Below are 144,179 nucleotides of genomic sequence, written 5' to 3'. Positions count from 1 at the left end.
ATAAATTACATATATAAATAAAAATTTTAAAAATAATAAATATTTCTAAAAAAATTGAAAAAATAAGAAAATAAATGAAATATTTTTAAAAAGATATTTATTTATTTATTTGTTTATTTATTTATTCTTTTAAGAGAAACAGAGAGAGAGAGAGAGTAGCAGACTCCCTGCTGAGCAGAGAGTCAGACATGGGACTCCATCCAAGGACCCTGAAATCATGACCTGAGTGAAGGCAGATGATTAACTGACTGAGCTGCCCAGGTGCCCTAAGGAAGAAATAATTTTAAAAAATAAAGAATAAAAGTAAAAAGTAAGCCAGATCCTTTTTCCCCCCTAGAGCTAAAGCTTTGCAGAACTCCATGATCCATAAACTTTGTGGGAGCAAGTTGTTTGTGCTGATCTTCTGGAGGATGGGCCTGCTGGGCTGATTCTCAGTTGGACTTGCCCTTATAGAAATGTGTCCCCGGGCTCAGGGAAGCAGGGCTTGATGTAATTGACTCTGTTTTCCACATGGTGGGGATGCTTTCCTCCCTGAAGTCTTGCAGCACTGATGGGTGTGATAAATCTGTTGGCATCCAGGCTCTCTAGCCCCAGTGGGTTGAAAGTTTGCAACCCCCATTCTTAAATGAGCCGTCACAGAAGAGCAGTCAATCTCTCTTGTGTCCATGGTTTCCCTCAGAGCCCTGCATTCACCCTGCCTGTGTCCGAGTTTTTTTGTTTTTTAATCTCAGGTGTGCGACTGAGTTCCAAAACCTCAAATTTTAGTGACTCCTGGGGTGGGGGCAGACCCTTGCTATTCCTCGGAGGGAGAATCTCAACTTATTTTTGCCCTTTGCCAGCTGGTCCCAGAAAAGCAGTTGCACGACCGTGCAGCAGTTCACAGTCTATGCAAAACTGAGCAGAAAGCAGGCACCTAGACTTGCTGTACTCAGCTGGCTTCCTCACTCTTATACCTGGGAACTGTGTAGCACTTAGGGCCACCATTCTTGTTGGGACCCAGGGGATCATCAGACCACCGTGTCACACCTGGGATTCCACCCCACTTTGCCACTTGAGTGCCTTTAAGCCAGGCATGTCCCCCACTGTAGCAGACTTCTAAAAGTTCAGATTTTGCACTTCACTGCTTATAATACTTTCAGTAGTCTCCATAAGCAGGTTCCCTCTCTGCTGCCATATCCACAGCTATATCTCCCTCAATTCATCTCTGCACACCCTACCTTACAAAAGGTGGTTGTTTTCCGAATTGTAGACTTGCAGTTTATGTTCTCTCAGATCTCCAACTGATTTCTTGGGTGTTCAGCATGATTTGAAAATTTCTCACTGTATTTGAGGGATCGGACAAGCTTAGGGTCCCCTTAATCCTTCACCATGTTAACTCCTCCTTGGATCCCATATTTAATGATTCTAATGTGCAGCCAAAGTTGAGAACAATAGCATTAGAGGAATTTTTCTAAAGTGTAAATTTAATCAAGTGTATGTAGCATGCAACAGAAAGTTTCTCACAGTGTGGTGTAGGAAAACCACATTCTGGAAAACTTAAGAAGTATTCAGATTCCTGAACCCTCCCCCAGACCTCTAAAGCTGGAGCAAAGATATTTGAATTTTGAATGAGTAGTTCCAGATGATACACTAATTTTAGGGAATGTATAGGTAAAAATCTAAAGTCTATATTTGTTCTCTGAAACAAGCTTCTGTAGATCATTCCTTTCCCACCTTTTACTTATATCCCCCTTTCTCCCTCATTTACCCTACTTACATATTTGTAATTTCCTAAATGTATCAGCTTTGCATATTCTTGTTTTTCTGCACACATTTGTGGGCCTACTCTGTCCTGCCAATTGCTTGACAATTACTGATATTTCAAGTAAAACTCCCCTAGGATGCCTTTTGTGACCTCTTCCTCCATAATAGAATGAGACACTATTTTTCTTTACAACCTAGATGATACCGAGTACCTACTTCTATCACAACATTGGCAAGAGTCAAGAACTGTTGCCTCCTTTGAAAGTCACAATAGCCAATACTTCTTCAGTGCTCACTTATGTTCCAGGATGTTCTAAAATAAATAAATAAATAAATAAAATTACTTTAAATGAGTTTACCTCATTTAAACCTGACAACACTATGGGGTAAGTGTTATTATCATCCTCATTCTATGGATGAGGAAAATGAGTTGTGAAGTAGTAATTTTCACCAGTATTTTCACCAGTATTTTCATCTAATAAGTGATAAACCCCTTACACAAAGTAAGAGGACTTTTCTAGACATAGGGGAGGAGAATCTGAAAGGAGAGAAGACAGGAACAAAATGAGTCAGTGGTGTGGGTCCTTATAAAACTACTCTCATGTTGGCCCTCCTTATGGTCAGAACCCGCAAAGAGATGTGGGAATAGAGTCCTTAAAATCCCAGATAGTTTTAGGGGGACCAGAAAACAGAAAAGACTGGTACCTCTAATTTCCAAAGTCTACCCAAAGAAGTCCTACAGACTCTCATTGTACCAAAACTGTAGATTTGCAATTCTTAAGTGAAGGTATAGGATGATTGGACTGAGGGCAGCCTTGTAGAGCCCTATATCTCCATTGCACTGAGATAGCATTTCAAACATTCCCCCAACTCCTGTGGAAATAAATGAAGACCAACCAAATGAGAACAATTAAAAGTTATTTATTGAGGGATTGTTATAACAAGGAGGCAGCCACCATCACCTGGAATTTCTCAGATTCAACAGCAGGCAAAAGAGTAGAAAAGCTTTATGGTGGATGAAAAGAAAAGCTTCAGATATGCCCTGATTGGAGGTTGTTGGCATTGGGAAGCTGGAGGCAGGGGAACTAAAAGCAGGGCATCCTACATTGATGCTAAGGGAACATATTTGGTTTTCTCCAGTTAGTCCTAAATTGGAAGCGGGGCTAAAAATTAGGAAAACTGAAAATTACTAATCAAGTCCTGGGTATTTTGGACTGATAGCTGCAGAGATTGTCTGGCTTCCTGGATGGTTTATTTCAGATGTGGTTTGTCTTCCTGGGCTTGCTGTTGCAGGTTAGAGTTCTATTTTTATATAGAAACTGGCTTTTGTATATTCGGTCTCACAGTCTTCTCCAAGAGAATATCAAAGGTGACTGAGTGTGAGCTAGCAGTTATGGAAGCCCTCCAAAGTCAGGAAATGAATGAGAAACTTTTTTAACATGGTGACTAGAGAGTAGAAGGATTTAGACATACCAGTAACAGTTTAAATTCAGTTTATCTTTCAAAATAGATGAAACAACTACCATGTGTATTTTCCCATTTAACACCTTATTTGTCTAGTTTTCAGGCAGAGACTAAGAAAACTGAGGAGGATTGTCACACAACATAATAACATTAACTGGAGATGCCTATGAGACTGTTAATCATAGTAGTATAAAAAGTCTGCTGATTTGCAGATAATGCAGTCTAACAGCCATCTACTGAGAAGGTCCTTTTCTCATTTCCCCTTCTAAATCCCCTGTAATGAATTGAATGGTAGCCCCTGAGACTATACATCCACACCTGGGGCACCTGGGTAGTGCAGTCAGTTGAGCATCCTACTCTTGGTTTTGGCTCAGGTCATCATCTTAGGGTTGTGAGATTGAGCCCTGCATTGGACTCCATACTCAGCACAGAGAGAGATTCTCTCTCTTCCATCTTCCCTTGCTACTCATGCTGTCTCTCTCTCTCTCTCATGGATAAATAAAATCTTTTTTTAAAGATAAGTCTACATCCTAATCCCTGGCATCTATGAATCTTACCTTATTTGGACAAAGAGGTTTTACAAATGTAATTAAGGATCTTGAGATGAGAAGATCCTTCTAGATTTTCCAGATAAGTTCTAGATGTAATGAGAAGGATACCTATAAGTGTGAGGCAGAAGGATAGTAAATAGAAGAGGAAGTACTGTGGACACTAAAGCAAAGATTGGAATGATGTTAGCATACACTAAGAAATTCTTGGAACCAAAAGCAGCTGAAAGAAGCAAAGAATAGATTATCCCCTAGAGCCTCCAGAAGGAATACAGAACTACTGACACCTTAATTTCAAACATTTGGCCTCCAGGACTGTGAAAGAGTATATGGTTGTTATTTTAAGCTACCCAGTTCATGGTAATTTGTTATGAGAACCACAGGAATCTAATATGCCCCTTGTACAATTCCCCAAATTTAAGACAAAAGAAAGAGAGAGAAAAAAAAACCTGGGGTCATGGGTGAGGTCAGAATATGTTTCCTTTTATACTGTTGAAGAAGGGACACAAGGATGTTCCTAAGGTCATACTATAATAGAGAAAGCTAGTGGAATAACACAAGAATAACTCCAAGTCCCAAGTAGTTTTTTAATAAATTTAGTAATGCAGAGATTTTGAAAAGGCAGGTGGCTACGCAATAAAAATAATAGAGTTGTATGCTATGATCTTTTTTGAAAAATGAAATGAAACAGTGGAAAATAATACATTATATGGCACATAATTTTATTGTTTTGTATTCAATTTAAATTTATTATTTGTGATAATAATAATTAACATTGACGTCAATATATTGATCAGTTAATGTGCCAGCCAAGTGTTATCTCATAAGTGAATGGGTCTACATGTCATAGCTGATGAAAAGAAAGATTAGAGGATTAAATAACTTAACAAAAGTCTAGAACTAGTAAGTGATACAATAATCAGAATTTGCAAAGACATGGATGAAACTAGAGAGGATTATGCTAAGTGAAATAAGTCCATCAGAGAAAGACAATCATCATATGATATCACTTATATGTGGAATTTAAGAAACAAAACAGGAGAGCATAAAGGAAGGGAGGGAAAAAGAAAACAAGACAAAATCAGAGAGGGAGACAAAGCAAAACAGACTCTTAACCACAGGAAACAAACTTAGGATTATTGAAGGGGAAGCAGGTGGGAAGATGAGGTAACTGGATGATGGGCATTAAGGAGGGCACATGATATAATGATGTAATATAGCACTATATGTTATATACAACAGAAGAATCACTGAACTCTACCTCTGAAACTAATAATACACTCTATGTTAATTGATTGAACATAAATAAATAAAATTAAATTTAAAAAAAGGAAAAAGAAAAAAAAAAAGCCTGGAAAATTTTTACAGGCCTAATGCCCAGTGGTGAGAGTTTAGAAAGACAGGCGCAGAGGAGAAAAAAGATGGTGGAGGAGTAGGGAATGCTATTGCAACCAGTTACCTGAATTGAGCTGGATGTCTACCAAACCATTCTCAACACCTACAGAATCAGTCCGAGATGTAAGAAGATATATGTGGATCTCTACAAACAGAATACCTCTGGCAGTTGGTCTCGAGGTATGAAGTGGGAAGCCATGATTCTGTGGGCAGATATTGGAAGATAAACAAAAGGGGGAGGGAGCCTCTGTGATCTTCCACCAAGAAAGCAAAAGCCTCCCACACTGGGGACTGGGCACAGACTTTCAGACCTGTAGCTGTGGGGAAAAGACTTTAGGCAGCCCCCAAGACTGAAACTTGGAGCTACGGGGGCACACATGTGAACAGGGGGTGGCTTGAGGTTTTGGAAGCACAAAGAACAGAGATGTGTCCAGCCCTGGGAGTGAGGACTAGGAGTGCTGGTGTGGGCTGCACAACCCAGGACGCTGCAGTACTTTTAGGAGCACAGGAAGAAATGGAGACAGTGTGGCCTGGAGAGCTCAGTGAAGAGCAGACTGTGATCTCTCTGATCTGAGACAGAAGTTTGGCTATGGTCACTTCTGCTGTGACTCTAGGAAGAGACAAGGAAAGCTGTCAGGAAAAGCCTCTAGAGAACAAAAGTCCCCCAAAAAACCAGTTTTCACTGACCCCATTTCCCCTACAAGAGGGGGCCCCAGGGCAACTCTGCCCAAACAAGGTTGCCTGAGTAACAGCACAGTAGGTCCCTCCCACAGAAGGCAGGCTGGAAGAACAAGTGGCCAACAACCCTAAGGCCCCTATAAAACAGGTGAATCTTGTTTGGGTTGTGGTCAATAATTTGAACTATGTACATTCCTTCAACCACCTCTCAACAGAATGACTAAGAGGAGGAATCCCCAAAAAAGGAAGGAATCAGAGACTGTGGCCTCTGCCACAGAACTAACAGATATGAATATTGCCAAGATGTCAGAGATCGATTTCAGAGTAAAAATTATCAAGGCAATATCTAGGCTTGAGAAAAATATTAACTAAAATATAGAATCTCTAAGGGCTGAAATGAGATCTAATCTTGCAGAACTTAAAAATGCTATGAATGAAATGCAGCCTAAACTGGATACTCTGACTGCCAGGGTAAAAAGACAGAGGAACAAATTAGTGAATTAAAGGATAAGATGATGGAAAAGAAGGAAGCCAAGGTGGCATGGGAAAAACAAATGAAACCCAAGGAATCAAACAGAGAGAGATTAGTGGCTCAAAGTAGCATTCCAATATCAGAATTATTGGGATCCCTGAAAGGGTGGAGAGAGAGTCTAGAATATATATTTAACCAAATTGTAGATGGGTACTGCCTAATCTGGGGAATGAAACAAGCATTTGTGTCCAAGAGGCAGAGAGGACCTCTCCCAAGATCAAGAACAGACCAATGCCCCAGCTTATAATAGTAAAACTCACAAATCTTAAAACCAAGGAAGTCACCCTGAGAGCAGCTGTGGGGTGGGGAAGAGATTACTTAGGTACAGAGGGAGGAACATCAGAATAACGTCAGACGTGTCCACAGAGACCTGGCAAGACAGAAAGAGCTGGCAAGACATATTAAATGTACTAAATGAGAAGAATATGCACCCAAAGATACTGCATCCAGCAAGGCTGTCATTCAGAATTGGTGGAGAGATGAGGAGCTTCCAAGACTGGCAGAAATTGAAAGAACATGTGATCACCAAGCCAGCCCTGCAAGAAATATTAAGGGGGGTTCTATAAAAGGAGAAAGACTCCGAGAGTGATACAGAACAGAAATGTACAGAGACAACCTATAGAAACAAGGACTTCACAGGCAACATGATGACATTAAAATCATACCTCTCCATAATCACTCTCAACATGAACGGCCTACATGCTCCCATAAAATGCCACAAGGTTGCAGATTGGATAAAAAGACATGACCCATCCCTATGCTGTCTACAAGAGACTCATTTTGAACCTAAATATACATCCAGACTGAAAGTGAAGGGATGGAGAACAATTTCTCACGACAATGGACCTCATAAGAAAGGGGTAGCGATTCTCATGCCAAAAAAAAAAAAAAAAAGATTTTAAGCTAAAGTCTGTAGTTAGAGATACAGAAGGACACTATATCATTCCTAAAGGGTTGATCCAACAAGAGGATCTAACAATTATAACTGTCTATGCCCCAACATGTGAACAGCCAAATACATAAGCCAACTGGTAACCAATATTAAGAGACATATTGATAATATTTTAATATTAGGGGACTTCATCACTCCACTATCAGACAGATCATCTAAGCAGAAAATCAATAAAGAAACAAGAGCTTTGAATGACACACTGGACTAGATGGACCTCATAGATATATACAGAAGAATGTACCCCACAACAGCAGAAAACTCATTCTTCTTGAATGCACATGGAACTTTCTCCAGAATAGACCACATACTGGGTCACAGATCACGTCTCAAGTGCTACCAAAAGATTGAGATTACTCCCTGCATATTCTCAGACCACAATACTTTGAAACTGGAATTCAGTCATGAGAAAAAAATTGAAAGGATTTCAAACACTTAGAAGCTAAAGACCATCCCGCTTAAGAATGTTTGGGTCAACCAGGAAATTAAAGAAAAACTTAAACAATTTATATAAAATAATCAGAATGAAAACACATCGGTCCAAAACCTATGGGATACTGCAAAGGTGGTCCTAAGGGGGAAATACATAGCCATCCAAGCCTCATTCAAAGAAAATAGAAAAATCCAGAATACACAAACTATTTCTACATCTTAAAGAACTGGAGAAGGAACAACAAATAAAGCCTAAGCCACACATGAGAAAAGAAATAATTAAGATTACAGCAGAGATCAATGAATTAAAAACCAGAAATACAATGGAAGAGATCAACAAAACTAGAAGCTGGTTCTTTGAAAGAATTAATAAGATCAATGAACCACTGGCCATACTTATCCAAAAGAAAAGAGAAAGCTCCCAAATTAATAAAATTATGAATGAAAGAAGAGAGATCATGACTAACACCAAGGAAATAGAAAAAAATTTTAGAAATTATCAACAACTATATGCCAATAAGTTAAGTAACCTGGAAGAAATGGATGCCTTCCTGGAAACCTGTAAACTACCAAGACTGAAACAGGAAGAGACTGACAACCTGAATAGACCAACAACCAGTAATGAGATAGAAGCAGTGATCATAGGGGCGCCTGGGTGGCGTAGTCGTTGGGCGTCTGCCTTCGGCTCAGGGCGTGATCCCGGCATTCTGGGATTGAGCCCCACATCAGGCTCCTCCGCTGGGAGCCTGCTTCTTCCTCTCCCACTCCCTCTGCTTGTGTTCCCTCTCTCACTGGCTGTCTCCCTCTGTCAAATAAATAAATAAAATCTTAAAAAAAAAAAAAGCAGTGATCATTAACCTCCCAAAAACAAGAGTCCAGGGCCTGATGAATTCCCTGGGGAATTCTACCAAACATTCAAAGAAGAAATAATACCTATTCTATTGAAGCTGTTTCAAAAAATAGAAACAGAAGGAAAATTTCCAAACTCATTCCATGAAGCCAGCATTAACTTGATCCCAAAACCCGGCAAAGACTCCATCGAAAAGGAGAATTACAGACCAATATCCCTGGTGAATATGGACGCCAAAGTTCTCAAGATCCTAGCTAATAGGACCGAACAGTACATTAAAAGGTTATCCATCATGACCAAGTGGGATTCATCCATGGAATGCAAGGTGGTTCAACATTCGCAAATCAATCAGTGTGATAGAGCACATTAATAAGAGAAGAGACAAGAACCATATGGTCCTCTCAGTTGATGCAGAAAAAGCATATGAGAAAATACAGCATCCTTTCCTGATTAAAACACTTCAGAGTATAGGGATAAAGGATACATTCCTCAATTTCATAAAAACCATCTATGGAAAGTCCACAGCAAATATCACTCTCAATGGGGAAAACCTGAGAGCCTTTCCCTTAAGATCAGGAACACAACAAGGATGCCCACTCTCACCATTATTGTTCAACATTGTACTAGAAGTCCTAGCAACAGAAATCAAACAACAAGAACAAAAATTAAAAGGTATTATTCAGATTGGCAAAGAAGTTGAACTCTCTCTTTCTTTGCAGATGACATGATAATTTATGAGGAAATCCAAAAGACTCCACCCCCAAAATTACTAGAATTCATACAGCAAATCAATAATGTGGAAGGATACAAAATCAATGCCCAGAATATAGTTGCATTTCTATACATTAACAATGAGACTGAAGAAGGAGAAATAAAAGAATCAATTCCATTTACAATAGCACCAAAAACCATGATATCTCGGAATAAACCTAACCAAAGAGGTAAAGGATCCATACTCTAGAAACTACAGAACACTGAGGAAAGACATTGAAGAAGACACAAAAACATGGAAAAACATTCCATGCTCATGGATCAGAAGAATAAATGAAGTTAAAATATCTATGCTACCCAGAGCACTCTATACTTTCAATGCCATCCCAATAAAAATACCAATGCCCCTTTTCAAAGTGCTGGAACAAGCAATCCTAAAATTCGTGTGGAACCAGAAAAGACCTGGACCCCAATGTTCATAGCAGCATTATCCACAATAGCTAAATCATGGAAGGAACTGAGATGCCCTTCAACAGATGACTGGATTAAGAAGCTGTGGTCCATATATACAATGGAATATTACTCGGCTATCAAAAAGAACGAGTTCTCAACATTTGCTGCAACATGGACGGCACTGGAGGAGATAATGCTAAGTGAAATAAGTCAAGCAGAGAAAGACAATTATCATATGATTTCTCTTATCTATGGAACATAAGAACTAGGAAGATCGGTAGGGGAAGAAAGGGATAAAGAAAGGGAGGTAATCAGAAGGGGGAGTGAAGCATGGGAGACTATGGACTCTGAGAAACAAACTGAGGGCTTCAGAGGGGAGGGGAATGGGATAGACTGGTAATGGGTAGTAAGGAGGGCACATATTGCATGGTGCACTGGGTGTTATACGCAACTAATGAATCATCAAACCTTGCATCAGAAACTAGGGATGTACTGTATGGTGACTAACATAATGTAATAAAAAAATTTAAAAAAAGGAAAAAGACCTGGAATCGCCAAGGAAATGTTGAAAAAGAAAAGGCTGGGAGCATCATGTTGTCTGATTTCAAGTTGTGCAACAAAGCTGTGATCACCAAGACAGCATGGTACTGGCACAAAAACAGACACATAGATCAATGGAACAGAATACAGACTCCAGAAATGGACCCTCAACTCTATGGCTAACTAATCTTTGACAAAATAGGAAAAAACATCCTGTGGAAAAAGGACAGTCTCTTCAGGAAATAGTGATGGGAAAATTGGACAGCTATATACAGAAAAATGAAACTCAACCATTCTCTCACACCATACCCAAAAATAAACTCTAAACGGATGAAAGACCTCAATGTGAGACAGGAATCCATCAAAATCATAGAGGAGAACATAGGCAGTAACCTTCTTCCATAGGCAGAAATTCCATAGCAATTTCTTTCAAGACACATCCCCCAAAGGCAAGGGAAACAAAAGCAAAAATGAACTTTGGGGACATCATCAAGATAAAAAGCTTCTGCACAGGAAAGGAAACAGTCAACAAAACAAAGAGGCAACCCATGGAGTGGGAGAAGACATTTGCAAATGGCACTATAGATAAAGGGCTTGTATCCAAGATCTATATAGATCTTCTCAAACTCAATACCCTGGCTTTCTTTTGAGGTCCTTGAGCATGATAAATGTTTCTCTACCCCATCACTTTCAATCTGGAGGTGCCTTTAGTTCTAAAATGAGTTTCTTGAAGACAGCATATAGTTGGATCTTGCTTTTTTATCCAATCGAATATCCCATGCCATTTGATTGGAGCATTTAGCCCATTTCCATTCAGAGTAACCATTGAAAAATATGAATTTGGTTCCATTGTACTACCTGTAAAGTCCCTGTTTCTGTAGATATTCTCTGTTTCTTTCAGTTCTATGTTAGTTTTGTGCTGTCCATTTAGATGATCCCCTTTCATATTTCCTGCATGGCTGATTAAAGGTCATATATTCTTTTAGTTTCTGTTTCTCATGGAAGCTCTTTATCTCTCCTTCCATTCTGAATGACAGCCTTGTCGGATTAAGGATTCTTGGATGCATATATTTTTCACTTAGTACACTGAATATATCATGCTAGCACTTTCTGGGCTGCCAGGTCTTTGTGAATAGGTCTGCTGCCAGTCTAATATTCCAACCCCTGTAGGTTAAGGACCTCTTTTCTGGAGCTGCTTTCAGAATTTTCTTTGTCTCTGAAATTTGCAAGCTTCTCTATTATATGTTGGGGTATTGATCTATTGTTTTGTTTTTGGTTTTTGGGGGGGTTGGGGGGGTTTGTTTTGTTTTTTTGAGAGGGTCCTTTCTACCTCTTGGACTTTGATGCCTGTTTCCTTCCCCAGATTAGGGAAGTCCTCAGCTAGGGTTTGCTCAAATATACCTTCTGTCCCTCTCTCTTTCTTCTTTCTCTGGGACCCCAATAATTCTAATATTGTTTCATTTTATGGCATTGCTGATTTCTTGAAGTCTCCTGTTGTGGTCCACTAGTTGTTTTTCTCTCTTTTCTCAGCTTTCTTCCTTTCCATCAACTTGTCTTTTATGCCACTTACTCTCTCTTCTGCTTCATTGATCTTATCTGTTAGAGTATCCAATTTAGACTGCATCTCAGTTAGAGCATTTTTAGTTTTGGCCTGATTGGATTTTGTTTCTGCACTAAGAGATACTCTGGTGTCTTTTATGTTTTTTTCAACCCGAGCTACTAGCTTTATAATTGTTATCCTGAATTGCAGCTTTGACATTTTACTTAGATCCATTATGATTAGATCTGTGGTAGAGAGTATTACCTCTAGTTCTTTCTTTTGTTGTGAATTCCTCCTTCTAGTCATTTTGCCCAGAAAGGAATGGATGAACTAGTGAACAATATTAAAACCACAATCCAAGCAAAACACACACTAGATAAATCTGAAGAGGTCAGAAACAAAAACAACAACAAACATGCAAAATGTTTCGTTGTTTGTGTATAACACCCAGTGCTCATTGCAATATGTGCCCTCCTTAATACCCGTCACCATGCTAACCCATCGACCCACCCCCCTTCCCTCTGAAACCCTCAGTTTGTTTCCTGGAGTCCATAGTCTCTCATGGTTTGTCTCCCTCTCTGATTTCCCCCTTTCATTTTTCCCTTCCTTCTCCTGAAGTCCTCCATACTATTTCTTATGTTCCACATAAAAGTGAATCCATGTGATAATTGTCTTTCTCTGCTTGACTTATTTCACTTAGCATAATCTCCTCCAGTTCCATCCATGTCGATGCAAATGGTGGATAGTTATCCTTTCTGATGGCTGAGCAAATTTCCATTGTATATGTGGACCACATCTTCATTATCCATTCATCTGTTGAAGGGTATCTCAGCTCCTTCCATAGTTAGGCTATTGTGGACATTGCTGTGAGGAACGTTGAAGTTCATGTGTCCCCTTCTTTTTACTACATCTCTATCTTTGGGATAAATACCTAGTAGTGCAATTGCTGGGTCATAGGGCAGCTCTATTTTTAACTTTTTGAGGAACCTCCACACTGTTTTCCAGAGTGGCTGTACCAGGTGGCATTCCCACCAACAGCATAAGAGGGTTCCCCTTTCTCCACATCCTCTCCAACATTTGTTGTTTCTTGCCTTGTCAGTTTTTGCCATTCTAACTGGTGTAAGGTGGTATCTCATTGTGGTTTTGATTTGAGTTTCCCCAATGGCTAATGATGTTGAACATTTTTTTCATATGTCTGTTAGCCATTTGTATGTCTTCTTTGGAGAAGTGTCTGCTCATGTCTTCTTCCCACGTTTTGACTTGATTGTTTTTTGGGTATTGAATTTGAGAAGTTCTTCATAGATCTTGGATACAAGTCCTTTATCTATAATGTCATTTGCAAATATCTTCTCCCATTCCCTGGGTTACCTCTTTGTTTTGTTGACCATTTCCTTTGCTGTGCAGAAGCTTTTTATCTTGATGATGTCCCCAAAGTTCATCTTTGCTTTTGTTTCCCTTGCCTTTGAGGATGTGTCTTGAAAGAAGTTGCTGTGGCTGATATGGAAGAGGTTACTGCCTATGTTCTCCTCTATGATTTTGATGGATTCCTGTCTCACATTGAGGTCTTTCATCCATTCAGAGTTTAAAACTACTTCAAAAGCTAATGAAGTACTGTATGGTAACTGAGGTGACATAATAATTTTAAAAAATGGCAAGGATGAAAGAGAGAATATAATCTCCTAGGTGGACAAACAGGGTCATCCATTTTGTCCTGGAAGTATTTTGGTCTGTTTGTTAGAAGACATTAAATCCCAAAATTGTAAAGAAAGCAAAAGTTACATACATATAACAATTAAAATTGAATATAGTGAAAGGAAGCCAAAAATTAAGAATATATCTATAAAATGCAAATGTAAAAAATGAAAGTTAAAAAATAATTAAAAGCATAGAGTTGATAAAATAGGATACTAGTTGGAAAGGAAAAACAGTAAAAGGAAAAGGAAAATTTTAGACTAAATGATAAGCAAATCATGAGAAAAAAAAGCCCCTTGAATTCTACATATTATTTTTCCCTAGCCCTGAAGTTTTGCAGTCTTATATATTCTGTAAACTTGGTGTTCACATGTTGTTTCTGCTGGTTTTCTGAAGGAGGGGTCTGCTGTGCTGATTCTTGTCTGGGCAGAGTTGCATTCCCCCTTGCCAGGAGACTGGATTCAGTGTGAGCTGCTACTGGTTTCTCCATGTGAGTTTTGTTCCCTGCAGGCCTTCTGTGCATCTCTAGAGGATGGAAACAAAAATGGCTGCACCCCACCTTGAGCCCCAGAGCCAAGAGACCACAGTTCCCTTTCTTCAGCAAAACCTTAAGGGCAAGCATCTTCACTTTTGTGTGTCCCAAACTCTGCAGACTCTTGTGGTGTGCACCCAAATGGATCTTTCCATGGGAAACCAGAGGTTCTCTGCATTTCTGTCCTTTAGAGCACCCTTGCCCCCACATAGAGAGTGGTTTCCTGTTTGTGCACGCTTCCATGCCTTCCCTCCTAGGGGTAGGCAGAGGGCCACCAGTTTCCTGTCCTTTGCGGTACACTCACACTTTGAATGGTTTCCAGTCATGCACACTTCCCCGCCACCCCTCCTGGGGGAAGGTGGAGAGCCAGCCTTTTCTGTCCTTTGCAGGGACCCTGCAAGAAAGTTGTCACCTGATCATGCTGCAGTTCATGTTTTATAGTGAACCAAGCTGAGAGCCCCCTCCCAGGCTCACGGACCCTCTCTGGTTTCCCTGCTCCAACACTTGGGAACTCTGCCAGCTCAGGCACCCCGTATTTCTGTGACCCAGGGATCTTGAGACCACAGTTTCCCACCTAGCATTCTGCCCTGCTTCACCACCTGAGCATCTTTCAGTCACGGACATCTCTCACTAGAGATCTCTAAAGGTTACAATACTTTGCTATGGGGCTGTATCATTTTCTGTAGCTGGCTTACAGAGGCTCCCTCCCCTGCTGATTATCTTCCAATATATCCCCTCAGATTCACTTCTCCACACCTCATACCTTGCAAAAAGTGGTCGCTTTTCTATTTGCAGAATTCCAGCAAATCTTTTCTTGCATCTCAGTTTGAATGCATAGGTGTTGAGAATGATTTGATGGTTATCTGTCTAAATTCAGGGGACCAGATGAAATGATGTCCCCTACTCTTCCACTATCCTGCTTCCCTCCTCTCTTCCAGACATTTTAACAAGAATTATTACCTATTCTCAAACTATTCCAAAAATAGAATAGGAAGGAATGCATCCAGATACATTTTATAAGGCTAGAATTACTCTGATACCAAAACCATATAAGGTGACAAAAAAAAAAAAGAAAAAAGAAGAAAGAAAAGAAAAGAAAGAAAGAAAGAAAGAAAGAAAACTACAGGCTAATATTTCTGATGGACATAAATGTAAAATCCTCAACAAAATATTAGCAAACCAGATACAACAATACATTATAAAGATCTTTCACCATGATTAAGTGGGATTTATTCCTAGGATGCAAGGATGGTTCAATATTTGCAAATCAGTCAACATCATATAACACATCAACAAAACAAAGGATAAAAATCATATGGTCATCTCAATAAATTCAGAGAAACCATTTGACAAGATTCCACATCCAATCATGATAAAAAAACTCTCAACAAAATGACGTTAGAAGTAATATACCTCAACATAATAAAGGTTGAGGTCTTCCATACATTAAAAACCCACAATTCATTTTCAATGGTAAGAAACAGAACTGTCTTTCTAAGGTCAGGAACAAGACAAGAATGTCTGCTCTTGTCACTTTTATTCAACATAGTACTGGAAGTCCTATTCAAGGAAATGGGACAAGAAAAATAAATAAGAGACATCCACATTGGCAAATAAGAAGTTAAACTATCACTATTTGCAGATGACATGATACTATACTTAGAAAATCCTATGGACTTCACCAGAAAACTGATAAAACTAATAAATGAATTTAGTGAAGTGACCGAATACAAAACTAATGCCCCAAAATCGGTAGTGTTTTTATACACTAACAACAAAGTCACAGAAAGTGAAATTAAACAAACAAACCACCACTTAAAATTGAACCAAAAAGAATAAAATACCCAGGAATATACTTAAGCAAATAGGTGAAAGATCTCTATTCTGAAAACTATAAAATGCTGGTGAAATAAATTGATGATGACACAAACAAATGGAAAGATATTCCATGCTCATGGATTGCAAGTATTAATATTGTTTAAAATGTCCATATTACCCATATTACCCATATTACCCAAGCAATTCAATGCAAACCCTAGCAAAATACTGACAGGATTTTTCATAAAAGTAGAACAAATAACACTAAAATTTGACGGAATAGCTAAAGCAATCCTATGAAAGAAACAAGTTGAAGGTATCACAATTCTAGATTTAAAGATATACTACAAATCTTTAGTAATCAAAACAGTGTGGTACTGACACAAAAATAGACACATTGATCAACAGGACAGAGTAGAATCCAAAAAGTAAATCCACATTTATATGGTCAATTAATCTATGACAATGGAGGCAAGAATATACAATGGGGAAATGACAATCTTTTCAAGAAATAGTCCTGGGAAAATAGGACAGCTACATGTTAAAGAATGAAACTGGACTACTTTCAAATACCATACACAAAAATAAACTCAAAATGGGTTAAAGACCTAAATGTGAAACTGGAAAGCACAAAAGTCCTAGAAGAGGACACAGGAAGTAATTTCTCTGACATTAGCCATTGCAACGTTTTTCTAGCTATGTCCCTTAAGGCAAGGGAAACAATGACAAAAATAAACTATTGGGACTACATCAAAATAAAAATCTGTACAGTTGAGGAAACCAACAAGAGAACAAAAAGACAACCTACTTTGACATAGGAGAAATAGGAGAAGATATTTGCAAATGATATAGTTGTTAAGGTGTTAATATCCGAAATATATAGAGAACTTATACAACAAAACACCTAAAAAGCAAACAATCCAATTAAAAATGAGCAGAGAACCTAAATAGGCATTTTCCCTAAAAGACATACAGATGGGCAATGTAAACATGAAAAGATGCTCAAGATCACTAATTATCAGGGATATACACATCAAAACCACAATGAGATATCACCTCAAATCTGTTAGAATGGCTAAAACCAAAAAGACAAAAACCCGTTTTGGTAAGGATGTGGAAAAAAGAAACCTTTTTGTGCTGCTGGTGGAAATACAAATTGGTACTGTCAGTGTGGAAAATAGTATGGAGATTCCTCAAAATTAAAAAAATAGAAATACCATATGATCCAAAAATTCCACCACTGGGTATTTACCCAGAGACAGCAAAAACACTAACTTAAAAAGATAAATTCACCCCTATGTCTATTGCATAATTATTTATAATAGTCAAGACATGGAAGGAACCTAAGTGTTCACCAATTGACAAATAAAGAAGGAATGTGTGGTCTATACATAAGATACTACACACCCATAAAAAAGGATGTGATTGTGGGGGTGGAGTTAAGATGGCGGAGAAGTAGGGGTCCCCTTTTGGAGCTGATCCCCTGAGCTGAGCTGGATAGGTACCAGACCATTATGAAAACCCACAGAATCAGCCTGAGACACAGGATGATACATCTGGATCTCTACAAGTGAACATCTCCAGCACTGAGTATTGAGGTAGGAAGCAGGAAGCCTTGAATCCGGGCACAGATATCGGAAGATAAACGGAAGGGGGAGGGAGCCTCCATGCTAGGGCGCTGGGGACGGTAGCCACCTGCACTGGAGAGCGGCCTGACTCACGGAAGGGCACCTGTGAGGGAACAGACTGAGACCATCAGCCTGGGAACGCCTGCGCTTCCAAACTGAAAACTGGCTCTCCAGAGCATCTCTGGAATGGGACTGAGACCAGGAGCTCAGGAGCACGCACGCGAACAGACTGAAAACCTGGGCTCCAGAGTGCATGCAAACCTCGCTAAAACAGGGAGCTCCGGAGCGTGCGTGGAGGTGGCTGGCGGTGTTACAAACACAAAGGACAGAGACGTGCCGGCCCTGGAAGTGAGGGCTGGGATGCCGGCTGCAGGGTTTTTAGCAGCACCAACAGAAACAGAGTTAAAGAGGCCAGAAGAGCTCAGTGGAGAGCGGACTGTGATCTCTCTGTTCTGAGACAGAGGCTAAGATGCGGCCACTGCTGCTCTGACTCTCAGAAGAGTCACAGAAAAAGTCCAGGGAGAGCCACCAGAGAACAAAAGCCCGGAAATACCAGCTCACGTTGTACCAATCGCCATCCCCCCTCGCAAGGGACAGGCAGACTCTACCCAAACAGGGTTGCCTGAATATCAGCGCAGCAGGCCCCTCCCCCAGAAGGCAGGCTGAAAAATCAAGAAGCCCACATCCTTAAGGTCCTTATAAAACAAGAGCACACTGCCTGGGTCCTGGTCAATAATTTGGGCTCTGGGCAACCCCGCAACCTCTCCTCATCAGAATGACGAGAAGGAGAAATCCCCCCCCCCCAGCAAAGAAAAGATGAGTCTGTGGCCTCTGACACATAACTAATGGATATGAATATAACTGAATTATTAGAAATGGAGTTCAGAGTAACAATGGTCAAGATGATGTGTAGACTTGAAAAAAATATTAACGAAAATATTAACGAGAATATAGAATCTCTAAGGGTGGAAATGAGAGTGAATCTGGCAAAAGTTAAAAATGCTATGAATCAAATGCAGTCAAAACTAGATGCTTTGATGGCCAGGGTAAATGAAGCAGAAGAACGAATTAGTGAATTGGAGGATGGGATGGTAGAAGAGAAAGCTAAAACAGAAACTTGGCTCAAAAAAATCCAATCTCAAGAATGTAGGTTATGGGAGATTACTGACTCAACGAAACATTCCAATGTCAGAATCATTGGCATCCCCGAGGGGGTAGAGAGAGAGAGAGGTCTAGAAGAGATATTTGAACAAATTGTAGCTGAAAACTTCCATAATCTAGCAAAGGAAACAAGCATTCATGTCCAAGAGGCAGAGAGGACCGCTCCCAAGCTCAACCACGACAAACTTACACCACGTCACATCATAGTGCAATTTGTAAATACTAGATCCAAGGACACAGTATTGAAAGCAGCCAGGGCAAAGAAATTTCTCAGGTACAAAGGCAAAACTATTAGGATCATGTCAGACCTGTCTACACAGACCTGGGATGAGAGAAAGGGTTGGGGCGGGGGCATTTTTAAAGCTCTTTCAGAGAAAAACATGCAGCCAAGGATCGTTTATCCAGCAAGGCTGACATTCAGACTTGATGGAGAGAAAAGGACCTTCCAACATGGCCAGTCACTGAACATTTTGTAACCAGGAAACTAGCCCTACAGGAGATATTAAGGGGGGTTCTATAAAAGTAAAAATGCCCCAAGAATGATACAGAACATAAAATTACAATTTATAGAAACACAGACTTTACAGGGAACATCACATCATTAAAATCATATTTCTCAATAATCACTCTCAATGTGAATGGCCTAAATGCTCCCATAAAGCACCACAGGGTGGCAGATTGGATAAAAAGACATGACCCATCCATTTGCTGTCTACGAAAGACTCATTTTCAACCTAAAGATACATCCAGACTGAAAGTGAAGGGATGGAAAACCATTTTTCATGCCAATGCACCTCAAAAGAGAGCTGGGGTAGCAATTCTTATATCAGACAGATTGGATTTTAAATAAAAGACTGTAGTTACAGATACAGACGGACATTATGCTTAAAAGATGTATCCAAAAAGTGGATATGACAATTATAAATCTCTATGACCCCAACAGGGGAGCAGTAAGATACACAACCCAACTCTAAACCAGAATAAAGAGACATATAGATAAAAATACGTTAATAGTAGGGGACCTCAACACTCCACTCTCAGCAATAGACAGATCACCTAAGCAGAAAATCAACAACAGAACAAGAGCTTTGAATGCCATACTAGACTAGATGGACTATATATATATAGAACACTACACCCCAGAACAAAAGAATACTCATTCTTTTCGAATGTACATGGAACGTTCTCCAGAATAGACCATATGCTGGGTCACAAAACAGGTCTCAACCGATACCAAAAGACTGAAATTATTCCCTGCATATTCTCAGACCACAGTGCTTTGAAATTGGAACTCAATCACAAGGAAAAATTTGGAAGAAACTCAAACACTTGGAAACTAAGAACCATCCTGCTCAAGAATGATTGGGTAAACCAGGAAATCAAAAATCAATTTAAACAATTTTTGGAGACCAATGAGAATGAAAACACAACGGTCCAATACCTATGGGACACTGCAAAGGCGGTCCTAAGAGGAAAATACATAGCCATCCAAGCCTCACTCAAAAGAATAAAAAAATCTAAAATGCAGTTCTTATATTCTCACCTCAAAAAGCTGGAACATTAACAGAAGAATAGGCCTAATCCACACAAGAAGGCACTTGATCAAGATTAAAGCAGAAATCAATGAATTAGAAACCAGGAGCACAGTAGAGCAGATGAATAGAACTAGAAGCTGGTTCTTTGAAAGAATAAATATGATCGATAAACCATTGGCCAGACTTCTTCAAAAGAATAGAGAAAGGACCCAAATTAATAACAGTATGAATGAAAAGGGAGAGGTCACAACCAACACCAATGAAATAGGAAGAATCATTAGAAACTTTTATCAACAGCTTTATGCCAATAAATCAAATAATCTGGAAGAAATGGAGGCCTTCCTGGAAACCTATAAACTACCAAGACTGAAACAGGAAGAAATTGATTTTTTAAACAGACCAAATAATTATGAAGAGATTGAAGCAGTGATCAAAAACCTTCCAAAAAACTAGACTCCGGGGCCTGATGGATTCCCTGGAAAATACTACCAAGCATTCAAAGAAGAAATTATACCTATTCTCTAGAAGCTATTTCAAAAAATAGAAACAGAAGGAAAACTACCAAACTCATTCTAACAGTACATTAAATGGATTATCCATCATGACCCAGTGGGAATCATCCCTGGGTTGCAAGGGTGGTTCAACATTCGCAAATCTATCAGTGTGATACATCATATCAACAAGAAAAGTGTCAAGAACCATATGATCCTCTCAAAAGATGCGGAAAAAGCATTTGCCAAAATAAAGCATCCTTTCCTGATTAAAACCCTTCAGAGTGTAGGGATAGAGGATACATTCCTCAATTTCATAAAAAGCATCTATGAAAATCCCACAGCAAATATCCTTCTCAATGGGGAAGAGCTGGAAGCCTTTCGCTTAAGATCAGGAACACGACAAGGATGCCCAATCTCACCATTGTTACTCAACATAGTACTAGAAGTCCTTGCAGCAGCAATCAGACAACAAAAAGGGATAAAAGGTATCCAAATCAGCAAAGAAGTCAAAATGTCCCTCTTCTCAGATGACATGATACTCTATATGGAAAACCCAAAAGAATCCATCTCCAAACTACTAGAAGTTATAGAGCAATTCAGTAATGGGGAAGGATACAAAATCAATACTCAGAAATCAGTTTTATTTCTGTACACGAACAATGAGGCTGAAGAAAGAGAAATTATGGAATCCATTCCATTTACAATAGCACCAAGAATCATACGTTATATCGGAATTACTTAACCAGAGAGATAAAGGAACTATATTCTAGAAACTACAAATCACTCTTGAAAGACATTGAAGAAGACACAAAAAGATGGGAAAATATTCCTGCTCATGGATCGGAAGAATTAACCTAGTTACAATGCCTATGCTACCCAGAGCAATCAAGATTTTCAATGCCATCCCGCTCAGAATACCAATGACATTTATCAAAGAACTGGAACAAACAGCACTTAAATTTGTGTGGAACCAGAAAAGGTCCCAAATCATCAAGGAATTGTTGAAAAGGAAAAATAAAGCTGGGGGCATCACGTTGCCAGATTTCAAGCTATACTACAAAGCTGTGATCACAAAGACAGCATGGTACTGGCACAAAAACAGACACATAGACCAATGGAACAGAATAGAGAACCCAGAAATGGACCCTTGGCTCTCTGGGGAAGTAATTTTTGACAAAGCAGGAAAAAACATCCGGTGGAAAAAACACAGTCTCCTCAATAAATGGTGCTGGGAACCTTGGACAGCTACATGCAAAAGAATGAAACTTGATCACTGTCTCACACCATACACAAAGATAAACTCCAAATGGATGAAAGATCTCGATGTGAGACAGGAATCCATCAAAATCCTAGAGGAGAACGTAGGCAGCAACCTCTACAACATTGGCCACAGCAACTTTTTTCATGACACATCTCCAAAGGCAGGAGAAACAAAGGAAAAAATGAACATGTGGGACTTCATCAAGATAAGAAACTTCTGTACAGCCAAGGAAACAGTCAAAAAAACTAAGAGGCAGCCCACAGAATGAGAGAAGATATTTGCACATGATACTACAGATAAAAGACTGGTATTCAAGATCTACAAAGAACTTGTCAAACTCAATACACGAGAAACAAATAAACAAATCATAAAATGGGCAGAAGATATGAACAGACACTTTTCGAATGAAGACATACAAATGGCTAACAGACACATGAAAAAATGTTCAAAATCATTAGCCATCAGGGAAATTCAAATCAAAACCACATTGAGATACCACCTTACACCAGTTAGAATGACAAAAATTGACAAGGCAGGAAAAAACAATTGTTGGAGAGGATGTGGAGAAAGGGGATCTCTCTTTCATTGTTGGTGGGAATGCAAGTTGTACAGCCGCTCTGGAAAACAATGTGGAGGTCCCTTAAAAAGTTAAAAATTGAGCTACCCTTTGATCCAGCAATAGCACTACTGGGTATTTATCCCAAAGATATAGACATAGTGAAGAGAAGGGCCTTATGCACCCCAATGTTCATAGCAGCATTGTCCACAATAGCTAAATCGTGGAAGGAGTCGAGATGCCCTTCAACAGATGACTGGATTAAGAAGATGTGGTCCATATATAGAATGGAATATTACTCAGCCATCATAAAGAACGATTACCCAACATTTGTAGAAACATGGACGGGACTGGAGGAGATTATGCTATGTGAAATAAGTCAAGCAGAGAAAGACAATTATCATATGGTTTCACTCATTTATGGAACATAAGAAATAGTAGGAAGATCGGTAGGAGAAGGAAGGGAAGAATGAAGGGTTGGGTAAACAGAAGGGGGAATGAACCACGAGGGACTATGGACTCTGGGAAAAAATTGAGGGCTTCATGGGGGGGGGATCGGATAGGCTGGTGATGGGTATTAAGGAGGGCACATATTGCTTGGTGCACTGGGTGTTATATGCAAGTAATGAATCATGGAACTTTACATCAAAAACTAGGGATGTACTGTATGGTGACTAACATAATGTAATAAAAAATGTTATTAATAAGAAAAAGTGTGATTTTGCCATATGAGACAATATGGATATATCTAGAGGGTATTATGCTATGTGAAATTAGTCCAATGAGAAAGATAAATACCTTATGATTCCACTCATAAATGAAATCTAAAAAAAAACGACAAATAAACACAAAGCAGAATCAGAACTATAAATACAGGGGCGCATGCGTGGCTCAGTCAGTTAAGCAGCTGCCTTTGGCTCAGGTCATAATCCCAGGGTCCTGGGATCAAGCCCAATGTTGGGCTTTCTGCTCAGCAGGGACCCTGCTTCTCCCTCTCCGTCTGCCTGCTGGTCCCCCTGCTTGTGGTCTCTCTGTCAAATAAATCTGAAAAAATCTTTAAAAAAGAGCTATAAATACAGAGAACAAAGTGATGATTGCTAGAGTGTAAGGAGGTAGCGTGTTGGGCAAAATGGGTAAAGAAGGGAGGCCTCTAGTTATAGATTGAGTCAGTCTTGGGAATACAAATCAGAGCACAGGTAATACAGTCAATGATATTGCAATAGTGATGGCACAGACCATAGCTAAACTTGTGGTGAACATAGCATAATGCATTAACATGTCATATCACTAAGTTGCACACCTGAAACTAATGATATTGTGTGTCAACTCTACTCAAATTAAAACCAGAAAAGAAAAGAAAAGAAAATCATAAGGAAGAGAAAAAAATTTAAATTGTTTCCTCCTAGACTAAGATTCCCCAAGAAGTGTTGACATTGAACAATATAATCAAGAACCAGCTTGCATTGTTTGGTGAAAAATGGAAATCTTCCTGAAGGTTATATATTCCTAAGGGTAAATCAGCTCTAACATGGAAAATAAATTGCCAGGTATGATTCACAAAGAAAAAGATGCCAAAATAATATAACAAGTAGCAAGGATTATATTTTTCAGGCAGATTTCATGAAAACTCTTTATAAAGCTCACCTTAGTATTCAGAATTTTACTTGTTTTTCTTATATCTACAAGCATATAGTGCTAAACTGAAAAAATGAAAGACTTCAATTTAGGAAGATTTAATCCAATATTTTATTTTAAATATATATATACAATTTATATTTTATATTGTGTAATATATAAAATATTTCATATTATATATATATAATATGTGTATTTATTGTAAGGTACACTCTAGTAGATAGAAGCATCTCAAAATTATCATTTACTTTTTTTCCCAAATTTTAATTTAAATTCTAGTTAACATTTAGTGTAATATTGGTTTAAGGAGTAGAATTTAGTGATTCTTCACTTACATATAACACCCAGTGCTTGTCATAACAAGTGCCCTCCTTATTGCCCATCACCCACTTAGCCAATCCCCCACCCACCTCTCTCCATCAACCATCAGTTTGTTCTACATCTTTACAAATTTCATGGTTTGGGACTTGGCTGACTCAGTCTGCAGAACATGCAACTCTTGATCTTGGGGTTTTCAGTTTGAGCCCCATGTTGGGTGTAGAGATAACTTACAAATAAAATCTTAAAAAAAAAAAGAGTTTCTTGATTTCCTTCCCTATCTCCTTCATTTTTTCTTTCCATATGTTCATCTGTTCTGTGTCTTAAATTCCATATATGAGTGAAATCATATGGTATTTGTATTTCTCTGAATTAATTACTTTGCTTAGCATAATACATTCTAGCCCTATTCCTGTCATTGCAAATGAAAAGATTTCATTCTTTTTGATGGCTGAGTAATATTCCATTACAGATGGAATATAGATTCCATTATATACTCCACACCTGCTTTATCCATTCATCATTCAATGGACATTTGGGCCCTTTCCATAATTTGACTATTGTTGATAATACTGCTATAAACATTGGAATGCCTGCACCCCTTTGAATCTGTATTTTTTTACCCTTTGGATGAAAACCTAGTATGTTACCTTGGGATTAACTTAACCAGAGACGTAAAGGACCTATATTCTAGAAACTATAAATCACTCTTGGAAGACATTGAGGAAGACATAAAAAGATGGAAAAATATTCCATGCTCATGGATCAGAAGAATTAACATAGTTAAAATGTCCATGCTACCCAGAGCAATCTACATGTTCAATGCTATCCCGATCAAAATACCAAGGACATTTTTCAAAGAACAGGAACAAATAGTCCTTAAATTTGTATGGAACCAGAAAAGGCCCTGAATCGCCAAGGAACTGTTGAAAAGGAAAAACAAAGCTGGGGGCATCACAATGCTGGATTTCAAGCTGTACTACAAAGCTGTGATCACAAAGACAGCATGGTACTGGCACAAAAACAGACACATAGACCAATGGAACAGAATAGAGAACCCAGAAATGGACCCTCGGCTCTTTGAGCAACTAATCTTTGATAAAGCAGGAAAAAAACATCTGGTGGAAAAAAGACAGTCTCTTTAGTAAATGGTGCTGGTAAAATTGGACAGCTACATGCAAAAGAATGAAACTTGACCAATCTCTCACACCATACACAAAAATAAACTCCAAATGGATGAAAGACCTTGATGTGAGACAGGAATCCATCAAAATTCTAGAGGAGAACATAGGCAGCAATCTCTACGGCATCAGCCAAAGCAACCTTTTTCATGACACATCTCCAAAGGCAGGAGAAACAAAAGATAAAATGAACTTGTGGGACTTCATCAAGATAAAAATCTTCTGCACAGCCAAGGAAACAAAAAAACTAAGAGGCAGCCCATGGAATGGGAGAATATATTTGCAAATGACACTACAGATAAAAGACTGGTATCCAAGATCTACAAAGAACTTCTCAAACTTGATACACGAGAAACAAATAAACAAATCAAAAAATGGGCAGAAGATATGAACACTTTTCCAATGATGACATACAAATGGCTAATAGACACATGAAAAAATGTTCAAAATCATTAGCCATCAGGGAAATTCAAATAAAAACACACTGAGATACCATCTTATGCCAGTTAGAATGGCAAAAATAGACAATGCAAGAAACAACAATTGTTGGAGAGGATGTGGAGCAAGGGGATCCCTCCTACATTGTTGGTGGGAATGCAAGTTGGTACAGCCACTCTGGAAAACAGTATGGAGGTCCCTTAAAAAGTTAAAAATTGAGCTACCCTATGACCCAGCCATTGCACTACTGGCTGTTTACCCCAAAGATACAGACGGAGTGAAGAGAAGGGCCATATGCACCCCAATGTTCATAGCAGCATTGTCCACAATAGCTAAATCGTGGAAGGAGCCGAGATGCCCTTCAACAGATGAATGGATTAAGAAGTTGTGGTCCATATATACAATGGAATATTACTCAGCCATCAGAAAGAACGAATTCTCAACATTTGCTGCAACATGGACGGCACTGGAGGAGATAATGCTAAGTGAAATAAGTCAAGCAGAGAAAGTCAAATATCATGTGATTTCTCTCATCTATGGAACATAAGAAATAGGATGATTGGTAGGGGAAGAAAGGGATTAAGAAAGGGGGGGTAATCAGAAGGGGGAATGAAACATGAGAGACTATGGACTATGAGAAACAAACTGAGGGCCTCAGAGGGGAGGGGTTGGGGGAATGAGATAGACCGGTGATGGGAGGTAAGGAGGGCATGTATTGCATGGTGCACTGGGTGTTGTACGCAACTGATGAATCATCAAACTTTACAGTGGAAACCCTGGATGTGTTGTATGGTGACTAACATAATATAATAAAAAATCATTAAAAAAAGAGAAAACCTAATAGTGCAATTGCTGGGTCATAGGGTAGTTCTTTCTGTAATTTTTAGAGGAACCTCCATACTTTATAGAGTGGCTGTACCAGTTTGCACTCCCACCAACAGTGTAAGAGGGCTCCCTGTTCTCTGCATCCTTGCCAAAATCTTTTGTTTCCTGTGTTGTTAATTTTGGCCATTCTCACAGGTGTGAGGTGTTAACTTATTGTGGTTTTGGTTTTTATTTCCCTGATGATGAGTGATGTCGAGCAACTCTTCATGTCTGCCAGCCATCTGTATGTCTTAATTGGAAAAATGTCTATTCATGTCTTCTACCCATTTTTTAACTAGATTGTTTTTTGGGGTTGATTTTGATAAATTCTTTATAGATTTTAGATAACAATCCTTTATCAAATAATGTCATTTACAACTATCTTTTCCCATTCTGTAGGCTGCCTTTTAGTTTTGTTGATTGTTTCCTTCATTGTGCAGAAGATTTTTTATCTTGATGAAGTCCCAATTGTTAATTTTCATTTCCCTCACCTCTGGCATTGTGTGTAGTAAGAAGTTGCTGCGGCCGAGGTCAAAGAGGTTTCTGCCTGTGTTCTCCTCTAGGATTTTTATGGGTTTGTAACTCACATTTAGGTCTTTCATCCATTTCATTTTTTAAATTATAATAATATTTTTTATTATATTATGTTAGTCACCATACAGTACACCCCTGGTTTTTGATGTAAAGTTCCATGATTCATTACTTGCGTATAACACCCAGTGCACCATGCAATACATGCCCTCCTTACTACCCATCACCAGCCTATCCCATTTCCCCACTCCCCTCCCCTCTGAAGCCCTCAGTTCATCCATTTCAAATTTATTTTTGTGTATGGCATAAGAATGTGGTCCAGTTTCACTCTTCTTCATATTGCTGTCATTTTCCCAACAATATGTGTTGAAGACACTTTCTTTTTTCCACTGGATGTTCATTCCTGCTTTGTCAAAGATTAATTGTATAGTTGTGAGTTTATTTCTGGGTTTTCTACACTGTTCCATTGATCCGTGTGTCTGTTTTTGTGCCAATACCATACTGTCTTGATGACTACAGCATTATAATATAGCTTGAAGTCCAGAATCATGATGCCTCCAGGTTTGCTTTTCTTTTCCAGGATTGATTTGACTTTCTGGGGTCTTTTGTGGTCCCATACAAATATTAGGATTGTTTGTTTTAGCTCTGTGAAAAATGCTGTTGGTATTTAGGTAGGGATTGCATTGAATGTGTAGATTGCTTTGGGTAGCATAGACATTTTAACAATGTTTGTTTTTCCAATCTCTGAACGTGGAATGTTTTTCCATTTCTTTGTGTCCTCTTCAATTTCTTTCATAAGTGTTCTATAATTTTCAGAGTACAGATTTTTTTTTACCTCTTTGGATGGATTTATTCCTAAGTATCTTATAGTTTTTGATGCAACAGTATATGGGATATTCCTTGATTTCTTTTTGTTATTGGTGTATAGAAAGGCAACAAATTTCTGAACATTGATTTTCTATCCTGCAACTTTGCTGAATTCATGCATTAGTTTCACAATTTTTTTGGTGGAGACTTTAGGTTTTCTACACTGAGTATCATGTTGTCTGCAGTGTGTGAACATTTGACTTCTTCCTCACTGATTTGGATGCCTTTTATTTCATTTTGTTGCCTGATTGCTGAGGCTAAGAGTTCTAGTACTATCTTAAAGAGTAATAGACATCCTGTCTTGTTCCTGACTGTACATGAAAAAATCCGTTTTTCCCATTGAGGATGATATTAGCTGTGGGGCTTTTGTATATGGTCTTTATGATGCTGAGGTATGTTCCATGTATCTCTACTTTCTTAAGGGTTTTTATCAAGAATGGATACTGTGTGTTGTCAAATGCTTTTTCTGCTACTATTAAGAGGATCATATGGTTCTTACCCTTTTATTAATGTGATGTATCACATTGATTGATTTGTGAATATTGAACCACTCCTCCAGCCCAGGAATAAATCCCACTTGATTGTGGAATATAATTATTTTAATGTAATTTGAATTCAATTCACTAATATTTTATTAAGATTTTTTGTATCCACGTTCTTCAGGAATATTGGCCTGTAATTCTCCTTTACAGTGGGGTCTTTGTCTGGTTTTGGAATCAAGGTCATGCTGACCTCTTAGAAGAAGTTTGGAATTTTCCTTCCATATCTATATTTTGGAACAGTTTGAGAAGAATAGGTATTGACTCTTTTTTAATTGTCTGGAAGAATTCTCTTGGGGTGCCAGATATCTGGCTCTGGACTTCTGTTTTTTGAGAGATTTTTTATTACTGTTTCAATTTCATTGCTGTTTATGGGTCTGTTCAAATTTTCTACTTCTTCCTGTTTCACTTTTGGTAGTTTGTATGTTTCCAGGTATTTATGCATTTGTTCCATATTTCCCAATTTGTTGGCATTTTAAAAATAATATTCTCTTATAATTGTTTTTATTTCTGTGGTGTTGGTTTTGATCTGTCCGCTTTCCTTTGTGATTTCATTTATTTGGGTCCTTTGTCTTTCTCTTTTCTTTTTGATAAGTCTGGCTAAGGATTTATCAATTTTATTAATTCTTTTAAAGAACGAGCTCTTAGATTTGTTGATCTGTTCCACTGTGTTGTTTTTTTTTTTTTCCTATATCATTTATTTTTGCTCTAATCTTTATCATTTCCCTTCTGCTGGCCTTAGGCTTTATTTGCTGTTCCTTTTATAGTTCCTTTTGGTGTAAGGTTAGTTTATGTATTTGAGGTTTTTCTAGCTTCTTGAGGTAGGCCTGTATTGCTATATAGCTCTCTCTTAGGATCTCCTTTTGTGCATCTCAAAGGTTTTAGACCATGGTGTTTTCATTTTCATTTGCTGCCATGATTTCTTAAAAAATATCTTCTTTAATATCATGGTTAACCCATTCATTCTTTAGCAGAATGCCCTTTGACCTCCATGTATTTATGGTCTTTCCAAAGTTTTTCTTATGGTTGACTTCAACTTTCATAGCACTGTGGTCTGAAAATATGCATGGTATGATTTTGATCTTTTTGTACTTGTTGAGGGCTGATTTGTGGTCCAGTATGTGATCCATTCTGGGGAATGATCCATGTGCACTTGAAAAGAATTTGTTTTCTGCTACTTTAGAATGAGATGTTTTGAATATATCTGTTAGTTCGTCTGGTCTAGTTTGTCATTCAAATCCATTGTTTCCTTGTTGATTTTCTGCTTAGATGATCTGTCCTTTGCTGTGAGTGGGGTGTTAAAGTCCCCTACTATTATTGCATTATTGGAAATGAGTTTCTTTATGTTTATTATTTATTGATTTATATATATTTGTGTGATCCCAAGTTGGGAGCATAACTATTTACAATTGTTAGATCTTCTTGATGGCTAGACCCCTTAATTTGATATAGTGCCTTTCTTCACCTTTTGTTACAGATTTTGTATTAAAATCTAGGCTGTCTAATATAAGTATGGCTACTCCATCTTTCTATTGATGTCCTTTAGCATGATAGATGGTTCTCCATCCCCTCACTTTCAAGCTGCAGATGTCTTTATGTCTGAAATGAGTTTCTTGTAGGCAACATATAGATGGGTCTTGGTTTTGTTTGTTTGTTTTTGTTTTTTCATCCATTCTGTTACTGCATGTCTTTTGATTGGAACATTTAGTCTACTTACATTCAGAGTGATTATTGATAAGTATGAATTTCAGTGCCATTGTGTTACCTGTAAAATTGGTGCTTCTGGTGATGTTCTCTGTTACTTTCAAGTCTTTGTTGTTTTTGGTCTTTCTTTCCCACTCAAAGCATCCCCTTTAATATTTCTTGTGGGACTAGTTTAGTGGTCACAAATTCCTTTAGTTTTTGTTTGGCTGGGAAACTCTATCTCTCCTCTATTCTGAATGACAGCCTTGCTGGGTAAAGTATTTTTGATTGCATATTTTCCCCATTCAGCACATTGCATATATGATGCCACTGTCTTCTGGCCTGCCACATGTCTGTGGACAGATCTGTTTACCTTATTTATCCTCCCTTGTAGGTTAAAGGATTTTTTTCTCTTGCTGCTTTCAGGACACTTTCCTTGTCTATGTGCTTTGTGAATTTGACTAGGATGTGTCTTGGTGTGGGCTGGCTTTTGTTGAATGTGATGTGAATTCTCTGTGCCACTTAGGTTTTGATATCTGTTTCCTTTCCCAGATTCAGGAAGTGTTCAGCTATAATTTGCTCAAATAAACCTTCTTCTCTCCCCCCCTTCTTCTGGGACTCCTATGATAGGAATGTTATTACATTTTTATATGTTGCTGAGTTCCCTAAGTCTACCTTCATGGTCCATTACCTTTCTTTCCCTCTTCCTTTCAACTTCATTATTTTACATAATTTTATCTTCTATATCACTGATTTGCTCCTCTACTTTGTCCATCCTCATTGTGTTTGCATCCAGTCAGCTTTGCATCTCAGTTACAGCATTTTTAATTTCAGCCTGACTAGTTTTTAGTTTTTTTATCTCTGCAGGAAGGGATTCATTAATGTGTTCTATGCTTTTCTCAAGCCCAGCTAGTATCCTCATGATCATTGTTTTAAATTCTGGTTCCAGCATCTTGTTTATATCTGTTTTGTCTAAGTCCCTGGCCATTACTTCTTCCTGTTCTTTTTTAGGGATAAATTCCTCCATCTTGTCATTTTGTCCAAATCACTGTGTGTGTGTGTGTGTGTGTGTATGATTATTAGAAAAGCCTGTTATATTCCTGCTTCTGAGAGTAATGGCTGTATTTAGAAGAGGTGTGTGTGTGTGTGTATGATTATTAGAAAAGCCTGTTATATTCCTGCTTCTGAGAGTAATGGCTGTATTTAGAAGAGGTCCTATACTCTCCTGGGCCTGCTGCTTGATGAGGTGTTTCAGAGTGTGCACTCTGCTTTTGTATTTTGGTTATTCCTGCCCTCAGGTTAGTCTTCTACATAGTTTCTCCTTGCCTGCAATAGGGAGTGTTTGGAACTTTTCCACTGTCTGGCAAGTTTTACCTAGGTGTGTTTTGGTCTGCTTGTTAAAAGAAGCTTGATCCTGGGGCCCCTGGGTGGTTCAGTAGGTTAATCATCTGCCTTTGGCTCAGGTCATGATCTCTGGGTCCTGTGCTCAAGCCCCACATTGGGTTCTCTGCTCAACGGGGAGCCTGCTTCTCCCTTTCCCTTTGCCTGCTGCTCTGCCTTCTCGTGCACAAGGGCTCTCTCTCTCTGTCTGTCAAATAAATAAAAAAATAAATAAACAAATAAAATATTTTAAAAACTTTTTAAAAAGAAGTTTGATCCTATTTTCCCTGGAGCCGAAGCTCTGCAGCACTCTACCACCCATAGATTTGGTGTGTGCGAGGGGTTTGTGCTGGTCTTCTGGGCAAGAGTCCTGCTGTGCTGATTTCTCAGGTGGACTTGCTCTAGTGGAGATACACCTGCAGAGCACAGGTTGGATGGTTTGTGTAAGCGGCCCTAGCCTCCACTGGGGGCACAGTGTTGCTCACTGAAGTTTGTCAGTACTGATGGGTGGTGGATGCAACGTCTTGTTCTCTCAGTCTCATAGTGGGGAATTCAGTCCTGCCACTCTTCATGAAGCCCTCACAGAAGAGCAAACAATCTCCCCTCTAGTGTCCCTAGCTTCCACCAGATCCCTGCCTTCACCCCGTGTCCAAGCTCACTTTCTTCCAGGCAGCACAGTACCCCTGTGTTTTATCTCAGGCCCATGGCTGGGTTTCAAAACTCTAAATTTTAGGGACCTGCATGGCACAGACCCACACTGATCGTCTAGGAGAGGGTCTCACTGTGTCTGGTGCTGGTCTGTCCCAGAAAAGCAGTCACGTGACCATGTAGTGGTTCAGAATTTATGGTACATTGCAGCAAAAATGTCAGTACCAAGATTTGCTGCTATCAGCAGGTGTCTCTGTTCCTAGGGTAGTGAGCAGGGCCATACATGGGATCCTGCCAGCTCTTTTGTCCTGAGAGGCCATGCCACCACCCCCAAATGCACTCCAAGAAAGGGAACTATCCCTCCCTGTGGGACCCAGAGGATCCTCAGACTTCGCTGCCCATTCCTGGGCCTCAGCCCTCCTTCCCCACAGGTGCAGTGCTAAGCGCACCAGGCACAATCCTGGCAATGGTGTAGACTTCTAAAACTTCAGACTTTGAGCTCTACTGGTTTATAAACTTGCAGTAAGGAGTCAGCACCTTTCCTTTTCCCAGTCAATGATTTTGGTGAAGAGTTTTTCTTGAGCAATCCCCTGTATACTTTCACTCTCTCTCTCTCTTTCTCACTCCTCTCTCTGTGATCAGGATTCCCTCCTCTCTGCAGCACCCCCAATTATTTTCTCCCCAAAATGAACTCTCCACATGTCCTACCTTTCACAATGTGGCCATTTTTCTACCTCTTGATATACAGTTTATTCTGTCAGTCCTCAGATAGATTTCTTGAGTGTTCAGAATAATTTGATATTTATCTAACTGTGTTTGAGGGATGAAGCAAGCTTAGGGTTCCCCTACACCTCCACCATCTTAACTCTGAGGCCAAAAATGTCATTTACTTCTGGCAGATTCTGTTTTTGACATTGTTAACTTATTTGATAGTAAAAAAAATTCCAGTATAGTTAACATACAGTGTTGTATTGGTTTTAGGTGTAGAATGCAGCAATTCAACAATTCCATATATTTCTCAGTGCTCATCAAGATAAGTGTGAAAGATGCCTTTTAACACTATAATTCATAGATCTGTGTATATAGTGTGTTGATCCTTATATTTTTATTTTTATTTTTTTAAAAGATTTTATTTATTTTTTTGAAGAGATAGAGACAGCCAGCGAGAGAGGGAACACAAGCAGGGGGAGTGGGAGAGGAAGAAGCAGGCTCATGGAGGAGGAGCCTGATGTGGGGCTCGATCCCATAAGACCAGGATCACGCCCTGAGCCGAAGGCAGACGCTTAACCGCTGTGCCACCCAGGTGCCCCGATCCTTATATTTTTAAATAATCTATTTATATAGAACAGAAAATACGTTTTGATTTTTCAAAATTTCATAGTAGCAATATTATGAGATTCATTTCTCATATGAAAGAACAGACCAACGAAGGTTTAATTCCAAAGATATTATAGTGTCTTATTCCATCTTGTGAAAATTTGGGTTGAAATGGAAAGTAGATTATTAAAGACAAACTATAGAAAGTTTCAATGGAAGGGCACCTGGGTGGCCCAGTCGGTTAACTGTCTGCCTTCAGCTCAGGTCATGATCCCAGGGTCCTGAGATCTAGCCTGGCATCTGGCTCCCTGCTCAGCAGGAAGTCGGCTTCTCCTTCTCCTTCTGCCACTCCCCCTGCTTGTGCTCATTCTCTCTGCCTCTCAAATAAATAAATAAATAAATAAATAAATAAATAAAATCTTAAAAAGAATGTTTCGTTGGAGACCAGGGAAACTTGAAGGATGAAAAGTGGGTTGACGTTGTTTTCAATAATCCAACCTCATTATTCTGAGCATGTAATAAAACTATAATATTGTATTAAACAATTGAATTAAATGTTAATTTCTTTCTCTTGTTGCATGTCTGTGTCATGAATAGCAATGTTTTCAATAATTATAAGGGAGGTATTTATAAGACTCTAAACTGCTGGAGGAATGATTCACTCTTCATATTGGTAGTATTATGTCTTACACTCCCATTTATAATATCAAAATAATTCACCATGATTAATGTTAGGATAGTGAGCCAACAAAAGCAATAGTGATTTGCTACTTATTATTTGTTATTATCATTTAAGAACATTACAATTTAGTACTATTACTTTTCTCATAATTTAAATGAACTGAAATATAATTTTTGAATGAGTAAGTATAAAAAATGTCCACATTGAATATTGCAAGTAGCATCATCAGTATTTAATAAAGCTCAGGAAAAGATATTGACCAAACATTTTTTTAGCATTTTCCAGAATCTACTACAAGGCATCCTGTTTTCTCTAGAGTTCTCCATGGTCTATTTTTGTAGACAAAACAATGAAATAGGTCTTTGTGCTAGTCTAGTGTGTGTGGCAAAATTTAGAATCCTAAAAAGGAAATTTAGAAATTTCATTCAAATAATTTTCTTTCTGCTATTTTTTCTTTTCTCCTTTTACACCCTTTAAAATATGTATTACTCATCTAAAATTACTATTATACTATTTAGAAACTACAGGAACACATACATTATGTTTCTAAAAGGACTGAATTTATCTTAAAGTGTTGCATCAAGTTTGAATCTCAGTAAACAAAGCCATGTCTTCATTATACGTTGATTTTGGCAAAGAGTACAGACTTACATATATCAAATGATATGATAAAGTAATTTAAATTAGAAGTTTTTTTTTTAAGTTTTGTGTGGAATTAAAGTACAATATGTATATCTTCTGGGTAAGTAATTTTGGCCATAATGTTTCTTGTTTTTTTAGAAGTTTTCATAATTAAAATTTTAAAAATGGACCTTTTATCTGATACTTGTGCTACTTACTGGAATAGAAGCATAGAAAAGATTTTTTCTGCTTAGATTAACAAATTAACACAATATATGCCTTAGCTGAAACAAACATATCAAATATCTAAGAGGTAATAGCATTCATGGTCACAAGTTATTTTAAAAGGGGGAACCAAAAAGAATTTTTTAAGCAAAGATCTTACAAAAACCAGTCTTGGGCACTAAGTGTTGACCTATCTTATAGTAGTTAATTAAAAGTCTGAGCTCTTTGCAAAAAGATGCCATTTTTCAACTTACATGCTATCCTACATTCATAACATATATATGCATGTTTCACTGGGGCAAGCAACTTAGAAACATGATTGCATCATAGCTGTGCAGTTAAGCAAGGAACTTGTCAACTGAATGCATCTATTTTGCAGGAGGTCATCTGTTCTGATCACTGAAATGTACAATGGGAGGCTACATTTAGAAGCCTAGAAAACCTGTGGCTTACTCCATAGAAGTTTCAATTACAAAATAATGGGAATTTTATAAGTACCATAAGAAATGACAAGTCTAACATATCATAAACATTACCTGCAGCTACTTTTTAATCATGATAACATCACATCAAAAGGGTATATTTTTGTTAACTAAAATTAATGAGGCAATTTGGGAACAAGAGACAGATTCTTTCTTTCACTCTGTGTTTTAAATTCTTCAACATAGAACTACAGATATACTCAAGCTGTGATAATAATACCAAAAAAGGGACAGATATTTGCTTTCTAAAATAATTGAAGTACATAAAATGCCTTGGAAGATTACAATACTATTTTATGACATCTAAAAATTTTATGTGTACCTCCCATTCTCTGCATCATAATATTCATATTTTAATTATGTATTCATTTTGATTGTTTGCATGTGAAAAACTGACTAATCTGTTATCTCAACATTAAGCTGATTTCTCTTGAAGCCAAGATAATTTTAAAAGCAATAAAGACTCCTTTTTCAGGATGCTTAAGGCAGAGTGCTTAAGGTTCATGCTTGCTGCTTTGCCTGAGCTTCTGCTTCCTGAAATGAAAAACAAACAAAACAGATATATTTAAATATCACAAAGTGGACATCTATGTACATTTTGGATAAACTATATTAGCTCAAGTTATTAAGAATATTCAAAAGCAGGGGTGCCTGGGTGGCTCAGTCTGTTGAGCATCTGACTCTTGGCTTCCTCTCAGGTCATGGTCTCTGCATCCTTGGATCTAGGGAGTCCTGTGGCTGGCTCTGTGTTCAGCAGGGGTCTGCTTCTCTCTCTCTCTGTCCCTCTTCCTCTGCCCCTCCCCCCACTCATGTGTTCTCTCTCTTTAACATAAATAAATGAATCTTTAAAAAAAGAATATTCAAAAGCAGAAAAAAAAAAAGGCTTCCAGAGAAGACTGCTTAAAAATTCTTAATAGACAAAACTGTAGAGTGCCTGGGTGGTTCAGTCAGTTAAGGTCTGCCTTTGGCTTGGGTCATGGTCCCACAGTCCTGGGATGGAGCCACACATCGGACTCCCTGCTCAGTGGGGAGTCTGCTTCTCTCTCTCCCCCCCCTCCCTCTGTGTGTATGCCCTCTCTCTCTCTCTAGCTCTCACTCTCTCTCAAATAAATAAATAAATAAAATCTTTAAAAAAACCTATAAAATAGAAACTTCTGTTTAGAAGCAGATATAATAGAAGACTGCCTAATCATTACTAATTGTTTGAAGTAATTCCATAAAAGCAAGTGATTTACAAATATAGTTCATATTTTATTTAAAAGTAGATGATTTCCTTTATGTGTGATTTTTCACCAAAATTGAGTGTTCAGAAACATTGTCACCTAAAGTTTACAGTTAATTGTTTTGTTTAATTAAGGCTGAAATTACTTGGAAAATGTATTATTTGCTAAAATATTGTTTCTTTTAAATTTTACAATGGTAGGCAGGAAAAGAGGTCAAGTTGTTCTTTTTTTCTCCTCTGGACAATGAGTATCTCTAGCATAGGAGCTCTGACCTATTGATATGCTCTGGCACTTACCATAGTAGTTGACACAAAATATACTTCAAGGAAAATTTGTGGAACTAAAGATGGGTCATAAGAGTGACTTTGGTGAAAGAAACTTCAGAGTTAAATTGTAGAAATCATGTATACTAGACAATATCATTCTAAACACGTGCGCTTGATCGTCTCAGGAGGAGTGGGAACAGTTGAATACTCCAAAATGAGCGTCTGATACTATGCCCAGGAAAAGGGTAAAAAGCAAAAAAAAAAAAAAAAAAAAGATGCTAGATTTTTACAAAACAAAAAAGGTAAAAATGAAAGAAAGGACACCAGAGAGGACACTGAAATTCATCTTTAATACATCTTTAACAAAACAGATGTAAAATACTACTGTCTGACTCACCTTCCAAAACACTTCACAAAAAGAAAAAAAAAAGGCCCTAAGCTCTTTTAAAACTTCAAACTTAGTGTTTGGCTGTCAAGATGAATATATCTTAGACCCACATTATACATTTTGTTTCATTTTATGAAACAAGATTCCAAAAATTTCCTCAGAGAATGAATTTTACACTAAGACCCCTCAAAGGCCTAGCACATAAGGTAGAGGAAGTAGTTACATAAAAATATGACTATGTCCTAATGTGAAGTCCTTTTTCTTATGCACATCTAATGCCTCTGAGTAACTAGTATTTTGGAAACAGCCTAATTCCCTAAAGTCACATCCTATCAATCTTTGTTGTAATTAGTCATAAATCCTTTAGCTCTCAGTTATCCCTTTTAATGGAAGAAATTATTAGCACAGACATCCAAAACAAAAAAGGCAATTCAGAATTCTTTATGATTTATTTTTATAATACATATTTAAAGTAAATTATTTAATTTCTAATTACATTTTATCCATCAAATATGTAAATTGTGCTAAAATATTTGTTACTACACAGATATAAGTAGCCAATATTTATAGTTCATGGATTATCTAACGAGTCAAAGAGATTTGGAAACAGGCATACAAGGTATCCTCCTCCTCTATTCCTAATATAGACATCATTCTATAAATGCACTGGTTTTGAGTCAGATAATCCTGGGTTCAAATTCCAGCTCTGCTACTCAATTATTATGTAACCTTGGACAAATTATTTAGATTATCTAAGCATCAGTTTCTTCCTCTGTAAAATGCCATTGAGGACACCTAGCTCATAAGGATGGTATAAGGATAAAATGAGATGTATGTGAAGTGTCTAGCTCAGTGCTTGGCCCGCTGCAGGCATCCATCCTTCTTTCCTCCTTTTCTCCTCTCCACTTTTTGCCTAATAACTAGGACCAACACTACAGCTAAGTGATATTAAAATAAAATTTCTCTTGGAGATGTAGCAAAATAGAATGGGCTTAGTGGAAATAGGAATGCTTCAAATCTCACAGCAGAGGCAAATTCCATTGCTCCTCCCTAAAGCAGGGTGGTTCAACCAAAGCTAATGAGAACATTTCTCTAATCAACGTTCTCTACTCCCTCAACATACTAGTGAATACTGGCTAATGATTTTTCTCTCGGCATGAACATCACCAGATTATTACTTTTTAGTATAAATACATTATTTTCTTTCACATCTGAAAATCATCACCTCCACTATAAAGAAATGCTAGTGCCAAGGAATGATCTTTTGTATTAATAAAAGAGAGTAGTTAGTACATATCACCATGCCCTGTTTTATTTAATTTTATTTTTTTAAAAAAATTAATTATGTTATATTAGTCACCACACAGTACCTCATTATTTTTTGATGTAGTGTTCCATGATTCATTGTTTGTGTATAACACCCAGTGCTCCATGCAATACGTGCCCTCCTTAATACCCATCATGGGGCTAGCCCATCCCCCTACCCCCCTCCCCTCTGAAAACCTCAGTTTGTTTCCCAGAGTCCATAGTCTCTCATGGTTCATTTCCCCTTCTGTTCACCACCCCCTCATTCTTCCCTTCCTTCTCCTACTGATCTCCCTGCTATTTCTTATGTCCCATAAATGAGTGAAACCACATGATAATTGTCTTTCTCTGCTTGACTTATTTCATTTAGCATAATCTCCTCCAGTCCCGTCCATGTTGCTGCAAATGTTGGGTAATCGTTCTTTCTGATGGCTGAGTAATATTCCCTTGTATATATGGACCACATCCTCTTTATCCATTCGTCTATTGAAGGGCATCTCGGCTCCTTCCACAATTTAGCTATTGTGGACAATGCTGCTATGAACATTGGGGTGAATATGGCCCTTCTCTTCACTATGTCTGTATCTTTGGGGTAAATACCCAGTAGTGCAATTGCTAGGTCATAGGGTAGCTCTATTTTTAACTTTTTGAGGGACCTCCACACTGTTTTTCACAGTGGCTGTACCAACTTGCATTCCCACCAACAGTGTAAGAGAATATGCCCTGTTTTAAATGCATCCAATATATAAAATAATATAAAAATTGTCTTCCACAGTAAGATTCCTTGTTTTATGGAAATATTTGTCATAAGGTATTTTAAATATGAAGTTCTCCACTAGTATTGATTTTGAATAATTTTTAAATGTAAAGAGAATGTATGCTAATTATTTGGAAAGTGAAGAAAGGAGAAAAATATTCACATTTAGCTATGGTTAAGTTCAGTCTCCTAACATAATTAGAATATCAATTATACAGTAAAAACAACTATGTACCTCATTATAATGTATCTTTATATAAACTCATTTTTTATGTTTTAATTTTTAAAAATATTTTTTAAAGATTTTTTTCTTTTTTTGACACATACAGAAAGAGATCACAAGCAGGGGGAGCTGCAGGCAGACAGAGGAGAAGCAGTCTCTCTGCTGAGCAAGGAGCCCAATGTGGTGCTTGATCCCAGGACCCTGGGATCATGACCTGAGCCAAAGGCAGATGCTTAATTGACTAAGCCACCCAGCCTCCCCTACAAACTCATGTTTTAATGAAAGCACTAGTCCATTCAGTGAATAAACTATTTTTCTTGACCCTATGTTTTGAGGTTTAACTTGTTTTCAAAGTTTCAGGATTATATAACACATTGAAACATACTTTTATCCATAAAGTTCATTCAGTGTTGAATTATTTTGGTTGGCCATACTGTTAGACATTTAACTTGCTTCTAAAGTTTTAGGATTGCAAATAACATTTTGATATATGCTTTTATCCATAAAGATTTTCCATGCACAGAATTGTTTCATTAGACTATAATACCCAATGTGAAATTACTGGGTGAATGTCCTTGATACATATTTGCCATTCTGGTTTTCAAAAGGGAACACTAATTCATACTATCACCAGTACTATGTGACAGCAACTGTTTCAACGCACCCTACTTAGCCTTGAGTATTATCACCTTGTTTTATCTTTGCTAATTTCATAGAAGAAAATTGAATCTCATTTTATCACATGTCCTTATTGTCAGTGCATTTTTCCAATGTGGGTTAACTAGTTGCATTTCTTATTTTGTATACTTGCTATTCACCAGTTCTCTCTGGAAGGTTTATTGTCCTGTTAAAGGGGGAAAAAAACTTTGAAAGTTTAGCAGAAGAATTAGAAAACTTATTCTGGTATCAAATTTATCACTTTTAGTCTTGGAAAAAACCTATTAAATACTAACATTCAAAATCTCCTTATCACCAAATAAAAGGCACATCATAGGAATATAATCAGTGGTATTGCAATAGTGTTGCATGGTGACAGATGATAGCTACACTTGTGAGCTTAGCATAACTTATAGAGAAGTTGAATCACTATATTGTATATCTGAAATTAATGTAATATTGTGTGTCAACTATACTCAAGTAAAATAAACAAAACAAAACAAAATCTCCCTATCACCAATCTACCTTTCAATTCCACTGTCAATTCCAGATCTTTTCTTACTATTCCAGTCTATCCACTCTCTCTTTGATAACATCTACCGTTCTTTTACTCTATTCCTACTCCTAGGCTTAAGCAAGGATGGAGGAAAAAAAAAAAAAAACACTATAACCAAGCTGACTGGCTCCACTATGAACTCATCAACTCTAACTTTAGCTGGACCTTCTATTTTGCTGAGCCATACTTCCATTCTCAATCTTAACCTACTCTTTAGCCTATTTTTAACAACTGAATCCACTCAATTCTCCTCAAAGTTCTAATGTCTTAAATTTCCCATCACTCCTAGCAGATGACCTTACACTAAAGATATGGCATTTTCAAATATGACCTTCTCTAACCTTCCCACATATTAAAATTTCTATTTTTATACTTCTCTCCTCATTCTCTCCAGTCTCAGAAAAAACTACATGTCCTCTCCTTTCCAAGACTAACTCCTCCACTCGATCATTCATTTTTTTGTTTCCTCCACGGCATCAGTTTTATTTCCCAGTCACTCAGGTTAGAAGCCCTAGATATAGCTTCACTTCTTCCCAGTTCTTTACGTCCACAAGCATCTCATAAGTTGGTATGTCTTATAATACATGAATTTTCTAGATCTCCTAAATTCATCTTTTTCTTTTCATCATTGCTGTCCCACTTCAGGCCCTCTGCATTACTTTTCTGGACTCTTAAGGTACCCTCTAATGGGTTGGCTTATCTCTAATATCTCATTTCTCCAATGTTTTACAATCCATACAGCTGCCAATTTTCTTAAGACATAGATCAAATCATATCTTAAAATGCAGAGATAATCTTATCATTGTCTTCCCCCATTTCCTACCATGGCTTTTGAATACCTAGAGGATAAACCTGAAAGTACCTAACACAGCATTCATAATTTAGTCCAAACTTACCTAGCGAAACTCACATCCTCTATTTAATATGCCCTATTCTGGAATACCCTGCACTACACTCTGCTCCCTGAACATACCATCATGTGAAGCTACATCCCAATGGACTGGTTCCTGTTGCTGACTCTGTGAAAGACATCTTAGTGTTATTTCAGTATTTTGAATCCCTAACAACTCAAATGTCATTTCCTCTGTGAAACTTTCCCCAATTCCTTAGTAATAATTTATTATTATTTCTTCTGCACACCTACAGCACTTTATTCAGGGCATACAGAATTTACCATAATATGTGTTGGATTATAATTATTTGTAGACATATTTGTTGTAGAATTATTGTATACTTTTCCTTCACTATGTTAAAAACACCTTGAAGATAGTGACTATGCTTCATTCTCTGTATTTGTCCCACCATTAATGTCAACTTAATGCTTGACAATCAATACTTGCTGAATGAATAAGTGAATGAATGACTCCTGATTTTAACTGAAGGAGAGGAAGTATTCAGTCACAGAAAACAGATTATCTTTCCTTTCATACTTCCTCTTATCTGCACTGAAATCAATGACTTAACTTGGGTTTTCCTAACTTGATTAAACAAAAATATTTTACCTAACATTTCTTATAACTCAAATTATACAAAGCCTAAAATAAGACATTTTATCCATGGGAAAAGAAATTTCAGCAAGGAAACAAAATTTCACAGTGACTCAGAAAACAATGCTAGTAAATGTTCTCTGCTGAAAACATGAGCAATAACAGACTTTCAAAATTGGAGAAGGAGCTGGAGTTCAAAAAGTCTGTTTAACAAAATTAGTTGTTAAGAACAAAATGTAAAATGATAGAACAGGGACATACATTCTCATTAAGCCAGCCTGTGGTAGACCTATGGTACAAGGCAAAGATATATTTAATGCCCATAGCTTAGAAACATTTCATTAAATAGGCAATTTAATTTTTGATTCTTTTCTTTATATGGTCTCCCCTGGAAACACTACCAGTTGAGAAATTGATTTGTTGTTGGCAGGGAGAAAGCCCCAAATTTAGCCAGCAATTTAGTGACCAATTTTGAAACTCAAATGCTTTTAGTTAAAGCATTTGCTTTCACACAAAGACAACTGAGGCTGCCAAGAAGATTACTATGAGCTAAGATAAGTTCTGTTGATGTAAAACCATGCATGACAGCTGAAATAATGGAATCTTTAAAATTGGTAACCACTTATTTATGAATGGGTCAATGAAAAATTTGCTGCTTTGGATAGCTTGATGGGGAAGTCACTCCACCTACCTCCTACTCACATACTTTATGTATTTGATTATGCACATCTGTCTGCCCTACCTGAGATTAAGTGCATGCAGAGAAGAAAGATTTCTTTTCAGCTATGTTATGCTGCCTCTAGCTTAACCTGAATACTTAATAAAGGTAGAGATCTCACTGATTAAAAAACCCAGCAGCAATAAAATGGCTTATAAAGCAGGAAAAAAAAAGAATCATACCTTTGAACCAGGTGGGGCTGTCAAGCCTAAAAAGGCATACACTGCATTATTTTCTCTGGCTTCAAAGAAGGCATCATAGTCCTTAATGAAAAGAAGGCAAGAAGAATTAGCAATATGCAATGAACAAAGGAAATAAAAGAATAAATTTATTCAAAATGGACTCATTGGTGAACCTTCTCGGGGGCATACAGGCTATCTAACTTCCAAAATGCTAGAATTTTGGAAAGAGTAGTAAAGAGGCAGGACATATTAGATCCCATTTAATGTATGTTAGAATATAGGCTGTTCTGTGGGGCAGGAACTGCAAAATGACTTATTCCATATCACGTAGCATTTATTTTTATTTTTAAAAAATTTTTTATTATGTTATGTTAGTCACCATACAGTACATCATTAGTTTTTGATGTAGTGTTTCATGATTCATTGTTTGTGTAAAACACCCAGTGCTCCATGCAATACGTGCCCTCCTTAATACCCATCAATGGCCTATCCCAGTCCCCCACCCCCCTCTCCTCTGAAGCCCTCAGTTTGTTTCCCAGAGTCCGTAGTCTCTCGTGGTTCATTCCCCCTTCTGTTTACCCCCCTTTCATTCTTCCCTTCCTTCTCCTACTGATCTCCCTGCTATTCCTTATGTTCCATAAATGAGTGAAACCATATGATAATTGTCTTTCTCTGCTTGACTTATTTCACATAAAATAATCTCCTCCAGTCCCATCCATGTTGCTGCAAATGTTGGGTAATCGTTTTTTCTGATGGCTGAGTAATATTCTCTTGTATATATCACATAGCATTTAAATCTGAGGACAAGTAGCTTTTTCCACAGCTTTTTCCACAGCTTTTTCCACAGCCACAACCAACGATTTGCCAGTAAGAGGTTGGTTATTTTTGATAGGAGGCTGTTGTTCCTGTTTCCCAACATTTCTCTTTCATTATTGATTAAAGTAAAGATATCCTCAGAACCTACAGTTCACCAGATATTAGTGAGGCCATGAGAGTAATAAATCTGTGCTTTTTTTTGGAGGAAGGGAATGAGATTTTCATGAAATATGACCAGAAGAGCAAATGAACCACTAAGATATTTCAATTCAGGGATCCAAGAAAAACCACAAATGATTGAATTTGGTTGGGCTTCCCACTGCCATCCTCTACGTCACCAAACATGCTTTAGAAGTAACAAATAGAACTGCCTAAATTTAATTATGACATATAATCAATAGCAAATCTACTTAGTAAACACAGCCATTGCCTATACCTGGCAATACTTTGTTTAATTTAAAACACACAGAAACAAGTTTGGCATTTTGGCTGATTTACTGGAGGTGAAAAGCACTCATAATATCCTGGTTCCTCTAGAGATCCCTGCACCAATAGATCATCAATTACAGGGTTAAGTTCTGGCACTTGGAGGATCTGGAGATATAAAGTTTAGATATATGTATGATTTCTGGTACTTGGAGGATTTCTCAAGACATTGATGATCCTAAATTGGAACCTCATCCCAAGAAATATCAGTTTCTCTCTTATTTAGGGATTCTTTTAAAACTGTTGGAATTGTTTAGCACCACTTGAATCTCCCCAAGGATTGACTCAAAGCATCTTACTGTGCGCCCTACATGTTAGCAAAAGAAAAAACCCTAAACAGCAGACATTTATGAACAGCCTCTTATAAGCTTACTCCTCAAAAGTGAAACTAAGTGGATCTTGATAACAATTTCATACTGAGACACACGAGACCTATAAAGTACTCAAAGTAAACAAACAATATATGTCATTTCTACACTCAATCACTAGAAGTAACCTCAAAATGCTAGTTGAAAGAGTTCAACAGTCACAGAAGAGGTATTCCTTACCTCTTGTTCAAAGTAACAAAAATAACTCATGCCAGTCTTTAAATTCATGTGAAAGAAAGTAGGTCTCAACTATATTGAAATCTGATCATAAAATGCTACTCTACTGGGAGGAGTAGGGGACCCCTTTTTCAGCCGGTCCCCTGAGTCGAGCTGGATAGGTACCAGACCAGCCTAAATAACCACGGAATCAGCCTGAGACGCAGGATGATGCATCTGGATCTCTACAAATGAACATCTCCAGCGCTGAGTATTGAGGTACCAAGAGGGGAGCTGTAAACCGTGCACGGATATCGGAAGATAAACGGAAGGGGGAGGGAGCCGCCGCGTTTGGGCGCCGGGAAGCGGCAGCCACCTGCACGGGGGAGCGGGCGGACACACAGAGGGCACCCGCGAGAGAGCGGACTGAGACCGGTGAGCCGTGAACGCGCACGCCACCAGGCATCTCCCGGAACACCGGAATCCCGGTGTGCTCACGGGATCCAGACTGAGACCGGGAACTCCCGGAGCGCGCGCGGGGCGGCTGGCGGCAGGCGGGCCACCTGCACGGGGGAGCAGGCGGACTCGCGGTCGGCACCCGCGAAACAGCAGACTGAGACCCTGAACCGGGTGCGCGTGCCACCAGGCTTCTCACGAAACTCCGGAATCGAGGTGTGCTCACCGGGCATAGACTGAGACCGGGAGACCCGGGAGCGCGCGGGGCGGCCGGTGGCTGGCGGCATTAGAAACACAAAGGACAGAGACGCGCCGGCCCTGGAAGTGAGGGCAGGGTCGCCCAGTTGGTGCGCACATCCCGGGACGCCGCAGGGTTGAGCAGCACCAACAGTAACAGAGTTAAAGTGGCCAGAACATCAGTGGAGAACGGGCCGCAATCCCTCTGTTCTGCGACAATGCAGCCTCTGCTGCTCTGACCCTCAGAAGAGGCATAGCCGGCCGCCAGGGAAAGCCGCCAGAGAACAAAAGCCTGGAAATACCGGCTCACAGAGTGCCCATCCCCATCCTCCCTCGCAGGGGACACGGAGACTCTAACCAAACAGGGTTGCCTGAGTATCGGCGCAGCAGGCCCCTCCCCCAGAACACAGAAGGCAGGCTGAAAAATCAAGAAGCCCACAACCGGAGGCGCCTGGGTGGCGCCGTCATTGAGCGCCTGTCTTCGGCTTAGGGCGTGATCCCGGCATTCCGGAAAGGAGTCCCTCATCGGGCTCCTCCGCTGGGAGCCTGCTTCTTCCTCTCTCACTCCCCTGCTTCTGTTTCGTTCTTGCTGACTGTCTGTCTCCCTCTCTCAGATAAGTAAATAAATAAAATCTTTAAAGAAGAAGCCCACATCTCTAAGATCCCTATAAAACAAGGGGCACGGCCTGGGACCCAGTCAATAATTTTGGGCTCTGGAAACCCCGCAACCTCTCTTCATCAGAATGACAAGAAGGAGAAGCCCCCCCCCAGCAAAGAAAAGACAGTGAGTCAGTGGCCTCTGCCACAGAAGTAACGGATATGGATGTAACCAAATTATCAGAAATGGAATTCAGAGTAACAATGGTCAAGATAATGAGTAGACTTGAAAAAAGTATTCAGGAAAATATTACTGAGAATATACAATCCCTAAGGGCGGAAATGAGAGCGAATTTGACAGAAATTAAAAATTCTATGAGCCAAATGCAGGCAAAACTAGAGGCTCTGACGGCCAGGGTCACGGAAGCGGAGGAAAGGGTTAGTGAATTGGAGGATGGGTTAATAGAGGAAAAAATAAAAATAGAAGACGGTCTTAAAAAAATCCACGCCCACGAATGTTGGCTACGGGAGATTACTGACTCAACGAAACGATCCAATGTTAGAATCATCGGCATCCCCGAGGGGGTGGAGAAAAACAGAGGTCTAGAAGAGATATTTGAACAAATTGTAGCTGAAAACTTCCCTAATCTAGCAAGGGAAACAAAAATTCGTGTCCAAGAGGCAGAGAGGACCCCTCCCAAGCTCAACCATGACAGACCTACACCACGTCACGTCATAGTGCAATTCGCAAATATGAGATCCAAGGAAACAGTATTGAAAGCGGCCAGGGCAAAGAAATTTCTCACGTACCAAGGCAAAGGCATCAGAATTACATCAGACCTGTCTACACAGACCTGGAATGAGAGAAAGGGTTGGGGGAGCATTTTTAAAGCTCTTTCAGAGAAAAACATGCAGCCAAGGATCCTTTATCCAGCAAGGCTGTCATTCAGAATTGATGGAGAAATAAAGACATTTCAGAATCGACAGTCACTAGCCAATTTCGTAACCACGAAACCAGCCCTACAGGAGGTATTACGGGGGGTTCTATAAAAGTAAAAAGGCCCCAAGAGTGATACAAAACAGAAAGTCACAGCCAATACAAACAAAGACTTTACTGACAACATGGCAGAATTAAAAGCATATCTCTTAGTACTCAGCCTGAACATTAATGGTTTAAATTCTTGCTTAAAACGCCACAGGGTTTCAGATTGGATAAAAAGAAATGACCCATCCATTTGCTGTCTACAAGAGACTCATTTCGAACCCAAAGATGCATTCAGACTGAGAGTAAGGGGATGGAGTACCATCTTTCACGCAAATGGACCTCAAAAGAAAGCTGGGGTAGCAATTCTCATATCAGATAAATTGGATTTTAAACTACAGACTATAGTTAGAGATGCAGAAGGGCACTATATTATTCTTAAAGGAAGTATTCAACAAGTGGATATGACAATTATAAATATATATGCCCCCAACAGGGGAGCAGCAAGATACACAAGCCAACTCTTAACCAGAATAAAGAGACATATAGATAAAAATACATTAATAGTAGGGGACCTCAACACTCCACTCTCAGAAATAGACAGAACACCCTGGCAAAAACTAAGCAAAGAATCAAAGGCTTTGAATGCCATACTCGACGAGTTGGACCTCTTAGATATATATAGAACACTACACCCCAGAACCAAAGAATACTCATTCTATTCTAATGCCCATGGAACATTCTCAAGAATAGACCATGTTCTGGGACACAAAACAGGTCTCAACCGATACCAAAAGATTGAAATGATCCCCTGCATATTCTCAGACCACAACGCTCTGAAACTGGAACTCAACCACAAGGAAAAATTGGGAAGAAACTCAAACACTTGGAGACTAAGAACCATCCTGCTCAGGAATGACTCGATAAACCAGGAAATCAAAAATCAAATTAAACAATTTATGGAGACCAATGAGAATGAAAATACAACAGTCCAAAACCTATGGGATACTGCAAAGGCAGTCCTAAGGGGGAAATACATAGCCATCCAAGCCTCACTCAAAAGAATAGAAAAATCTAAAATGCAGTTTTTATATTCTCACCTCAAGAAGCTGGAACAGCAACAGAGGGACAGGCCTAATCCACGCACAAGGAAGCAGTTGACCAAAATTAAAGCTGAAATCAATCAAGCAGAAACCAGAAGTACAGTAGAGCAGATCAACAGGACTAGAAGCTGGTTCTTGGAGAGAATCAATAAAATTGACAGACCACTGGCAAGACTTATCCAAAAGAAAAGAGAAAGGACCCAGATTATTAAAATTATGAATGAAAAAGGAGAGGTCACGACGAACACCACTGAAATTGGAAGGATTATTAGAAATTTTTATCAACAGCTATATGCCAATAAACTAAGCAATCTGGAAGAGATGGAATCCTTCCTGGAAACCTATAAACTACCAAGATTGAAACAGGAAGAAATTGATTTCTTAAACAGGCCAATTAATTATGAAGAAATTGAGTCAGTGATAAACAACCTTCCAAATAACAAAACTCCAGGCCCGGACGGTTTTCCTGGGGAATTCTACCAAACATTCAAAGAAGAAATAATACCTATTCTCCTAAAGCTATTTCAAAAAATAGAAACAGAAGGAAAACTACCAAACTCATTCTATGAGGCCAATATTACCTTGATCCCCAAACCAGACAAAGACCCCCTCAAAAAGGAGAATTACAGACCGATTTCCCTAATGAATATGGACGCCAAAATCCTCAACAAGATACTTGCTAATAGAATCCAACAGTTCATTAAAAGGGTTATCCACCACGATCAAGTGGGATTCATACCTGGGATGCAAGCGTGGTTCAATATTCGCAAATCAATCAGCGTGATACATCATATCAACAAGAAAAGACTCAAGAACCATATGATCCTCTCAATCGATGCCGAAAAAGCATTTGACAAAATACAGCATCCTTTCCTGATTAAAACCCTTCAGAGTGTAGGAATAGAAGGTACATTTCTCAATCTCATAAAAGCCATCTATGAAAAGCCTACAGCAAATATTATACTCAATGGGGAAAAGCTGGAAGCCTTTCCCTTAAGATTAGGAACACAACAATGATGCCCACTCTCGTCACTATTATTCAACATAGTACTAGAAGTCCTTGCAACAGCAATCAGACAACAAAAAGGGATCAAATGTATTCAAATCGGCAAAGAAGAAGTCAAAATATCTCTCTTCGCAGACGACATGATACTCTATATGGAAAACCCAAAAGAAGCCACTCCCAAACTATTAGAAGTTATAGAGCAATTCAGTAACGTGGCGGGATACAAAATCAATGCTCAGAAATCAGTCGCATTTCTGTACACGAATAACGAGAACGAAGAAAGAGAAATCAGGGAATCCATCCCATTTACAATAGCACCAAAAACCATACGTTACCTTGGAATTAACTTAACCAGAGACGTAAAGGACCTTTATTCTAGAAACTATAAATCACTCTTGAAAGACATTGAGGAAGACATAAAAAGATGGAAAGATATTCCATGCTCATGGATCGGAAGAATTAACATAGTTAAAATGTCCATGCTACCCAGAGCAATCTACACTTTCAATGCTATCCCGATCAAAATACCGAGAACGTTTTTCAAAGAACTGGAACAAATAGTCCTTAAATTTGTATGGAACCAGAAAAGACCCCGAATCTCCAAGGAACTGTTGAAAAGGAAAAACAAAGCTGGGGGCATCACAATGCCGGATTTCGAGCTGTACTACAAAGCTGTGATCACAAAGACAGCATGGTACTGGCACAAAAACAGACACATAGACCAATGGAACAGAATAGAGAGCCCAGAAATGGACCCTCAGCTCTTTGGGCAACTAATATTTGATAAAGCAGGAAAAAACATCCGGTGGGAAAAAGACAGTCTCTTCAATAAATGGTGCTGGGAAAATTGGACAGCTACATGCAAAAGAATGAAACTTGACCACTATCTCACACCATACACAAAAATAAACTCCAAATGGATGAAAGACCTCGATGTGAGACAGGAATCCATCAAAATTCTAGAGGAGAACATAGGCAGCAACCTCTACGACATCAGCCAAAGCAACCTTTTTCATGACACATCCCCAAAGGCAAGAGAAACAAAAGATAAAATGAATTTATGGGACTTCATCAAGATTAAAAGTTTCTGCACAGCCAAGGAAACAGTCAGAAAAACTAAGAGGCAGCCCACGGAATGGGAGAATATATTTGCAAATGACACTACAGATAAAGGACTGGTATCCAAGATCTACAAAGAACTTCTCAAACTCAATACACGAGAAACAAATAAACAAATCAAAAAATGGGCAGAAGATATGAACAGACACTTTTCCAATGAAGACATACAAATGGCTAACAGACACATGAAAAAATGTTCAAAATCATTAGCCATCAAGGAAATTCAAATCAAAACCACACTGAGATACCACCTTACGCCAGTTAGAATGGCAAAAATAGACAAGGCAAGAAACAACAATTGTTGGAGAGGATGTGGAGAAAGGGGATCCCTCCTACATTGTTGGTGGGAATGGAAGTTGGTACAGCCACTCTGGAAAACCGTGTGGAGGTCCCTTAAAAAGTTAAAAATTGAGCTACCCTATGATCCAGCCATTGCACTACTGGGTGTTTACCCCAAAGATACAGACGTAGTGAAGAGAAGGGCCATATGCACCCCAATGTTCATAGCAGCAATGTCCACAATAGCTAAATCGTGGAAGGAGCCGAGATGCCCTTCAACAGATGACTGGATTAAGAAGTTGTGGTCCATATATACAATGGAATATTACTCAGCAATCAGAAAGAATGAGTTCTCAACATTTGCTACAACATGGTCGGCACTGGAGGAGATAATGCTTAGTGAAATAAGTCAAGCAGAGAAAGACAACTATCATATGATTTCTCTCATCTATGGAACATAAGAACTAGAATGATCAGTAGGGGAAGAAAGGGATAAAGAAAGGGGGGGTAATCAGAAGGGGGAATGAAACATGAGAGACTATGGACTATGAGAAACAAACTGAGGGCTACAGAGGGGAGGGGGGTGGGGGAATGGGATAGACCGGTGATGGGTAGTAAGGAGGGCACATATTGCATGGTGCACTGGGTGTTATACACAACTAATGAATCATCGAGCCTTACATCGAAAACCGGGGATGTACTGTATGGTGACTAACATAATATAATAAAAAATCATTATTAATAAAAAAAAAAAGAATGAAAAAAAAATGCTACTCTACTGATCATAAAATGCAACTCTAGTTGTCTGTTTCAAGTGTTTTGGGATCGAAGTATATTATCATTTTTTGGCCCTGGACTTAGCAAATACAAACAGGTTTGTAACTCTGAGACAAAAAAAAAAAAATCACCAGTTTCTCAATTAATTAATTTATTCTGCAAATATGTATTGAGCACCTACTACATACCAATCATTTTTTGGTGCTAAGAATACAAGAGTAAACAAAACATTAAGATCTTCATATCTATACATGGCTCAATCCTACGGAGTGAAAATGTAAAATATTTACAAAGAGTAGACAAAACAGATTGTAACATAGTCTGCTTCTTCTATAGGAATTCACTCAAGGAAAAAATAAAAATATTTTGTTTACACCTCTCGGACTCCAATAACATTAATCCAGAATGTAGTCTACCATATATTGGTATCATATTAATTATTAATTCATGAAAAAATGCTCTAGTTCTTCATATACATAGCATAAGCTCTTTCAGAACCATGATTATCCTTATAAATATTGTACTTACTATAACAGAGCCTCTTCAATGTAGTAGATTGATTGTTTTAGTCACATTCCATTCTAGAAATAAGAGTCTAAGCCATAGTTCAGTGGTTCTCAACAGGATGTAATTCCCCACCCCACTCCCTGGGACATCTGGCAAAGTCTGGAGATATGTTTGGCTTTTCACAACTGGAAGGGTGCTACTGGCACCCACAGGTAGAAGCCAGGGATGCTGCTAAGCATCCCACAATGCACAGGCAGCCCCCAACAACAAAGAATTGTCCAACCCAATATGTGAGCTGTTCCAAGATTGAGAAACCTTGAGATATTTTAAACAAGGGAATTTAATATGAAGAATTAATTTACAAAGGAACTGGTGAAAGGCAAACAGGAAATGGCAAGGCAATCCAAATATTAGCAAAAGCAAGAAGCTGTTGCCACAGCTATAGGGCTAAAATGAAAAGTGCAGAAGATGATATTACATCGGAAACCGGGGATGTACTGTATGGTGACTAACATAATATAATAAAAAATCATTAAAAAAAAGATGATATTACAGAACCCAGGAGCTGGGATACCTGGTACCACAAAGGAGACACAGCCACTGTCATGAAGCACAGAATCAGGAAGGAGGAGAATACCTTGGCTTTTCCTCTCCTCTGTCCTCCACTCCTCCAACCAGTTCTCTTATTATTGGCCAAAACTAATAGGTAGCCAGTTGGCAAAAGAGACTGGGAAATGTAATTTACTGAGGTCACCCCCCCCCGCCATAATACAGAATGTAGGAAGAAAAGAATGAATATGGGATCTTTGTATAAATAGGAAAATGAAATATACAGTGGTTTAACAGAAAAAAATAAGAGCTTTAGAAAAAAAAACAGACTTAGCAAGTTAGTTAACCTTCTTCTAGGCCTCATCTTCTTTATCCATAATACAGAAATAACAATACCTACCTCATGGAATTAGTATGAGAACTAACTAATATAATACACATAAAGCATACAGTACAATAACTGACATATATGTTTTCAATGAATAGTTACTATATACCCTTCTCCCTAGGAGTCTGTATAGGGAGAAATCTTAATTTTTATTGTTAGTAAACTCCTAACTTAGTGCTTGGTACACAGGAGGCATTTGATAAAAATTGGGTTCTTTCTCCATTAATAAATATTTGGTTGAGTCTCACCTCCTGCCCCTTCCTTTCCAGCTCCCTATTTCTCAGTGATACCCGATTTCTATAACATAACTCCATTCCCTTACAGTGTGGCTTCTGAAGGAGAAATAAACCAGATCAATGGGGTTTCTGAAATGTTATCCTTATAACCTAAAATGTGTTTGTTTTTAAAGCCAAATGAATTAAAATTTCTGCTTCAAAAAAATTAAGACAATATATACTGGCTTATATTGGAGTGGATGGCCTCTGAGGCCTCTTCCACCTCCTGGGATACATACAGCATTTGCAGAAATTTCAATTATAGAGGCATTGAGGTTTCACTATCTACATGAAGAGCCTAATTGCCTTTTCCTTATCTGCAGAGTACGCCATTACACATTGGTCCTGTTAGCAACAACAGATGAAAACTTCAGGACCCTCCTCAGAACTGAAAAATTCAATTCACAGAAAAAATATTTTTTACCAATAAAATTCTCAATTTTTCCATGCGAGCTCCCCTAAATTTTCAGAATTCACAAAAAAAGATACCCACCAAAAAGTGTCCTCTTACTTCCATATAAATCAATGAACTAGAAGATTTGGATTGCTAACTCTAATACATTTGTTCCTCAGTCATGCTAATTCAGGACATAGCAGGGCAAACAGTTCTTTACCGGAAATTCCTATAACCCTCACATATGCTTTCTATACTGTCTCATCACATAGATATGGATTCATAACCACACTCCAATTGTTCCAGGTGTGTGTGATTCTTTCCACACCTCACTCTCAACCAGCTCCTTAAGAGAAAAACTTTTATTTATACTTGTACTTGCCATGGTACCTAGAGAGGCCATAGGCTGCCAACGTTAAATATATAGTGGCAGAAGATTAAAGGAAATTACTCTATGGTTTAAATAAAGACTACAGATAGCATACTTGAAAACACCAGTCACAAAGCAAAAGCCCATTTTTGTTTCCCTCATTCCTCACATGAGTTCAATTAGCTAACTTAACATTTTCTAAAAAATTATTAATAATACCAAAATAAAAGTATTACTGGCTTCAAGTAGGAAATAAGATATTACTCTTTTTAAACTATTTTTAAGCAGTTGACTTCTCAGAAGCTTTTTCATGGACATAGCAGAAACAACACAATTGCTCTAGATAGAATTCAGATGAAGAAATGGAAAAGCAGGGTGCCTGACTGGCTTAGTTGATAAAGCATGCAACTCTTGACCTCAGGGTTGTGAATTTGATCCACAGGTTGGGTGTAGAACTTACTTACACATAAAATCATAAAAAAAAAGAAATGGGAAGGTAGCTATGTGTTCAAGATCTGTATTTATGCATTCACAGGAAATTTGGGGGGGATGACTCATCCATTTGCTTCCTAGTAGAAATATCCCAGCTGCCTAGGATAGATGAAGAGATGAACAGGAGAAATGGCTGTATACACATTTAGGGGTGGGGTGAAAGGGATAGGATGGATTTGAGGTGATCCATTTGATAGAACAAGAGTTTAAATTCGTTTCTTACCCCACGGTACTGGCTTTCATTGAAAATCTGAGGTGGCAGTGGGTATCCAGTGGCTGGTCGATTGTTTTCAGGTACATTTTCTCTCATCCACTTCCGATTCTCTTCATTTGCTGCAATGTCTTTTTCTTCAAATCCTATTTTGTTAGCTTCTAAAAAACCAAGCACATCTTGCTGTTTCTTCTTAATCTAGAACCCAAAGGACAAAGAAACTATGTTGTTGAACAAACAGATTTTGTTGTTTTTATTTTTCAAATTAAACACAGTCAGTGTTTGTGAACTAGCAGAAATGAATTCAGACAGGGATCAAGAGTTGTGGTTTCATAGAAAATATGTGGTTTTTCCACTTTATTATTTTGCTGTTAATGATGTCTCATAAGTGGATTGAATAGCTTTCAGTCAACAGTCAATAGGTTTTATCAACCTATTTTTTTATTTTTCCATCAAAAACTCCACACCTAATGATGCAGAAGTGCTAGCTAATGCATATCAATAACCCAAAATGCAGTTAAATCAAAACTGAGTAGTGGGAAGCTGTGCTTTCTGATTATCTATAAGCCTCTCTTAGTTTCAGCCCTTGCAGAAAATCTTTCCAAATGATTTGAGTCTGTATGGTGTCTTTTATTTATTTATTTTTGCCTTAAATTGTGTCCTTCATGTTTATTTTTATGTTTCTTAATTAAAAACTTCATAATTATTATAGCTTCTAAGTGCTTTTAGATCTACCTCATAGCAGAATAATTCTTTAAAAAATATACCTATCATTTCTTCCAGTTTTTTATTAACTTTTTATTTTATTCCCAGTGTATTTAACATACAGTGTTATATTAGTTTCACATCTAAAATATAGTGATTCAACAATTCCATACACCACCCAGTGCTCATCACAAGTGCACTCTTTAATCCCCATCACCTATTTCACCCATCCCCCCACCAACCTCCCATATGGTAACCATCAGTTTGCTCTCTATAGTCAAGAGTCTGTTTCTTAGTTTGTCTCTCTCTTCCTTTTTCATTTGCTCAATTGTTTTGTTTATTAAATTCCACATATGAGTGAAATCATATGGTATTTGTCTTTCTCTGACTGACATATTTTGCTTAGCATAATACTTTCTAGCTTCATCCACGTCCTTGCAAACGGCAAGGATTTTGTTCTTTTTTATAGCTGAATAATGTTCAATTATGTATATATATCACATCTTCTTTATCCATTTATCTATCAATGCACACTTTGGCTGCTTCCATAATTTGGCTATTGTATATAATGCTGCAATAAACATGAGGGGGTGCATGTATCCCTTTGAATTAGTGTTTTGTATTTTTGGAGTAAATAGTAGTGCAATTACTGGATCATAAGGTAGTTCTATTTATAAAATTTTGAGGAAACTCCATACTGTTTTCTGCAGTGGGTGCATGAATTTGCATTCCCACCAATACTACAAGAGGGTTTCCTTTTCTCCATATTCTTACCAACACTCGTGTCTTGTGTTTATCATTTTAGACAATCTGATAAGCATGAGGTGATATCTCAATGCGGTTTTAAATTGCATTTCTCAGGGTTCCTGGGTGACTCAGTCAGTTAAAACTCTGTTTTTAGCTCGGGTCATGATCTCGGGGTCCTGGGATCAAGCCCCTCATCTGGCTCCCTGCTCAGCAGAGAGTCTGCTTCTCCTTCTCCCTCTAACCCTCCCACCTGCTCATGCGCTCTTCTTTCTCTCTCTTTCTCTGTTGCTCTCTCTCTCTCTCTCAAATAAATAAATAAAATCTTAAAAAAATAAAATAGGATTTTTCTGATGATGAGTAATGTGGAGCATTTTCTCCTGTGTCTGTTGGCCATCTATATATCTTTTATTTTCTTCTATTTCAAATTTTAATTTAATTCTAGTTAATTAACATATAGCATAATATTGGTTTCAGGAGTAGAATTTAGTGATTCATCACTTACATATAACACCCAGTACTTATTAGAACAAGTGCCATCCTTAATACCCATCATTCATTTAGCCCATCACCCACCCACCTCCCTTCATCAACCCTCAGTTTGTTCTCTATCTTTTAGAGTCTCTTATTGTTTGTTTCCCTCTCTCTCTTTTTTCCCCCTTCACATGTATCCATTTGTTTTGTTTCCTAAGTTTCACATATGAATGAAATCATAATTGTCTTTCTCTGACTGACTTATTTTGCTTAGCATGGTACAATCTAGGTCCATCCACATCATTGCAAATGGCAGGATCTCGTTCCTTTTGATGGCAAAGTAATGTTCCATTATACATATGAAATCTTCCTTCCTTATCCATTCATTAGTTGATGGACACCAGGGCTTTTTCCATATTTCAGCTATTATTAATAATGCTTCTATAAACATCAGGGTGCATGTACTCCTGCAAATCTGTATTTTTGTAGCCTTTGGGTAAACAGCTAGTATTGCAATTGCTGGATCATAGGGTACTTCTATTGCTAACTTTTTGAGGAACCTCCATAATGTTTACAGAATAGCTGCACCAGTTTGCATTCCACAAACAGTGAAAGAGGGTTCTCCTTTCTCTGCATCCTCACTAACATCTGTTGTTTCCTGTGTTGTTTATTTTAGCCATTCTGACATGGGTGAGGTGGTATCTCATTGTGGTTTTGATTTGTATTTTCCTGATGATGAGTGATGTTCAACATCATTTCATGTGTCTGATAGCCATCTGGATGTTTTCATTGGAAAAATGACTATTCATGTCTTCTGCCCATTTTTAAAATAGATTATTTGCTTTTTGGGTGCTGAGATTGATAAGTTGTTGAGTGTGATAAGTTCTTTACAGATTTTGGATACTAAACCTTTATCATATATGTCACTTGCAAATATCTTCTCCCATTTGGTAAGCTGCCTTTTAGTTTTGTTGATTTCCTTTGCTGCATAGAAGCTTTTTATTTTGATGAAGTCCCAAGGGTTCATTTTTGCTTTTGTTTCCCTTGCCTCCAGTGATATGTCTAGTAAGAAGTTGCTGCAGCCAATGTCAAATAGGTTACTGCTATTTATTTATTTATTTATTTATTTATTTATTTATTTATTTGACTGAGCCACCCAGGTCCCCTGGATTAACATTTTTTTTTCTTTTTTTTAAATAATTTTTATTTTGTTATATTAGTCACCATACAGTTAAAGAGGTTACTGCTTACATTCTCCTCTAGGATTTTGATGGTTTCCCATCTCTCATTGAGGTCTATCATTCTTTTTTCTTTTTTTTCCTTTCAAGATTCTATTTAAATTCAAGTTAGTTCGGGGGCACCTGGGTGGTGCAGTTGGTTAAGCATTTGACTCTTGGTTTTGGCTCAGGTCATGATCTCAGGGTCATGAAATAAAGCCTTGCATCAGGCTCTGCACTCAGCATGGAGTCTGCTTAAGACTCTCTGTCTTACTATGGACTCTGGGAAACAAACTGAGGGCTTCAGAGGGGAGGGGGGTGGGGGATTGGGACAGGCTGGTGATGGGTATTAAGGAGGGCACATATTGCATGGTGCACTGGGTGTTATATGCAAATAATGAATCATGGAACACTACATCAAAAACAGGATATACTGTATGGTGACTAACATAATATAATAAAAAATTATTTAAAAAAAAAGACTCTCTCTCTTCCTTTGTCCCTCCCCACTATGCACTCTCCCTCTCACTCTCTCTCTGTACAATAAATAAATCTTTAAAAAATGAATACTAGTTAATTCACATATAGCGTAGTATTAGTTTCAGGGGTAGAATTTAATGACTGATCAGTTGCATATAACACCCAGTGCTCATTACTTCAAATGCCATACTTAATGCCCATTATCCAATTACACCAGCCCCCCACCTACCTCCCCTCCAGCAACCCTCAGTTTGTTCCCTATATTTAAGAGTCTCTTATGGTTTGCCTCCCTGTCTTTATCTTATTTTTTTCCTTCCTTTTCCCTATATTTATCTGTTTTGTTTCTTAAATTCCACATATGAGTAAAATCATATGGTATTTGTTTCTCTGACTGACTTATTTAACTTAGCATAATACCCTCTAGTTCCATCCATGTCATTGCAAATGGCAAGATTTCATTCTTTTTAATGGCCCAGTAATATTCCATAAGTGTATATATATCACTTCTTTATGCATTTATCAGTTGATGGGTATCTGGCCATTTTCCATATTTTGGCTAATACAGATAGTGCTGCTATAAACATTGGGGTGCATGTGCCCCTTTGAATCACTATTTTTGTATCCTTTGGATAAATACCTAGGAGTGTAATTGCTGGGTTTTATTTTTTCACTTTTTAAGGAACATCCATACTGTTTCCCAGAGTGGCTGCACCAGTTTGCCTTCCCAACAGTGTAAGAGGGTTCCCCTTCTCTACATACTTGCCAAAATCTGTTGTTTCCTAAGTTGTTAATTTTAGCCATTCTGACCTGTATGATGTGGTATCTCATTGTGGTTTTGATTGGTATTTCTCTGATGATGAGGGATGTTGAGCATTTTTTCATCAGTCTGTTAGCCATTTGTATTTCTTCTTTGGAGAAATGTCTGTTCATGGCTTTGGTCTGTTTCTTAGCCGATTTTTTTTTTTATTTTTGGGTGTTGAGTTTGTGAAGCTCTTTATAGATACTAGCCCCTGATCTGATATGTCATTTGCAAATATCTTCTCTCATTCCATGGGTTGCCTTTTAGTTTTCTTGATTGTTTCCTTTCCTGTGCAGAAGCTTTTCCATTTGAATTTATTTTTGTGTATGGTGTGACAAAGTAGTACAGTTTCATTCTTCTGCATGTTGCTGTCCTGTTTTCCTAACATCATTTGTTGAAGAGACTGTCTTCTTGCCATTGGATATTCTTTTCTGCTCTGTTGAAGATTGGTTGACCATATAGTTGTGGATCCATTTCTGGATTTTCTACACTGTTCCATTGGTCTACGTGTCTGTTTTTGTGCCTGTACCATACTGCCTTGATGAATACAGTTTTGTATTATAGCTTAAAGTACAGAATAATGATCCCTCCAGCTTTACTTTTCTTTTCCAGGATTGCTTTGACTATTTGGTGTCTTTTGTAGTTCCATACAAATATTAGGATTTGTGAAAAATGCTGTTGGTATTTTGATAGGGATAGCATTAAATGTGTAGATTGCTTTGGGTAAAGTAAACATTTTAACAATATCTCCCAATCCATGAGCATGGAATATTTTTCTATTTCTTTGTGTCTTTCTCGATTTCTTTCATAAGTGTTTTATAGTTTTAAGATTACACATCTTTTACCTCTTTGGTTAGGTTTATTCCTAGGTATCTTATTGTTTTTGACCCAATTATAAATGGGATAAATTTCTTTTTCTGCCTGTTTATTGTTGGTATATAGAAATGCAACAGATTTCTGTACATTGATTTTTTTATGCCACGACTTTACTGAATTCCTGTATCTTTTCTAGAAACTTTTTGGTGGAGTCATTTGGGTTTTCTACAGAGTATCATGTCTTCTATAAAGAGTGAAAGTTTGGCTTCATTCTTGCTGATTTGGATGCCTTTTATTTCTTTTTATTGTCTGATTGCTGAAGCTAAGACATTCATTACTATGTTAAATAGTAATGGTGAGAGTGGACATTCCTGTCTTGTTTCTGACCATAGAGGAAAACCTCTCAGTTCTCTCCCATTGAGGACAATATTAGCTGTGGGTCTTATGTATATGGCCTTTATGAAGGTGAGGTATGTTCTATCTGTAACTACTCTTTTGAGGGTTTTTATCAAGAATGAATGCTGTATGTTGCCAAATGATTTTTCTGCATCTATTGAAATGATCATATGGTTCTTATCTTTTCTTTTATTAATGTGGTGTATCACAATGATTGATTTGCAAATATTGAACCATCCTTGCAGCCCAGGGATAAATCTGACTTGATTATGTTGAATAATTCTTTGCATGTACTGTTAGATTCCATTTGCTCATATCTTGGTAAGAATTTTTTTGCATCCATGTTCATCAGGGGTATTGGTCTGTAATTTTCCTTTTTAGTGGGGTCTTTGGTTTGGAACCAAGGTAATGATGGCTTTGTAGAATGAGTTTAGGAGTTTTCCTCCCATTTCTATTTTTTGGAATAGTTTGAGAAGAATAGGTATTAATTCTTCTTAAATGTCTGGTAGAATTCCCCTGGGAAGCCATCTGACCCTGGACTTTTGTTTGCTGGGAGATTTTTGATTACTGATTCAATTTCTTTGCTGGTTTTGGCTCCGTTCTGATTTTCTGTTTCTTCCTGTTTCAGTGTTGGTAGTTTGTAGGCTTGTAGGAATTTGTCCATTTTTTTCCAGGTTGCCCAGTTTGTTGGCATATAATTTTTCATAATATTCTCTTATAATCGTTTGTATTTCTGTGGTTTTTGTTGTGATCTCTCCACTTTCATTCATGACATAATTTATTTGGTTCCTTTCTATTTTCTTTTTGGTAAGTGTGGCTAGGAGAATTTTGTTAATTCTTTCAAAGAACCAGCTCTTAGTTCAGTTGATCTGTTCTACTGTTTTTTTTTTTTTTTTGCTTGTTTGTTTCTATATTGTTTATTTCTGCTCTAATCTTTATTATTTTCCTTCTTCTGTTGGCCTTAGGCTTTATTTCCTGTTCCTTTTCTAGATCCTTTAGGTGTAAAGTTAGGTTGTGTATTTAAGACTTGTTTGCTTCTCAAGGTAAGCCTGTAATGTAATATACTTCCCTTTTAGTACCACCTTTGCTGTATCCAGATGGTTTTGGACTGTCATATTTTCATTTGCTTCCATGTGGTTTTTTTTTTTTCTTTAATTTCTTCTTTAAGTTGCTGGTTAACCCTTTCATTCTTTAGTAGGATGTTCTTTAATCTCAATATATTTGTGGTCTTTCTAATTTCTTCTTTCTTTTTCTTTCTTTCTTTCCTTATTTCTTTCTTTCTTTCTTTCTTTCTTTCTTTCTTTCTTTCTTTCTTTCTGTCTGTCTGTCTTTCTTTCTTTCTTTCTTTCTTTGTTGTTGTTGACTTCAACTTTCATTGTATTGTGGTCTGAAAATATGCATGATATGACCTCACTCTTTTTGTACTGGTTGAAGGCTGATTTCTGACCCACTATGTGGTCTATTCTGGAGAATGTTCCATGGGCAATTGAAAAGAAAGTGCAGTCTCTTACTTTAGGATGAAATGTTTTGAATATATTTGTTAAGTTCATCTGGTCTAAAATCAGAGAGGGAGACAAACCGTAAGAGACTCTTAACTATAGGAAACAAACAGGTTTGCTGGAGGGGAGGTGGGTGGGAGGATGTGGTAACTGGGTGATGGGCATTAACGAGTGCACTTGATGTAATGAGTACTGGGTGTTATATGCAACTGATGAATCACTAAACTCTACGTCTAAAATTAATAATACACTATATGTTAATTAATTAAATTTAAATAAAAAATAAAAAAAGAAAAAAGAAAAAGAAAAGAGTTCATCTTGTCTAGTTTGTCATTCAAATCCATTGTTTCCTTAATGATTTTTTGCTTAGATGGTCTGTCTATTGATGTAAGTAGGATGTTAAAGCCCCCTACTATTACTGCATTATTATCAATGAGTTTCTTTATGTTTATTTTTAATTGATTTATATATTTGTGTGCTCCCAAGTTGGGGGCATAAATATTTACAGTTGTTAGATCATCTAGTTGGATAGATCCCATTATTATGATATAGTGCCCTTCTCATCCCTTACTATAGATTTTGCTTTAAAATGTAGTTTGTCTGATATAAGTATGGGTACTCCAGCTTTCTTTTGGCATTCATTAGCATGACTGATTTTTCCTCATCGCCTCACTTTCAATTTCAAGACAAAATGAATCTCTTGTAGGCAGCATATAGATGGGTCTTTTTTAAAAATCCATTCTTACACCCTATGTCTTTTGATTGGAACATTTAGTCCACTTATATTCAGAGTGATTATTGATATATATGAATTTAGTGCCTGTAAAGTTGTGTTACCTGTAAAGCTGGTGCTTCTGGTGATATTCTCTGTTCCTTTCTAGTCTTTGTTGCCTATGGTCTTTTTTCACCATTCATAGAGTCTCCTTCAATATGTCTTGCAGGGCTGGTTTAGTGGTCATGAACTCCTTTAGTTTTTGTTTGTCTGGGAAACTTCTTTTCTCTCCTATTCTGAAGGACAGCCTTGCTGAATAAATTACTCTTGGCTGCATGTTTTTCCCATTCAGCACATTGAATGTATCATGCCATTGTCTTCTGGCCTGCTAAATTTCTGGAGACAGATATGCTGTTAACTTTATTTGTCTTCCCTTGTAGGTTAAGGACTTTTTTTCCTTGCTGTTTTCAGGATTCTTTCCTTGTCTGTGCATTTTGTGATTTTGACTATGATATTTCTTGGTGAGGGCCGTTTTTTATTGAATTTGATGGGAGTTCTCTGTAGTCCTTGGATCTGAGGTCTGTGTCCTTCTCCAGACTAGGGAACTTTTCAGCTATAATTTGCTCAAGTAAACCTTCTGCTCCTTTTTTTGATCTTCTTCTTCTGGGACTCCTATAATATGAATGTCTTTATTACACTTTAAGGAGTCACTGAATTCCTTTAGTCTACTTTCATGATCCAATATCTTTCTTTCCTTCTTGTTTTTAGCTTCAAATTTTCCATAATTTTTATCTTCTTCTGCTTCACCCATTCTCATTGTCATTGTATCCATTCAGTTTTGCATCTTGGTTTTAGCAGGGTTTTTTTGTTTTGTTTTGTTTTTGTTTTTGTTTTGTTTTTGTTTTAATTTCAAACTCACCAGTTCTTAGTTCTTTTATCTCTGTAGAAAGGGATTTTCTAGTGTCCTCTGTTCTTTTCTCAAGCCCAGCTAATTTCCTTATGATTATTGTTTTAAAATCTGGATCAGACTTCTTGTAACTATATTGATTAAATCCCTGCTGTGACTTGTTCCTGTTCTTTCTTTGGGGCAAATTTTTCATCTTGTCTTTTGTCTGGATCACCTTTTTTTTGGTGTGATTTTTGGAAAGCCTGTTGTATTCCTGCTCTTGAGAGTAATGGTTATATTAAGAAGTGTGGGGGAAGGAAGCTAGATCTTAGGTCTGTTTTGGTCTGCTTGTTAAAAGAAGCTAGATCCTATTTCCCTTAGAGCTGAAGCTTTGCAGCCCTCTATGATCAGTAGACTTGTTGTGTGTGAGGGGCTTGTGTGTGTCTTCTGGAGGAGGGGTCTGCTGTGCTGATTCTCAGGCGGACTTGTCCTAGTGGAGATGCAACTGCTGGACACACAGCCACAGAGCTTATTGTAAGTGACTGCAGCCTCCAGTTGGTGGTGCTGTTTTGCTCACTGAGTTGGGTCAGTGGTGATGGGGAGGTGGGAATACAGTGTTGCCCCACTCTCCCTGGAGTGGGAAAGTAGTGCTCACCACTCTTTAGGAAGCCCTTACAGAAGAGCGAAGAATCACCCCATTTGTGTCCCTGACTTCCATCAAATTCTCTCTTTCACCCTGCCTACGCCCAATCTATCTGCCTGTCAGGCCACGTGATACTCCATTGTTTCATCTCAGGCATATGGCTGGGTTTCAAAACTCCAAATTTTAGAGAACCGCCAGGTGCCAACCAGCACTGGCCTCTGGGGGAGGCCATTGCATCATTGTGTCTGGTCTCAGTTTGTCCTGGAAATTGGTCATACAATCAAACAGCAGTTTGGAGTTTATGGTATAGCACAGCCAGAACCCAGCACCAAGGTTTGCTGCCCTCAGCTGATGTCTCCCTTCCTTTGTCAGTGAATAAGGCAGCATGTTGGTGTCTGTTGGGTCTTTCGCCCCTGGAAAGTCTGTGCCACTTCTCCCAAATGCACTCCAATCAGGGGACCTGTTTCTCCCCGTGCAGCCCAGGGGATCATCAGACCATGTTGCCCGCTCCTGGGTCTCTGCCTTCCTTCCCCACTGGAGCACTGTCAAGCATGCTTGGCACCACCCTGGCAATGACCTCTAAAATTTCTGACTTTGCACTCTGCTGCTCATAAAAACTTGCAGTGGTCAACCCCTCTTATTTCCCAGTCAGTGGTTTTAGGGAAGAATTCTTCCTGTGTAATCCCCTGCACATGCCTTCTCTCTCTCTCTCTCTTTCTCTCTCTCTTCTCTCTGCGATCAGGGCTCCCTCCCCTTTTCAGCACCTGCAGTTCTTTTCTCTCCCAAATCAACTCTCCGCAGCTCCTAACTTCCATGATATGGCTGCTTTTCTACCTCCAGCTTTACAGTTTTGCTCTCTCAGTCCCCAGATGGATTTTTTGTGGGTGTGTTAAAAATGATTCAATATTCATCTAGTTGTGTTCAAGGGACAATGCAAGCTCAGGGTCCCCCTACTCCTCCATCATCCTCCATCTATATGTCTTCTTTGGAGAAATGTCTGTTCATGTCTTCTGCTCTTGTTTTAGTTGGATTGTCTGTTTTGGGGGGGTATTGAGTTGCATTAGTTTTTTTAATATATATTTTAAATACTAACCCTTTATCAGATATGTCATTTGTAAATATCTGCTCCCATTCAGTAGGATGTCTTTTGGTTGTCTTGATTGTTTCGTTCACTGTGTAGAAACTTTTTTATTTTGATGTAGTCCCAATAGTCTATTTTTGCCTGTGTTTCCCTTGCATCAGAACATATATCCAGAAAAATGTTGCTATGTCTGAGGTAGAATACAGTAGCCTGTGCTCTCTTTTAGGATTTTTATGGTTTTAGGTCTCACATTTAGGTCTTTAATCTGTTTTGAATTTGTTATTGTGTATGATATAAGAAAGTGGTCCAGTTTCACTATTTTGCATGTAGCTGACCAGTTTTCACAACACTGTTTATTGAGAAGACTCTCTTTATCCCATGGGAGATTCTTTCCTACTTTGTCAAAAATTAATTGACCATATAATTATGGATTCATTTTTGGGTTTTTTTATTCTGTTCTATGGATCTACATGTCTATTTCTGTGGCAGTACCATACTGTTATGGTCACTACACTTTTGTTAACATAACTTGAAGCCCAGAATTGTGACGCCTCCAGCTTTGCATTTCTTTCAAGATTGCATTGGCTATTCAGGATCTTTTGTGGTTCCATATATGTTTTGGATTGTTTTCTTCCAGCTCTGTGAAAAATGCTGTTGGAATTTTGAAACGGATTTCATTAAATGTGTAGGTTGCTTTGGGTAGTATAGACATTTTCACGATATTTGCTCTTCTAATCCATGAACATGGAGTATCTTTCCATTTCGTTGTGTCTTCTTCAATTTCTTTCACCAATGTTTTATAGTTTTCAGAACACAGGTTTTTCATCTCTTTGGTTAGGTTTATTCCTAGGTATTTTATTGTTTTTGGTGCAATTGTAATTGGAATTGATTCTTTAATTTCTCTTTCTGCTGCTTCATTATTAGTGTATAGAAATGCAACAGATTTCTGTATGTTGATTTTGCATCTTGTGACTACTGAAATGATTTAAGCATTCTAATAATCATTTTGGTGGAGTCTTTAGGGTTTTCTATATATAGTATGTCATCTGAAAATAGTGAAAGTTTTACATCTTTCTTGTCAATTTGGATTCCTTTTATTTCTTTTTGTTATCTGATTGTTGTGGCTAGGACTTCCAGTATTATGTTCAATAGAAGTGGTGAGAGTGTATATCCTTGTCCTGTTCCTGACCTTAGAGGAAAAGCTCTTAGTTTTTCACCATTAAGGATGATGTTCACCATGGGTTTTTCATATATGGACTTTAGTATGTTGAGGTATGTTCCCTCTAAACCTAGTATGTTGAGGGCTTTTATCATGAATGCATGTCGTACTTTGACAAATGCTTTTTCTGTATATATTGAAATGATTATACAGATTTCATATTTTCTCTTATTGATGTGATGTATCACATTGATTGATTGGTGAATATTAAACCACCATTGCGTCCTAGGAAAAAATACCTAATTGATTGTGGTGAAGATTATTTAAATGTATTGTTGGATTCTGTTTGCTAGTATTTTGTTTATGTTTTTCACATCTATGTTCATTAGAAATATTGCCCTGTAGTTTTCTTTTATTGTGGTGTCTTTATCTGGTTTTGGTATTAAGGTAATTTTGGTCTAGTAGAAGGAATTTGAAAGTTTTCCTTCTTCTATTTTTTGGAATAGTTTGAGAATAATAGGTATTAAATTTTAAATGTTTGGTGGAATTGCCTGTTAACCCATCTGGTCCTGGATTTTTGTTTGTTCAGAGTTTGTTTGTTTTTTTTTTTTTTTAATTACGGATTCAATTTCCTTGCTAGTAATCAGTCTGTTCAAATTTGTATATTTCTTCCTGCTGCAGTTTTGGTAGTTTATATGGTTCTAGGAATTTATCCATTTCTTCTAGTTTGTCCAATTAGTTGGCATTTTTTTAAAATAATATTCTCTTACAATTGTTCGTACTTATGTGGTTTTGGTTGTTTTTTCTCCTCTGTCAATTGTGATTTTGTTTCTTTGAGTCTTTTCTCTCTTTTTCTTGATAAGTCTGGCTAGAGGTTTATCAATTTTGTTGGTTTTTTTTTCAAAGAAACAGTTTCTGTTTTGTTGTTTTGTTCCATTGGTTTTTTTTTTTTATATCATTTATTTCTGTTCTATTATTTATTATTTCCTTCTATCTGCTGGTTTTAGTTTTTTAAAAAATATTTTACTTATTTATTTTTGCAAGAGAGAGAGTGCATGAGCTGGATGAGGGGCAAGGGGAGAAGCAGACTCCCCAGTGAGGAGGGAGCCCAATGCAGGACTTGATCCCAGCACCTGAGCTGAAGGCAGACACTTAACTGACTGAGCCACCCAGGTGCTCTGGTTTTAGGGTTTTTTTGTTTTGTTTTGTTTTTTCTTTTTCTAGCTCCTTTAGGTATAAGGTTAAGTTGTTTGACATTTTTCTTGCTTCTTGAGATAAGTTTGTATTGGTATAAACCTTTCCTGCATCCAATGGATTGGATTATTGTGTTTATTTTCATTTTCATTTGTTTCCATGTAATTTTTTATTTCTTCTTTGATTTCTGGGTTGACCCATTCATAGTTTAATAGCATTTTATTTAACCTCCTTGTATTTGTGGTCTTTTCAGATTTTTCCTTGTGGTTGAGTTCCAGTTTCATAGCTTTGTGGTCAGAAAATGTGCATGGTATGACTTCAAGCTTTTTTAATTTTTTGAGACCCGATTTATGGCTAATATGTAGTCTGTTATTATCCGCATTCTAGTGAAAGTTCCACGTTCACTTGAATAGAATGTGTATTCTGCTGTTTTTAGAATGCAGTGTTCTGAATATATCTGTTAAATGCATCTGGTCCAGTGTGTCATACAAAGCCACTGTTTCCTTATTGATTTTCTGTTTGGCTGACTTACCCATTTATGTAAATGGGGTGTTAAAGTCCCTTATAATATTGTACTACTTCAATGACCTCCTTTCTGCTTGTTATTCACTATTTTATGTATTTGGGTGCTTTCATGTTGGGTGCATACATACCTATAATTGTTATGTCTTCTGGTTGGATTGTCCCACTATAGAGAGTGTCTTTCTTTGTCTCTTGTTACAGTTTTTGTTTTAAAGTCTATTTTTTCCAATATAAATATTGTTGCCCTGGCTTTCTTTTGTCATGCATTTGCATGATAGATGTTTCTCCATCCCCTTACTTTCAATCTGCAAGTGTCTTTAGGTCTGAAGCTAGTCTGTTACAGGCAGCATATAGATGGATCTTGTTTTTGTTTTGTTTTGTTTTTGATGGGTCTTTTTTTATTATTCATTCTGTCACCCTATGTCTTCTGATTGGAGTGTTTAGCCCACTTAAATCCAAAGGAATCATTGATATATATTTATTTATTACCGTTTTGTAACTTGTTGTGTGATTGTTTCTATCATTTTCTCTGATCTCTTCTTCTCTTGGTCTCTTTCATTGTTTGATGGTTTTCTTTGGTGATGTACTTTGATTCCTTTCTCTTTATACTTTCTGTCCTAATAAGCATCCTAAGACAAACAGAAATTAATCTTTCCTTGACCAAGTTACAAGTCAGAGTTACTCCACATTCAATTTTCATTGTTTAGAACAGAAATTGGCTAAGAATATATGAGCTAAGCCTGCCTATATACGAGGTTTGGGATATACCTGTACTCATCAGCCATTAACATGTGCTTCTAAGGTTATGTTTCATGTGTTTGTGCTATTTCTTTGATAGAAGATTTGAAACCCATACCTTCCCACCCTGTGACACTGGGAAAAGTTTGGTCATGTTTCAATCACATTTTCTGTCCTCAAACTATTTCATATTCTTTATTTTCCAATACAGGTCAAATATAATACTGATGAAAATAATAAGAAAATGACAGCACCTCTACCTGATGTTTTAACAATATTTGGGGGGTTATAGATTAACCCATTAAAATAACAAAGTTTACATTTGATTTCTGTGCTACTTCTTTAGATTACCAGGTGGAGACAATACACTTATTTTGTCTCCTAACCATACCTAGGAGAGAGCTTTAAAATAGTAAAATTAAGATTTTTTTAGTTAGGTTTTTTTCTCCACTGATATGTATTTATTTATTTATTTATTTATTAAAGATTTTATTTATTCATTTGACAGAGATAGAGACAGCCAGCGGGAGAGGGAACACAAGCAGGGGGAGTGGGAGAGGAAGAAGCAGGCTCCCAGCAGAGGAGCCTGATGTGGGGCTCGATCCCAGAATGCCAGGATCACACCCTGAGCCGAAGGTAGACGCTTAATGACTGAGCCGCCCAGGCGCCCCTCCACTGATATGTATTTTTTTAGAACTTTAATTCACATATCTATGGTAATATACCCAAATCTAAAACTATTACTTAACATTTCTGAGCTGCAGAGCCCAATCAGTTTCTCAATGGAGTCATGCTGAAAAGTTACATAGAGCAGAAGCATCAGAAATATAAAATCAACAGAAGCAGTTATCCCAAAGGATATAATAATGAAAAATAAAAATAAAGTGATGACAACAACAACAAACATCTCTATAGTCCAGGCCCCTCTGGAGTTGTACCCACATACATATACATGCATACATACACATACACACATACATACACAGAGGTTGCATTTTTGTCCTAACTTGCTTGTGATTTTGAGTAAACAACTTTCTCTCTCATCACATAACCTCAGGAAAAATAATTAACTTCTTTAAAGATGCATTACAATCCAACACAGTTTGCAACAAGGTAATTCTTATAACAAGAATTTTACTTCCTTATTAGTATATAATGTGAAACTTTTACTTCTAAATGTAGCATATAGGCTTTTATAAATTTGAAGGAAAATCAATGTAAAAATCAATAAATAACCAGGCGTGAGTATCTAGGGGACTAATGCATTTAAGGGAAGATTCAATTAAATCAGTAGTTTTCAATCTTCATGATAACAATAGGTGTTCAGTTAGTGTGAAGTGTGTCAAGTAATTTGTCAATTGTGCATATTTACAAATAAGTTTTATATCAAGATGATACATAAATATGGTACTTTCAGGAACTTATCATGTTAACAGGTATATTTTTAAAGATTTATTTATTTTAGAGAGAGAGTGTGTGTGTGAGTGAGAGCATGAGTGCTGGGAGGGGTATAGGAAGAGGGAGAGAGAGACTCTCAAGCAGACTCCCCATTGAGCACAGAGCCAAACATGGGACTTAAGATCATAATCTGAGCTGAAATCAAGAGTCAGACACTTAACCAACTAAGCCAACCGGGCACCCCTAACAGATATTTTTGAATAAATGAAGAGTTAATGTTACAGCTCACATGCTAAGCATCATACATGGCCCTGAGTAAATGTCATTTGTTATGTCTGTGTGAGAGACAAAAGGCACAGAACCTGTAAGATGAATCTTTGAGGCCTTTCCCTCCTTATTGAATGCTATGCTGAGAACACTGTACACTGTGCTGAGTTAAGATGGTGGTTAGGCATAGTATCACTGGGCATTACAGCATATGTTCACTGATATCTTTATCCTCCAACCATCAGCAGCAGACTGAAAATATTTCTCTCCTGCTCTGGAACTACCTGACACTAAGTATACTTGCTTCCCAGAGTGTTTACATCTCTATAATGCTCAACAGAATGGGCCATAATAACACTTTACGTAGGTTTTGCCTTGGGGCGCCTGGGTGGCTCAGTCGTTAAGCATCTGCCTTCGGCTCAGGGCGTGATCCCAGAGTTCTGGGATTGAGTCCCACATCAGGCTCCTCCGCTGGGAGCCTGCTTCTTCCTCTCACACTCCCCCTGCGTGTGTTTCCTTTCTCGCTGGCTGTCTTTCTCTGTCAAATGAATAAATAAAATCTTTTAAAAAGAATAAGTAGATTTTGCCTTGTCAAATGTTCAGCTTTGAATCTTCAGGGTATGTAAAAATATTTCCCTAATTCAATCATATCTGTGAGTCTAAATTCTCACATATCAAGTTTATTTCCAACTTCATTACGTTTTCTAAAATATCTAAAGAATGGTAGCAGATTCCCTTCCAGGATTACAATCTAATGGAAAGGATTAAATATACTAAAAAGTATACAACATGGTACTTAAATATGAAGCTAAGACAACCAAACATACAACATGGTGAGAGGGGCCAAGTGAATGACAAAGCCAATGAGTGCAAGGAACTCAGAAGAGAGAGCATGTGCTTACAGCTATTATTGATGTCACTTAGACTAAAGTTCGTAATAGCACAAATGGTATATACTACATCTATCTATATTGCATGCAATCTATAACTTTAGTGAAAAGATGCTGTATTAGTAACGTTTAATATACCTGGCCTGCTGTGAAAACTAAGCTCACAAATGTTATAGCATATTACACTAGAACAATAAAGGTACAGTTTTATAAAATAAACTTGGAAGCTTTCTAAATGGATGCTTCAAAATTTCTATGACTAAATGTTGATGCATAATTAAACTCTGTAAATGAATAAAATTGTGTGGGTGTGTATTTTGTCTTTTTTAAACAGGTTAAAATTTGTGACCCTATCAACTTCTGCAAAGAGGAATTCAGATATATAGATTCCCTCCAATTGGTTCTGTTGATTTTAAATGCTGCCCTAAGAAGGGTCACTCTACTTTGTAGGAAAATAGTAAGCCTATATTTGCCTAGCCTGTGCCTAAAGATTTAAAAGTGGAGTGAAGGAACAATGAACAAATAACATTTAAAACTGCCAATCTACTTACAAAATACATCCAAAAGGAAAATCAAATCTGAATTATCAGTTAGCTTGACACTGGACCAGTGTCATGTTACCATTGTGTAGTTGTTCAGTAACCAGAGATCTGTGTGCATTTTAAATGAATACTGTCATAAGTCCTTAAGCCCCTCTTCCTATCACTTAATATAATGATACAACCACAGCAAGACACTTATTTACATCTTGTCTGTTTTGCAATATTTTCAAAAATGCTTTGGTCACAATCAGCCATGCAAAATTTGTAATCCATGTCTCTTTGCGAACAAGTCCACAACAATCTGGATTAATATGACTGTTAAGAGTTTTCTTGCTGATCTCCCACCTCCACCCCTAGATCCCTGGAATTCTCCTGAAAGATTCCAAGATGTGGCAGCATAAAACACAACCTACGGTTTGTTATTTTGCTGCTACCAAAAGAAAAAAAAAACTATTATTATTTTTCTTTTTAGTTGTACTTTTACCACATCATGTCTACACAGATATTAAGGCCCAAGTAGTTTTTTTTTTAAGATTTTATTTATTTATTTGACAGAGATAGAGACAGCCAGCGAGAGAGGGAACACAAGCAGGGGAGTGGGAGAGGAAGAAGCAGGCTCATAGCGGAGGAGCCTGATGTGGGGCTCGATCCCATAACGCCGGGATCACGCCCTGAGCCGAAGGCAGACGCTTAACCGCTGTGCCACCCAGGCGCCCCAAGGCCCAAGTAGTTTTAAAAATAGAGCCTAGTATGAAAAGAAGAAAGAGTAGATATTTAAGGTATTTTCTCAGAAATAGCTATTTCTTAAGGTGGTCACAGTAAAGAAAGAACAGTCACATTTATTTTCTAGGTTAAAAAGGCTTTTCTTGAGTAAGTGAAATATCAGTTCTGAATAACCTCATTTATCCAGCCCTTTATTATCTGGCACTTTTTTCTGTCTGTATTTTTTTCCTAGAATTAGAAGGATTGAAGCTCATAAGCTTCACAAGATTCATTAGGTATGTAAGCTCACAGAAGCTATGGGTTCATCTAGCATAGAGGGACATTTTGAGGTATTAGATGGTGTTCAGTAATTATTCCCAAATTCACAGGAATTTCAAGTTGTGGTTGTGTTCAGACAAGACTGGGAGACAGATATTGTCTTCTTATTATTTATACCAATCAATCACAACTACCATTCGTAGAAGGCCAATTAATTGACAGCAGCCAAGGTAAGTGTTTCATATACGCTATTTCATTTAATATTGATAATAGCCCTATAAGGTAGATATTATTACCTCCACTTTACAGATCAGAACACTGAAGCTAAAAGAGGTTAAGTGAATTTATCCAAAGTCACAAAGCTAGTGGGTGGCAGGACTGGCTTTCAAACCTAGCTGTCTCTAACTCCAAAGCTTAAGTTTGTTTCACTATACTTCCCTGTCCAGCTTCATGATTACCTTATATACATTTTTTTAAATCTATATGAGATTGTCAATCTCTTACAAAGAGCAAAAACAGTTTTTGATGTGTTCTTACTATATAAATTAATGCTAAATTCTACTTACCAGACTATAGTTTTGCTTCCATTATCATCTAAATGAGTGTGTACACAATTTAATCCATCTCACATCATTATGAACAAAAAGCAACTACAATACTCAATTCCAACTCTAGGATCCTTTGCTGCTATAAAAGGATTAGTGTTGGACCCCTGCCTAGGTAATATGACGGGCTACCATTCAATCAAGAATTGTAGCTACACTTGTGGTGAACATAGCATTATGTATAGAGAAGGTGAACCACTATGTTGTACACCTGAAAATAATGTAACATTGTGTGTCAACTATAATCAAATACAAATATTATAAAAAATAATATAGTTTCTAATGACACACTTGGCCTCCAGGCCATTGTTCTTACCCTCATGCAAGTAAAAATAAAATAAAATAGATATTATTTATGGTCTCAAGGAATTCATAAATTATAATTATAGGATTATAAATTCCATACTAGCAGATAACTTAAGCAATGGAATCTAGGCAGCCCTTAATCAAAGTCTGGACTCTTTCTGCTGCATGGAAGTGGGTGGATTAGGGCTGGGGTAATAAGGAGAAACAAAAGAACACAGGCTCCACATTAGGGTATGCTAATAATGTGCTGCAGCATTTTATATGTACCAGGTCCCTGTCTGCATTGCACCAAATGTAATCTAACTCTAAAGTTTAATATAGTAATTATTATTTACTAAGGTTTTTTTTTTAATGGGCCAGGCATTATACTAAGCCCTTTACATGTTTATCTTCCCCCCCCACATACTTATCTTATTTAGTTTCTACAACAGTGTTATGAGGCAGCTGCTATTATTTTCATTCCAGACCCATAGATGAAGAAACTGATGCTCAAATGAATTAGAAACTTCCTTCAAAGCTCACACTTGCTCAAGATCTGTCAGAGTGAAAACCACCACTTAAACACTAGGCATAATGAATAACAAAATAACGCACTACCATGCTTTTTATCTCATGTTAAATTGCACTGTCAACTTAATGATGGCTCTTCAAGTGCAGATATGGTTCATAATTCTTTTGTATCATTCTTAATTCCAAACCTTGGCCCAAAATAAGAGCAAGAAAACCCATTGATTGTTTTAAAGGTTTTATACACAAGATAGATTTTTCTAGATAACCCCTTCAGTCCTTTCCCACTCTGAAGTTCTGTGATAATGAAACAAACATACCACAAGTAATAAAGGCTTTCTGGCACTTTAAGGCTTGGTAAGAAAAAATTACAGTGAAGAAGCAGTCATTCATATGAATCTCACTGCCTTTATATATTTAAAAAAAGTCTCCATTTAAAGCTGTCATATATTTGGACAAATAAATTGTGAAGTTAAGAACATTTCTAAGTGCTTCCACAAAAGTGTTAGTCACTTATGGCCATAGGTGGCTACAGGAAATTAGTGCTAATGGAGAAATAGAGCAACAAGTATTTTTGGCTGTTCTGGCTGCTTTGGAAATGCCCTAAAGGCAAAAACTTTCTTGAGACAAATCATGCTGTTATAATCAAATATCAGAGCTAAATATTTGTGACAAGTGCTAGTTGAACATATGTGTGGATCTTATGTTCCAGAAAAATTCAGGCTAAGTTTGCACTAAGAATTTAAAAATTAACCAATTTATTCCAGCCTTCACCTCCCTGCTTTAACCACTTAAATCATTATCAATTCAGTACAATGGGTTTCTATACAGATTTCAATCCTCTTTAGGAGAACTTTCTTGTAATAGAATAAAGGAAATTTGGTATATGAAGAGGTATAAAATGCTGGTGATTTTATAGTTAGCAAAAATGTTCTCCAACTCAGTATCTCTTAATGAAACAAATTCTGGCAGTATAGAAACTTAATTACACAAACTGAGGCTTCTTCCTAAAGCCACACTTTCTGCAAATGCTACAGGGTTTCTAATTCTGGTCAGACAGATTCTCCAGGCAGCCTTTCCATATAAGGATAAGCAAAAACACAGGAATCTTCCAACAGGCTAATGTAAGGTCACAGGGCAGGCATGTGAAAACCAAATATGGTAGCTAAATTCTCCAGCTCACAACAGATACTAAAAAAGGGGGGGGCTGTAACCACCAACTCCAAACTATCAGTTCTTGAATCATAAGAAAAGTAAGCAATCAATCTGTTCTTATTAGTGTTAACCAGATGACAAATATGAGCCAATCTACCATGTATTACATTAGCTCTGCCTTTTTCTTTTTGTTTTCAACTCTAGGAAAGGCTACCAAGAAATGTGCTGCTAACATGGACACATTCAACAACAGGATACTGCACCTGAAAAAATAAGTTAGTCAAATCTGCCCCTGTGCAGAAGAAAATATAGATTTCTCAAGTATCTCAGGTGAATAGTTTCTGCCCCATTGTAGGGAAGGCACTGTCTTACACTATGACCAAGAAAAACATCCATATAAGTAGCATCCTTTGGTATTAAGGATGAGACCTGAGGGGATCGTTTTCCTCACTTGAACTCCAGGATAGAACAACATCCTGAGATCTGGTCCATGGCCATAAAAGGAAGATATTTTCCCCTACTTCTCACTACTAAAACCCCATAATTAAGAACAATTAAGTTACTGTCCTTTCCTGGGATCATAGTTTCAATTAGGATTATCATATGCCTTTGCAATTTGAAGCCTGGTTAACTTAGTGAAAATCAAATAAAATTAGAAGCATTTTGAGAGTGTACATCAAGAGCCATGGAAACATTCAAGTTCCTTGATCCAGTAATTTCACTTCTAGGTTCCTAGTTCAAGTAAATAATCCAAAAGAGGGTAAAAATTGTGCCTAAAGAGGTTATGCAATGTTTTGGTGTGTTTTTATTGTTGTTGTCATTTATTTGTTTGGTCTTTTAGCAGTGGAGGATTGAAAGTTGCCTGCATCAAACCATTTGGACTTGGTTAAGTAAACAGTGGTGTGGTCATTCAAAAGATTGCTGAGTGCAATTGAAACTGACAACTGTATGATTATGTAGCAACAAGGACAAATTTTACGGTAAAAAGAGTGAAAAAGGAAGTCTAGAAAATCATGCAGTTGCTATGAATCCAACTTATGAAAAGGAAAACTTTTTTAAAGATCAGACAGGAATTCAAACACAATTATTATGAGTGCTTATATACATAGCAGGAGTGCTATCTCTTAGCACCTTGCCCAGGAGACTAACTGAGCAGTGTTGGGATCATGAGACTATGGCGATTCCCCCACCAACCTTTTTTTTTTTTTTAAGAGAGGGAGAGCTCATGCATGGAATGGGAGGGGGCAGAGGGAGAGGAAGAGAGAGAATCTTAAGCAGGCTCCACTCCCAGCATGGAGCCCAAGACGGAACTTGATCTCACAACCCTGAGATCATGACCTAAGTGGAAATCAAAAGTTGGATGTTTAACTGAGAAGCCACCCAGGTGCCCCCTCACCAAACTTCTTTAGTGATGTTATATTGCTTTACACAATTTTTAAGAATATTTCAAAAATAATTTTTGTATGTTGAGCTCTTAATAGACGCAGCATAGTATAGTGCAAAGACCATAGACTATGGAATCTGTGGGAAACATATTGTCATGGGACCCCCCCATGATCCTCACCTCCTGGTATTCATGCCCTTGTATAATCCCTTCCCCTGGAGTGTGGAAATAACCTGTTATTTGTTTCCAATTAATAGAACATGGCAAAGTTGATGGGATGCATCTCTAGTGATGATGTTGTAGGGCTTTATCTTTCTAGCTGATCCACACTAGAGTTTCTCTCTCCTTTGTTGGAAATGAACAAACAAACTGCCATGAATACTACAGGCTCAAGGAAATGAATTCTGTCAACAACCATATGAGCTTGAAAATGGATTCTTCCACAGTGGATCCTCTAAATGACAAGCCAGTCCTGGTTGACACCTTGATTACAGCCTTGTAGAGAACCCAGTTAATCTATGCCAGATTTCTTGACCCACTGACACTGTGATATAATAAATGTGTATTGTTTTAAGCCACTAAACTTATAGTATTTTGTTACACAGCATAGAAAATTGATATAGAACATGACTGACTTGAGTTTGAATTTATATCCTCCACTTATTATCTGTGTGACTGAGCAAATTAATTAATGGTGCTGAGTCTCAAATTCCTCATTTATTAGTTGAAAGTAATAGCACTCACCTCTCAGAATGATTACAGAGAAAATTATAGATAAGAAAAGCAATGTACCTCTCACACTGCCTGCCACAAAGCAGGTTAGATTGTAAATTTTAAGCTTTTTCATGGTTGGAGCCTTGTCTATCTTGCTTATGATTTTATCTAGTGCCCATTATCATATCTTACCCATAGCAGGTATTCCTTTGTTTTAAGATTTCATTTATTTATTTGAGAGAGAGAAAGAGAGGGAAAGAGTGTGCACAAGTGAAGGGGAGGGACAGAGAGAGGGAGAAGCAGACTTGCCACTGAGCAGGGAGCCTGATGCAGGGCTCGATCCCAGGACCTCAAGATCATGACCTGAGGCAAAGTCAGATGCTTAATGGACTGAGCCACCCAGGTGCCCCTGTTGAATACTTTTTGCAATTTAAAAAATGATCCATTTTGAAGGTGAAATTTACAAATCTTGAAATTAAAAAGCCAAAATGCATGCAGGAGGCTTAACTGACTGAGCCACCGAGGTACCCCATATAACAGGTGTTCTATAAATAAATGAAAATAAGCTCTCAATGAATGGTAGCTACTATTTTATATATGCATAGAGAACTTCTGTTCTCAAGTTATTAAAAATAATGAATTACACCATAGTGCATCAATCATAATACAGGACAGTCTTTTCAGAGCAGTATGGTAGTGAGGGTAAGCAGATGAAAGGCCAGACTCTGGAATCAAACTTAATAATATTGTATCTGCACAATTTAATGTAACTTTTTGATAAGCAGCTATCAATATAAATAGAAATTGCACATGAGGACGATGAAGAGGTGTTTAAAGCAAGCAGTGTAGTCCCTAGGTAGTCACATTAAGGCAAGTGGTTTGTAAAGTGCTGGGCTGATACGTGAACATTCGAAAAGTCTAGTGACTCTCCTCACTCACTTCCTAGGGTTCTGAGAAACAAGATGGGCTGTCAAAAACCAAGCAAATGTTTGAGGGACCACTCAGAGACTGTAAAATTCTTACTAAGAAACCTTAAAAAGATGAAACTGTTTACTTCATTACAGTAAGATTCCAACAGTGTGCTTAGAAAAAGTGTTGATCACAGTAAGAAATTGTATCCTGATAACAGTCTATAAAAAGGTGCTTCTAATGTAAAAGAATCTAATAGAAAGTTGGCTGGCAGTTAAATACTGTCAAGCAACACATTTCCTGAGCCCAAGAGTCAATTTCCATTAAAAACGTACTGTCAAGGGGGCACCTGGGTGGCTCAGTCCATTAAGCCTCCAACTCTTGATTTCAGCTCAGGTCATGATCTCAGTGTCATGGGATTGAGCCCCAAGTTGGGCTCTGTGCTCAACTTGGAGTCTGCTTGTCCCTCTCCTCTCTCTCTTTCTCTCTCAAATAAATAAATAAATAAATAAATAAATAAATAAATAAAATCTCTTAAAAATATATATTAAAAAAATACTGCCAGGAGTATGTTGGCTGGCTCAGTTGGTAGAACACGTGCCTCCTGATCTTGGGGTCATGAGTTTAAGCCCCACATTGGGCATAGAGCGTATTTTAGAAAAGTCCTGTCAAATCATAAAACTGCTCTTTTTCTTAGATTGGTTACTTTATCTGGCATCTATTAAACTGCTCCAAATGCAAATAATTACCACTCTCAACTGAGATAAATCTGAAGGAGTAGAAAAAAATTCCAAAGTTAACAAACTCTATACTCAAAACACTTAGCTAGTGTTCACCGTAAAAATTCACTAACATTTGTTACTGTTAAAAGAGGAAGACCAAAAACATGTGAAACAATGAGTAGGGAAGTCATTGACTTAATCTATGAAAGTCCCCCAAATCATTCTATGAAGAAGACCAATAATACTCTTAAATAAAAAGACATGCACGTTCTCAGAAATGCAATTCCTAGTAACTCTAGGTTGAAAGAAAATTATTACTCCACTTCCTTTTACTTTTTTAAAGGGAAAAGAAACTGTTTTTGCATTTGTCCTACTACAATTTTAACCCAGTAAAACATCTTTTTGCTATAACCAAATTCTGTCTCAGTGCAATAAAAATATTGTAAGGCAGTGGCTTTTTTCAATTAAGAGTGGTATTGTGGTGGCAACAGAAAGAAGGGGAATAAAACAGTATGATTAAGGAAGGTTTGACCTATTGGCTAATGACATTAGTCAAATAAGGAGAGAATCTCCACTGCCCACCATGAAGCAAAACATCAAATGCAGAAAAAGACCATAATCCTGTTGCATGTTGATCAAATTCATGGAAATGGCACAAAATGGTCCAATTCAACTTACTCAAATTCAATTTATTTACCCTTAAAAATTACCATTCTAACAAATACAAGACATGATATATCAAATTTTTGTACACATTGTCTAACTGGGTAAAGTTCACAAATAATTCTGCCAGATTTTTAGATCACAGGGTCAGCTTTCCAAACAATGAAAGCCTTGTCTAACTAAATAGCATGGTTTATTAATGTAATATAATGACACAAATAAGCATGACTTTCTTTTTACACACTGAAAACAAACAGGCACCCAATTTAAAGAAAACCCTCAGTTTATTCAAGGTAAAGGATTTCAAGTGGCCTTACACAAACATATGATGATTTCAACTTTTTTTTTTTTTTGCTTTTTAAAGGAACTTTTAAGAATCTTTACAGAGAAATGCATATTACTAAATGTTGTTCAACAAACTGAAAGTTGTTTATATGACTATTTACTTGAGATGTACAGGCTCAATTGGTAGACAATTCTTTGTCCAATTGCCTTCACACACACATAAAAGGCATGTCCCTGATCACCCTCTCTAGATCCTCCTGTGAAAATAACTGCTAACCATATCCTGCTAATGGTGGGTCCATAGCATAATCTTGACACCTAAAGTGCTGCCTATGACTTCAGAAAGCAAACACAAAAAAGTAAACACTACCTTTTCAGACCACGTTAGCTATAGTGCTAATTTTGTCCTCTATGATTGGTGAAGCGATAACATTACAAATGAAATTAAATACTTTCCTTTCAAGGGAACATGGCAACATAGAGAATTCTGTATCCTTTTTTAAAATATTTTATTTATTTATTTGACAGAGAGACACAGCCAGTGAGAGAGGGAATGCAAGCAGGGGGAGCGGGAGAGGAAGAAGCGGGCTCCCAGAGCTGGGAGCCCGACACGGGACTCAATTCCAGGACCCTGGGATCAGGCCCTGAGCTGAAGGCAGACGCTTAACGACTGAGCCACCCAGGCACTCTGAGAATTCTGTATCCTGGACAAAACTAACTTATTTGCCATAGGAAAAATAACTAGTCTGAAGCCTTAGCTGACCAGTGTGACCCACGTGAACATTCCAGAGAACACTATGAAAGTATTCCCAGACTCAAGCCAATACAAAGCAGATTCCAAACTGACCAGCTGAGAATAACTATGTGTTACCTAATTAGCTAAATAAGACCAGGATCAAATGGTCCAAGAAGTTAACCAACTAGTAAACTAAGGTTACTAAACAAAAGAGGCCTGGGTCATGCCATTCTGAGCCATTCTGTTTCATCAGTGAGTTTCTGTGCAATTTAATTGTTACCATTGTTATTTGGACTATGGCCATCAAGAACAATAGCATGAACATCAGTAAGAGCTACTGTCAAGAACTGTGAAAGATCTGATATTTTTACCCTACTTGCAAACTAACAAGTAACCCTGCCAGAGTTTTAAGGATGATGGCAGAAAATATGACACTTCTAGGTCACAACAATGGTAGTATCCAGATTATCAGCATTTCTTGTATCTTTTCCCTGTTCCTCAATTCCTTTGTGGTGACACAGGAAGCCAGGTTAGGGAACCCAGATATTTTATACTGAACCATACACAAATCTTCCCTTTGCTTTAGAGAGAGACACTATCTCATATTTCAGGGCTGGCTGCACCTTGAAAAGATAGTACAGAAGAAAGGTAGTGCCTTTGCTCACAAGATATGCACAGAGACCAATGGAGAACTGTCTGCCAACACCTACTATTTACAACTTATTTGACTATTATAAGGTTCTCAAGTCTTCTAGGTTTCTGAAGAGGAAGCTAGTCTGAACATCAAATGTAGTTTTGGGTGATGAAATCCTATAATTTCACCACCTGGTTGAACAGAAAATTGTGGGAGTTTTTGTTTGTACAGAAATTCTATTAAAAACAGAAATCATGAATTCTTCAAGAATCCATCAACCCAGACTGAACTCTTCTTCCCCCAGGGTAACACATTTATTAGCAGTCCCTCATAAGTTAGGTTGTTTATTTGTAAAATCAATTCTTGTGACCAATGTTATATCTTAAACTTCTCTCAAAATCCATATGTGTGCCAAAAGACAAAAAGTAAATCATGACCTCATTTTGAAGTCTAGACAAGCTTCACAGCATTTATTCTCTGTAAACATGCATTTGCCTTAAGGATTTTGATCCTGATTCAGGAAGTGATTTGTTGAAATAAATCTAATACTAGTGAACTTTAAAAAAGAAAAAAAATATGTGGCAGTTATCACTACAAAATTCTTATTGAAAGTAAATTCTATGAGAAAAGAACTGTAATGTCAATGTTACTACTAAAATGTTATATAAACAGCATTACTTTTATATTTTGTTTTGATTTTAATCAATATTAGACATAAGCATACACTATGGGGAATAAAATTCCAATAATTAACTAATTTTACCTTATGATTTTTAAGTGTTTCACCATTACTGCAAATGTAGCCAAAACCTGTGAAGAATCCAAGGATAATTCAAATACTGAAAACTCAGGGTCAATTATAGACCAGTTTCCATGGTGAGCCAGTAAGATATATTCTCTTCATTAAGATTCATATGCACAAGGAGAATAAATTATTCTAAGTCATCATCTAGCAATTGGACAGTAGATAATTTTTAGAAATATATCTAAATGTCCTGAGCATCTGACTCACTCAGATTATAGCAAAGAATCATAAGAATAATTAACAGAAAACAGTTATCAAATCCATGCCTATCATGGCTTTTATAAAATTTGAATGTTACTGATTAACTGTGCAATCTACCAAAGCAGTAACATCTCATAATATCTGTTCGTTGGTTGGTAAATACACAGTCTTCTTAAACATTTATGGATCTTTTAAAAGATCTACATGATACATATTTGTTAATGATTCTTCATCATAGAATCCTGCCACTTTTTAACACTAAGCTTGAGACTCACAAACATTTTAGTGACTAGTTTTGTAGGGCAACAGGGAATAATTACTAAATATTCCCAGCCTTCCAGAATGTGTGGAATTCCATTTTTGGGGCATATAAACAAGTAAAATGGTGAAAAATATATTTATTGCTATACTGTACTTAATTAAAAGATTTTTTAATTAACATTTTTTCTATTTTCTTCAATCCATGCTTATATTTTGGTAAAGAAGTCCACCCTTCCCCTCAATCCTGTAGATTAATTCTTGTTCCACAGCCTAGCTCTTCAGAGAGCACAAAAGGACAAAACACTATTTCTGTTTTACAAAAGTTTAAGATTAAGGTCACTAAATTTTCCGCACTTCAGCAAAATACTTATGATAGTTATACATTTTAAATACTTATGCCATTTGCTAAATATCACACTAAGCACTTTACATGCCTTATCTCATTTTAATAAGTCAGAAAACAGTTCTTAGAGCCGTTAACCTTGTCCAAGAAGACATAGCTAGAAAACAGCGGAACAGAGAATCAAAGCAAGCATACTTTAATTTTTTTTCTAGTTCCAATTTTTTATTTAAGTTTCAGTTAGTTGGGATGTCTGGGTGGCTCAGTCAGTTAAACACCTGCCTTCAACCATTTAAAAAAAATTCCAGTTAGTAAACATACAGTGTAATGGTTTCAGGAGTAGAATTTAGTGATTCATCACTTATATTCAATACCCAGTGAAAGTAGCCTTTAATTATTTTTTAAATTAATATATAGTTGACATAATATTACATTAGTTTCAGGTGTACAATGTGGTGATTTGGCATTTATTTTTTAAAGATTTTATTTATTTGAGAGAGAGAGAGAGAGAGCGCACAAAACAGGGAAAGGGGCAGAGGGAGAAGTGGACTCCCTGCTGAGCAGGGAGCCCAACAGCAAGGGGTTTGATCCCAGGACCCTGGCATCATGACCTGAGCTGAGGGCAGACACTTAACTGACTGAGCCACCCAGGTGCTCCATGATTTGATGTTTATATACATTACAAAATGCTCACCAGGGTAAGTGTAGTTATCATCTGTCACCACACAAAATTATCACAGTATTATTGACCATATTCCTCATGCTGTACTTTTCATCCCCATAATTTATCTGTTTTATTAGTGGAAGTTTGTACTCTTAACCCCTTTACCTATATTGCCTATCCCCCCACCTCCCCCACCTCTCTCACCTCTGGCAACAAGCTTAACTTCAGCTGCATGAATCCATGATCTTCACCACCACATTATACAAATAGAAGTTGAGTAATTAAGTAAGCTATAAGGAAATGATACCAGTAATTTATTAAATAATTCAGAATTTTTTAATTCTAAAAATTGAAAAGGGGCTAACCAGTCAAGCCAATGAAAAGACCAATGGCCTTAAATTAATAAAAAGAAACTATTGGATTAAAATATAAAATTACTTTCTTGTAAGACTTTAAAAAACACACTTTAAGCAGTTTTTCCATCTAAATGCATATTTTTGTCCAATACATTTTCCTAGCCTTCATTACTTTTCAAGTGTAGAACTGAAGTTAAAAATGGATTTAAAATGCTATTGCATAAAATCCATTAAAAAGCAAGCAATGATCATACAGTTTATTATATTGTCCAACTGAGTTTATGATTATGAGGACAGAGCTGTATTTTTGCTTTAGGAAATTCTTACAAAATTTCTTTAATTATGTAGTATCCATTTAAAACTAGCAGGCTTTTTTTTTGAAATATCAGATATTTAGATTGGGATCTATGGTATAAGTTAAAACTGTATTTTTCCTACTCTTCACCAGATGATACATTATCAAATATATTTTCCTTGAGACTGTACTAAATACAGTTGTTTCCTCAGTAAACGTGATTGAATAGTTCACAGAACTATTGTCAGAACTTCTGGTCAATATGATCTGTGGGGTTCATCTACATGAAAGTGTGATTCATGAAAGACTGGAAATTCTGGTCTTTTTTCTTTTATCATACCACTGTGTAGTCAGTTTGACTAAAAGTTAAGGCTGGAATATTTCTTGTAACTACTACATGTGCAGACACAGATGGAATTTGTCATGTTAAAATTTCCCATTGAAAGAATAGCTGCAATTATTTTGAACTTTTCTATCAAGATATCTGGTATATCAGAGTAATTTTCTCATCTAGCCTAGCACAAAGTAGAGGCCTCACCAAACCCTCCCTGGCAGCTGAGAACTTAATTCCATGAAATGATCTGGTCTGGAAAGGAGATGCCCATAATTTCTGTTTATTTGGCAGGGCAACAGGACACAGAATGAAGGTCTCTAGCTCCTCCATCCAGCAGAAAACACATTCAGATATATTCAACACATGCTTAATTATCATAAACCTACTAGTACAATTGAACACAATGCTTCCTGCATGCTTTTTGAACACAATTTAGGGAGGGGAAAAAAGTTTAAACTAAGGTCTATATCTGGCATTTCTTAAAGGGCATATAGCTCCTCCTATAGAATTTGGCCCTGAAAATTTTTGTTTTTGTTTTTGGGTGGGTTTTTTGTTTGTTTGTTTGTTTGTTTGTTTGTTAGAGAGAGAGAGGGAGGGAAACGGAGAAAGAGAATCTTAAGCAGGTTCCATGTCCAGTGTGGAGCCTGATGCAGAGCTCAATCCCACAACCCTGAGATCATGACCTGAGCTGAAATCAAGAGTTGGACACTTAACAGACTGAGCCACCCAGGAGCATGGAAAATTTGTTCTTTAAATGAGAAAAAAATGGGGCACTTGGGTGGTGCAGTCATCAGGCGTCAGCCTTCGGCTCAGGGCGTGATCCCGGGGTCCTGGGATCGAGCCCCATGTCAGGCTCCTCCACCGTGAGCCTGCTTCTTCCTCACCCACTCCCCCTGTTTGTGTTCCCTCTCTCACTGGCTGTCTCTCTCTCTGTCAAATAAATAAAATCTTAAAAAAAATAAATGAGAAAAAAATAGTTGAAAAAAAGAAAAAAAACAGTTGAAGTTGGTAGACTTTACATAAATTAAATTAAGCTATTGCATGCCAATGAATGTATACTTTCACCAACCATACTAATTTATTTTAAAGAAGGAGAGAAAAAGAGAAGTACAACATCAAACTTGAATTATAGAAGATATTATGCCTTAGATTAAGAAAGAAAATAAACATAGTTTCATAATTCCAAAACATAGAGGCCAGACACCGCTTAGTAAATAGAGTAAAAAAAGAAAGTTGAAACCTTCACTATATTAAAAATATTTTAGGGGGGAGGCTGGCTGGCTCAGTTGGTAGAGTGTGCAACTCTTGATCTTGGGGTTATGAGCTTGAGTCCCATGTTGAGTGTAGAGATTACTTAAAAATAAAAAATCTTTAAAAACTATTTTAAATTTATTTTTATACACTGTGAAATTTACTCTTTTGGTTTATAATTGTACCACCAGCACAATCAGAATAGTTCTCTTACCTTCTTCCCCCAAATTTTCTGGTTCTGCCTCTTTGTAGCATTACATTTTATAACTAAAATTTCAGTTCACAGATATTCTTCTTAACTATTATTGCATAGTTACTTGCTGGTTTCTTTCAACATTTTGCTGAATAAGAATTTAGTATTTTTTTCACAGAAACACAAATGGATAAGGGTCTATATGTCAGGTCAGAAGTGCCTGTTCTGAGCTTAGTATTGCACTAAATATTCTGGGGACTGCAGTAAGAGAAGATAAAAATAGTACATACGAAGGGAGGTCATAGGCACATGAAACTTTATAAAAATATGAGACTTTATATAATGAAATGTTTAATTGTGAGATTCACATTATGAAAGGGATTCTTTCTCTAAAATGTGTATGTGTATATCTTAGAGGAGAGGCTCCAGTGTTTTCATCAGCTTATCAAGATGACTAATGTGGAAGGTCTATAGGTGTTTTAGAAAGGAAATAAGAATAGAGAGATAGGGTGGAAATAATTGCTGGTAAATCCTATAATCCAAAAAGCAACAGAAAGACCTAACTTTCACACAGCACTTTAAGCTCTCACATTCATTTCTTTTATTTAGACCAAGAAACATTGGGGAAGATTCTTGTAATGAAATGAGATAAAAGATACTGTGAGGAAAATTAGTACAGCAGTAATATGCAGAATGGGTTGAAAAAACGACTGAAGGTAAGAAATTATTTTTTAGGTCTAAAGGGACAAGGGGTCAATTGGAAGGTGTGAGCTATAGAAGTGTGGAGGGAGTAGAAAATCTAAGAAACATTATTAAATGAAAAATTGATAGGATTTGTTGGGAAACATTAGGATTAGGATTTTTAAAATCAATCACTCATTTATTTATTTTTAAGATTTTATTTTTATTTATTTATTAGAGAGAGAGTGTGTGTGAGCCAGGGGAGTGAGAGGGACAAGCAGACTCCATATTGAGCATAGAGCCTGATGTGGGTTCCAACTCAGGACCCCAAGTCCATGACCTGAGCCAAAACCAAGAGTCAACACTCAACTGACTGAGCCACCCAGGTGCCCCTAAAATCAATCATTCACCTAATAAGTATTTACTGAGATGAACCTATTAGGTTCTTGGTACTTGTAAGGAACAGAGATAAGAGCAATAAACAAGACAGACAAGTAGGGTCCCTGCCTCTACAGAGTTTATAATCTAATGAGGAGAAGCAGACATTAAGTAGGAGAACAAATTAACAAATAGAAGAAATAACTTCAGATATTAATTAATTGATAAATGTTATCAGTTATCAAAGTGAAAGATGACTTCCAAATTCAAAGGGGACAAATGCAAGAGAACTAAATAAGTTCTAATCAGTGGACTAGGCATTTAAAACAAGTTTTCTCACTTAATTAAAGGATGATACTAACAATAACATGGGACCACTGGCAAAAGCAAGACATTGTGAATGAAGGCAGACCTTCTGTATGTACATGTGTGTGTGTTGAGAGGGTATATCTGAAAGGGAAAGATGGTGAAAGAAGGAATGGAGAGTAAAGATGATGTTATGTTTTAAATAAATTGAGCTAGAAGTCCTCTATTTGGGGGAGAAATCAACCCGTGGGTATGTTAGCAAAAAGTACTATCTGAACAAACAAACAAAGAAAAAAAAAACTACCTCAGCACAACAAAACAAAATGATAAATTCAGTAAATGCTATCTTTACAAGTGAAGAGGTTTTTTTATGATAAACATATAATGACTATTAGCAGTAAGGAATGTACAATTGGTAAATTAATGCCTTGTGCTTCTCTTTTGTTTTCTACTCTCACAGTTAACTGTTAATATAAGTGTTTTTGTCATTATAGAGCTGTTACCACATAAACGCAGGCTTGCTAATCCTAATAGCCCTTGTGTGGAGAAAAGACTGAAAAGAATATATATATACACCCATTCACATACAAGTTTTGTTATCCCTACTAGATTACAATCTCCTCAAGGGCAGGTCTCACATCTGATTTATGTGTCCATCGGAATATGAGAATGCCTTACACTTTGTGGGTATTCAATAAATACTTTTAGGTTAAGGCATCTTCAATGCAGAAGACCTTATTTAAACCATAATGCATCACACTTTGATGGTTCTCCTCTCATGAGAATACTAACTGTATTTATTCTATTGGCACTGTAACCACTGTAAAATTATTTACAAGCAGTATTTTCATCTTTCAATCAAAGCCTGTTTTGATCCAATTATAAATAAGAAGAAAAGAAACTCCAGAAAAACAGAGTATATGGATTTTCAGGCCCAAAAACTAAGCCAGAAAAGAGGCAGGCAAAGAGATAAAGAAGGTAAAAATGCTTTGCTAGTATCTCTAGCTCCTCCCAGGTTTTTATCTTCCTCTCCCCAACTTCTAAAATGTCTTCTGCTTATGGACAGTAAAGAGTCTTTTTTAAAGATGCTAACCAAATACTTCACATATGAGCCACTAGAAGATCTATTTAGAATTGGTTAAAGTTAAAAGATGACTATGTATGTACAACTGGTTTTTACTCTCTGCCTGTGTAGTTTGAGAAAGTAAACAATTCAAAGATGAAAAATACCTTGGGACAACAAGCAGGAAATTAAATGCTGTATAAAGGCACAATATCCCAAGGTTCACAAAAGATGAGTCTCAACTAAAATCTTCATCCAAATGTGCACTCTGGATCAACATTTTAAAGTTTAACATTACTACTTAACTACTTCCTTACACCTGGTCATCAGAGATAGCTATGTGAACATAGTCCTAAATAAACATGACCTGTCTGGTCCTGTAACTTATAAGTGTCCTTCCACCACTCCTTTTTCTTGGCTTTCTTTTCCACCTTTTTTTTTTTTGGTTTGTGTTTTATAAAGAGTTCTAAGGATCTGCATGGAAAAGGCACATATGCTAGATACAAGGATTTTAGAAGTTGATATGGAAAACCAATCTTGGGTAGATAAAAATGATTCTAGAAAAAAGAGGACTGAATGAATTAATATATACAAAATGCTAAAAACAATGTCTGACACATAGTAAGCATTTAACTAATGTTTGTTGTTTTTATTACTGATGTTATTATTTTTTCCATAGGTGAGGGAGGCAGTATTTGTGTATTGGTATTACTCAACTTTGAGCCAAAAAAACTAGGTTCAAAATTCGTCTATTCTACCTACTAGATATGTGATCATAAGCAAGTCACTTACATTTTCTGGGCCCCAGTTTCCTAATGTTTAAAACAGTGACATGAGTACTTATGTTCATAAATTATTATGAGTATTAATGTGAAATATGATAATACATGCGAAAGGACTTTGTAAATATAATAAAATAAGGATTTAATTCAATAAAATTTTTGACTTTTCTCTCACTACCATACTTCTCACTTGAGTCTATCTAACTCCCATGGTCCCAAGTCTCCAGGCTGCATCTGCTTTCTTACTGAGGGTTCCCTGATACTTCAAAACCATATCAGGATTTCTTTACACTTCTATTCTATTCTATTCCATTCTATTCTATGTTCTATTCTATTCTATTCTATTCTATTCTATTCTATTCTATTCTATTCTATTCTCTCTTTCACACCCACCTGCATGTGCACATAAACACACACACCACAAAACTTACTGAATTTCAGATCAGTTTCTTTCTTTTTCTCCTAGAATCCTATGTATTATATCTCAAATGGTTCCCTGGATCTAGACTAATTCCAAACACTCACTTCTTTTAGAAAGTCATTATTAGTTCTCCAAGCTATGTAATTTTCAGCTCTTTAAGAAGGAGTTGGCTTGGTCTCCCCAGGTCTTCAGCTCCATAGCCTTAGTTACATATAGCTACTTGATTCTTTTTGGTGTTGCCTCTGATGCTCAAAATGCAGACTCTTGAGTCATGTTACTACAGATCATAATTCAATAGGTTTGTAGCATCCATGAATGGCATTTTGAACAAGCATCCTTTGAAATTTCTGATGCAGGTGGTCCCCACAGTACACTGTGAGAAACAATGAAATGTTTATAGAACACCTAACATTGAGTTGTTCACCAGTCCCCTAGTCATATCTTTGCTTTCACTGTTGCCTTTCTCAGGAATGTTTTTTCCATCACTAATAGTAAAAATTTTCCTTATTTTTTGAGGTCCAGATCAAATGTAGCCTCCCAGTCCACTTCCCCCACATCTAACACATGTGTTCTTTTCTTCTGAATAAGATATGAAACATTATCAGCACTGGGATACAAGGAAGTTTTGAGTGATCATAGAGTCTCAGGGCTTTACAAACTGAAGTTTTTCATCTAATTCTGTAACCTTGAGTTAGGTTTGCTGTAAGGCCTGTAAACTGGGTAAACTAACTGAAAAGTATACAGCACTTGGCATCTGATTGGTTTACGGTAGTGACTCAAACCACATAGGAACTGGAAAGGAGGACTGGCAACTATGTCAGGACCAACCACTGAGAATGAGAAGTGAACAAAAAATACTTGTTAGCTAGAACACTGTACAAGTTCAGTAAGGAGTAGTCAAGTGATAACACCTCAGTGGTCTCAGGGGAGAAGATGGCTGGTTACACAACTACCTAAATGAGTTTATGCAGTTGGGATTGGCTATATAGTAACAAGGAGGAAAGGAGGGAGGGAGGTAACATCAGAGTTGGCAGTGACACATGAGAAGAGTAGAAGCCTTGGGTATAGTTAATAAGTGGCAAAATAGGGATTTGAACCCAGATCAACCTAATTTCATTATATTAGTGGATTTTCAGACCTTAGTGTGACTTGGAATACAGTTCAGGTAGTCTAGACATGGGCTCAGAAATCTGCATTAAAAAAAAACACCCCTCTAGGTGTAGGTTGGCAGTCTGTAGGTCATATGTGAGAAACAGTGAACTACTGCTTTTCAGTTTGCTTGAGGCACTATTTCTTTCCCTCTCCTTATATCCACATCAGCCTTTCGGAGATACCCAACCACCTAGCAAGCCAAAGCATTAAAAGATAAATTCACTGAACTCAACTCATTTCCCCATCTTTGCAAGATCTGGGTTCTTAAAGTTAAACTTCTTTTAATTTCCCAAAATATAAGGGCAACTACCTTTCTGAGACAGCCTGGTAGTGGTCTCTGACAGACATACTAGAACCTGAAGCCTTAAGTTCATAAATGCATGTTTTCTTTGCTAAAATTAAATATCATCATCATCATCATCATCATCATCATCATCATCATCAATCATCATCATGATACCTTACATTTTATCAAGTACTCACTATGTGCTAGGCACAGTGTAAAGCATATCACATTCTCTCTTACTCTTTAAAAGAAAGCTGTAAGGTTGATATTATTATCTTTATTTGACAGAAACAGAAATAAACCCTCTTTGAGAGGGAAAAGTTAAGTAACCTACTCCAGATAACCAACAGTAAATGGTGGTTTAAACCACTACATGGAATTTGAACCCATACAGTCTGAATCTAAACCTTGTGCTATTAAATTGATCAACTCTATAGCTTGTGGAAACTCAGATATTTCATGACTACTTACCAGCTCATAATTATTTGCACTAACTACTGGCAAAAGTCAAAGACACTGCCACAAAAATTTTAAAGGAAGACAAAGGAACTTAGTCTAAAGCCCAGAATTATAATCCTTCATGATATTAGAACATGCCTGGTAAACCCCTATTACCAAGCTCATACAGTCATGATCAAGTATTTGTGTGCCTCAAGATCCAGAGAAGTTTAATGATTTTAGAGGGAGACAGAATTGGAAAGGAAAAAAAAAAAGATGAATAACTCCAGTTAAGCTGCATCTAAGAACTTTTAATTTCCATAATGTCTAATGTTACGTTAAATATCACACATCCTCTCACAACAGAAGAAAGTTTTTTCCATGTTATAGGAAAAATACTTAATGGAGAACATTTTGTTGTAACATAGGTCAGAAAACAGTGTAATCAACAATCACATCTACTGGCTGTCTTTGGACACAAAATAACAACATTGGAAGAAAAGAATCAGTAAAATTTTTAAAAGGAAAAGTTGCATTGAACTGTTCATAAATGCACTTTATAAAATTCATCAAAGACAACTAAGAAGAAAGTGAATAAAACTATTTGCTCATGCATAATACAGAATTGATTTTATAATGTTCACTCTATTACTTTTAGCAAGTGAGCAAGTTAAGGGTATTTCTACTTTGGTGCAACCTATGTATAACAGGAACCTACTTCTTCAAATGCAATTTGAGGAATTTAGAAAGGGCCAATCAAGTGACCACCTACATTTTTGTGACCTGCTTCAAATGGCCTATGAAAAATAGATTATTCTGGATCATGGAAAGAGTCTAGGCAGTAGAGTTGAACATTAATAGTAAGGTCAATCAAAGATGAAATAGTCTCTTCAATGATGGTCTAGAAACAGCACAAGTTTTCTCAACAGGATATTCAAAACATATTGGGGTAATTAAATGGGCCTGCCAAATGAGGAAGTGCTAAAGCAAACCACTGCTATAATTTCTGTGGAGTCCAAGCTTACAAGTTCAAATTCACTTTCTTTATCAACATTAACAGTAGCCGGTTTTGTACAAGTAGTTTGTACTTCTTATTACAATAATGCTAAGGTAAAATCCAGGGTATGGATCCTGGCTATGCAAATTTGTGGGCTGTAAGACCTCAGCCAAGTTACTAAATACATTGAGACTTCATTTTCTTATATGTAAAATGGATATAATACACCTACTTTATAGGGATGTAAGGAATAAATGAAAGAATGAATATAAGGTGCCTGGCTTTGAGCCTGGCACCCCCAGAACACTCAATAAATAGGAAGTCTTTCCACATCATTCTCCTCCTTTTCTTCTTTTTTTTTTCTTTCAATATTTTATTTAAATTCAAGTTAAAGATATAGCATAGCATTAATTTTAGGGGTAGAATTCAGTGATTCATCACTTGCATATAACAGCCGGTGCTTACTACAAGTGCCCTCCTTAATGCCCATCACCCATTTACTCCATCCCCCCACCCACCTGCACTCCAGCAACCCTCACTTTGTTCCTTGTGGTTTAAAGTCTCTTATGGTTTGCCTCCCTGTTTTGATCTTATCCTATTTTTCCTTCTCTTCCCTTATGTTCATCTGTTTGATTCTTAAATTCCACATATGAATAAAATCATTTAGTATTTGTCTTTCTCTGACTAACTTATTTCGCTTAGCATAATACACTCTAGTTCCATCCACATGATTGCAAATAGCAAGATTTCATTCTTCATATATTATACCACCTCTTCTTTATCCACTTATCAGTCGATGGACATTTGGGCTCTTTCCATATTTTGGCTATTATGGATAGTGCTACTGTAAACATCGGGGTGCATGTGCCCCTTAGACACTATTTTTGTATCCTTTGGGTAAATTCCTAGTAGTGCAATTTGCTGGGTCATAGGGTACTTCTATTTTTAACTTTTTAAGGAACGTCCATATTGTTTTCCAGAGTGGCTGCATCAGTTTACATTCCCACCAACAGTGCAAAAGGGTTCCCCTTTCTCCACATCCTCATCAATATTTGTTGTTTCCTGAGTTGTTAATTTTAGTGATTCTGACCAGTGTGAGGTGTTATCTCATTGTGGTTTCGATTTGTATTTCCCTGCTGAGTGATGTTGATCATTTTTTCATGTGTCTGTTGGCCATTTATATGTCTTCTTTGAAGAAATGTCTGTTCATGTCTTCTGCCCATTTCTTAACTGGATTTTTTTCCTTAATTTTGGGGGTGTTGAGTTTGATGAGTTCTTTATAGATTTTGGATACTAGCCCTTTATCTGATCTATCCATTTGCAAATACCTTCTCCCATTTTGTTGGTTGTCTTTAAGTTTTATTGATTGTTTCCTTTGCTATGCAAAAGCTTTTTATCCTGATGGAGTTCCAATATTCTTTTTGCTTTTGTTTCCCTTGCCTCTGGAGATGTGTCTAGCAAGAAGTTGCTGTGGCTGAGATGGAAGAGGTTGCTGCCTGTGTTCTCCTCTAGGATTTTGATGAATTACTATTTCACATTTAGGTCTTTCATCCATTTTGAATTTAATTTTATGTATGGTGTAAGAAAGTTGTCCAGATTCATTCTTCTGCATGATCTTGTCCAATTTTCCCAACACCATTTGTTGAAGAAACTGTCTTTTTTCCCATTGGATATTCTTTCTTGCTTTGTCGAAGATTAGTTGACCATATAGTTGTGGGTCAATTTTTGGGTTCTCTATTCTGTTCCATTCATCTATGTGTATGTTTTTGTGTCAGAAACATGCTGTCTTGATGATTACAGCTTTGTAATACAGCTTGAAGTCTGGAATTGGAATGCCTCCAGCTTTGGTTTTCTTTTTCAACATTCCTTTGGCTATTTGGAGTCTTTTCTGGTTCTATACAAATTTGAGAATTATTTGTTCTAGTTCTGTGAAAAATGCTGGTGTCATTTTGATAGGGATTGCTTAGAATGCGTTGATTGCTTTGGGTAGTATAGACATTTTAACAATATTTTGTCTTCTAATCCATGAGCATGGAATGTTTTTCCATTTCTTTGAGTCATTCTCAATTTCTTTCATAAATGTTCTATACTTTTCAGATTACATATCTTTTACATTTTTGGTTAGGTTTATTCCTAGGTATCATTGTTTTTTGGTGTAATTATAAATGGGATCAATTCCTTGACTTCTCTTTTTGCTGCTTCATTATTGGTGTATAGAAATGCAATAGATAGGCTGGTGATGGGTGGTGGGGAGGGCACGTATTGCATGGTGCACTGGGTGTTATGCGCAACTAATGAGTCATTGAACTTTACATCAAAAACCGGGGATGTACTGTATGGTGACTAACATAATATAATAAAAAATATTAAAAAAAAGAAATGCAATAGATTTCTGTCTATTGATTTTATATCCTGAGACCTTCCTCTATTCCTGTATTATTTCTGATATTTTTTTGGTGGAGTTGTTCAGTTTTTATACAGAGTATCATCTTATCTGCAAAGAGTGAAAGTTTGACTTCTTCCTTGTTGATTTGGATGTTTTCAATTTCTTTTTGTTGTCTGATCCTGAGGCTAGGTCGTCCAGTACTATACTGAACAACAACAGTGACAGTGGACATCCCTGTTGTATTTCCGACCTTAGGGGAAAAGCTCTCAGTTTTCCCCCATTGAGGATATTAGCTGTGGGTTTTTCATATATGGCCTTTATGATGCTGAGGTATGTTCCATCTATCCCGACTTTCTTTTTTTTTTAAATTTAATTTATTTATTTGTCAGAGAGAAAGAAAAGCACAAGCAGAGGGAGCAACAGGCAGAGGGAGAAACAGGCTCCCTGTCAAGCAAGCAGCCCAATGCGAGACTCGATCCCAGGACCCTGGGATCATGACCTGAGCTGAAGGCAGACACTTAACTGACAGAGCCACCTAGGTGCCACTTCACTAAGATGTTCTTAAACCGCCGTGTATTTGTGCTTTTTCTAATTTTTTTCTTATGGTTGACTTCAAATTTCATGGTGTTTTGGTTACTCCTTCCCTCAGATCAGTCCTCTACAGTTTCTACTTGCCTGCAGTGAGGAGTATTTGGACCTTTTCTACTGTCTAGAAATTTTCAGCTAAGTGTGTTTTGGTCTGCTGGTTAAAAGAAGGTTGATCTTGGGCCCCTGGTGGCATCCTTATCCCCACTTTCTTGAGGGATTTCATCAAGAAAGGATGTTGTATTTTGTGAAATGCTTTTTCTGCATCTATTGAGAGGATCATGTGGTTCTTATCCTTTCTTTTATTAATGTGATGTATCACATTGACTGATTTGCATATATCGAGCCACCCCTACAGCCCAGGAATAAATCCCACTTGGTTGTGGCGAATAATCTTTTTAATGTACTGTTGGATTCAATTAGCTAGTATCTTGTTCAGAATTTTTCATCCATGTTCATCAGGGATATTGGTCTATAAATCTCCTGTTTATTGGGGCCTTTGTCTGGTTTTGGAATCAAGGTGATGCTGGCCTTATAGAATGAGTTTGGAAGTTTTCCTTCCATTTCAATTTTTTGGAACATTTTCAGAAGAGTAGGTATTAATTCTTCTTGAAATGTTAGGTAAAATTCCCCTGGGCAGCCATCTGGCCCTGGACTTTAGTTCATTGGGAAATTTTTGATTACTGATTCAATTTCTTTGCTGGTTATGGGTCTATTCAGATTTTTGTTTCTTTCTGATTCATTTTCGGTATTTTATATGTTTCTAGAAATTTATCTGTTTCTTCCAGATTACCTAACTTGTTCATGTATAATAGCTCCTAATATTCTCTTAAAATTGTATTTCTGTGGTGTTGGTTGTAATCTCTCTTCTTTCATTCATGATTTTATTTATTTGGACCCTTTCTCTTTTCTTTTTGATAAGTCTGTTTGGGGTTTCTCAAATTTGTTAATTATTTCAAAGGACCCACTGCTAGTATTGTTGATCTGTTCTACTGTTTTTGTTTTTTTTAATTTCTATATCATTGACTTCTGCTCTAATCTTTATTATTTCTCTTTTCCTGCTGGACTTAGGCTTTATTTGCTGTTCTTTTCCCAGCTCCCAGAGGTGTAAAGTTAGGTTGTGTATTTGAGACTTTTCTTGCTTCTTGAGGAAGGTTTGTATTGCTATATACTTCCCTCTTATGACCACCTTTGCCACATCACAAAGGTTTTGGACTGTTGGGTTTTCATTTTCATTTGCTCCCATGTATGTTACGATTTCTTCTTTTATTTCCTAATTAACCCAGACAGGAGAGGAGAAAAGATGGCAGAAGAGTAGGGGACCCCTTTTTCAGTTGGTCCCCTGAATCGAGCTGGATATCTACCAGACCATCCTGAACACCCATGAAATCAGCCTGAGATGCAGGAAGATACATCTGGATCTCTACAAACAAACATCTCCAGCGCTGAAAATTGAGGTACAAAGCAGGGAGCCATGAATCTGTGCACAGATATCAGAAGATAAACAGAAGGGGGAGGGAGCTGATGCACTCAGGCACTGGGGAGTAGTAGCCACCTGCACTGGGGAGCTGGCCAAACTCCCGGACTGGCACCTGTGAGAAAGCAGACTGAGACCATGAGCTTGGGAATGCGCATGCGACGAGACTGAAAACCGGAGCTCTGGAGCACTCACTGGAACCAGACTGATACCGGGAGCTCCGGAGCTTGCATGCGAACCAGGGGTGGCTGGCGGTGTTAGAAGCACAAAGGACAGAGACATGCTGGCCCTGGAGAGAGGGCTGGGAGAGGAGCTGTGGGGCGCACAACCTGGGACGCTGCAGGGTGTTTAGCAGCACTGACAGAAACAGAGTTAAGTGGCCAAGAGAGCTCAGTGGAGAGTGGACTGGGATCTCTCTGTTCTGAGACAGAGGGGAGGATATGGCCACTGCTGCTCTGACTCTCAGAAGAGTCACAGAAAACCACCAGGGAATGCCACCAGAGAACAAAAGCCCAGAAATACCAGCTCACATTGTGCCCATCCCCATCCCCCCTCACAGGAGACAGGGCGACTCTACCCAAACAGGGTTGCCTGAATATCAGCACGGTAGGCCCCACCCCCAGAAGCCAGGCTGAAAAATCAAGAAGCCCACATCCCTAAGGTCCCTATAAAACAAGTGCACACTGCCTGGGTCCTGGTCAATAATTTGGGCTCTGGAATGAGAACAAGGAGAAATCCCCCACAACAAAGAAAAGATAATGAGTCTGTGCCTCTGTCACAGAACTGATGGATATGGATATAATCAAATTGTCAGAAATGGAGTTCAGAGTAACAATGGTCAAGATGATGTGTAGACTTGAAAAAAAAATTAACACAAATATTAATGAGAATATAGAATCCCTAAGGGTGGAAATGAGAGCGAATCTGGCAGAAATTAAAAGTTCTATGAATCAAATGCAGTCAAAACTATATGCTTTGATGGCCAGGGTTAATGAGGTAGAAGAACGAATTAGTGAATTGAGGATGGGACAGTAGAAGAGAAAGTTAAAACAGAAACTTGGCTTAAAAAAATCCAATCTCAAGAATGTAGGTTACATGAGATTACTGACTCAAGGAAATGTTCCAATGTCAGAATCACTGGCATCGCCGAGGGGTGGAGAAAGAGAGAGGTCTAAAAGAGATACTTGAACAAATTGTAGCTAAGAACTTCCCTAAACTGGCAAAGGAAACAAGCATTCATGTCCAGGAGGCAGAAAGGACCCCTACAAAGGTCAATGACAACAGACCTACACCATGTCACATCATAGTGCAATTCGCAAATATTAGATCCAAGGATACAGCATTGAAAGCAGCCAGGGGGAAGAAAATCCTTACGTACAGAGGGAAGAATATTAGAATAACGTCAGACCTGTCTACAGAGACCTGCAAGGCCAGGAAGGGTTGGCAGGGTATTTTCAAAGCTCTATCTGAGAAGAACATGCAGCCAAGGATCCTTTATCCAGCAAGGCTGTCATTCAGAATTGATGGAGAGATAAGGAACTTCCAGGATCAGAAGAAACTGAAGAAATTTGTAACCACCAAACAAGCCCTACATGAGATATTAAGGGGGGGGGTTCTATAAAAGTAAAAAGGCCACAAGAGTAATACAGAACAGAAATTAACAATCTATAGAAACAAAGACTTCACAGGCAACATGACATCATTAAAATCATATCTCCCAATAATCACTCTCAATGTGAATGGCCTAAATGCTCCCATAAAACACCACAGGGCTTCAGATTGGATAAAAATACATGACCCATTCATTTGCTGTCTACAAGAGACTCATTTTGAACCTAAACATATAACCAGACTAAAAGAGAAGGGATGGAAAACCATTTTTCATGCCAATGGACCTCAAAAGAAAGCTGGGTAGCAATTCTCATATCAGACAGATTAGATTTTAAACTAAAGACTATGGTTAGAGAGAGATACAGGACACGATATTATTCTTAAAGGATATATCCAACAAGTGGATATGACAGTTATAAATATCTATAACCCCAAGAGGGGAGCAGCTAGATACACCATCCAACTCTTAACCAGAATAAAGAGACATATAGGTAATAATACGTTAATAGTAGGGGAACTCAACACTCCACTCTCAGCAATAGACAGATAACCTAAGCAGAAAATCAACAAAGAAAAAAGAGCGTTGCATGACATACTGGAACAGATGGACCTCATAGATATATACAGAACACTACACCCCAGAACCAAAGAATACCATTCTTTTCGAATGCACATGGAACTTTCTCCAGAATAGACCATATACTGGGTCACAAAACATGTCTCAACCGATACTAAAAGACTGAGATTATTCCCTGCATATTCTCAGACCACAATGCTTTGAAACTGGAACTCAACCACAAGGAAAAATTTGGAAGAAACTCAAACACTTGGAAACTAAGAACCATCCTTCTTAAGACTGATTGGATAAACCACAAAATTAAAAATCAGATTAAACAATTTTTGGAGACCAATGAGAATGAAACCACATCGGTCCAAAACCTATGGGACACTGCAAAGACGGTCCTAAGTGGAAAATACATAGCCATCCAAGCCTCACTCAAAAGAATAGAAACATCTAAAATGCAGTTTTTATATTTTCACCTCAAGAAGCTGGAACATCAACAGAAGAACAGGCCTAACCCACTCACGAGAAGGTAGGTGATCAAGATTAGAGCAGAGATCAGTGAATCAGAAACCAGGAGCACAGTAGGGCAGATCAACAGAACTAGAAGCTGGTTCTTTGAAAGAATAAATAAGATCGATAAGCCACTAGCCAGACTTATTCAAAAGAATAGAGAAAGGACCCAAATTAATAAAATTACGAATGAAAGGGGAGAGATCACAACAAATACCAGTGAAATAGGAAGGATCATTAGAAACTTTTATCAACAGCTTTATGCCAATCAACTAAAGAACGTGGAAGAAATGGAGGCCTTCCTGGAAACCTATAAACTACCAACACTGAAACAGGAAGAAATTGATTATTTAAACAGACTGATTAATTATGACAGATTGAAGCAGTGATCAAAAACCTCCCCAAAAACAAGAGGCCAGGGCCTGACAGATTCACATGGGGATTCTACCAAACACTCAAAGAAAAAATAATACTTATTCTTCTGAAGCTGTTTCAAAAAAAAAAGAAACAGAAGGAAAACTACCAAACTCATTCTATGAGGCCAGTATTACCTTGATGCCCAAACCAGGCAAGACCCCATCAAAAAGGAGAATTACAGACTCATATCCCTGATGAATATGAATCCAAAATTCTCAACAAGATCCTAGCTAATAGGATCTAACAGTACATTAAAAGGATTATCTATCAAGACCAAGTGGGATTTATCCCTGGGATGTAAGGGTGATTCAACAATTGCAAACTGATCAGTGTGATAGATCATATCAACAAGAAAAGAGTCAAGAACCATATGACCCTCTCAACTGATGCAGAAAAAGCAGTGGACAAAATACAGCATCCTTTCCTGATTAAAACCCTTCAGAGTGTAGGGATAGAGGGCACATTCCTCAATTTCATAAAAAGCATCTATGAAAAGCCGACAGCAATATCCTTCTCAATGGGGAAAAGTTGGAAGCCTTTCCTTTAAGATCAGGAACACGACAAGGATGCCCACTCTTGCCATTATTATTCAACATAGTACTAGAAGTCTTTGCAACAGCAATCAGAAAACAAAAAGGGATAAAAGGTATCCAAATCGGCAAAGAAGAAGTCAAACTGTCTCTCTTAGCAGATGACACGATACTCTACATGGAAAACCCAAAAGGCTCCACCCCTCAACTACTAGAAGTTATAGAGCAATTCAGTAAGGTGGCAGGACACAAAATCAATGCTCAGAAATCAGTTGCATTTCTATACACGAACAATGAGACTGAAGAAAAAGAAATTAGGGAATCCATTCCATTTACAATAGCAGCAAAAATCATATCTTATCTCAGAATTAACCTAACCAGAGACATAAAGGATCTATATTCTAGAAACTATAAATCACTCTTGAAAGACATTGAGGAAGACACAAAAAGATGGCAAAATATTCCATGCGCATGGATCGGAAGAATAAACATAGTTAAAATGTCTATGCTATCCAGAGCAATCTACACTTTCAATGCCATCCCACTCAAAATACCAATGACATTTTTCAAAGAACTGGAACAAACTGCCCTTAAATTTGTGTGGAACCAGAAAATTCCATGAATCGCCAAGGAATTGTTGAAAAGGAAACACAAAGCTGGGGGCATCACATTGCCAAATTTCAAGCTATACTACAAAGCTGTGATCACAAAGACAGCATGGTACTGGCACAAAAACAGACACATAGACCAATGGAACAGAATAGAGAACCCAGAAATAGACCCTTGGCTCTTTGGGCAACTAACCTTTGACAAACCAGGGAAAAACATCCAGTGGAAAAAAGACAGTCTCTTCAATAAATGGTGCTGGGAAAATTGGACAGCTAGATGCAAAAGAATGAAACTTGACCACTCTCTCACACCATACACAAAGATAAACTCCAAATGGATGAAAGGCCTCGATGTGAGACAGGAATCCATCACAATCCTAGAGGAGAACATAGGGTGCAACCTCTATGACATCGGCCACAGCAACTTTTTTCATGACACATCTCCAAAGGCAAGAGAAACAAAAGATAAAATGAACTTGTGGGACTTCATCAAGATCAAAAGCTTCTGCACAGCCAAGGAAATAGTCTAAAAAACTAAGAGGCAGCCCATGTAATGGGAGAATATATTTGCAAATGACCATACAGATAAAAGATTAGTCTCCAAGATCTACAAAGAACTTCTCAAACTCAATACATGGGAAAGAAATAATGAATTCAAAAAATGGACAGAAGATACGAACAGACACTTTTCCAATGAAGACATACAAATGGCTAACAGACACATGAAAAACTGTTCAAAATCATTAGCCATCAGGGAAATTCAAATCAAAACCACCTTGAGATACCATCTTACACCAGTTAGAATGGCAAAAATTGACAAGGCAGGAAACAACAAATGTTGGAGAGGATGTGGAGAAAGGGGATCCCTCTTATAATGTTGGTGGTAATGCACGCTGGTACAGCTGCTTTGGAAAACAGTGTTGAGGTCCCTGAAAAGTTAAATTTGAGCTACCCTTTGATCCAGCCACTGCACTACTGGGTATTTACCCCAAAGATACAGACATAGTGAGGAGAAGGGCCATATGCACCCCAATGTTCATAGCAGCATTGTCCACAATAGCTAAATTTGGATGGAGCCAAGATGCCCTTCAACAGATGACTGGATTAAGAAGATGTGGTTCATATATACAATGGAATATTACTCAGCCACCAGAAAGAACAATTACTCAACATTTGCACCAACATGGACAGGACTGGTGGAGATTATGGTAAGTGAAATAAGTCAAGCAGAAAAAGACAATTATCATATGGTTTCACTCATTTATGGAACATAAGAAACAGGAAGATCAGTAGGAGAAGAAAGGGAAGAATGAAGGGGGGGTAAACAGAAGAGGAAATGAACCATGAGAGACTGTGGACTCTGGGAAACCAACCGAGGGCTTCAGAGGGGAGGGGGGGGTGGGGGATTGGGATAGGCCGGTGATGGTTATTAAGGAGGGCACATATTGCATGGTGCACTGGGTGTTATATGCAATAATGAATTATGGAACATTACATCAAAAACTAAGGATATACTGTATGGTGACTAACATAACATAATTAAAAATTATTATTAAATAAATAAATAAATAAATGAATAAATAAAGTATACCATAAAAAAGTCCAAATTAACCCATTCATTTTTTAGTAGGATGTTCTTTAACCTCCATGTATTTGTGTTATTTCCAAATTTTTTCTTGTGGTTGACTCCTAGTTTCATAGCATTGTGGTGTGAAAATAAATATGCATGGTATGGTCTCAATCTTTTTGTACTTGTTGTGTTCTGATTTGCGAGCCAGTATGTGATCTATTCTGGAGAATATTCCATGTGCACTCAAAAAGAATGTGTATTCTCTTGCTTTAGGATGAAATTTCTGAATATATGTTTTAAGTCCATCTGGTTCAATGGGTCATTCAAAGCCCTTGTTTCCTTGTTGATCTTCTGCTTACATGATCTGTCCATTGCTGTGAGTAGGGTGCTGATGTCCCCTACTGTTACTGTACTATTATCAATGAATTCCTATATGTTTGTTATTAATTAATTTATATATTTGGCTGTTCCCAAGTTAGGAGCATAAATATTTACAATTGTTAGATCTTGTTTGATAGATCCCTTAATTATGATAGAATGTCTTTCTTCATCTCTTCTTACACTCTTTGGTTTAAAATCTAGTTTGTCTGATATAAGGATGGCTATTCCAACTTTGTTTTGACATCCATTAGCTTGATAAATTGCTCTCCAACCCCTCATTTTTAATCTGGAGGTGTCTTTGGGTCTAAAATGGGTCTCTTGTAAGCAGCATAAAGGATGGGTTTTCCTTTTTTTTTTTATCCATTCTAACACCCTATTCCTTTTGATGGGAGCATTTAGTCCATTTATATTCAGTGTAATTACTGGTAGATAGGAATTTATTGTAATTGTATTATCTGTAAAGTCACCATTCCCATAGATCGTCTGTGTTCCTTTCTATTTGTTGTTTTTGGTCTTTCTTTCCCTCTCAAAGGGTCCCCTTTAATGTTTCTTGCAGAGCTGGTTTAATGTTCATGAACTCCTTTATTTTTTGCTTGTGTTGGAAACTATCTCTCCTTCTATTCTGAATGACAGCCTTGCTGGATAAAGTATTCTTGCTTGCATATTTTTCCCATTTATCACTTTGAATATTTCCTGCCACTCTCTTTGGCCTGCAAAGTTTCAGTGGACAGCTCTGCTGCTAACCTTAGTGTCTTACCTTGTGGGTTAAGGAACTTTTGTCCCTAGCTCCTCTCAGAATTCTCTCTTTATCTCTGTATTTTGTAAGTTTCACTATGATATGTCTTGTTGTTGACCTGGTTTTGTTGATTTTGAGGGGCATTCTCTGTCCCTCTTGGACTTGAGTGCCTTTTTCCTTCCCCAGATTAGGGAAGTTCTCAGCTATAATTTGTTCAAGTAAATCTTCTGCCCCTCTTTCCCACTCTTCTTCTTTTGGGACTCCGATGATACAGATATTATTTCGTTTTATGGAATCACTGAGTTCCCTAAGTCTACATTGGTGATCTAATAGTTCTCTTCCTCTCTTATTTTAAGCCTTATGATTCTCCACAATTTTATCTTCTATACCACCTATACTCTCCTTTGTGTCTTCAATATTCATTGTGATTATATATAGTCAGTTTTGCATCTCAATTATAGCATTTTTTTTTCAGCCACACTAGCTTTTAGGTCTTTTATCTCTGCAGCAAGGGTTTCTTTGTTGTCTTATATGCTTGTTAACAAGCTCAGCTAGTCTTATAACTGTTGTTCTAAATTCTTGTTCAGATATATTGCTTATATATCTTTTGAGCATGTTTCTGGCTGTGATTTCTTCTTCACCTTTCTTCTGGGGAGAATTTTTCCATCCTGTCATTTTGGCTAAGTTTCTGTCTTTTGCATGTTTTGAAAGCTTGTTATGTTTCCTGAACCTGAGAGTAATACTATATTAAAAAAGGGCCATACACTGTCCAGGACCTGGCACTTCAAGAAGTGTTTCTGGTGTATGCTGTGTGCACTCTACTGTAACATTTTAGTTGTTCCTTCCCATTGTTTAGTCCTTGGCAGAGTTCCTCTTTGCTTGCAGTGGGGGAGTGTTTGCACCTTTAATTGGGTTTGCTTTGATTTGTTTGTTAACATAGCTTGGAAAAAATGAAAAAAAGAAAAAGAAATCCTGATCTAAAAAAAAAAGTGAGTGAAAAAACTAAAAAAACACATGAAAAACTATAAGCCTGATTCCAAAGAAAAGAAAAGAAAAAAGAAAAGAAAAAAAGTAAAGCCTCGCCCTATTTCCACCAGAACTTCAGGTGATGCTTTGAAGCACTCTATGATCAATAGACTTGGTACATGTGGGGTGCTGCCTATGCTGATCTTCTGGGGGAGAGGCCTACTGCACTAAATCAGAATCAGACCTGCCCTAGTAAATATGCACTTGCCAGGGGTGGGGGGGCAGGGGGTTGGTGGGGTTGGTGTAAGCAGCTCTCTCCTCCACTGGGGGCTGCTGCGCTGCTCTCTGAAGTTGACCATGTTATTGGTGAAGGGAAAATGGTGCCACCCCACTCTCCTCCCTGGATAGAGTATCTCATACCCCACCACTGTTCAGGAAGCTCTCACAGAATAGTGAAGACCCTCAGTGTGCCTGCTGCCACAGCTCTCCTGCTTTTTATGTTTGCTGCATGGCTGGGATTCAAAACTCCAAATTTTAAGGACCCAGCACCAAATGGACCGCTCCCTTCATCTAGAGTACAGCCTCACAGCAGCACTGTGTCTGGTGTCCCTTGTCCTAAACAACAGTTCCATCCCTGCACGGTGCACAGAATCTATGGTGTAGCACAGCAAAAAGCAGCGACCAGGTTACCCACCCTTTGTGCATGCCTCTGTCCCTGGGGATGAAAGGCTGTTTGCTGGTGCCTGCAGGGTTTTGTCCTTGGAGAGGCAATAAGCTTTTCTTCAAATGTACTCCAGGAAGGGGAATGTTCTTTCCAAGACCCAGGAGATCCATGCACCACGTTTGCACTCCGGGTCCAGCACCTTCCTTCTCCCCAGGAGTACACACTACAGCTCTGCTCTGGAAAGAGTTGTGCCCTTCCAAAACCTGAGTTTGAGCACCACATGCTGATGCAAAAAAACCTACAACATTCAGAACCCCTTGCTCACCAGTCTGTGGTGCAGAAAAGTTTTCGTCTTGTGTGAACCCAGCACTGCACTCTCTCGATCCCCCTATCTCTCCCTTTTCTCTCTCTGTGGAAAAGGTTCCCTCCCCTCAGTATTTCTCTTCCCCAATTCACTTCCACACACCTTGCATCTAGCACACTGTCTTCCTCCAACTGTGGAGATCCTTCTCCCAGTCCTCAGATCAATTTCCTGGATGTTCCATGTGATCTGACCTCAATATAGCTGTGTTTAGGGATGAGGAAAGCCCAAGGTCCTCCTACTTCTCTGCCATCCTAGCTCCTCCACCTCCTCTTCCTTTTTTTCTACTCATTCTTCAAACTCAAGTCAAAATTCTACCTTTCCTAGAATATGTTTTAGGCACAGTGATTTTCCTTATTTAATCTGAATTCTTATAGCAGTGGTTTCTGATCTGTGGTCAAGAGATCACTGTGAGGAGGGAAGAACAAAGCTATTACTGTAAACGACTTACAAAGCTCTAAGTACAGGAAGCATTTTCTAGAGATTGAAAGAATAAGTCTTGCACTGAAACATATGACTATGTTTTCCAATATGTATAGAAACTGTTGTGTAAATTAAAATACAAATTCATTTCAAAGTGTTACCAAATTCATGGTAGCTTTTGTTATTATTTATTTTCTTAATCAATGGATAGTGAAAATTCAAATACTATTAGGGTATATTTCTATATTTATAGTCTGAAAAGCTGTATCCCACTATCACAAGTGGTTCTACGGTTGTATGATATTCTCCAGTTGTTTAGAGCAGACCCAGACTAGGGTGAAGGAAGGGTGAAGGAAGTGAGGCACTCACCTAGAATAAAAATTTAAGGGGCTCCAAAAAGCTCAGTAATCAAGATAAATAATATTTTTTAAAAATTTTTAAAATAAAAATTAATGCAAAAATATATGATGAACTAAATATCAAAATTTTAAATAAAGACATGATCTGACAAGGCCAAATTTATGGTAAAGTGAGTTAGGTGAATCAGACAAGTGTGGGGTCAGATGTTAGTTCATAAACATATTGAGAATTTGACCCTGTATGTCTGAAGAAAAAGGAAATACTGGATCATTATTTCACAATATGAAAACTGTTTTGTAAAGTATTCAGCTACATCTCTGAAAGGGTAAGCTAATCTATGCCATGAGTGCTTTTCCAAAACAGCTACCTTTAGCATGCAAAAACCAGAGCAAGCATAGGCGAGAGAATGAGAATAGAAAGATGGGTATGCATTTGAAAGTCTGAATTTAGTAATAGGAAAAACTGTTCTGGGTCAGTATCAATTAAGCAGTAAAATTTTTTCTATTCAAAAGGGCTAACAGCTAGTCTACACTTATTTTCCACAGGCAACTCATCTTCTTTATCATCATTATCATCATCACTACTATTTATTGAATACTTACTGTATGCCAAGCATTACATTGAGAACTTCACCTTGTTTAGTCATCACAATGATTCTGTGATGTATATGCAGTCATATTACCCCCATTTTATAAACTGAGTTTCAGAGGGGATTAAATGACTTGAATACAATGCTGTACCTAGTAAAGGATTTTATGGACAATATGAATATCTAATTAGATATGTAATAATAATAATAAATAATAGCAAAAGCAACAATATTGTCAAATGACATTGAACAATTAGTGCTTTAAGCACTGTGTTAAGTATATTATCTCATTTGAACTTTATAACAGCCAAATAAGATAGGTATTATTATCTCTGTCTTACTGAGGCTTAGAGGTGCATGCACACGAGTGCATGCATGCATGCATGTGTGTATTTATTTGTCATAAATTTCTAAGCACAAGATGGAGCCACTCCTGACTGGGGTGCCATGTTAGGAAACTAAAATTTAGATATTTTTTGTGTTCCTATAGTGTTGTGCTTGGCCAGAAACACAGTATATCCAGTCAGTCAATCTCCAAATACCAGGCCAACTCTGGGCCTTCTCACCCCAAACAAGTTTGATTCTGTGGCCCCAACCAAGTAGATATTTTCTATTTTTCTCTTCCTTTTTCTTTATTCTTTATTCTATAAAAGTTTCCTGCCTTCCACCCCATTTTGCAGTTCTCTAAATGAAGACTGCCTGCTTCATGATGTGTTAAATTTTGTTTGTATTACCTAAATCATTTAATCATTTTTTAAACACACACACACATACATATAATATATAGATATCTATATATTATATGTAGTATTTACTATGTGCCAGGTATTATGCTAAATACCATACATTATCTCAGTTAATTTAATTTGCCAGTGCCCAGAGAATATTGCTACTGTAGCCTTGTACCCACAGCTGCCACTCTTACAACTGAGGTCTTCTAATAGCTTGGCATTAGTGTTTATGTGGCCGAGTTTCATATACTATAATAGGCTCTGAAATGTTTTTCTAGAACCTTACTGGTATCACTTATGAAAGGTAATAAATGTCACAAAACAAGAACCAGAGACTACTGGAATTTAAATGTAAAATATTCACGTTTTTTTTTCTTAAGTGTTCAAGCACTATTACATCTGAGGAAAGGATGGACAGTCTTTTCGGCTCTGACCCTTCTTCTTTCTAATCCAGAATTAACATTAGCAAATCCCCTCCACCTGTTTTTTTTTTAATTTTATTTATTTATTTGAGAGAGAGCAAAAGTGAGAGAGCACACGCAGGGGGAGTGGCAGAGGGAGAGGGAGAAGCAGGTTCTCTGCTGAGCAGAGAGCCCGATGCGGGGCTCGATCCCAGGACCCCGGGATCATGAACTGAGTCGAAGGCAGACACTTAACCGACTGAGCCACCCAGGTGCCCCTCACATTTTAATCTCAAAACAAACTAACTAGCATGCTTATGTGGTTTTTCTGACAGCTGTATGCTATTTTTTCTACATTAATAACCAATTTTCCAATTCTCTGATATCAAGTAAGTGTCTAAGAGTACAGTTCTGACACTATCTGCAGTAGATAAGATCCCACAAATTAGAGAGCTCAGTCCTAGGACTGTCCTCAATTCAGATGCCAGCCATGAGTAGGGATCCCAGTAGTATGAATGACATTATGAATAACAAAAAGTACTCCTATCATTCAGGAAACTTCAAGGGTTTAGGAGTTCTGTGCCAGAAACCAGACAAAGACTATCTATCTATCTATCTATCTATCTATCTATCTATCTATATCTATATATACCTATAAATTAATTTATTATACCACAATGGTATTCTAAAACTTAAATGACAAGTCATTATGAAAACTGTCAGCACATTAATTTTGCACAAACTGAAATTGAATATTGTTTTGAACTTAACTACACTTAACTTTTCAGCAAAAATTTGACAAGTTCATCACAAAATTGGGTATACAATCACCATTTAACAGATAGCAATTCAGTTAAATTAATAACTGCTAGCAGTTGATAAGAGTTAGGAATCCCCCTCCAGTCAGCTATAGCAACAAGTCCACTGCTTTCTAGCAGAGGACAAAATCCCATAGAACAGTTTACCACTTTATTTAGATCCCTAGTTTCACATGGAAATGATTTAAAAAAGAAAGCGTCCAAAACTATAACCTAATTTGTCTATTCTAAAAATAACAAACAATGGATACTGTTATCTTCAAAGACCAATAATATGTACAAAATTAAATTCAATTTCCCTCATTAAAAAAAAAAGCCTAATGTCACAGAGTTAGGAGTGATGAGTATTCACTTGACTGCAAATGTACAAACAGAACTTCATCTGTAAGTGCTTCTTTTTTAGGTATATGGCCAGTGAAATGTGTCATTCTCTTTGGCAGAAAATTATTTTCCTGAAAGAATAAGAGTGAACAATGGTTGTTTTCACAGGCTTCTTACTAAAATTATATTTAAACTTATTTCTATGAAAATTTTTCAAGAACAATCCAACATGGCTTTTCTGGCTTCTCTCCCTATAGAGCCACAGACTACCAACTAGTGGATGCATTTGCCTTCAATGTATCAACATATTGTTCTCAAGAGCCCTGACCTGGAAGTCAAGTGACCTGGAGGTTAGTTCCTGAGCTGTAACTCTTTATATATATAATCAGAAATTTAAAATATCTAATTTCTAAAGAAGCTTCCTACTCTGCTATGCTGTTGTTTCATGAAGTCTTCCACTTTGACAGCTAACCCAGGTATAATAAGTGATGTCCAATTCTCCCTGAATATTTATCTCCTCTAGAAACTAGTTGGAAAAATAAATCCTTGCTTTTTTCTGAAGAGTGTTACATAAAGAAGTATGCCTTCTAGTGATCACTCTCTCAATAAAATAGTTCTCTACTTAGTTTACAGGGATGAAATTGTTGATGTTAGAAGCACAAACAACTAAAATTCTTCAACCTACTGTGACCTAATCAGGAACTCCAAGAGACCAATAATTTCATTTGGGGGAAAGTAACTATAGAAGACACCTAGCATACTTTTGATCTTAAGGCAAATGAGGGAAACCCAGCTTTCATCCCATTTGGCTCTGAGTCAGACTGAAATACAGGAATCCACAGGCTTATCTCCATGTGCCAAGAGTCACTTAGGACCACACGTTACAGGGATGAAAGAACTCAGGGTTATGTTGAAGAGCCAGTAATAGTATCACTACTTTAAACTTAGAGAGGATTTTAGAGTTTATAAAGTTTACCATCATGTTCTCAAGGCTCTATCTAATGTATCTTCTGACTTCTGTCTCAATTTTATCTCAAAATATCTCAAAAAGTTGCTATTATTCCTCCTGAAATGTTCTTTTTCTTCCATGTTGTCTTGCTGGTTCTTCTTTCTTTCCTTTAGGACTAAACTTAATTATCACCTCCACAGTGGGACCTTCCCTGACCACACTACCTGAAATAAGTCTCTTGTTAAGCTCTCACACTAAACTCTAACCTCTTTCTTCATGGCACTTATCACAAGTCATAATTACATATTTATGTGTTTACTTTTTTAGTACCTGTATTTCCCATTAGAATGTAAGCTTAATGAAAGCAAGGCCTATGTCAGTCTTGTTCATTGCTGAATCCCCAGGACCTAGCACAGAGCCAAGCAACATAGAAAATGCTCCAAATGTACTTGATGAATGAATAAATTAATTAATATATATTCACTCATTCTTTATAACAACCTCATGGAATAGGTAGAGAAAGTACTAATATACTAGTTTTCTAGCTGAGGTCACTGAGGTTCACAGAAACTAAATGACCTGTAACACAGCTATGAGTGGTGGAACTAAAACTCAACCTCTGAATTTCCTACTCCAAATCCAATGTACTTTTCACTACACCACATGTCTAGTAAATCCCTAATTACTAGTAATACCATTTCATTTAATTATTGGCACTTCCTCCGTAGCCTCTGGAAATGAATTCTAGGTACCAGAAATAAATATGCATCACAGACTTTCTTAAAAAAGAGTTACCCAGGGGTGCCTGGGTGGCTCAGTTGGTTAAGTGTCTGCCTTCGTCTCAGGTCGTGACGCCAGACCTGGGATTGAGCATAGCTTCAGGCTCCCTACTCAGCAGGGAGTCTGCTTCTCCTTCTGCATCTGCCCCCCTCCCCTCCACTTGTGCTCTCTCTCTCTCAAATAATAAATAAAATCTTTTAAAAAATAAGAGTTACCAAATTATCTATGTTCTTTTCAAAAGCAGACCTTCCTTTCATCCAGAACACTCAGGATACCCAAACTTCAATAACAGTGAATCTCAAAACCTCTAAGTCCTTTACATAACTTACAAGCTATAGCTCATGTATCACACTTAATGTCATTTTGTTGAACAAAATAATTTAGTTATATATCCAAAAAATATGAACAAAGTAAAGTGGATTGACTATATACTATAGTTTAAAATGGACTGTTCTTGTAAACATATTAGTAATAACTACCACTAGGAAAGTCAATACGTATTCATGGGCAATCACTATAACCATATTTTCAAGAGCCCTAGTATCTAAAATTGCCTGTTTGATAAAATATAAAAATTCAATGGCTTAAACTAACACATATTTGTTATCTTAAATTTCTAGAGGTCAGAAATCCAACATGTCTCAATGGCTAAAATCAAGGTGTTGGGAAGGCTGTGTTCTCTTCTGGAGACTCCAGGAGAGAATCCATTTTGTCACTCTTTCGAGCTTCTAGAGGCTGTCTGCATTCCTTGGCTCATGGCCCATTCCTCCATCTTCAATCCAGAAATGCCTGTCAAATTGTTCTCATGACCTCAATCTGACACTGACTGTCCTGTCTCCATCTTTCACTTATAACAAACCCTGTGATGACATCAGTCCCTTCTGGATAATCCAAGATAATCTCTCATTTCAAAATCTTTAATCACATCTGCAAAGTCCCTTTTGTCAGGTAAGGTAATATAGCCACAGGTTCCAAAGATTAGGATGCAGACATCTTTGGGAGGCCATTTCTCTGCCTACCACAATTGGCTCTAACACTAATATTTAATCCACTGTGATTGTATACAGGCATTCATCTATGTAAATTAGCCCAATGAATTCACCCAATAAATGTAGCCAGAGTAATCCAATGATCATAAAAATGGCCCTCTTCCATTTGCCCTAATAGAAAAGAGATTTGAAAATTACTTTTTCACTTAACTATAAAACATAAGCACAACTCTTATCTCTATTACATTTATTCCAAGTGTTGCTGCCATCAGAGTCTCTCTCAGTCACAAGGAAAACCTGAACACATCATTATCTTAATACGTTTTTTATTAAAATTTATTAAATTTCTCAGAAATATAGGCATATATATCCAAAACTACATTGAATACTTACACCAAGTTTTCAGGATTGAAAACTTTAAAGATAATTAGCGAGACTTAAATTAGAAAGTGGCAGCCAGGATGGTAAAAGACATAAAATATATGCATTATATGGAATACTTGAAAGAACGAAGAATGCTCAGTCTAGAGACAGATAGTCAAAAACTATTTTCAAAAAACTACAAGAAATCATGATGTGGGTCTTACATTGTTGAAGGGCTCTAATATCAAAGAGAGGATTTAGTTCTAAATAAAAAAATAATTCAGACCACCAGGTAGAAGTTAGAATGAACCATATTTTGGCTTACTTTAAAACTACTTTTTAAAAAATTTTATTTGTTTGACAGAATGAGTGGGAGGAGGAGCAGAGGGAGAAGCAGGCTCCCCGCAGGTGCATCAGTTCCAGGACTCTGGGATTATGACCTGAGCCAAAGGCAGACACTTAATCAACTAAGCCACCCAGGTGCCCCTAAAATTACTTTTAATAACTGGAGTTGTCAACAATGGAATGACCTATTTTTAAAAATATTTTTAATTTATTCATTTGAGAGAGACAGAGAGAGTGAGCAAGAGCATGAGCAGCGGGGAGGGTCAGAGGGAGAGGCAGACTCCCTGCTGAGCAGAGTGCCCGATATGGGGCTCGATCCCAGGACACTAGGATCATGACCTGAGCCGATGGCAGATGCTTAACTGAATGAGCCACTCAGGTGCCCCTGAAACAACCCATTTGAATAATTAGTAGAAGTTGTATTTGCTAACCTAGTAGTTAATAGTAGTAGTTATGAATAGTTACTGGTTAGTAGTAGAAGTTAACCAGAATTGTATAACAATGAAACAATCTGAAGAATTACTAGAAGTATCAATGGAGAAAGAAATATTTAAAAAGGCTGTAGGGGCGCCTGAGTGGCTCAGTCGGTTCAGCTCAGGTCATGATCCCAGGGCCCTAGGATTTTGCCCTGCAGCAGGCTCCCTGCGGAGGGAGCCTGCTTCTCCCTCTCCTCTGCCTGCTGCTCCCCCTGTTTGTGTGCACGCTCTCTCTCTCTGTCAAATAAATAAATAAATAAATAAAATATTTTCAAAAATTTAAAAAAAATATAAAGGCTGTAAAAATAAGATGTTTGCATTGAATAAAATGTTAGACCGTTTGGGCTGTAGGTCCAGTTTACCTAAAAGATTCTGAGTCTAGAATTAGGCTTTGCCAACGGATACAATTTCTTCCACGTAAAATCTTATGCTAATGTTCCTTACTTTATTAAGGCAGCAACATCATTAATAAAAGTAAAGGAACTAATCAACAAGCATTTACTGAATATCTCTTATGGGCTAGGGATTGAAGACATATATGACACAGTCTTTATCCGCAGAGAGTTTAATGGCGTGATCAGAGCATAGCCATAAAAAGGCAATAGACAATATGATGAGCATCCCTCATGAAACACATAGACAATGAGTGCTTAAGGAGTTTAGATGTAGAGAGAACTACCTTACTTTAAGACTTCATCTGTGAAAAGGGGTAACGAATGGGTAAGACCAAAGCCTGTGAAATGAGTGCAGAAGGATAATTCAGGTGGAGGGAACATGGGGAGCAAAGTCACAGAAGTGAGAATATATCTGGCTCATTTAGGAAGTAGTAAGCCCAGTTATCTGGCCCAAAGAGTGTCACTAATGCAATGCTTTCTACTGATTGCACACAAGATGATTTTTAATACATGAATGGAAATGTTTATTTAATTTTGTGTATTTATACTAGTGTGTAATAGAAAAAAAATAGATAATAAGCACATTAGATCCATGATTCCACAGATACTACTGTTTGGGATAAATTAAGTGCTTTATTCATGAATGCATTCATTCATACATCCGTTGATTCCATAAGCATGTATTCATTACATACATTCTAGTGACTGGGCCCTGTGATATAGTCTGAGAACACAACAGAGATAAACAAAACAAAGTCCCTGAGCCTAAGGAGTTCACAGTCTTGTAGGGAAGGTAGATAAAAGCAGGAAATTATACTACAATATGCAACGATATAAAAATATGCACAAGATGTTACTGGAAATGTATAAACTTTTAATGGATGTGGAGATTCCTAAGTCATGACCTCCTATTTCTCAAGTTAAACATTATCAACACAACCCCATTCACAATGGAAAAAAAAAAAAGCTTTCATAGGAGAAAAAGTTCAGCTAATGTTTGGAAACCCATAGGATTCACCAAAGAATATCCAAAAGAACCTGGGGCTGAATTTAGGTGTCTAAAAATCTGACAAAGTCCTAATTAAAAAAAAAAAACTTTCATTTTTTTTTCAGAAAAAAAATTCACTACCCACACTTAGGTTAAGGCACAGCATTTCTTTTTCTGAGGACTTGAATTTATTTACAGTATAATTTGTAGTGACCCATAACTTTGGCTAACAGTCCAACCAGGATCATTGTATTTCCATAGTCTTAATCATATAAAATTAATGGAAATGATATTAGGGAGTTACAGAATTTATTTTAGGCTCAAAAGTCTTGAAAAAAGGCCTAGGTGTTGAGTGAAATATAGTCTCTACTTGTACAGGGCTTTTATGAGGAAGTCAGTTTACTTAGCTCTGCATATAATTTATCAGGTCATTATCTTTTTTTTAACTTATAATAATTTTTATTATATTATGTTAGTCACCATACAGTACATTCCTAGTTTTTGATGTAAAGTTCCATGATTCATTACTTGCGTATAACACCCAGTGCATCATGCAATACATGCCCTCCTTAATACCCATCACTGGCCTATCTGATCCATTGTCTTCTTTAGAAAAGACTGAAGTTGAGTCAGCTTTAAATCAGCAATCCTTAAGAAGAAACTATAAAAACACCTCCCACATGGTTTCTCTAATTACAAAGGAAAAAAGACCACTGATTCCCCCCCACAAAATAAAGACTGAACAAAGGATAATTAGTGGTCCTTTTATTATACTACATAAAAAAATGGAGTTTAAGGAAAATTCAGTGGGATCATAAGGTAGATTCAAAATAAGCTTTTTGTATAAAGTGAAGTTAGTAAATATAAAACATCTTAATCTCAGATTGTCCCAGATTAATTGTGACCTGAAATAATGCTTTCTAATACCTATTCTTTATTAACTCTCAGTCTTACCTCCAACTATGTGGTTTTGGTTTAAGCACATACCCTGTGCTTCAGTTCATATTCCTGATTCATAAATGTATTTTAAAGAAGTCATATTTGGGGTATATATGATAGAGATTCATGAAATTCATTTATAATTTAGGATGGTCTTGAGACTGGAACCTACTGCAAATTTGCTTGAAATAGTTGAAAAATACTCAGACTAGATTTTTAATATTTTACACGTAAGTATAAGAGGTACTAAGAGATTCAGAAGAAATGGAGGGTGGGGAGGAAATCATTCAAAAAAAGAAAGATTATTAATGAAAAGAATATGATAATTTTCAATAGCATGGGCTTCTCTTTCCAGAACACAATAAATATACAAAAGTCTATATAGGTGACAACTCTAATTTGGAAATATGAAAGTAACAAGCAACATTATTAGCCTACTTTCTAGAGTTGGAGGTCCTGTATGACATTTTCTTAGAACCCTTTTCCTTGCTTAAAATATAACTTCTTTGGGACACAACTTTATTATTAAATACCATGTTAAACAAACTGCAAATCACTGTGCATTCTTATGAGAAATGAACCAGAGAGGAGAAAGAGAAAAGAGAAAAGAACTAGAGAGACAGAGGGGAAAAGAGGGAGGGAGAAAGAGAAAGGAGAGAAATAGAGAGGACAGAAAAGTCTACAATATTTCTTCTTAAAAGAAGAATTCATTTTTCAATGGAAAAAGAATAAGAGGTAGGATTCTCTTCTGTGCCAATATTAGGATTTCATAAAACAAAGAGCTAACATTTTCTTGAAACCTAATTTTGAACTAGTAAAAACAAACATACAATTCTAAGTTATAAAAGAAAAATAGAAAGGCCATTCTGCCTTAACAGTTTTAACAAATTATTTTGGGCTGCTAATGAAAAATTATTTTTTGTCAAAGGAATTCAAAGTACTTGCTATTAATCACATTTTAAAAAATCTAACTAACATTCATGGGAAGTAGGGATAAGGTCATTTCTTCCATTTTACAGTGGAGAAAAAACCAGAGATTAACCCAATATTCTAACCTATTACCCTTTACTCCCCAATCCAGGACTTGCTGATTGATTAGTACACTAAAGGTGCAAAGGATTCCAAACAAGTTACTATTAAACAATGTTAAAAGTCACAACCTTGGGCCCCCTGGGTGGCTCAGTCAGTTAAGCCTTTGCCTTTGCTCATGTCCCAGGGTCCAAGCCCACATCTGGCTGCCTGCTCAGCAGGGAGTGTACTTCTCCCTCTCCCTCTGCCCCTCCCCCTGCTGGAAATCTGTTTCTCACTGAGTCAGGTGCTTAACCAACTGCACCACCCAGGTGACCCAAGGGGTGTGTGTGTGTGTGTGTGTGTGTGTGTGTGTATTGTGTGTATTTTGGTTTGTTTTGTTTCTAGAGAGGGAGAAAGGGGGTGGGGCACAGGGAAAAAGAGAGAGACAATCTTAAGCAGGCTCCATGTCCAGAGCAGAGCCCAACTTGCGGCTTAATCCTACAACCCTGAGATCATGACCTGAGCTGAAATCAAGAGTCAGAGGCTTAACCGACAGGGCCACCCGGGCGCCAATGGAAATTAAACCTTTTAAAAGCATTACATTAGTCTTACATTAGTCGTATCATATGATTTGCTTCATTAATAATACCATCAATTATCATAAATGAACAATGCCTAGTACTTGGCCTTTAGCAAATTACTGATTTGAAAGTGCTTAAACTCCTGATTTTGAGATTAAAGTCAATAAATCACAAGTCTCACAAAATATATATAGTTGGGAATCCTATAATCCTTGGAAAAGAAGGAAAGAGCCAGGAAGAGCACAAAAGGAGAGACAAAAATAAAATGGCTGAGGTGTTATAAATAAAGGAATTAATGAATACACCTTAGATTTTTTAAGGCATAATTGTTTACACAACAGATCAAAGCTGGGGTGACCCCAAAGTGGAGGGATTATAAAGTGTTCTAAAAGACCTTGTTGAGATAATAAAACAGAGGTCTAGCATGCTTTGTTTCAGAATCCAAGGTGCCTGATAGAAATAGTTAGGCAATAATACCACAAATCCTTGTCATTGTTGCTACATTTGACTTTAATCAGAACCATATAATCGTACCTGTGCAAAATGTTTAAATATAAGTGAAATGGCAGGAAAACTGAGTAAAAGTTAAATTCAATAATAAACTATCACTGATATCAGAATAGTTATTCATGGTGAAGATCATTGTTGGGGTAACTGGAAGAAGTAGACAAAATATTTTGGGACATTTGTTGAGGGGCAAGAGAACGTTAATTCCTATGAGAGAGCATACCAACTTGCATACAAGTAGTCCCTAAAGTACTTCCACTTTCAAGCCCCTCACATATACCTCCTTATTTATAAACCACATAATTTGGTCCCCCCCGCCAGTTGACATCTCTATATGTCCTCCCTTATTCTGGCTCAGGGAGGAGACTGAGGATTATTCCTGGCTCTTTTCACTCTTGAGGACCTGGGTGCAGAATCTAGCCCAGTGGATGACAATAAATATTTTCTGAATGAATGAATGAATTTTGGGGTAAAAGAAGGGAATGCTCAGCACAGCCTATAGACCCAGGAATCCTCCTGTTTCCTGCTGCAAATGCTTCCTTTCACGCCATCTTAAATGTGAACATCCACTAATATCCTGTCCTTGTTCTCAGCCCTTTTCTCATTTCACTCTGTAATTCCTCCCTTCAAGTGAGCTCATTCTTTCCTATGGTTTCAAGTGCTTCTTTCTGAATGACTCCAAAATCTATTCTCCAGCCACCATATTTCCCAAGCTCTAGTCACACATTTCCCACTAGCAACTGCAGATCTCCATTCGAATGACATGTTTGAACATGAGTTTAAAAATGCCATTCATTCATGCATCAATAAATATTTATTTGGAAACTTACCATGTATAAGCATATTCTGGACAGTAAGAAGCTCATGGTCTGGTGGAGAAGGTAGGTAAGTTGTTCTCTCCACTGAATTTTCCATAATTTAGCTAGTGCAGATAATGCTGCTATAAGCATCAGGGTGCATGTATCCCTTTGAATTAGTATTTTTATATTATTTGGGTAAATACCTAGTAGTGCAATTGCTGGGTCATAGGATAGCTCTATTTTTAACTTCTTGAGGAACCTCCATACTGTTTTCCAGAGTGGTTGTACCAGCTTGCATTCCCACCAACAGTGTAAGAGCATTACCCTTTCTATGTATCCTCGCCAAAATTTGCTGTTTCCTGACAGGACCATTATTCTAAGAGGAGGAAACTAAGACATAAACTGTAAAAACACCGACTTGGCCTCAAAATCTGTTTTATGCACAGAAACCCACCTTGTGTGACTTAAAACAATTGCTGTGGTAGAAAAATTCTTTATAGATTGAGAAAAATGTTAGAAAAAATGTTTAATCCTATTTTATACAAAAACATGCCATCTGCCTTTTTTGTCATATGCTTTTAAACAGAGTAAGGGCTTGCTGTTAATCATATGAAATGAAAGTTGCCAAATAATCCTAAAATTTGTATGGAACCAGAAAAGACCCTGAATAACTAGAGGAATGTAGAAAAAGAAAACCAAAGTTGGTGGCATCACAGTGTTGGACTTCAAGCTATATTATAAAGCTGTAATCATCAAGACAGTATGGTATTGGGAAAAAAAAAACCAGACACATAGATCAATGTAAGAGAATAGAGAACCCAGAAAAGGACCCTCAACTCTATGGTCAACAAATCTTCAAAAAGCAGGAAAGAATATCCAATGAAAGAGGACAGTCACTTCAAAAAATGGTTTTGGTAAAATTGGACAGCCACATGCAGAAGAATAAAACTGGACCATTTTCTCACACCATACACAAAGATAAATTCAAAATGGATGAAAAACTTCAATGTGAGACAAGCAATCTATCAAAATCCTAGAGGCGAACACAGGCAGCAACCTCTTCCACCTCAGCCACAGCAACTTCTTGTTAGACACATCTCCAGAGGCAAGGGAAACAAAAGCAAAAATGACCTATTGAGATTTCATCAAGATAAAAATCTTCTGCACAGCAAAGGAAACAGTCAACAAAACTAGAAGTCAACCTAAGGAATGGGAGAAGATGTTTGCAAATGGCATATCAGATAAAGGGCTAGTATCCAAGATCTATAAAGAACTTCTCAAACTCAACACCCAAAAGACAAATAATCCAGTTAAGAAATGGGCAGAAGGCACAGACATTTCTCCAGAGAAGACATACAAATGGCCAAAAGACACATGAAAAAAATGCTCCATATCCCTTGGCATCAGCAAAATACAGATGAAAACCACAATGAGATATCACCTCACACCAGACAGAATGGCTGAAATTGAGAAGCCAGGAAACAACAAAATGTTTGCCAGGATGTAGAGAAATGGGAACCCTCTTACACTGTTGGTGGGAATGCAAGCTCATACAGCTACTCTGGAAAACAGGATGGAAGTTTCTCAAGAAGTTAAAAATAAAGCTACCCAGGACACAGCAATTGCACTACTAGGGTATTTACTCCAAAGATGCAAATGTAGTGATCCAAAGGGGCACCTACACCCCAATGTTTATAGCAGCAATATCCACAATAGCTAAACTGTGGAAAGAGCCCAATGTCTGTTGGCAGATGAATGGATAAAGAAGATGTGGTATAGATATGCAATGAAATATTACTAAGCCATCAGAAAGGACGAATACTGGGGCGCCTGGGTGGTGCAGTCGTTAAGCGTTTGCCTTTGGCTCAGGGCATGAACCCGGCTTTCTGGGATCGAGCCCCACATCAGGCTCCTCTGCTAGGAGCCTGCTTCTTCCTCTCCCACTCCCCCTGCTTGTGTTCCCTCTCTCACTGGCTGTCTCTCTCTGTCAAATAAATAAATAAAATCTTAAAAAAAAAAGATAAGAAAGGATGAATACTTGCCATTTACATCGACATGGATGGTACTGGAGGGTACTATGCTAAGCAAAATAAGTCAATCAGAGAAAGAATTACCATATGGTTTCACTCATATGTAGAATACAAGAAACAGTGCAGAAGATCATAGGATAAGGGAAGGATAATTATATGGGAAGTCATCAGAGAGGGAGAAAAACCACGAGACACTCTTAACTATAGGAAACAAATAGAGCTGCTGGAGGGGAGGTGGGTGGGGGCTGCGGTAATTGGGTGATGGGCATTAAGGAGGGCACATGATGTGATGAACACTGGGTCTTATATGAAACTGATAAATTACTGAACTCAACATCTGAAACTAATGATGTACTACATGTTGGATAATTGAATTTAAATTTAAAAAATATTGCTATACATTTTTACTAAAACAAAAGCAAAATAGGCACATAAATTAATGCCTACCCTTCCAACTTCAAATATTTTCAAGAAACTTATAATGGCATCAAACGATGGTCCTTTTTGCAAGTGTGGGTATAGAATTAGGTCAAAATTATCTCACTCATCAAGAGATAGTCTATCTACTTTTCCTTATAATTGTTTGTTGGAGCAATTCATGTTTTGACAACCCAAGAATTCGGATTTTGCTTTTTTGTTCCCCCAGAATCTCTTAACATGAGCTATTGCAAGATAATGTATCTAATTATTGTACCAGTAGCCCCTTTTTAGGTGTTCTCTATATATTCCAAGCAATAATATACTTATGTACTGTTTTCTTTATCCAACCACATTATGTATTAAAAAATCAAATCCATCTCTATAAAGGAATGATTTTCAAAAATTAATTAGATGTTAATTTATAGAAAATCTACTTGGTCATCTAGACATAAATTATTTAGATAAGATTGTGTTAGATGTTTTGTGGGTTTTTTTACATTCAATTAGCCACTGTATAGTACATCATTAGTTTTTGATGTAGTGTTCAATGATTCCTTACTTATGTATAACACCCAGCGCTCATCACAACACATGCCCTCCTGTGTTTTAAAGCTTCATATAGAGCATTACTTCTCATGAAATCTGGAGTCACTGACTGTCAAAAGTACACACATGCTGCGTGGCTGGTGGGATCTCTCCAGAGAAGTCCCTGACATTTGGGCAGTATAAGATTTCCCTAGGTTGTACAGTTTTAGTCATTGAGTTCAACTTTTTGGTAGAGTCAGATTGAATTCCAAGTGAGATATATAAACTCTCTTAAGGCCCCCATATAGAGTCTGATCATAACCATACCATTTTTAAGGGGATATAGACACATACCAAAAAATATTATTCTTTAATTTAAATTTCAAAATGTAATCATAAGTCCTAATGCAACTGGACAGTAAGTCGATGTTTAGTCACAGTTTCCTCATAATATTTTTGTACTTGCCTTTCAACAAGCTTTTCTTTTTTTTTATTATGTTATGTTAGTCACCATACATACATCATTAGTTTTTGATGTAGTGTTCCATGATTCATTGTTTGCGTATAACACCCAGTGCTCCATGCAATACGTGCCCTCCTTAATACCCATTACTGGGCTAACCCAGCCCGCCCGCCTCTAAAACCCTCAGTTTGTTTCCCAGAGTCCATAGTCTCTCATGGCTCCTCTACCCCTCTGATTTCCCCTCCTTCATTTTTCCCTTCCTTCTCCTAATGTCCTCCCTTCTATTCCTTATGTTCCACACACAAATGAAACCATATGATAACTGTCTTTCTCTGCTCGACTTATTTCACTTAGCATAATCTCCTCCAGTTCCATCCATGTTGATGCAATGATGGGTAATCATTCTTTCTGATGGCTGAGTAATATTCCATTGTATATATGGACCACATCTTCTTTATCCATTCATCTGTTGAAAGGCATCTCAGCTCCTTCCACAGTTTGGCTATTGTGGATATTGCTGCTATGAACATTGGGGTGCATATGGCCCTTCTTTTCACTACATCTGTATCTTTGGGGTAAATATTTAGTTGTGCAATTGCTGGGTCATAGGGTAGCTCTATTTTTAACTTTTTGAGGAACTTCCACACTGTTATCCAAAATGGCTCTACTTTTTTTAAAAAAATGACATAAATTCCAAGTCTGGTATAGAATTGGTCTTATTCTGGATCTTGACACACTTCCCACTTATTTCCTTTAAAACTTACCAGGTCTTTGTCATGTCATCTGGCCAACTCTTTATATTACCACCACCACCCCTGATTGTCCTCTCAACATTTTTAGGAGATTTAAATTTAATATTCCTAAAATTTTAAGTAGAAATTTACTGAAAAAGCCTTACCACAACCACTGCATTTTTTGAGTTCAAAATAGCTGACACACAAGACCAATTATATTTAAGTTTCTGAAAGTGTGAAATCGGATTCTGTAATTTTCAGTAATAGATTTCCAAAATAATACTTATAGAAGCTTTCTTCCATGATACTCTCATTTTATGTCATTTATATTCTACTTGGGAGGGTTATGAGAAGCAAAGAAAAGTTTAGTGACCTACAGATCACAAGCGATAACACATGCCACAACCTAAGGTTACATGCTCTAGCTAAAAGCTTAAAACCCCTTCTAAAAACAATTTGTCTCATCTACTTTTAGTTAGACTGCCTTACACAAGTAATTTTCTTATATTGGGATAAAAGCACATATTCTGCATTCTAAGTAATAGTATATATTGAGTTATTATGACTTTGATATTCTGCTCTGAAGAATTCTTTTTTTTATTTTTATTTTTATTTTTTAGAGAAGGAGAGAGGTTGGAGGGTTGGAGGGCCAGAGGGAGAGGGAGAGAGAGAATCTTAAGCAGGCTCCACACCCAGTGCAGAGTCTGATGCAGGGCTCAATCTCACAACTCTGAGATGATGACCTGAGCTGAAATCAAGAGTTGGACACTTAACTGACTGAGCCACCCAGGCGCCCCTGAAGAATTCTAAGTTCTCTACATTATACACTAGGCCACTGGAATTATTCTTGGTACTGCTATAAAACAATTAATTAAGAAGTACTTCTCATGGTTTTCCAAGTTTATCAGGAAAGCAATTTTGCAATGACTTTTAAATTAGTTTCAGAGCCACATTCATAGTGGATAATCAAGAAATATCAACCAGAAGGTCAAACAGCATATTTGTTAAGGCTCTGGCATCAGACAGACCTGGGGAGGGTACTTTGCTAGCTCTCTGAGTCTGTTTCCTCCTTTTAAAAATGGACAGAGTAAGAGTACTGACTTCAAGAATTCAGTTGTATATGTAAAGTTCTTACCACTGTCCCCGTTCACTGGCAGAGTATTTGCATAAGAAATTAAAGTGAGATGATTTATCATATTTTTAACATATTATGTAATTGTCTAGCCTCATCTTCCTTCTAAATCAACTTTGAAATATCATGCTGGATAGAATGGTTTGTGATATCATGCAGCTACTACTTTTTTCATGCACCTACTATTATTAAGTATATATTTACTGTTTTAATTTTAACATCGAGAAATAAGCTGCACTTGATGAAAATAATTGGCTAAGTGGTAGTGGTAAAATACACAAAATTTTCTCATATTATAACTGTTAACTGAGATAAATATTCCCTGGTATTTAAAAGGTAAAGTACTATTTGTCTTGACTCACTGTTGGAAATCCCCTAAGCAGAAATGGATGGCTTTAACTCCAACTCTGATAGGGTCTCATTCCCAGAAAGGACTAAGCCAAAGGGACAGAACTCAAAGACTAGTATCCAGAACCAGAGTTTATAAGTCACAGCTGTACTGCCTTCCTAATGAATTTAGGAGATTTACAGAATCATAAAAAGCCACCTTTGACTTATGTTAGCCTATAGCAACATGAAAATACTTTTCAGGGAAGAGAATCAAAGTCATAAGAGTTCAATACATGGCACAAATGCTATTTAAAAATCTGCCCTTGGTTAGGCAATTTTATTAACAACAACAACAAAAAGAACTGAAATATATCTGAAATTGATGCTACTAATCAACCCTTCTACTTTCCCCAATCCCACCTAATTTCATGTACAGATTGTGGATGAAGACACATTTGTCTGGTGAGGCATCATCCAGTCTTTTTCTTTCTTTACAGATATCATCCAGTCTTAAGTGGCAATTATAGATTCATAGTCACATGACAAGATTTTAATGTAATATTGACATAATTTTTGTTTAATACTTATACACTAAGTGGATGTGTAAATAACACAGTGTTTAGGAGTGGACTCTGAAGTCAGAACAACTTGGGTTTTTGTTGTTGTTATTGTTGCTTTTTTTTCCGTTCTCTTTTTTTGCTTTTTGTTTTTGGCAGGCTCCATGCTTCATGTGGAGCCCAACATGGAGCTTGAACTCATGACTCTGAGATCAAAACCTGACCTTAGAACAAGAGTTGAATACTTAACCAACTGAGCCACCCAGGTGCCCCCAAAACAACTTGGGTTCTAATCCCAGTTCTGTCATTTGTAACTCTTTGATCTTGAACAATATACCTAATGTTTCTAGGTCTTCCAGATACTCCCTTCAATTTCATGAAATAGACCTAATAATAGTATTTATATCACAGTGTTATTATAAAGATTAAACTAATTAAGATAATGTATGCAAAGCACTGGGCACAGTGCCTGATACACACACACACACACACACACACATATATATATATGCCCAATATATGTATATATATATGATGCATAAATAAATATTAGCTTTTACTATTACTAGAGTCAAATCTTGATTAGTCATGTTAATGAATGAATAATAAAAAAATCTAACAATACTGACACTAAATACTTTTAAATACACAATCTTTGAATTTGTTATGTTATTTTTTAACTTAAATTTAATCTTTGCTTAATGTTCTGGCAATCTGCAAAACTTCAAACAACCTGATAAAGCCAAAATGTGAGGGACTGGGGCTAGCAAATAATCCTTTTGCTTAGAATTCTACTAAACTGTCCAAGTATAAAATGTCAGCTTTGCCTCTCATATTAATAAAAACAGTCTTCATAAATGAACCACCCCTTCTCTCTAATTATACATTTGTTTAATCTTGGTCTGGACTGAAGGAAGTCATTAAGTACTAGTTTTAAAAGGCCTTCTGGTGGGCTATAAAGCAGAACTGAAAACAAAGAGATGGTCATAGTCACCGACAGATTCTCAATATGTTTAATTTTATCAGTCAGAAACGAAATATTACATTCCTCCTTGATAATTCAATTAATTAGCAGAAAATATTTCTGTAAAAGATATATGTTTGTGCAATGTATATTTTGGAGAAGAATTTAGAGATTAACTACAGAGAATTAGAACATTTGACCTGAATGTGTCTGGGGCTTCAATTCATTTTTTTCTCCAGGCCAATCCAGGGGGAGAATTGACCTTATGGTGTATTGATCAAAACTCCTCCTTAATAGAGAAACTAGTCGTTGAGCTAGAGATAAATCCATTTATCTTTCTCTTCCACCAGATCATAAATCTAAATTTATACTAAATTTCCAAAATACATTCTTCCCTAAAACCATTTTGACTTTTAAATGCTCAAGAATCATCATTGCCGATAATTGTGTTTTCCAGGCCTCTTTAAGTTGGGCCAAATTATTCCAAAAACCTTGCCATTGTTGCTGTGAAATTTAGGAATTCAGTTATCAAATACAAGGCACCAAGTTGAAAGCACTGATATTGAGTTCCTGCATTTGCCAAGTTAATGCTGTCATTTTCCACTGTTTAGAGCATCCAAAAAGTATGTCCAAACATTCATATGATGAACAGTTTCTGATTTTGTTCTTTTAAGTAGTTTATGAATACCTTTAAACAGCATTCAAACAAACCTTGACAGCTATAACAAAGACCATTCCACACATCAAATCAATGTAGAGTCCTAGCAGCAAGATACTCTGCCACCTAAAATACAATTACTTGAGAATCATATAGATGAAGAACTGTAGTTTATTATTCCACATCTATATTATCTAAATGAAAAAAAAAACTGTGATTAGTGACTCACGCTTTGGCAATCACAAGCATTTATTTACTTGTTTTTATAACTTGTGTAGTGAATACTGCCATAAAGAAAAGTTATGTATATTTCATTTCTTACATGGAAAATAGTTTATGTTTTAGTAGTAATAAGACAGAGCATTTTTTAAAAGTTATTTCATAAATAAAACCCTCAGAAACCATCTATCTACCACAATCTTAACATTTCTACACCAAGCATACCTAGAATGCGTAGAGACCATAAAATGGAGATTATTATCGGTCCAGGGAAAAGAAGTATAAGAAAAAAATCTTCCCAAAGCAGTTAAAATTCTCCAAGCAATCATCATTCTAGCAATTCTCATCAAAGGCCAATGTTGATTGTTGTTAAAAGTTATTGGAATTTATTAAGTTATACAGGCTCTGTGTTTACTATTCCTTTTCCATTAAATATAAATTTATAGGGCATTACAATCTCAACCAAAAAAAGTGTATACTTCTGTGTTACAGTCGGTCAAGACATGTACAAACAGTTCTGAACAGGCAGAAATCTCCTCCTATAGACAGACAATTTTGGAATTGCATTCCTGCTAAATGGTTTCCATAAAAAGAAACGTATTAAGGCCTGAATTTCTATACCTTGACCTATAAAAAAACAGTTCCAAATGGTCATGTCTTCTCTATTTCCCTGGCCTTGAGTGAGCATTTACCCCACTTTTTGACATCCAACTTTAGGCATACTATCCCTCCTCCACATCAGCTCCTCATTTTTCTAATCCCTGTATATGTATATGCTCAGTTAATTCTTCCACATACAGGGCATAGTCATTTCTGTACCTCTCATCTCATGTTCACATTTATCTTCTCATGCCTCCTCTACATGCATCACCGGGACAATGTATTCCTTGGTGGCTATATACATGTCATTGTATTAAAACAGCTTGTGTTGGATTCAAGTTCTGTGGCTCCCTAGCTATGTGACCTTGAGAAAGTTGTTTAACCTTTCTGAACCTGTATTTCCTTATCTTAAAAATAGAGATAATTATAAAACTTAATTCACAGGACTAGAAATTGTCAAGAAAAATGAGGTAGTACCTGATACACTTGTGTTCCTATTGTTATTATTATTATTGTTATTATTATTACTATAGCTTTCAAGAAATCCATTGTAAAAATCAACCTACGTGCTTTAATTTCTAAACTTCTGAGAAGCAAGTGCTACTTGTATTGGGGCAGAGTTGAGTAAGCATTTGAAAACTTTTTTTTTTTTTAAATCAGGCTATCAGGGAAAAGGAGTCTTGAAACAAGAACAAAGTAAGTTAATATTGTTTTGGACTTACCATAGATTCTCCTCTGCCTGATAAAAAATCTAATATTGCTTATTTTTATAACAACCATTAGAAGGAGTCAGAAAACTGTGAGACATTAACAATCCCAACCCAAAAGCTTTCTTTTAAATGCTCTTCAGAGAATTGCACTTAGTAACTTATAGGACTATCTCACTTTGAGCAATTGTTGGGTTCCCATTAAGATTTTTGCCCCCAAATTTCTAAATCATGTGTTAAAAACTATATGGTAACAATCTTAATGAAAAACCTTAGTACTGCAAGCTGAATAGTCCCTATTTATGTTATAAATGAAGTATACTCACTTTATACTGTTTTAGTACTATTCAAAAGTACCCATGCTTTTTTAAAAAAAATAAGAATTTATTTTGCCAATATGTATAATTTTGATAACAGGCTCATAAGAACTATAATTTTGAAACAACATACAAATCTCTAATTACTCATAAGAAAAAATTGAAGCAAAACACAAATAGCATAATTATTTCCTATTTGTATAGTCTTCAGCAATCAGTCTAACAAAGTACATAATAAGAGACAGCAGTTATTTTTTTAAGGCTCTTAAAAACTTAGTCTTAACAGAGAGAGGTACAATTGTTCTTTAATAGAAATTCTGAAAGAAGTTTATTTTTGAATCTGCTTTTGGGGGAGGGGTAGAAGAGCAAGAAAGCAAAGAATTAATAGCAGTACTGGAACTGCATATCACCCAAAATGAAACTAACTTCCTGATCTGTTCAATCTAATCAGGAATTTAAGTAAAGTTATTAAGCTGGTCTTTAAAATTTTTACAATTATTGTGTTGGACTTGAGACTCTGAGCAACTCAAATATTACTTTGAAATATCAGAATTAATATATGTGGATAATAAATAATAAGGCAAGAAGCTCATGAAGTAAGGTTCAAAGGCAATATGAAAAGTTTTGTTTTCAACCTAAACTTGCTCAAGAAATGTAAAGTTAGATATTCTGTCAGAAAACTGTCTAAACACACCCAAGCATAGTGTCCAGAGAAGACAAAGTTCAAGGTTCTTGTGATTTCACATAACCTTTAGTTTTATCCCAAACCCACTTAGAGGGTAAATAAACAAAACAAACAAACAGCACAGTAAAAACATGGAATAGCTGCTGCTCTAAAGCTCAGAGGACGAGGGGGTTACTATATCCTACATCCGGAACTCACGTATCTACTCTTACTACTGTTAGGTTTTCTCTTGAGTTGTGAAAAACAGGCACTTTCATTTATCATTGATATACACTCAGGTTTCACCCCAGTTTATCCTATTGCTTCCCACAGCTGCTGAAGAATTGTTACTCTAAATTAAAAGCACATGAATCCAGAGGGGAACTGTCCTATCATTTGAGAAGCAGCAACTGGAGTCTGCCACTACACAAGAAGCCACTTACTTGTTAGTTCCCTTTTTAGTTCCCAATATATTTGAAGCAGTTAGAAACTGTTAGAAGTAAAATCTTTGGGGGAAAAAAAAGAAAAAGTCAAAATACGGACACTATGGAAAGAAAAAACACTTCCCTTGTCACACAGTTAAAAAAAAAAAACCCACAACTTTGCATCATTGTTCCCAACTTCCCCTCCCATTATGCCTAGTTCTAACACTCTTTAAGCTGAATTTAAACACCCTCCCCTACACACTGGCAAAATAACTCTTTGATTAAAGGGGCCTCACTTCAAAAATAATCACAATGCCTCAGTAGGCCTCCACTCAACTGTCATCAGTTAGCGCGTGTTTTACATCCTTACAGAACTGCACGCCTGCCCTTCATCTCAGTACCTAGAGCACAAATGTCAAATTTCCCACTCTTGAAACTCACTAGTGTGTATTTTTCCTTGACTTCTTCCCCTAACCTTAAAGACCCTATACATACCCCATCTTCCGTCTACCAACACTCAGTAGCTTTTTTTCTCCTTCAAAGAAGAAATGTGATCTTAACATCATAAGGCAAACAAAGCTAAACTCCATGGAAAAACGAAATCGAAGCAACAAAGGAAAGAAAGAGAAGGGGAGGATGGGTGGAAGACGCGTGTGTCTTCTGAAGGAGCAGCTGCCCAGATGAACTTCTGCAATTTAACGGTTCTGGGACAGCAGGAGATTGGTGTGTAGGAAAACAAAGGTAGTCTCCCCACCCTCCTTACCGCGGTAGAACCAGAGGAAGATGCAATGTACACACGGATCACCATCCTGGGAACAACGACCGCCGTTGTTTGGGTCCTGCAAACGGCTAGAGAGCAGCTGCAGCAAAGGCTGGAATTGAGCTAGAGGTGGAAGAGAGGTAGGAAGAGAAGGGTGGGGGAAGGTGGAAGGGGAACTCGCTGGAGTCCCGCCTCCTCCCTAGACTGCTTTCGCTGAGCTCGAAACACTGCAGTCCCAGCCCCAAAGCCTGGAAAACACAGGCTCCTTTGCATCATTTCTATTTTTTTTAAATAGGGAATCTCGAATAGCACCGCGAGATCTGTTGAAACATTTATTTTTGACTATTCTCTTTCCAAGAAGAGGTAGAGGAGAAAGAAAAAGTAAAAGGGATCATTGAGTTAAATTATATTAGAATGAAGGACATTTTCCCAGGGAAACTGAAAGTTCTGCGCCTAACTTCCTGCTTAGAAATGTATGCAAATAAGAAGACAGAGCTTCTTTGAAAGACTATGTTGAATCCAGACACTAGTAAGAAAGCCCATGCCTTCAAAGCCTTGTGCATTTTAAGACTCCTATTATGTAATGATTATTCTGATGTTAGTTGGTAGCAGAAATCAGGCACTGTAAGAAGTGAGCAATGCCACAGAAGATTTAAGAAAAGTTTCAGGTTTCCTTAAGCCCAGAAATGGCAGGACTGGTTTTCTGTTTGAGTTTTACTTTTTGTTATGATAGGGAATCCTGTCTCTGTGAAAAAGTTCAGGAGGCCTACTGGCAAACTCAATAATGGAGGAAGAAATTGCAAACAATAAAAATGAAAATACAGTATAAGAAAGTGAATGATTTTTCTTTTATTTGTTTTTTAACAGAAGAAAGGGAGTTTGAATTATATGTTGCAGGAATGTTAAAATGATGAACAGAGAGAACAAATGGTTATTTGTAGCTCTAAGGAAATGAATAAACAATTGATAATGTCCAGAGAGGGACCCTATACTTCAGAGTGTAATTTCATTTCCCCAGATTATATCAAATGAACAGAAATAAGAAACTTGCAAGATGAATGAGAGTGAGGTGATGGAGTCAGTCACCAGTCCTAATTTTTTACTTTTCCTTTGCAGGTTTTCCTCCCTCTCCGTTCTAGTGGTGTAATCACCTTTGTCTAGGTTCAATAATTGTAATACTTTCCTAACTGTTCACAGGTTCTCCCTTCTTCAGTCTATGTGATTCATACAACAACCTTGAGAGGTGTATGTTATTACAATTTTACAGATGAAGAAACTGAGACTCAGAAAAATAAGTCATTTCCCCAATGTCTTATAGCTGGTAAATTCCAGAGTTGGGACTTAACCTCAAGTCCAACCAACTTATCACATTGCCTGGAACAGGGAAAGGACTCAATAATTTTTAGCTATTTTTCCTCCTAAAACATTACTTTCATATATCACTAAAGACAACCTAGGCTGAAATACGTTGGGTAGCTCTTCATTGACTATCAAACCAAACCTAAATTATGTTTCTAAGGATCTCCTTCCATGATCCTACCCTACACTATCCATAGTCTTACCCATTGCTCCTCCAAACTAACTTCCCTGCATATCATTATTGATTCCCCATTGCAATCACCATATTTATTCTCATTTTCATGCCTTTGCTCCTTCTGTCCCATTCTTCACTTTTTCCCCACGTCCTTATACCCTAGGCACTCTTATCTTGGAAACACTGCTACACAGTGTACCAAAATTGAAAAAAAATTCAAATGGACCTATCTTCTTACTTAAATATAAATGTTATATAAAATATTACTAATATTTTATAACTTTGTTTTTAATTCAAAATTACTTAAATCATGCTTGATAGTGATTTCTCTGCAACCATTATATATATATATTTGGGAATTCTGCTACTGTAGAAGAAAAATCTAAATTCCAAATTGTTTTCAAGTGAAATGAAATATTGATGAATACTAAATTTAATATTTAAATAAGCTGACATGGTCATGTTTTATATATATTTAATTAAGCATTTCTTAATTGTGATTTTTGTGGTCTTCTTTTTGTATTAATGGGGTAAATAATACTTTTACTTTCTCAACAGTTTAAAAATAGGAAATATTTCTGCTTCTGGTAATAATGGACTGGGTGACCTGGAACAACCTTTTTGCTAAAGGCAATTTAAAATTTTAGAAGACACCTTACAAAATCTTCTTTATTTTTTTTAATGTTTTTTTTATTACATTATGTTAGCCACCATACAGTACATCCCTGGTTTCTGATGCAAGGTTTGATGATTCATTAGTTGCGTATAACACCCAGTGCACCATGCAATATGTGCCCTCCTTACTACCCATCACCAGTCTATCCCATTCCCCCACCCCCTCCCCTCTGAAGCCCTCAGTTTGTTTCTCAGAGTCCATAGTCTCCCATGCTTCACTCCCCCTTCTGAATCTTCTTTAAAAATATCAAAGACCTATGCAAGAAAGCAAGGGATTACCAGGGTAACAAATGGGGATGGATAACAACTCCAAAGGACTCAGTGATAAAGTAGAGCTGCTTTTGCCCAGCAGCCATTTGCTGAGCAAGAAAATGAAGCTTCTAGGCAGACCCTCTCTTTTGAAGACAACCCACCTGGAGACTCCTAACCCTGAGTATGAGAACATAACCAGTCTCCTCTTGAGAGGGGAAAGTGCTGTTCTGAAGAAACAAGTATCAGTTAAGGCAAGGAGGTAGAAAGAGCAGAAAAAAGGTTGACAATATAAGAGATTTTTCTCATCATAAACAGAACCTCCAGTGAATATAGTAAAAAGGTTTGGGTGGAATAAAATATGGAGATTGAAGCTGAGGTAGAATTTCTGAATGGGAGATGTCTTCTAGCTCTTAACCTATGCAATATGTATGACCCATATCTACCAGAAATTATTAGACTCTTGCTATAGAACACTTCCATGTGACAGATAAGCTCAATTCTGTCTTATTCTATCTGTTCACCTATTCCTACACCATATACCCAAATTCTACCACTGTATGTAGAGCTCACTAAAACTGGCTTGTACCCTCCAGCTCAGAAGTTGGCCTTTTACCCTTTCTAGATACAACTGAGGATCGTTATACAAATGATTAGGCAGAAATAAGTCAGGATGATAAGCTACCCTCATCATTGTTAATTTCAGGGTAAATGTTATTGTGCTTCCCAGCCCACAGGACAGGAAAATCTTCCTTCATGTTTTGATTTGGCAAAATGGGCATACTTTGCCATATACAAGTATAGCCAATCCTCCTGCCTCTTAGTGGTCAACACATATTCTATTTGGACCCATGCCCTCTTTTAAATTGAAAAATAAATAAATAAAGGGAAAGAAAGAAAAACTCTTGTATTTATTTTACATTCCCATAAAATAAAATTTACACCCATAGTGAACTGGATGGCAGAATGAGTAATGAGTTCAGTGGGCCTTATCTGAAACTCTCAGGAATGGGAAGATGATTCTTGGTATTTATTTTAAATTCACTCATATTATTCAAAGTGAAAATTTCCCCAATAAACTTATGTGTAAACAAAATCTTTTGGCCCTTATTGACAACACTTGAGGTATATGAGGGGGCCGGCTTTGCCAGTATTTTTATCCTGGAAATTAGTATTATAGATTATATTAAACTTGCTTCTTACTATATTCAACCATCCCTGGAAGGTGTATTCTAGAATAGTCAGTTTTACTTCATTTTAATCTTATATAAAGCAGTTCCCCAAATCATTTTAATATAATTTGACTGGAAAGATTAAGGCCTGATTAAAGTAAGACGGATCAAAGAATTTTCAAACAGTATTTATGATCTATTGCCATAGGAAATCTATTTATTTATTAACCAAATGTTAATATTTTAAAAAAAATATAAAATGCATGCTGTGTTCAGAAATCTTAGCAAACATTGTAATGAAAAAGGATCCAGAGATAACCACTTTTAATACGTTGATGTAAACACTTCTAAACCTAGTCAGAGATAGATGAGAGTGGGTGTGAAGGATTGAAAGAAATGAAAGGGAGGAAAAAATTAAGTATATTTTTAAAATTTATCATAGGGTACATACTATTTTGTAAATGACTGTTTTTCACTTAGAATATATTTTTAAAATTATCCCATGTGAGGAAATGTTATTCTATATGATTTTCAATGGTTTTACATGATTCCATTTTATAGACATTCCACAAGTTATATAACCAGTTCTGCATTATCAGACATGTTGCTTGTTTTCAATTAAACCATTTTGAGTTTATTTTTGTGTATGGTGTAAGAAAGTGGTCTAATTTCATTCTTTTGCATGTTGCTGTCAAGTTTTCCCAACACCATTTGTTGAAGAGACTGCCTTTTTTCCCCACTGGATATTCTTCCCTGCTTTGCTGAAGATTAGTTGACCATATAGTTGTGGGTCCATTTCTGGGTTTTCTCTTCTATTCCATTGATCTTTGTGTCTGTTTTTTCTGCCAGTACCATACTGTCTTGATAACTACAGTTTTGTAAAATAGCTTGAAATCTGGAATTGTGATGCTTCCAGTTTTGTTTTTCTTTTTCAGGATTGCCTTGGCTATTCAGGGTCTTTTATGGTTCCATACAAATCTTAGGACTGTTTTTTCTAGCTCTGTGAAAAAATTGGTTGTTATTTTCATAGTGATTGCATTAAATGTGTAGATTGCTTTGGGTAGTATAGCCATTGTAACAATGCTTGTTCTTCCAATCCATGAGCATGGAATATCTTTCCATTTCTTTGAGTCATCATCAATTACTTTCATCAGTGATTTATAGTTTTCCGAGTGTAGGACTTTCACCCCTTCCATTAGGTTTATTCCTCGGTATCTCATGGTTTTTGTGCAATTGTAAGTGGGATTGATTCCTTGATTTATCTCTCTGTTGCTTTATTATTGGCATATAGAAATGAAAGATTTCTGTACATTGATTTTGTATCATGTGACTTTACTGAATTCCTTTATCAATTCTAGCAGGTTTTTGGTGGAGTATTTCAGGTTTTCTATATAGAGTATTATATCATCTGCAAACAATGAAAGTTTTACTTCTTCCCTGCTAATTTGGATGCCGTTTATTTCTTTGTCTGATTGTTGTGATTAGGACTTACAGTAATATGTTTAATAAAAGTGGTGAGACTGGACATTCCTGTCTTGTTCCTGACCATAGAAGAATGGATCTCAGTTTTTACCTATTAAGGATGATATTAGCAGTGGGTTTTTCATATATTGCCTTTATTATGTTGAGGAATGGTCTCTATAACCTTACTTTGGTGAGGGTTTTTATCATGAATAGATGTTGTACTTTGTCAAATGCTATTTCTGCATCTACTGAAATGATCATATGGTTCTTATCATTTCTTTTATTAATGTGATGTATCACATTGATTGATTTGTGAGTATTGATCCACATTTGCAACACAGGAATAAACTCTGCTTGATCATGATGAATGATTTTTAAAATATATTGTTGGATTTGATTTGCTAGTATTTTGTTGAGAATTTTTGCATCTGTGTTCATCAGGGAGAGAACCTATAGTTCTCTTTTTTAAGTGCTGTCCTTATCCGGTTTGGTATCAGAGGAATGCTTGCCTCATAAAATGAATTTGGAAGTTTTCCTCCCATTTATATTTTTTTGGAATAGTTTGAGAAAAATAGGTATTAACTCTTCTTTAAATGTTTGGCGGAATTCACCTGTGAACCCATCCTGTCCTGCACTTTTGTTTTTGGGAGATTTTTGATTACTGATTCAATTTCTTTGCTGGTTATCAGTATTTCTCTTTCAGTTTGGTTAGGTTATATGTTTCTGAGAATTCATCCATTTCTTCCAGGTTGTCCGAGTTGTTGGCATATTGTTTTTCATTATATTCTCTTATAATTGTGTTTCTGCGGTATTGGTTGTAATCTCTCCTCTCTCATTTGTGATTTTATTTATTTGGGTTCATTCTCTTTTCTTTTTGATAAGTCTGGCTAGGGGTTTAACAATTTCGTTAATTTTTTTGAAGAACCAGCCCTGGACCCATGGATCTGTTCTATTGTATTTTTAAAATTTTCCATATTATTTATTTCTGCTCTAATCTTTATTATTTCCTTCCTTCTGCTGTCCTTAATTAGTTGTTCTTTTTCTAGTTTTTTTAAGCGTACAGCTAGGTTGTTTATTTGAAAATTTTCATGCTTCCTGAGGTAGGTTTGTAGTGCTATGTATTTCCCTCTTTTGATTTCTTTAGCTCTATCCCAAAGGTTTTGGACTGTACTGTGTTCATTTTCATTTGTTTCATGTACTTTTGTATTTCTTTGATTTTTCGGTTGATCCGTTCATTGTTTGTAACATGTTGTTTAACCTCCATGTATTTGTGGTCTTCCAGAATTTTTTTATTGTTGATTTCTAGCTTCATAGCATTGTGGTCAGAAAAGGTTCATGGTATGACTTCAATCTTTATGTATTTGTTAGGGCTTATTTTGTGATCTAATATGTGACTTATTCTGGAAAATGTTCCATGTGCACTTATAAAGAATGTGTATTCTGCTGTTTTAGGATGGAATGTTCTCAATACCCCTATTAAGTCCACCTGGACAATTGTGTCATTCATAGTCATTGGTTCCTTGTTGATTTTTTGTTTAGATGATGTGTCCATTGAAGTAAACAGGGTGTTAAACTTCCTTACTTTTATTGTATTATTATCAATTAATTCCCCTAAGTTGTTATTAATAGTTTCATATATTTGTGGACTCCCATGTTGGGCGCATGAATATTTATAATTTTTATATCTTCTTGTTAGATTGTCCCATTTATTCTTATATAGTGTCCTTCTTTGTCTCATTACATTCTCTGTTTTAAAGTCTAGTTTGAAAAAAAATAAAGTCTAGTTTGTGCAATATAAGTATTGCTATTCTGGCTTTTGTTTCACATCCATTTACATGATAAATATTTCTCCATCCCCTCACTTTCAGTCTGCAGGTGTTTTTAGGTCTAAAATGAGTCTCTTATAGGCAGCATATAGATTCTGGTTGATGTTTTACCCATTCTGAGATGCTCTGTCTTTTTTTTTATTTTAAAGATTTTATTTATTTACTTGAGAGAGAGAGAGAGAGAGAGCATGCAAGAGAAAGAGAGAGAATGAATGAGGGGAGGGCAGGGGGAGAGAGACAAGCAGACTCCTTGCTGAGCAGGAAGCCCAATGAGGGGCTTGATCCCAGGACCCTGGGATCATGACCTGAGCTGAAAGCTGACACTTAACTGACTGAGCCACCCAGGTACCCATGTGCTATGTCTTTTGATTGGAGCATTTAGTCTATTTGCATTCAAAGTAATTATTGATAGACATGCATTTATTGCCATTTTATTACTTGTTTTGTGGTTGTTTCCTGATATTTTCTGTGATCCTTTCTTTTCTTTCTCTCTTGTGGCTTGTTCAGTTTCTTTGGTGATGTATTTGGATTCCTTTCTCTTTACCTTTGCATGTTTATTGGTGGTTTTTGACGTATGGTTGCCAGTAGGTTTATATATAACCTCCTCCAAAAATAGCAGTCTATATTAAGTTGATGGTCATTTAAGTTTGAACCCATTCTTTTCTTTTCTTCTCCCTATGTTTTTGGTATATGTTATCATATTTTATCTATTTTTGTGAGTTCCTTGACTAATTTTATAAAGAAATATTCATTTTTACTGATTTTGTGTCTCCTCCCTTTATACTACCACTTTTGGACTTTCCTTTCCACTCAAAGTGTCCCCTTTAATATTTCTTGAAGGGCTAGTTTAGTGATCACAAATTCCTTTAGTTTTTGTTTGTCCGGAAAACTATTTATCTCTCCTTCTATTCTGAATGAGAGCCATGCTAGATAGAGTATTCATGACTGTGGAATTTTCCCATTCAGCACTTTGAATATATCATGCCACTGTCTTCTGGCCTGCCATGTTTCTTTTGAAAATTCTCCAGCTAGACTTATGGGTTTTCCCTGGTAAGCTAATGACTTCTTTTGTCTTGTTGCTTTTAATATTTTTTCTTTATTATTATATTTTTCAAATTTATTTACAGTATGTTTTGGTGTTGTCCTGCTTTTGTTGATTTTGATGGGAGTTCTCTGTGCCTCCTGGATCTGGATCTGTTTCTTTCCCCATATTAGGGAAGTTGTCAGCTATTATTTCTTCAAATAAGTTTTCTGCCCCCTTTTCTCTATCTGCTTCTTTTGGGGCTTCTATAGTATGAAGGTTATTACTTTTGATGGAGTCCCTTAGTTTCCTAAGTCTATTCTCATTTTGCATAATTCTTCTTTCTCTCTTTTGCTCAACTTCATTGTTTCCTTTACTTGTCCAATCTAGGTCATTAATTCATTCATCTGCTTCTTCTAGCCTGCTGTTCATTACATCACGTATGTTGCTAATCTCATTTATTGCACTCTTCATCTCTGATTGATTCTTTTTAAACTCTTATCTCTGTGATAAGGGTCTCACTGATGTCTTCTATTCTTTATGAAGCCCAGTGAGTATCCTTTAAATTATCCATCAGGCATGTTACTTATATCTTTTTCACATAGATCTTTGGCTGTGGCTTTCTCTTGTTCCTTCATTTGGGATAAATTTCTCTGACTTCACATCTTGTCTAAGTGTCTTCTTCTTTGTGTTAGAAAACCAGTTATGTCTCTTGCTCCTGAAAATAATGGTATTATGATGAAAAGGTCATGTAGTGCCCAAGGCATGGTGCTTCAGGGAGTGTCTCTTCCGTGTGTTTTTTGTGTGCTCTGTTGTTGTCTTCTGGCCACTCTATCCTTCAAGCCAGTCATCTGCAGAGGCTCTCCTTGCCTGTGTTTGCTTCCTGGTCTGAATGAAGCAAGTTTTTACTAGGTGTGCGCTGGTCTGCTTGTGAAATGAAACCTGTCACCATCTTCACTGGAACTGAGGCCCTGAAAAACACTCTGGTACAGAGACGTGGTGTGGTCAGGATCTCGTGCTGGTCTCTTGGGGGAGGGGCCCACAGGACTGGGACTGAGGTAAGCTTGACAGAGAAGCACAGTTTTACTGGAGCTCAGGTGGGTGGGACTTAGTTTAAGCTAGTTAGGCAGCCATCGTGGGTACTGCAATGCTTCTTGCAGGTGGCTCTGTGTTTATGCTGAGATACTAAGGAAGGAAACGATGCCAGCCACTTCAGTTGTTCATGGAGAGATGTCTCCATGAAACCTAATTCTCAGAGAGCATGGCAAGAATAGCAAATATTGTCCCCACTGTGTGCCCCAAGCACTTTTCAGATCACTGTTTCCACGCTCTCCACCCAGAGGATTTTGCCTCTTTTCTCTTCAAGAGTAGCACAGTGCCCTCTGGGCTGTTTCCCAGTCAAGCCCGCTGACATTTAAAACCCCAGGCTTTAAGCCCCGCTGGTTGCAAGAACTCATAAAAATTCAACAACTCTCCTTTTCCAAGGCAATGGCTTTGGATCAATGTTCTCCCTGTGCATTCCCCTATTTGTTTCTCTCTCTCTTGTTCTTCTCCATGACTACAGCTCTTTCCCTTCTGCAGCACTTGCAATCTGTTTCTCCCCTGAACCACACCTCCATACTTCCTGCCTTCTTTGATATTTCCTCTTCTTCCTCTTCTCTCCTTATATTGTGGTATTTGTTCTGTCCGTCTTCAGGTCAATTTCTGGGGTATTTATTATGATTTTAGTTATCTAGTCATGTTCGCAGGACGAGGAGAGCTTAGGGTCCTCCTACTCCTCCATCTTCCTGCCTCACCTTATGACCCTTATATTTGATATAAATATCTTCTTCCAGCCTGAGACGGGGCATTTTACTATTTTAGCAGTGTCATTTTATAAACAGCAGTTCTTATTTTTAGGTTGTTTAAATATATCAATCTTTTTCTTTGTATTTAGTTTGCTTTATGTTAAAATCTTTAAGAAATCTTTCCAGACACTGCAGACATGAAGATGTTCTCTTATATTCATTTACAAACCTTTATTATGATATTTTTTTTTTTTACTTTTAGAATTAGAATCTATCTGAGATTGATTCACATGAAAGATTTGAGATACGGATGAAATTTAATTTTTCCACATAGATATCCAATTTTCCTATCACTAGTAGTTGATAAAAACATCCATTTCCCACTGCTTGGCAATGTCATTTTTGACAAAGATCAAATGATCATACATGCATGAACCTGTTTTTGGTATCTCTATTCTATTCCATTTGCCTATTTCTCTACCCTTGCACCAATACCACACTATCTTATTTACTATCAATTTTAATATCCTGAAATCTGGTATAGCAAGTTCTCTTACATTGATCTTCATTAAGTCTTGACTATTTGTAGTCCTTTATATTTCCTCTTAAAAAGTTAGAATGGGGGGAGGGGGCAACATGGCAGGGGAGTAGAAGACCTTGTTTCATCTGGTCCCTCGAATTTAGCTGGATATCTATCAAACCATTCTGAACACACACGAATTCAACCTGAGATGTAAGATTTATCTGGATTTCCACAAGCAGAAAAACAACTACTTTTTGCAAGGTAAGAGGTATGGACCTTGAATCTTTGGAGGAAATATCCGAAGATAAGCGGGGGGTGGGGGGAGCCTCCTTAAGCTGGCTGCTGGAAACTGATATAACACCAGAGCAAAAAAATTGGGACCCTTGGAAGTGTACTCTAGTGAGAGCCCCCCCCTTCTGAAAAGGGCACAGGGAGTAAGTAGGACAGAATTCTAGGTGGATCATTGTGGTCTCAGGATTCCAGGAGACTCAGAAAGAATGGGGGGGCCCAAACTGATAGAGTGCCCAAGCAGTGGAGCAGAGAGACTGGTTATGGTCAGTGAGCCTAGAGGGGACTTTCAGCTACAGGTACCATAAACCATAAGCCAAATAAGTAGCGAGACCACTCTCTGCCTGACCACCCTGAAAAGGACTAGCAGGTGTGGGCTGTCATCTAACATCTCAGAGGAGATATAGAATGGCTTGTGCCCATGACAGGGACAGCTCTCAGGGTGGAGTGGCCCATGAAGGGATGCTGGGGTGGCATCAGCATAATCTAGGAGCTACAGAAGAGGGTGCAGGAGCAAGCCCATGGCCACTGGAAATTGCAAAGTCACAAACTGCAGAGACACTCATGGGTCCCCATGACTCCCCTGGAAGAGGTGCATCAGGCACAAATTGCATGAATCTGTGGAGTTTGTTATGCACAGAGGTGGAGACAGTTTGATCTGGAGGATTTGTGGTGGCGGGGGACTGCGACATTATGGCTCTGGGCCAGAGATTCCCACATGGCCATGTTTGCTCTGACCCTCAAAAGAGAAGTGGAAAGAAACCACGGAACAAAAGCTTCACAGCCACCCAGCTCATGTTAAGCCCATCCCCCTGAGAAGGGGTCGGGTAACTCTGCCCAGGCAAAGATGCCTGAGAAGTCAAGCAGCAGTCCCCTTGCCCAGAAGACAGACTGGAAGAACAGGTGAATGATAAGCTTACTTCCCACAGGACTGTAAAACTCCAACACCAGGGGAAAATAATTTAGTGATCTCCAGGTATTCCCTCAGGACTCGCTTATACTTCAAACTAAAATTTTACATTTCTGTTTTAGTTTCTTATTTTTTTAACCCTGCTCCCATTTCAAATAGATTTGTATTTCCCAACGTAGGTTTTACATCTCTTCTCAACTTTTATTTTCTTTTTCACATTTATGTTTTATAGATTTATGCCCCATATTTGTCCATTTTTAACTGTGTACAATTTTATCTTGATATATATGTAAGTTCGAATTTCTTTGCAGTTTGGGGATATAGTGTCTCTAACACACAGACCAAAAATCAAGCAGGAACAGGCAAATCACCCTGCTGTGTCCACAATGAGAGATTATAATCTCTCCCTCCCTTTTTTTTTTCTTTTCATTTTTCTTTATTTTTATGGTTTTGGATCATCTTGGCTTTGGTGGCATATCTGTGCTAGCTTTCAACCACTTCGGATTTTTTCTAAGGTGCATTTTGCTTGGGTAGTGGTTGATATTTTGGACTCTGTACATTCCCTCAATCATTCCTCAACAGAATGACTAGGAGGAGGAGCTCCCAACAAAGAAGAGAACCAGAGACGAAGTCCTCTGTCATAGATCAAATGGATATGGATATAAGCAAGATGTCAGAGATAGACTTCAGGGTAGCAATCCTGAAGTCAATAGCGAGGCCTGAGAAAAACATTAGTGACAATATAGAATCTCTACAGGCAGAAATGAGATCTAGTCAGGCTGAACTTAAAAATGTTATGAATGACATGCAATCTAAACTGGATACTCTCATAGCCAGGGTAAATGAGGTAGAAGAATGAAATAGTGGTCTAGAAGATAAGCTGATAGAAAGAAAGGAAGCTGAGGAAGATAGGGATAGGCAGCTAGTAGCCCAGGAGAACAGACGTAGAGAGATCAATGACACCATGAAACTTTCCAATGTCAGAATTATTGGGATCACCAAAGGGGTGGAGAGAGAGAGCGGTCTAGAAGGTATATTTGAGCAAATCATAGCTGAGAACTTCCCTAACCTGGGGAAGGAAACAAGCATTCATGTGAAGAAGCAGAGAGGACCCCTCCCAAAATCAATAAAAAGAGATCAACACTGCAACATATAAGATCAACACCCCAACATATAAGAGTGAATCTTGCAGAACTTAGAGCCAAGGAAGATATCCTGAGAGCAGCAGGGGGAAGGATTTCTTAGGTACAGAGGGAGGAACATGAGAATAACATCAGACCTATCCACCGAGACCTGGCAAGCCAGAAAGGGCTGGCAAGACATATTCAAGGTACTAAGTGCTGCCCAGAGCAGTCTACACTTTCAGTAGAATCCCTATCAAAATACCATTGACATTTTCCACAGAGCTGAAACAAACAATCCTAACATTTGTGTGGAACCAGAAAAGACCCCGAATTACCAGGGGAATGTTGAAAAAGAAAACCAAAGCTGGGGACATCACAATGCCTGATTTAAGCTCTATTACAAAACTGTGATCATCAACACAGCATGGTATTGACACAAAAACAGACACATAGATCAACAAACAGAATAGAGACCCCAGAAATGCATCCTCAACTCTATGGTCAACTTATCTTCAACAAATCAGGAAAGAATATCCAATGGAAAAAAGACAGTGTCTTCAATAAATGGTGCTGGGAAAATTGGACAGCCACATGCAGAAGAATGAAACTAGACCATTCTCTTACACCATACACAAAGATAAACTCAAAATGAATGAAAGACCTCAATGTGAGACAGGAATCCATCAAAACACTAGATGAGAACACAGGCAATAACCTCTTGGACATTGGCCACAGTGACTTCTTTCAA

At 37.3% G+C, this 144,179-nt stretch overlaps 1 protein-coding gene across 1 annotated transcript; it reads right to left on the bottom strand.

Moving 5' to 3' along the window:
* Positions 1 to 34,805: 34,805 nt before the first annotated feature.
* Positions 34,806 to 131,122, bottom strand: SH3BGRL (SH3 domain binding glutamate rich protein like). The gene is made up of 4 exons (XM_026480140.4): positions 130,862 to 131,122; positions 55,266 to 55,451; positions 43,686 to 43,766; positions 34,806 to 36,457 (listed from the first exon to the last, which is right to left on the bottom strand). Exons 1-4 carry the CDS (start codon positions 130,904 to 130,906, stop codon positions 36,425 to 36,427), a joined length of 345 nt encoding a protein of 114 aa, XP_026335925.1. The 5' UTR covers positions 130,907 to 131,122; the 3' UTR covers positions 34,806 to 36,424.
* Between the last annotated feature and the right edge of the window lie 13,057 nt (positions 131,123 to 144,179).

The sequence above is a fragment of the Ursus arctos genome, chromosome X, assembly GCF_023065955.2.
Source record: "Ursus arctos isolate Adak ecotype North America chromosome X, UrsArc2.0, whole genome shotgun sequence".
NCBI lineage: Eukaryota > Metazoa > Chordata > Mammalia > Carnivora > Ursidae > Ursus > Ursus arctos.
The sequence above is the reverse complement of the archived record's forward strand: the minus strand, read 5'-3'. Positions and strand labels throughout refer to the sequence as shown.

Bases quoted from the DNA above. Each gene is read 5' to 3' on its own strand.
- SH3BGRL (XM_026480140.4), bottom strand. From the start codon at position 130,906: ATGGTGATCCGTGTGTACATTGCATCTTCCTCTGGTTCTACCGCG. The intron at 55,452-130,861 runs GTAAGGAGGGTG...TTTGGGTTCTAG, and splicing joins CTTCCTCTGGTTCTACCGCG to ATTAAGAAGAAACAGCAAGA. The intron at 36,458-43,685 runs GTATGATTCTTT...TTTTCATTTCAG, and splicing joins CAGCCCCACCTGGTTCAAAG to GAAGCAGAAGCTCAGGCAAA.